At 39.9% G+C, this 143889-nt stretch overlaps 1 protein-coding gene across 16 annotated transcripts; it reads right to left on the bottom strand.

Annotated features, from left to right (window-relative positions):
- Nucleotides 1-12370: 12370 nt before the first annotated feature.
- Nucleotides 12371-121547, bottom strand: NRCAM (neuronal cell adhesion molecule). 16 transcript variants are annotated; one of them, XM_026038925.1, is made up of 34 exons: nucleotides 121526-121547; nucleotides 99622-99711; nucleotides 72211-72387; nucleotides 70151-70168; nucleotides 68257-68362; nucleotides 65604-65800; nucleotides 64699-64821; nucleotides 64148-64318; nucleotides 63665-63721; nucleotides 61376-61487; nucleotides 59192-59376; nucleotides 57616-57747; nucleotides 50565-50708; nucleotides 49391-49502; nucleotides 48908-49074; nucleotides 48678-48825; nucleotides 48038-48162; nucleotides 47155-47184; nucleotides 45888-45989; nucleotides 43761-43958; nucleotides 43578-43648; nucleotides 42626-42851; nucleotides 42194-42309; nucleotides 40207-40411; nucleotides 39914-40036; nucleotides 38623-38799; nucleotides 37486-37521; nucleotides 32171-32236; nucleotides 31549-31674; nucleotides 30315-30467; nucleotides 26010-26141; nucleotides 24535-24613; nucleotides 15886-15897; nucleotides 12371-15297 (listed from the first exon to the last, which is right to left on the bottom strand). In XM_026038925.1, the coding sequence occupies exons 3-34, from the start codon at nucleotides 72350-72352 to the stop codon at nucleotides 15060-15062; spliced, it is 4029 nt and encodes a 1342-aa protein (XP_025894710.1). In that variant the 5' UTR covers nucleotides 72353-72387; nucleotides 99622-99711; nucleotides 121526-121547; the 3' UTR covers nucleotides 12371-15059. The 16 variants fall into 16 exon arrangements, with proteins under 16 accessions (XP_025894710.1, XP_025894712.1, XP_025894713.1 ...); XM_026038927.1 differs by lacking the exon at nucleotides 70151-70168; XM_026038928.1 differs by lacking the exon at nucleotides 47155-47184.
- Between the last annotated feature and the right edge of the window lie 22342 nt (nucleotides 121548-143889).

Raw genomic sequence — 143889 nt, forward strand, 5'->3', positions numbered from 1 at the left:
CTGTCTGTTGTCTGCACCTCGTGCATTTTTGATGATATCTACAGATTCATACCTAATACCTTGGAAATTAGGTAGTAGAATATCACTATCAATATAATTCTTAAAAAATTCTATTATACCCAGGTGCTCTTGCTGCCACTTTATCTTGTTGGAGGTTCTGTCAGGCTATTTTTTCAAGTATATGACATGATTTATGCCCTTGCTGTTACAGTGAAACTTATTTCACTGGAGTAATCATGGTTTCCAGTCTATCTATCTTTTATCAATGCCATGAGCTCACTCACCAGCCTAATGTTCTTTATCCCGGGACCATCGTGTCGTTGTGGTATTACCTTTCTCTGGAGGAGGCTGAATTGCTTTTATTGCTTCCTGCTTGAACAGCTGCTAATCTCTCCTCTGGACTTTTTCCAGTAGGAGGGCTTTACTTCTGACATAACTAATTCAAATGGCCCCTGCCAGGATTTAACAGATCAAAATATCTGTCTCACTTTTTCCAAGGTCAGAGATTTGATTTCCTTTAGAATCAGTGATTTAGAAGCAAGTGTCCTTTATGTTTGAAATGTTTTGGGCAGTTGGCCTTTTATCCTCCCACGCTGATGAATTTCCCCACATCCTGATTTTTCTGATACCAGCCTGCTAATCATTGATACCTATAGCCAGACTCTATATTAGTGTTTACAGCCTGTAAATCCCACTGATTGCTGTTACTTTTCAGAATGCAAACTATCCAAAATTTGATGTTAGAGTCATGTTTCCCTGCACTTATTTTTTTAGAGCACGGCTCCTAGTTTGCCAACCTGAGCTGCTAAATCATCCTCTTTGGAATCTAGGGTTGTTTAAGCTTCCTGGAACTCCCTTTGATTTCATGCAGTTTTGTTAAACCAGTAGCTGAACCTCCTTGATGCAGACAGAAGTCAGAGCTCAAGAGCAGTCCCCAGACACACACACACTGTTCGCAGCCTTCACCAAGGTCCCACCGTGGCTGCAGGCCCTGAAGTGAGTAAGGGGAAGCTCCCTATCTAAACCAATAAATTGAATTCCCCAGAGATCAAGCAGTAAATTTGCAGCAGTGAACTACCATTCAGCCACCTTTGAAAGCAGTGCCTGCAGCACAAGATCATTTCGAGGCCATATTCTTCCCTCCTCAGCATCTCTTGGGGTTATCTTTGTGTGGCTCCCTGGTATTGCAACTTCACTCAGTCCAAGCCTGCTACCGACCTGCTCCATGATTAAAACATGGTATATTATATATATACCGTGGCAGAGATGACTGACAAAACGTGGGACCTCATTACACACTGCTGCCATTTGCGTGAGGATTCTCAGTTTCTAATCTATCGGGTGCCATTATTTTGAAGCACTTTATTCTTGCCTTGTGAGCCAGGCTTCTGTCACTGTGACCTGGTGAACTGAAGTTTCTCTGGCAGCTGGTGGCTTTTCAACAGGGCTTAGTTGGCCATGTTTGAAGAAAAGCAGTTAGTGGTAGGGAAGGATGGAGGTATAAAGAAAAAAAAAAGTAGGGAATGAAAGCAAAAATACAGAGAAACTCTCTCATAGGGAAAAATACAGGATCTTCTGGGTTGAGAAGAAGCAGGTAACTGTGTGTATGTATGTGAATGACGCATCGAACTCTGAGGCCTGATCCCTGCTGGCTGTGGCCAACGTGGGCTGCACCTAAATCCTGGTAACTCCTGGACACATCCTGAATCTTTCCACCAATAACGTGACTTAAAAGAGAACAACCAAAGAGGACACTGGTCACGCTTCATGCTTCTGACTGCACGTCATGCACATCGACTATTTATCTGCAAAGTGAGAGGCTTGGAAAGAAGAGGTGGAACCAGAAAGAGGAAGCACTCCCCAAAAAAAAGAGCAAAAAGGAGAAGATCTTGGCTGAAGGAAAGATTCTGAGAGCAGAAGAAGACCCTGGACTCACTATCATGCCACAGCCCTACAGACAAGCCCTTAAAATCTCCCCGACCTCCACAAATACAGCCCCTAACCAGAATCCCACTGTTTTTCTCCCCACTTCACCTGGACAAACCTCGGAGAGCTGCAGCTACCCCGCTGCACTGCTATGGCCAGGCTGCTCAGGCCCCTCTGTGCTGTATCCTCAAAGCAAACCACGTGCCGTGGATGCTGCTTTCGGTTGGTGTTATCTTTTATATGGCTGACCCATGATCAAAACCCTCTTAGTTCTTGTTAAAGCATCAGAAAAACTAAAGCAGCTGCCTCTTGCTGAGGAGGCTGTTTGGAATAAACCTCCCAGGTAGGTGGATGGATGCAAGCACAAGTCCCTCCACCACTCCAGTTCCTCTCCCAGGCTGCAGCCTGCCCTGTTACTCCTGCCATAGGTGTTTAATGGATGGGCCTGGGTCTCATGGTTGGCTGCCATTAACAGGAGGGGGATCTGGAGATCTCTCTCTCTCATCCTTGATTCTTGTGGGACAACAAAGCTGAACTTAAAGAAGACCCCTGTTTTTTTTACACAATTTATATGAGGTAAACCCTACCCTATGCTTATAATAACACCTTGGGACCTCATAAACCTCTTTGAACTGCTATAATACAAAGAACAACAAGAATTAGAGGAGAGAAACAATTAGATGAGAGAAAAAACACAGATGTAGAAGAAAACAATAAACAGGCAGATGCAATTACTCTGATTCTTTTTTCCAAGCTGATCTTACCAGCTCGCTCAGTGGAAGCTAATCTATAGGGACTATATGGACTAGCTGAAGTCCTTTTGCTACTAGAAGGATGGAGGCACCACTGGGTTCTTTGGCCAACCCAAAGGAGGACCTTTGAGCAGGAGGAAGAAATATATGGGAAGCAAGATGAGAATGCATGTTTCCATTAACTTCATTTCCACATAAACCTCAAAGTCTAACTGGGATCAATTTACTATTAAGATTATTAACCACAAGAAGCTTCTCATTTTGAAACTGGTAGCAGAATTGTTCACAGTCTTGGCTGATCTACAATAGCAGAATTTTCTAGGAGGGGTTTCTCTGGAGCTCAGCACTGGTTTCAGGACTGATGTGGTCTGAAGAAATGGTGCTTTGATGTGACCCAGCATTTGGCTCCAGCGACAAAAGCTGCAGCCTCAGAAATTAGGTCCATTAACAATGACGGATTTTTTTTTTTAATGGAAAGTGTGACTTATTTGATTATCCATTTAGTCAGAACATGATTGCTGAATACCCTTTAGAATAAAGTATTTAAATCAACCCAATTCTCCCCGGATGTCTTATTAACTGCTATGAAATAAAAGAGTGGCAATTACTTGGCTCTAGAATTGTTTTTTTCCTCTCTATAACAAAAACATTTTAAGGCATCACACAAGTGTGCATGAAGTAGTGGGGAAGGAAGTCTCATTTCAGGTTTGGCAATCAGCCATTCACCTGGGTTTTGTTTCCTCAAGGTTGATTATTCTTTCATTGTGCTTTAGTGGCAAGAAAGTCTTTTCAGATTGACTTATTCTTGCCTGTTCCTATAACTCTAATGTGAAGGTCTTACACAGGGCTCTGTAAGTATGACTAACTATCCATGATAGAAGAAGTCTTGTCTTGGTCACTAGAACTTCATCTCTGCCCATTTTCTCTGTTCTGTTGCTCACCTAAAGAACCATCATCCCTGTTCCTCCTGACCGTCTTTTCTTGCTCTCACCCCTGGATGCTGCTATGGTATCAGTACTTCCATGTACCAGGGAGTATAATGCCTACAACAAACATGTGTACCTCATACATCTGATATGATATTTCTGCTTCATATATACCATACACCCAGTATGCACACAATTCATTTGTGTCCCCTGACCAATGCATCTTTTCTTCCTGCTTATTGCTTCTGTCACTTCATGTCTTCTTAAATCAAAATACTTCGACTTTCTTGGGTCAGCCATTCTCACTGTAATTGCACAGATGTTCATGATCTCTTGGAGAAGTATACTTTAAACAAACATACATAATAGTGCTGATTTCTTGTGTCCCAAGCAAGTAAAGAGGATGCACAATTAAATTCCTTAAGAAACAGATTGTGCCCTATGGGAGAAAGAAAAAAAGTAATCTCCGACAATCTAATCTGTGGTAAAACTCATTGCTGACCAAAAACAGGGCAAAAGCCAAGCACAACATACTGGCCATGAGAAAACAGTTCATGGCAGCAGGACCAGGATGATCAGGGGCCTGGAACATCTGCCCTGTGAGCAAAGGCTGAGGGAGCTGGGCCTGTTCAGCCTGGAGAAGAGGAGGCTGAGGGGGGACCTGATCAGCGTGTATAAATACCTCAAGGGAGGCAGTGAGGAGGAGGGGACGGCCTCTTTTCAGTGGTGGCCAGCGAGAGGACTAGAGGGAACGGCCACAAGCTGAGGCACCAAAAGTTCCACAGGAACTTAAGGAACCATTTCTTAACAATAAGGGTGACAGAGCCCTGGCACAGGCAGCCCAGGCAGGTTGTGGAGTCTCCTTCTTCAGAGATCTTTAAAATCTCCCTGGATGCAGCCCTCTGCCACGTGCTCTAGGTGACCCTGCATGTGCAGGGGGTCGGACTGGATGATCTCTAAAATCCAACCTTAAAGATTCTATGATACTACGATTATTACCTGGATGTGTTTGGTGCCCTTCCCTCCCCATCTCCTTTTAGAAAGCAATAGGGTTTCTATACTCGTAACAGCTGATGCAGAGATTCATAAATGGAGAGAGCACCGTGTCACTGAGGGCACCATGCTCAGACTGGAGAGGTCTGGGCAGCAGGTGGTGACCTCTGGGCTGGGAGATGAGGTCTAGGGTGATTCAGAATTACATTTGAATACAGGTTTCAGAATAATAGGTTTTAAAATTACGTTAAGGCTTAGAAACTGAGGAGAGTCCTCAGTGCTTGTTCCAGCTTTCTGAGAAATTATGACCAAGTACATTTATAGGTATATTTTATCAGAAATTTAAATACTCCAGATACTGTTTGAGCACATCTGCTGGAAGGGCAGGAGTGCAATAGATAATTGCACTATCATGTTACTATCACTCTATCACATTCAGCCAGGCTATTTGACATTTACTTAAATCAATTTGTATTTCAAGGTTATCTGTGGGTTCATTCAAGAAGACAACTCCTCAAATACGTTCTGGGATATCATTTCAAGCTTTGGCATATGAGCCTCTTAGGAGGATTAGGATCTTGGAAGGGGAAAATTTAACAGTGCTGTCAGCAGGTCCTGCAAAGATGATACATAGACCCATTGCATAATTGAACTAGGATGCCTGGAGTTATTCAATTTGGCAATAATTTTTCAATGAACATATTTATCTAGCTATCCAACATAAAAACATTTGAGCTTTAGAAGAGTTGCACTAATGCACTTGCAGCTTTTTGCGTGTTGTTTGTCAGGAACACTAATGGATTTAAAGGTCACTCCATGTGATGCACAGCACGTGACCGTGGCCGGCCTGCTGTGCCCCAGCAGCGTGCTGAATGATTTAGGGCTATGATAATTTTATGTAGCCAGGGCAAAATAAATCCACATCATTTTCATTTCATATCCCACAAAGGGGTACTCCTTTCTGAAGTTCATTTTGCATTTGAAGGTATACTGCAGCATTAACTTGTTTACAAATTAAAAAATCCTTCATATTGTGTTATTTAACGGTCCTTCATAACTGGCCAAAGCATCTCTTCCAGAATTACATTAAACTATTCTCTTTGCCTTTTTTAATAAGTGTGCTATTGAACAACAATAATGAAGTAACACATAGATGAGCATCTGTTCACACAAGGTCAATATCAATCACTTATGGATGGCGGCACAAAGTACTCAAAGGATTAATTTTCAGTACTAAATTCAATTATCTGTCCTACCATTAGCTAACATAGTAAGCATTTATTATGCACAACAGTGTGAATAATCAGCCTGTCCAGTGACTTCACTTTTTAAAAAAGTCAATGCCTATTCAAGGGAGCAAAAGCAATGGACCTATGGAAAGGCACAGGAAATGCTTAGGAAGAAGCACAGCCCTTGCCACTTGCGCGTGCTCTCTCTGGACTAACGCGATGAGGCCACAGGCATCTGACACCTGCTCTTGGTCTTCAGACTGATGCAGCCTGCAATCACTTCTGGCAAAGAGTGGGGATTTAGACATATATTTCTGCTTAAGCCCTGCTCTGGCAGCCTCCTTCCTTTTGCTGCGGGGCGGAGGGCCTGGTTGCTCGCTGGGAGGAGCGGAGCGCACGGAGGCAGCGGCCGGCGGTGCCTCCTGGCTGGGAGCCGGCGGGCTGCTCCAGGCGTCGCGCCAGCCAATGCTTTGGGCTTCCCGTGCGGAGGCAGAGAGTGCTGCGTTTCGCAAAGCTGCTGTGAGCAGAGATGAAGATAGGAGAGTGAAAAGCCACAGGAAAATGTCAAGGCAATGGCAGGCAGAAGCCAGAGCAACGTGGAGCAAATCCACATCCCTCCACATGCAGGAACCTGAGCGGGGACACGAACACACAAATGCCTGAGCACTAAATACCTCACCGTGCAAGCAGTTTCCATGTCCAGCAAGGTTTTCCTGGTGCTTCCTTTCCCTGGTTAGTCACGCTGTGACTAACTGCAGCACAGAGGGGTTTAGTCGCTCTTTGCTCCCCCTTCACGCGTGTCTTCCGCTCCGGGCCTGCTGAAGCGCAGCAGGAGTCGCTGGAGCTGCCAAGGCCGGAGTCCTTCTTATTCTCTGTGAGTAGGGAAAAACGAGTGATCCCAGCTGGATTTATCAGCGCTTGTTCTCAGAGAACCTTTGCCTTGGTGTCTGACAGCACACCCATTTATTTGTATGTGTTGGCTTGAGTAGAAGGTGCAAGTAACATGCATTTATTCTTCTTTTCTTTGTCTGCTTGGAGAAATCACTCTTAGACAGATCTTTATTAAGACATCAGTTACTTAAAACATATAATTAAATAATTAAACATATAATTAAACTAGTGAAGTGGCTGCAGCAGCGCTGTTTGTGCACTCGCTTTCAGCGGCTGGCCGGGGGAGAGGCTCCCTGCAGGATGTTGAAGAGGTGGAAAAGTGTATGTGAATGTATGTAGAAATGTGCTTTAAACAATAACCTTTCTTTCAGGTGTCCTCAATGACTATTGCATTACACTTGGGAGTGTTATCCCACTCAAGAGTCGAAAATGCATGGACATGCCTAGGGGAAACCCAACTGTTCAGGGTTGATCATAGGACAGAGAAATAGAAAACTCGTGTTTCATGAGCTGTGACATAATTTATCACAAATTTTTAGTAAAGTTATCATTTCCATTCCTGTAATCTTTGCTTTACAATGTCTTTGGTGGAAATCAATCCTAAAAGATTTCCCATCTTTCCATTGGCTTTGAGTTACAGCAATCCAAACATTTCGTATGTTGGCCTTTATTTTCTCAATCAAAATGATTCAGTTTTTCAGATTCAGTATGTATATATTTTTTATTAGTTCAGGTCTCACATGGAAGGGTTACTTTAAATTAAAAAATGAATTACAAGCAAAGACTGTTGTGAAATGAGAGACCGGGCAGTACTGTTTCTCATAAAGAGATTTGGTATTTCAAAGAAGATATTAACTCATGCTATATTGCATTTTTTTCTCTGAAAATCTTACTGAAAACCTCATCTTCCTGTGATGAATGAATATAAATGGGCTCTTGAAATCTATTCTATTAAATATATTAAAAAAAAAAAAAAAAAAAAACAACCCAACCAACTAAACCGAAAGAAACAGGCAACCTGAAACAGAATTAAACCTGCAGACAAAATTTAGTCTGGTGACAAAACAAGGTAATCTTATTCCTTCTCTCACCTTTCGCAAACAGGATCAAATTCTAGTCATTAAAAATAGAGACAGAGCTTCTCCCCAAGCTTCTGTGTGTGAGATGAGTGACCAATTGGCAAGTAAAAACCTCACCAGAAATTACACACACAATTGAAATACAATTGATTTTTTTTTTTTTTTTTGGTAATGTTTGTAGTGCCACGTTATGAAGTCACAGTCTGAAATACATAATTCAGAAAAGAAAGGTTGCTGCTCGGTGATCTGGCTGTTTCTAACATGCAAAGTAGCTGTGGCAGTTATGTCCCTGTTATGTTCCTGCTGGAGGCTGCTGTCATTAGTGGAAAAACCCTGACACTTTATTAGGCAGTCATTTCGTAAAGAAATATTCATTATGCAAACCAGCATAAAAATGCCACAAGCAGAAGCCTCAGCTGGTGTCAACCGACAGCTTTGTTGGCTTTGCTGGGGCTGCGGCTGCCTCCTCCTGCTGAAAAATTTGCCCTGGATTCCAGTTTATAGCTACTCTGCTCCCATTCCCTGCAGAAGAAATAATTTAAAAGCATTCACTTGCTAAACCTTCTTAATTATTAAACATTAAACACATCTATCTATTCTTATCTCTAAGCTCAAACTTCTTACACCTACATGTTTTGTGTGATACTGATAAGAGATTACTTTTCTCTGTTGTTCAGCTGAGACTTTTGCATAATATTTTGACAGCTTTCATTTTCTCACCAGCTTAGGCTCTCATCTTTTATTCCATCCATGTAACAAGTCTTCTGCTGCAGAGCTGGGCACCACCCATGAACCTCTTCCCATCTAAATCTGCTGGCATCACATGGACAACATGATGTTGGTCCCTGATCCTTAGGGAAGGGTCCTGACAGCCTTGACCGCCCCTGCCAGCAGAGCTGCTCAGGAGGTAACGCTGACCGACAACGCAGGGGCCTCAGGCCAAATCCATGTGCTGTTTCTCCATCTCCTTTCAGACACATGGGATCCTCATCTTGTGAGAGCAAAACATGCTCTGAAAGGTGATGAGTTGGTGACAGCAGCAACTCTTGGGTGCACTTTAAAAAGAGGGATTTAAAAAAGACTTGGGCGCTCAGGATAGAGACAGTGCAGCGCTTGTCTTCACTTGTGACCCAACACATCTTATTGCACCAAGCTATTCTGATTTTTGAGACTTTGGTCCTTTCTTCTTTTCCACTGATAAAGCACAGTCCTGGCAAAGCCTTCAGACCAAGTCCTGAAGCTCAGTGATGAGCTCAAAAATGCTGCTGAGCTAAAAACGTGCTCTTCTCACCAGCTGGTGTCGCTTTCACCTTGGAGAATTCACCTGAGATCAAAATGTCACCCTTTGCTGAAGACGGCCTGAACGTTTGGGGCCTTTAAGTGACAACAAAATCTGAGCTAATCGGCTACAATCAAACCAAAACAACACTTCTTTTTTTTCCACACATCCCCAAACATGTGGAAATGGTATAGACTGTCATCCCCAAAGGGCTCAGGCTCTTGTAGTTGTTTGTGTTTTCTTTCATCTCCCCCGGTGCGCCTCACGGGTGCAGAAACGACTCGCACAGCCCCATTCTGCGGGATGTTCATCCAGGCGCAGCGCAGTCCCAAATGTGCCCTGAAGAGCTCAACCCTACACATTGTTTTGAGCCCGAGCTCCTTTCAGTGGGAGGGTGGCTTGGCTGCGATGTCTATGATGTGATCCCATGTTCGGGATCATGTGCCGTGTGTACCCCAGGGCACTCTCTTGGAGGGCTGTTACCCACTTTCTTCCTTAACCAACAACTGTGACTTCCCTCTGGTGGCCGACTGTTACTTCCAAATTCCAACGTTCGAAGATTGGGCTGCCTGTTTGCATGAAAAAATTAATTAGTTTTGGGAAAATAGCTATCAGCTTCCATTTGAAAAAAAAAGAAAAAAGTCATTGCATAATTTTAAGGGAACAGCAGAGGCTGTTCCCATATAGTATTCATTTATGATTCCTCTTTCTAGTGCTTCCTTGTGTGGTGTTTGTTTCTCGGGACTATTAGAGGGCCAAACAAAGGACACTTCTCCTCTCCTTATGGAACATCAAAATACTCTAGTCCAGGTCAGCTTTGTTCTCTATTCAAGCTGTCCTCTGACTAGGCTAGATTTTTTTTTCAATTAATTTCCCTCATTTTTCCTAATGATTCTCTGAAGAAGTTCTTCAAAAAATACTCCTACCAGTATTCCAAGGTGGAAGTCTCTATCCTGTAGGGAATCTCATTTACCAAATACTTTGCATGGTACCTTTTTATCTTCCTGCAGTTATCTAAAGAGCTTGGAAAACTCCCACTCTCTGCACTCTTACTACAGCAATACTAGTCAGATTAGCTAAGAGAAGGAGGTCTCTTTATGAGGCCTTGCTGTACACTTAAAGAAGGAAGCACTGTGCTTCCCAGCTATGATAGTGCCTTCCAACAGTCAGGAAACTAAAGCAACTGCCTTGTGTCTGTCCATCTACCTGAGTGCTTCGCTCACCCCAAACCTAACAACCTATGGCCATTTGCTAGTACATTTGATAGAAGGCTTAGAGATTAGTAAGCTTGTTAATGGCTCTGGAAACAGTAGCTGGATAGATGAAAAAATACCCTGTAGTATTACATGGCCGGAAAGACAAGGAAATATTAACTTATCACATTTTGTTTGTCAACAACCATTAGTTGGGTCTATGGGCAGGCAGGCGGTCGTGACCTCCTGCAGTCTCTCACACAGACAGGAGGGACGTTACTGCTTGGGAGGGTGAGCTCACTGATGGAAGCCAACAGAAAATAAGATTTTGACAGCTTTAATACTTTTTTTTTTTTTTTTAATGAGGAAAGTAGCCTTTGGCAAATGTCTTCCTTTTCTCCTTCCAGCCAGCTATCTAAATTGCCTCTTCTCAAATATGTAAAGGAAACATGAAATAGCCACTTGTTCTTTTCTTTTACCTGTCTCAATGGTTTCATTTCCATTTTCTCTTTGGAAAGATTGGAGAGTGGGTATTTATTCGCCTTTCTTTTATAACTAAAATGTAACAGGAGACCAGGCACAGCTGAACCTGATTTAGACTAGCAGCTTATATCCTCAGTTGATGTCATGGTTGCTTCAGCTGAGAAGGAAACAGATCTTTCAAACTTCTTTATTTTACCACAGCACCTCAGGGCACAGCAGAACAGGATGAAGAGCTGTCCAGGTCCTGCTGACAGGAACTATCTACTGCCCTCTCTCCTTCTGCAATTTGCAACATATGCAGCTCCATTATGTGCAAGCTGCCCTCAATTTTATCCTGCTGCTTTTCCCCAGAGGGCAGAGACAACACGGCCAAGTTCGCAGTTGGGCAAACTTCTCAAAACCCAAAACAAAGGCACCATTTTTTAGCTATTATGCATTTGTCCAGGTTTTGAAAACTTTACTGTCTCACCTACATTTCTGCACAGGAAACAACTCTGTGCTTTGTTGTTGTTGTTATCAAAAGCTGTGAGATTACAAGGGTCAACATTTGCTTGCTTACGATCATGGTGCATCACATCTACTGTCTGTCAAAGTCCCGTTGACCTGTATCTATCTTGACAGTTTGATCTAAAGTTTCCACCTTGTGTTTACAGAGAGCAAGGGAAAACATCACTCCCCTCGGGGATTAAAAGCCACGTCCACTTGTACTTGTGCTTCCTGGGAAGCATCATGCGGGGGTAGATTCCTACCAGTAGCACATTCAGTTATTTCTGTCTTCCTATGATGCCAGTCATCACTTCTGGAAACTCTCTGAAATGCCCTTTCCTAAGGTGGTAAATGAGAGGGAAAGATAGAGAGAGGGAGGGAGACAGAAATACACAACAAAGGACAGCTATTTTTTGAGAAATACTTGAAATTTCATGCTCTTCCTGCTTATTTCCTTCTTTAATTCTTCCTTCAGAGAAAAAAAAATGCTTTCAGGCTGTAGACTGTATTTTTTCATAGGCCTTGCCTTAAACACAGGTGAGATGATAGATTCTAAGTGAAGAGAATTTAGCTGACAAATCGCATGCCACTTTGCTGAACACAGAAACCACCTTTTCCAAGGAACAATATGAGAAGATTACAAGAAAAGAATTATGTTTAGGATATTCTCTTTAATTCCCTCAGATTTGTACAACCACTTCAGTGAGCATAAAACCAAAACCAAAAATAAATCACAAAAGGGAAAAATGCATTAATATTTAATAAATAAATGCATTAAGGAAAAATTATGCATTAATACACTTTGGGGAACAGTCACACACACAGAAGAAAAAGTAAGGTTTGTCTCAAAAATGATAACCATACAAAATCATTTATTCCAACAAAACTTTCAAACCCTCATTGCAGGAATCATCAGAACAGAAACAGTTGTATTTCATACATCCCAATCAGTGCATATTGCTGGAAAAATGATGAGAGAAGCTGGAATAGCCAGCTTCAATTACAGAGCTAGCTCGGGGAGCTGACACCAAGGCTTCGGAGAATACCCTGCATCCATGAATCATAGCCAAACACCATTTTTATTAAAATGTTATTTCCTGAAGTATTTCTATCTTGGAATCCGTACCTCTCTTTCAGTCTTCTGAGTAACTGCCCTCTTGCTCCAGCTGTTTCCTCTCAGACACAGAATGGACAACATATGAAAAGGGATTTTCTGGATTTTCTGTGCTGTGAAAGATGTTCCCCCACTTTATCCACTGATAAATGTGGATATTCTAAAACGAATGTTCTGAGTTTTGTATGTCAGGCAATTTCCTGATTCGGGATCCTACCTGAGGGATCCTGTTTTAGAAAATATACTCATACTTGCACTTACTCCCTCTTGCAGGTATGGAACATGTCCTCCCTCGTCCTCTCCTTGCTCCCTCCTTTGCTATTTTGACTATAACATTCATGGAAGAAAATGCAGACAGCACCTAATTTCAATGGGAAATGGTCAGAGACATTCACATTTCTCAAACGGCAGTAAGTGAAGATGCAACATTCTGCAAATAACTTAGTTACAATACATGAACTCCTGCAATATCATGGGAACGACTTCTGACAAGAGTTGTTTCATGTCTCTTTTCCACTTGTAATTCTTAATTATCTGGTGAATCAGATGTGATTTGTACTGTAAACAGAACAAGCAGTGAAATTTTAAAACCACATTTATTTTTAATACAAAATCTGTTGCACTATTACAGAAGTGAGCCTGTATGTTTACCCCCACATGCACAGATAATTCAGCATCTACAATTAAATAAGAGTAAAATTATACTTCTTTTACCAAAACCATTGGCAAATCTCATTAAGAAATATTTGCTTTGTGCTTTGTAATCAGTGTTTGCATTACCCTTTTCTTATTTTGGCTCCCATTAAGAAAACTCATCAATGGAAGGCTCAGAGGTGCAAAAAAAAACCCTTCTTACAGTTAACTTAGATGTGTAATAACTTCAGTTGTGCTTTACCTACAGTATATACATGAAAGCTGCAAGATGTACTACAGTCTAATGTAATGCATTGGTAAAAGCTCTGAATGATTTTATTAGGAATCCGCGGTAAGTAGGTAGAACAGTTCGACTATTTTGTTTTCACAGCAAAAAGAAAAAAATTATATATATATATTTAAGTAGATGCTTTAAAATACCATGCACACCACTGGCTATAGTACTTCTTACACAGTACAACATAAGCTTTCTTGTTTTGTTTGTAACATCTAGAAGCATAGAGCATCTACACTTTCAGTGTATTTACAAATTCAACAAAATATCTACATATAAAAAGCTTACTTAAAATTAAACTTGATGCAAGTTATGAAAAACCAATTTATTGGCAAATGAAACTGAGCATTCCTTCAACCATAGGTTGTTATAAAAAATTTATATTTGGAGGTAAACATTTGATTGATATAATAAGTGAGAAAATAAATTTCATAACTGATACCGGGAATCTCTTGCCACTAAACCATGTTAGCACTTGTCAGATTCCTTGAATTCTGAGGTTCCCAGTGGTAATGCTCACACTGCTGCTGGGGGTGGGTAATTCCAAAGCTGCCACGTTCATCTGGCCAGGATACAGAGGGAAATGCACTCTTGCTGCTATCGTCTTGCTGGTATAGGATTTTTTTAACATTTTATTTTGCAAGAGCTTATAATTTTGTTGTGTTAGTAAATAATTTAATTTTGACTTTTTTTTTTTAAACAAATCTTCTAAGGCCATGAAAACTTGTTGTGCTCTGTCTATAAAGTCAGTATTTTATTTTCAAGGCTAAAATAACATCTTTTTTGTGTAACAACACATTGAAAACATTCTTTTTTTTAGCACAACAGTTCCATAACACTTTTCTTTTACATTGTTACTGTATTTGGCAATGATCGTAGTCCACTAATCACAGTTTACTGCACCAACTGATTTAGTAGCAGAGTGCATTATGGAATGCATATTGTAAAAAGGCACTGAACGTATTTTGCCCTGTGTTTTCTGGAATATTTTCTCTCATTTTAAAGTTTTTCCTTCAGTGACTGTACAAATTCCAAACCGCATTGCAATGCGTGTCTTTCATGCCCTAAAATCAATCCAATGTATTTTGATGTAAAAATAGAACACTGTACTGCTGTCACACTTGGTAGATTAAAAAGGCTATAAAGTAATAGGAGCAAAGAGCAGATAATAGGGTCTCATTAAGCATCAGCAAATGCAAGTGTCATACTTAAATCATTTAGCAATTATATACTGTACATACTGTTCCTAACTGTCTTACAAAAAGACATATGATAGCTAGACATTAAGTCACCAATTTCACAACAATGTCCACAAAGACATTGAAGTTCTATATAATACTACTATAACACTCTGACAATGAAAACAGAATTCATATTCAGGGATTCAGCTGAGGACCGCATAACAAATTATCAGACCAGGTTTTGATAGTGTACACAAGATTATCCGTGAGCTGTGTAGCATTTTTTTCATGCATTATACTGTATTTTCAACAGGAAATAATATTATCAGTCGATTTTTTTTGTGTGTCAGTTCCTTAAAAAAAAAAAGAACACGAGAATACTCAAGTTTGGAACCAAATTGGAATTTCTTATTTTGATTTATAATAACATTCCACTTACTGTGTCATTACACGGTATAATTATATTGGCCTGCATATTCTTCTAGCACAAACCTCTTGTGGTGAGGAGCTGTTACCTGCATGTTCATATTACACGACGGGGATGTACAAGTGCTTTAAATACAACTGAAGATACTGCGACAAGGGATCAAGTTCTTTGATTACACAAACGAATTCATGGCATTTACAGGAGAAGGAGCCTCAGAACTTTCATTTCCTTCTGCAGGTTCTTTCTCTTTTTTACCGCTATATTGTCCAATAAAGGAGCCATCCTCATTGAACTGACCATTCACACCTTCGCCATAGTCAACTAAACTATCATCACTGTCTTCCTTTTTCACAGTTCTGTCTGAAGGTGTCCGGCTTCCTTTTTTTAGAGGTTTATGGTCCTCTGCATCACTGGAGACACGCACACATATGCATCCAAAAATAAAAAAGAAGAAGAAAAGGAAAGAATTAACGAATGTATTATTTATTTAGGCCAAATTAGCTATGCATGCGGTTTTAAAAAGCGTGTGCACAGCCCTGTAACCCTTTAGTAAACCCACATCACATTGTAGAGACAAATCGACAAATCAATATGATGCAGTTGACATGAACACATGGTGCAGTAATGGTTTAAACAGAGAAGATCTGCAGTGGAGGGAGGGGGTTTCGTGGTTTCTTTTATTTTATCGTGCATGATTTTTCAATGGTAACACTTGTGCTCTTGGCTCAGAAGCAATTTAGATGTAACTGCAAGCATTAAACAGTGGGTTGTAAAGTTACATAAAAAAATTACTTGTTCTTCAAAGAAATAGCTTATAATGTGCTGTGAAGTTAGTCTGTTAAACTTCTTAATTTCATTGACTCCTTGAACGTGAATGAAGAATGAATTCGGTTAAATGAAATACACTGTCTTTTTAACTAGTAAAAAGAAAATAAAAGTGCTGCATTTCAAATAATTTGTTATATAATGCAGGCCAGACTTGCAATTTTCAACCTTACCTTTCAAGAGACCTATATATTCCATTAAAAGGGTGCAGAAGAAACAAATGAAAATAGCCTAAGAAGAAAAGCAAAGTCCATATCCTGATAGTGATCAGTATTTTATGAAGTTGCTCTTCAAATGCTAAAACATTCACTGTGTCCAGGTAAAGCAACAGTTTAACTTATATTGTCTAGAAGCGAGTGGTTATGAGCATGCTTAGTCTGCAGGTAGGCACAACAAGATCCTTTACTCCATTTATCTTTCCTAGCTTCATTCTGATGGTACTTCTGCACTCATTATCACTTATCAGATCAGCCTTCCTACTCAAACCCTCCGCTGATAACATGTTCTGGCAGTGGGGAGGGTGATTTGGAAGACAACAGAAAAAGGAAAGATAGGTCAAACTATACAGCATATATACAAGATCATATAGATTAACGAATGTCCTATTGAGAATTTCCCATTTCAATAAAAATCATTACACCAGTTTCCCATTCAGCTGCTATTTTTGATTTTTTCATCATCTTTTTTTTTTGGCTTTGGAATATACTTAATTATTATATCCTGCAAAGATATATCTGTAATGTGGATATACTTAGACGCACACACAAAAATATATGGTACACTTACAAAAAAAAGTACAAAAAAATTTTATTTTTCTGTACAGATATAGGAAGAGAGAAATGCTAGAAATAAAATTGCATTTCCATCTAAGAAAATCTTCATGTCAAAATCAAAATATAAGGCAGACAAAACTCTAAACTTGACTATGAGCTTGACTTTGTTTTGGCAGCTGAGCATGTGGCACGAGGATAAATATTGTATCGTTGATCTTGTGCCTCCACTGGGGCTGTGAATGGACAGGGGATTAACTCCAACAGAAATTCCACTGCAGAGCAACAAGCCTCCAGAAGCAAAGCAAAAATGTCTGTAATGTGACAAACATAACCGTCGTACAAAATATTTTTAAAAGAGATCCTTTTGGAAGGACACTGCGTTTAATAGGCCAATGAGAAATTAGAGGATTTAAATATTCTCTAACTCTAAGTGTTCCTGTCAGACTGAAAGTATTTTGTCTGCTGTCTTCATGAGAGTGCATTACAGACATTAGAAAGAGGCTATACACATGAAATGAAGATCAGTCCCTCACTTTTTAATAGTTCTAGGTCCTACTTCCATAGGAAAATGAGCTGCAGTGTTCAATGCTTTTGGAATTATAGCACTTAGTAAAGAACATTGTACATATGATTTTTTGTTTTATTTAAAATATTTTTATAGCATAAGTAGGAAGGAAATAATTTGCATGTGCCTCACATTCTAAATTTACAGAAAAATGTGCAAATATTCTGAAGTGTGAGTCTATCCAGTGTTATTCAGTCAGCTGGAATAAGACATAAATAAAAGGTACATCATCACTGTCTTAAAAAAATTTACATTTTAGATATTAGAAAGTTGACAAAACACAAACAAATATTAAAAACAAAACAAAACTAGAGGTTAATTTCTAAGTTAGAGAAATCTGGATATAGAAACTTTTGCTTTGTTGCTCTTACAGTTTTCTTGTTTGTATTTTTTGTTTATGAGTATTTTGCATTTGTTTATAAATAAAATTTATAATCTAAACAATGAAGAAATACTTACACAGTTGGTTGCATTGCATCTGTGGGTTTTGTATATTTTGGTACGGATGCAGATTCTACTGTCTGCATAATTAAAATACAAACAAACTAAACTGCAGATTTACCCTGGAGTGCAGCTGCATGGACACAGTGACTGGTCTAAGTGACCACGTAGAGCCCTGGAAATATCGGATCTGAACCCTGGGAATCCCTCCATTTCTGAACATGAAAGTCCAGAAAAAAGTTCTGCCCGGAGTCTGGCAGTAAAAAGGGAAGTGGAACTACCCAGGGCAAGGTCGGTTCACTTGTTCGAAGAGAGGAAACGTGTGCCACAGCACCATGATTCTTCAGCTAAGGGACTAGGGCTGTGATTCTTGTATTAAATATGACTAAAGAATTTTGGATGGAAGTGAAAGAAAGCGAGGAAGGAAAAGGAAGAACAAACGGGAGAGAGATGGAAAGACAGAGGCAGAGGAAGTGAAGACAACAGTGTTTTGGACAGCAATTTTATAACTCTGGGAATACGGAGAAGGGTCCCTGGTGGTCAGGGAAAATAAATGGATTTTCTGTGTGCTGCCAAGAAGCAGTGTGAAAAAGTAGCTGTATTGTCTCATTGTGAATACTGAAGCCCAAAGAGCTATAAAATATTGGCTTTAGAGCATGCAATACACTGCAGAAACATGTTAAAGACAGAAGTTCTGATATACTGATATTCTGAAGCTTGCTAATCTTGTTTATGATCTTCTATAAAAGTGTGCCAAAATGCAGTAAGGATAGATCATAATTTCTTTTAGTTTTTCCTTGTGGTTTTGTTTGCTGTTAAACTTACCTAGTGCAGTATTTTGAAACAACAAATAAAGTACAAGTTGGATTGAATAAAATTACTGGAAAATTTAAATGTATGATATATGTCACATACACTGTGCATACAATAATAGTGAGACAATAAGTACTGGGAACAAAGCAGGGGGTGAGCATGTGTGAGCATGTGTGTGAACTCTGCACATACACGAGAGAGCCAGGAAAGCCGAGTCCAGTGCTACTTTTACTATTTGCTGTTGTACAAATACATTTCATACTCTTCAAGGGTGGCAGTTTCTTAGTGAAGACCCATACTTACAGATAACCAGGCCATGTAACTTGCCATTTTAGTAAAAACAGTGTGTTTAATTTTAAAGTATACTCTGACAGAATGATTTAATGTTGCTAGTTGCATACATATATGAATATGTATTTCTTTTTCTTCTTAGTTTCATGGAAGAAATAGCAAACTTGCAGCTAATGACTAGAAGGCATGATGAAGGTGATAATGACAAGCATAAAGTACAGACTTACTTTATAAAACAATACTTCTGTTTCACAGGCTTATGGAAAGAAATGTGTTACCTTCAAATCTCCTTTCTTCCTTCACCTTTTTAATTTTTCTTCCTTAGAAATGGGCACATGCAGCAACCAGTCAGAAAGGGGAAGACATTTTTACGGTGCCTCTGCAGTCCAGCAGGCAGCTAGTTCCCACTACACTTTGCCACATTAAGGGACATGCAAAACAACTCAATATATGGTTAGCAACACACTGCTTTTCCTTCTGACACAACTGTCGCTCAAAAGGTAACACAAAACAAAACCAGTGAAGCACCCTGAGCTCTTTCCCTAGATGTTTCACATATGTTTCTCTATGCATTACATCTCAATCCAGATTTGAGAGCTTTTTACTATTTCTTGTCTAGCCAAGATACACATGTATCTATTAGTTATTTTTCCAAGCAAATAGTCTTTAGGATCTCTGCATTAGTGATCTTCAGTCCTAGCAGAAGCTGTAAAATATGCAAAACTGAGCTCTTCCTCTAACTGGCAACAGGTTGAAAAATCTGTTAGTCCAAGAATCTGACTCTCTCCTTGTGAAAATTTTAAATTTTTATTTACTTGAGATAAAGTTAATCAAATTTTCCGCAGTTATTATGTCTTCTGGAGGGAAACCAAATAACATGAAATCAATGCAGTGACTCAAAAAAGAAGTTACACAGTCTTTGGAGAAATAAGTCGGGAACCACCACAGCAAGCTGGTGTGTGTGAACGAGAACAGAGCACGACTGCTGCTGAAGCCAGTCAGAGTACGGACGCGCAGGGATCGTGGGCAGCCTGCTGGCATCCCCTCTGGTGTTAGAAGCACTGTGCTCAGATGCAGGCTAGGGAGGGCACAAGTTACTGGCCCTCTGGAAACAACAGGCTGCAATAAAACTTGAAAAAAATACAGTAGAGAAAAAAACAGCTGCAGGCCATAAACTATCCTCATTGTTAAGCAGCCTACAGATGGGAGACTAGTTATATTCTTATCAATCAACCTCAAGGTTGTCTACTAACCACTTTCAGAAGGTGTCTTATAAAGTAACCAGACATTTCTTGGACAAAAATACTTTGTGCATCAAAACACTTGAGGCACAAGAATTCAATGACATGTGTCAATAGTCTGTGTAATAGTAGCAGTCCTGTCACTGTGGATGCCTTGTTCTGTTTGACCTTTCTGAGCACGTTTCACAGATTGGAAAAATAGGATGAAAATACATAGATATCATGAAATAAAGGATGTGAAAATTTGAACATAAATTTCCCATAAATTTGAACAAATTCATTTTTGTACTCTCTCCCAGTTTTCAAATCCAAAGGCCTGAAGATGTTGTAACTCATTAACTTCTCTTGATTCATGGCCCAGGACAGAAATTATGTAGGCTGATTTAATATAGGTGGGCCTGTGCTGACCTGAACAAGAGCTCTGTGTCTTTGTTTATTTTTTCTTTAAACAAATATTCAAATAAGGTATTTTGTGCAGTGTCTTGCTGTTCACAGTTAACTGAATCAGTCTTCTAAAATTCAAAACTATCAGGACTGCAATGCAATTCCTTTGCTATAAAATGGACTTCCAGAGGCACTGGAAGTGCCTCTTCCAGTCTTATTATGTGATGACCCAATGACATCCCCAGCCACAGGGGGACGGTGTATCCAGTTATGCTGTGGTCCTCAAAACAACTGGATTTTCTAGAGCATTACCTAGAGCATTAGGCTGATATGGCTGAAAAACCACATGGTGGTGGGTGTTGCAGGAAGGCTGCTCATAGGTAAAGAAACAGTTGAAAAGTGAAAAAATTCAAATAAGTCCAGACTGTCTCAAGAATACCAGGAAGATTAGCAACTGAGTGAGACAAAAACTCAAACTAAATCTGAGAGCTATGACTTCTCCAGAGAATATTAATTAGTGGCAAAATTATTGAAAGTTTACTTTGAAACAACTAATCTCCTAAGCATTGGGCTTACTTGTCCAGAAATACTGATGCCCATTCATCATAAATTTCTGAATCTTCCACTTTTACCAGTTCCTGAGAAAAAAAGGCACTTGCGTCTATATTGTCAGAAAGCTGCTCTTGATGGCTCTGATGTCTCTCTGTAAATGAGATGTTCTCTTGTAGCTGGTGTGAAAGGACTGTGAGACCTTATACTTTCCCTTCCCTCCTTTAAACTTAGGAGAAGAACGGGAAGAGCTCAGACAGCTGTGAGGATATGAAAACCAAGAGCTTTCAAGAGATCTTTTTTTCCTCTGCTGGGGGAAGGAATGCTTGTTTTCTGAAAAATCCTTCATGAGTTTTACCACGGATTCACCAAACAGTTTGCCACCTGTATATGGTAACGACAGCAGTCGACATTTCAGATCTAGCGACGAGGTCCAAGGCCGCAGCCATACAGCTCTCCAGGCTACTGTGAGGCAGGCTATATTTTTAAGTGTGAGTCTGAGAGAATCCTCAGCTGCATCATGGATGAAATTAGCTGTCATTTTACATAGCCTATGTGTCCTCTGCCTGGGAGTGGATTGGATATATTTCTTTTTGACTCTATCTTGTTCTTTCTTCAGCCATACTAGCAAGGCTTTTGAAGCGTAGGTACAGTAGATGGATACTCCAAGTTGGGCTGCAGCTAGCTTGAAAGATCTTCTGATGGCTTCCTCCACCTTTCTGTCAGTGGGATCTTTAGGCAGAGCATCCATTTTAGCAGGTACTGCATCCCCAGTGAGCACTGCCCTGTCTACCTCAGGCAAGGCCCCCCACAGAGCAGCTTTATCTGCTGGAAGAGGATACACCTGACCTAAGACTGCTGGGGCTTCGTGCTTTGCCTCAGGATTACTCCAAATCCTACGGACAAGATTTTCCAGTGCTGAATGGATAGGAAGGGCGTTATCTACCTTGCCTTCTTCAGAGGGGGTAGGCAGTTCTTCTGAAGAGCATTCAGATTTGGAAGATTTTAACACTAGCACTCTCTTAATGTGCTTGAACAGATAATTCTGATCCTCCATGTCAAACTTACGCACAGGGTCCGGTTCCCCTTGCTCTTCTGCAGAGGACTGAGATGACACCTCTACATCTTCAGGGGATGACTCATCCTCCAAGATCTCGTCAGCTTTATATCTCTCCTTACTAGAAGCTGTTTGCTCTTTTAAGCTGTCCACATAGTCAGATTCAAAAGCATGGAAATTGCTCCCAGTTGCTTCTAGGGGAACCACAGGAACTTCTGTAATTGGCACCCTGGGATGCTTTATTGAATGCGAGCTAGTCTGGGCCACAGCAGTTAAACTTTGTTTGGCTGCTGTCAGTGCATCCTTTAACACAGTAGCCAACTCAGGCAATATTATAGATCTCACTAATGTATTTTTTTCAGCTTCAGAGAAATGAGCAGCTGTAGGAGGTCTTACCTTCTTGTCGTACGAGTTTTGAGAGTCTTCTGAATCTGAGCTGTGGTCTAGGGTCTGGGTGAAGCACTGCTGGGGAGAATGCTGTCTTGCCAGGGAGCCACCAACTGAGCTGCTGCTGGGCCGCTGATGGAAAGGGGGAGCTTGTCCTCCCTGAGAACCTGAGCCCTCCTCCGACCCCATTAGCTGTTGCTTGCAAGCATGATGTCTAGAGCCATGCCTGCACTGCCATTCTTCTGACCTCTTTTCCTCTTGGCAGAGGGAAGCAGGGACAGAACTAACCCTGGTAAGCTCTGAGGACTGCCTAGCCCTCCTCCTGGAGAAGGAGGTCTCTGATCTGGTGCTGGAGTATTGATCCCCTGACCTTCTGAAGAAGTTGCATCTGTCAGATCTCACAGAAATTGCTTTGGCAAAGACAGAGTCTGCTTCAGGAGATTTGGCACAGCTACCTTGTCTTTTCTTTTCCTTGTCCATTTTCTTTACTGTCCAAGTAGACATGGACCTGAAGTGATGAAAAAAGTTCAAAATACTCGAATTCCTGGACCTTTCAAAAATCACTTACTTTTTTTTTTGTTTTAAGACTGTTTAAGACTAAATTGTTTTTTTTCTCAAAGAAGCACTGCACTGTGACCAATGCCAAATGAGACAGACAAACTGGGAACTGAGTGACTGCAGTGATGTTGGGCTGCAGAGGGTGCCAAGATATCTTCGTAATCTGACTGGTTGCTGCTGCTGCCCTGTCTCTAAGGAAAAAAGAGGAAAGCCCGATAGAGTCTAATTAAACAGAAAAATATGTAGAAAGGAGTTTTTGCATGGTAAATAGGATGAGCTTCTTCACATGAATAACTCTGAAAACTATGCATGCAACTGTCCATATTCACCAGACAAAAGGTTGATAAATAGACTATAAAATCATGCAATGAAGCTACAGATGGTTCTATAAATTAACTGAGGCCATTCAAAGATGGAGGCATACATCTAAATTTTGCTACACATGAAAACAGACTTAATAGTCTTAACATATGCCTGAACATCCAAGGCCCCAGATTTGTACCATTCTGTATGAGGATCTGTTTCAGCTAATCAAAGCTCCAGATTCAGAAAGGCAGAGGAGCTATAAAGCAGAATGCAAACTAGACTCTCTAGGCCAACTTATATAATACTATACTATACTATACTACATCCAAACACTGCTTCATAACTCTTTCTATCAGATAAATTTAATTAACTCATATAACTTAAAATAAATGCTGTAATTCACTATTCTGAACAACAGATTAGAGGTTTTTTTTTTTTTTTTTTTTTTGGAATTAAGTTAGAATTAAAAGAAACTGCTCTCTGGCATTCAGAATTGTGAGCCTCTTCCAGTCAGATTAAGATGCCCATTTGCCTTATATAAAAAAAATCACAACAACAGAATGAATCCACCTCAAAAAAAAATATTCTATGCATTTTTGTAAATTTTTCAGCTACAAAACAAAGAAGGCCTTTACATTTTTTTGAGAAAGGAAAATACAGTAAAATGTACTGAAATGCCTAAAGCATTGAAATATTTAGAAAATCGTAACATTGTTTCCTGACCTAATCAAACACACCAAATAATATCCTGCTTTTTTAATGAACAACCCCACCCATACTTGTGATAGGAACAGAGTTGCCAAAGCATGCCTTCTGTGCTGCAAGGAGACTCATTTTATATATATGTAGGATAAAGGAAGACAATCAAGAATAAAAGCTGTGTGGCATGCTTTGAAGCAGCTTGCTGTACTTCTTGTACAGAAATAGATGAAACAGAGATTTGTTTTTCTTTTAGGACATTCTCTCACCTCTACATTTAACATCTCTTTTATTAGTTAAGTGTTAGTATTGTCAGCCATATTAAATTAGCTTATTTTCCTGGCAGTGGAACACCATGTTGTCTTAAGTTTGTAGAAGAAATGTATTTTCAGAAAGAAGTATTTTCAAAAATAGAATGCAATTATGTGCTGTAACTGAAGGACTGCAAGCATGCAGTGCCTGAAAAGCACATGGTAGCTGATACTTTAATTATCTGAAAGATGGACTTGAAAACAAAGTCCTCACTTTCAGACACTTTGGGTTGAATTTGGACTTCAACTTGCCTCAGTGGACAATCCCTAGCTTACATTCTAAGCTCTCGTTTCACAAATCTTTAACATATATTTAGTTCTATAAAACACTGGATACAGAATATTTGTCAGAGTGAATGTTACAGTTTTGAATTAATAAGTGAGATATTATATGAAGTACATGTGTGATATGAGTAGTGATCATGATAAATCATATTAGCCACTCACCTGTATTCACCAAATGTTCCATCATCTTCCTTCATAGGTTGTATTTCTGGATCAGCATGGGCATCCTCTTTTTCCTTCACTAAAGTATTTGAAATGAGATTTTTTATCATTAAATTGGGAGACTAGAAACGGTAAGATACTCATTTCACATACTCATCCCATTTGGCACAGAAACATATCTGAATAAAAACTGTTCTCTGAATAGAGATCTTAGGCTGCTCCCTTTTTTTTTTTTTTTTAAAGAAACATTCTCTTACTTATACATAGAATTTTACCTTTACTCAAGTAGAAAATATTGTATGTCATTCAGCATTAGTAAAGCTTCATTTCTAGCATTAGTGAGTTTTCTGTCAAAAACCTATTAAAATACTTGCTCTTTTACTATTAAAAGAATTATTTTCTATTGCAATCTGAATAATTTTGTTTTACTTATCCATACTCCTTATTCACTCTCAATTTTCCTCTCATAGTGATAGATAAAACTGAATCAGTCACATATGTTCACAATCTGTAGCCACTCTCCTTTCATGTTGTGCACTGACTTTGTAGTAAAGGTTCTCTAATAAACATTTCAGAGGAATATTAAAGGATGTTTTTAAAAGTTATTAAACTTTAGAAAAAAATCTTTCAGTCTATTCATTTCTTCTTTTATGCAACATGATTAAAAGAAAAACAGAAATGCCTACATAAGACCTAAATTTAACCTAATTGCATATATGTTGCAGTATTTGCAATTAAATGCATCCTCCTTATAAGTTTAACAATCTTGTAATTACTCACTGACAAGAGTTCATGCAATTCTTCCTAAGAAAAGCTATGCAATGCTGTCTTTTGACACTGAAATCCACTGGTATTTTAGAAGGCAGTTGTTTATACAAAACAGTTGTTTAAACAAAAAAAAAATACAAATAAATAAATTTGGACTGTTGATCAGAGTATAATAATATATTGACTTCTAGAATTATTTTTAATAGTTTTCCCCTATGCCTCTTCATTTTTGTTTATCTGGTCATTGTCCAAATGCTTTCCTTGTTTAGTAGATAGCTATATCCAACATACAATCACATATTCTGACAATTTACACACTTAACTTGTACATCACTAGTTTACATGTTATTTAAGATGATATGAATAATTCCCGACAGTATTTTTTAAGTGTAAAATTATGACAATGCATAACACCTTGAAATGTATCTGGCTGCTATAATTTGATAATGAAATACCTTTTTTTTTAACCACAGGCAAGTTCAAGATGATATGCCAAAATTAAGAAAGAAAAAAAAATCCTTAATAACTATGCTTTGCATTTGTCAGTTCCTCTGTGGAACAGGACATCTGCAATAACCCCAGAAACATAATTATTGGTAGAGTCACTGGTACAAACTTCTACAGCAAATGTAACTTCTCCAATAAAACTGAGATCTGTCCTATTAGCATTACCAGCATTTTTTTACTCCTATTATTATATATCATACCTGGATATTTGCCACCTTTATTCCTCCTTATGAAGCAAACAATCAGTAAAATCAAGATAAGAAGAGCCACAGCACACATAAGACCAATGAACCATCCTTGAGTAGCGATGTCTACCTGCCGGCTTGCCATTGCTGCAGAGTAAAACAAACATATGAGGCTTTTTGCTGCATTTAAATGCTACCGGAATTCATATAAAAGCCATATTCTTTGTTGATTAGGTACATAAGATAACACTCACTCTATAAAACAGTAATAAGAAAAAATATGAGACTACATTTTGTATTTCCATTATTTAAAATGTTTGCAAGTACGAATACATAGAACTGCCTTTTGAATATGTAAGCATTCTGCAAACTTAGTTCAGCATTTAGGCTTAGTGACTCTATTATTTTGCAACATATGCACATCCTACATTGCTTTTCACAAATCTAAAAATTCTTCTGAATCATTTTACACTGATTAAGCTACCAAAATGAAATTGCAAATCATAATTAATACAAACATTCAGATTGCAGTCTCAAAATAAATAAAACGCATTAGCTAATGCACACGCATTAGCCTGAAACAGGGCAACAGATGGGTCATCCCAGACCTTAACATTCAATCTCTAACAATCAACAACAAAGCATCCTTTAAAGCCTTATTAAGCATTATGGTTTTGTCTTCTCCCCAAGCTCCTATCTCATCCTACAATTTTCATGATTGCCATGACTCAGCAGTACTGTAGGATTTAGCACAGGGTGACGGGGAAGCCCTTCAATGACATTCCTATGTCCCTGTCTTGACACTTGCTTGAAGATAGTGCAAGTGAGAAGCAAACTACAGAGGAAACACCATAGTCTTTAACAAGGGCAGGAATTGTATCTGTGTGGTTTGGGGGCCAGAACCTCCCTATTAGTCTCCAAGACAGGTAGATTTTCCTGGTGAAGCCTATTGATATTCTCCTATTTGGAAACACATTGACACTACTGACACCTGACCTCAGGATTTGCTGTTGAGATAAAATCAGAAGGGTGATAGGAGTGCAAGCGATAGAAGACATGAAACGGGAGGAAGATGGACATCCCTCCAACCTTATCTGTTTATTCTTTACTTGGGACTCCAGCCCCAAAGCTCCTATGAGGAGTTGCCCAATAGAGGTCTCTCTAGATGCAAAGTTAGAGACAAAGACTCTCTTTCAATGTAACTATGGAAAATCAATGCAAAAGGCTCTCTACGCACAGCTCATGTGGCACTCTGGTTCTGCATTTCTTTTTTTTCTGGCTTCATGTGATAAAGCAAGGCGGATCTCTGTCAGTAAATTGCCCAGAATTTTATTAAGGACTCAAAGTACTTCAGGTATCATCTTGGTGGACACCCTGCACTGCAGTGAGTTACACTTGACACCCTGAGTCAGTGTCTTTGTTGGTGTCTGTGAGTACGTCAGCTCTTACTGCAGACCGTGTTTGTAGGGAAGGTCTCTGGGCCTGTTTCCACTCAAGTGGTGGAGACAACAAATATTTACCTGCATTTGCATGAGGGTCCCAGAGCCCCATAGAGATTTTTACCTCTCCTTACTGCAGATAAATCTCTAAGTGAAGGCTCATGGGCACATGACACAGAGAAGCTATTTTCAATGGATCAGTGACTGTTTCCTAGCCCCAAGTCCTGGTGATGTGGCACGAACTCCAGTCCCCTTCCAAAACCTGGGGAATGACTATTGGGAAGAGGCCCTGTCTGGGGCTGTCCCTTGACTACCTGGGCCTTGCTTGGCAGCCAGCTGATGGGCACAGGGTTGGCAAGCACACTAACAAAAAAATACAGCAATATTCTGGGCTGAATTTAAACTCCTGCCTCAGTCTCACTTTATTTATCAGTAAACGTAGAGCCTGAGAGCGAACTAGCTTGGAAACATGGGCTCTGCATGGTCCTAAATTCCTGAGGATTTTCCATGGGATGCCTAAAAACTAAAAGTACGTATAACATTTGGAGGTAGTCTCTATTCCTATTCCTCATGGAAAAACAATGTTTATTCAATAGCAGTACTGGTCTGAAGTTAACTTTCCTGCCTATTTTTGATTTTACTGTGCAGATGCATAATTTGATTTACAGTTAAATAGCTAATAAACTAATGTGTTTGGTTATTTTAGGGTAACATTTAGGAGATTTCGCAGCCTTTCGCAAGCAGAGCATGCTTTCTGATATTTAAGAAACTGATTCTTACGTATCTGTCCATTTAAACCCTTTTTACATAGATACAAGTTTTTTAATATGTGTGTATATATAAAGGCAATCATATAAAAATCACAAAGGCAATCTTCTTCTGAACTAAACAACAAGTTAATAACTTTTAAAGTTAAAATTATTCTGATTTTGGCAAATGTGTGTTTATAATAAGGCATTAAAGGTTGTATAATAAATACCGTACTGAGACATAAAAGCACATTCAACATTCAAATGCAGTAAGAAGTAGCACTGAGCACAACAACCATGCATAAAAATAAGCAAAATAGATGGGAAGGAGTAAAGATGAAAACTTATGCAGCTTTCTGTATTCTTTAATTTATCGCATATACAGTAGCAAATGGTTTCTACAGTCTATAGAATCCCAGTGCTGCTTCACAAATAGATCTTTTTTTCTTACTCTAAACAAATTATCTGCTTCAGGCAGAAAGACATTTAGTTTTGGTGAACCCAGAAGCTGCTAATGCAGGAGTCAATGCAATAAATTATGCTGCTATGCTCAAAAATAAAACCACATACTATGAAGATGCTCTACAGGAATGCTTGCCAAAGGAAAAAGAATGCAATAAAAGCCTCATATACTAAATATTGTAGTTTTCTTCCTTATCAGAATTCCTTCCTAACTGAAATACGGATACACGTCGTATGCCAGCATTTTGCTCTTTTGTCCATTTTATTTTTTTCCCAATTCTTTTTGTGGAATTTTTGTGGAATACTCTCTCTATATATGACTAGGGTGGAAATCACAGCAGTGTGCTTTCCCCGAAGCTTTCCCTGATCAAGATCAGAAACACTATCTTTAAACTCCCTTCCTCAACCGTTCCAAGATATTAGACAAGGCAACTGGCTTATTTAGAGGAGTGCTTATCTTCAGACTTGGTATTTCTTGTTCAACCAGATGATTCTGGGAAGGTTTCCATTCTGCTTGGTCTGAACTTACACTACAGTCATCTTCGTTTACTTGCTGCTGCTTTGGCTGTATATTTGCACCAGGTTTTATGTATCTTCATTTCTACCATTAGCTGCCCTACACACAAACAACTTCTGTATTTAGCCCAGAGTTTGGCACTATTATTTGATACCAGATTTTCAACGCTTTCCTATAGCAACATGATATACTGTGAACAGAAATGGAATAAAGCAAAGCAAAAAGTATGATTTTAGAAAGCATTCAGTCTGATATATTCATTATTTTTCATCATTATTGTTGCCTGGAAATTATTTCATATTGTTCAGGCACATTTTCATAATTGAACAACTTTCTTAAATCATAACATTCTGGGTGTATTTGGTGAGGCTACTGCTAAATAACTACGCATGGGCCAAAAATGCTTGAAATGGTAAGTGGCTAGCAAGTACACAACAAATGGCAACAGCTAATCAAGAGCATGCTGTGTTGGCAACAACATATTCAGCATAACATCAAGAAACTTCCAATAAAGGCCTTTCTTCAACAAACAAACATCACGACTTTACTTAGGAAGACATGACTGCTGCAGCCTTTCTTTCAATGACTGTTGAATTACTTTTCTTCAGAAACTATACATAAGGAACTTAAATCAGTCTTTCTGATTCACAGAAGGCTGTTTATGAAACAAAAATTTACGTTAAACCCGTATATGTCAGGAAAAAATGCATTTATAACTAGCAATCCCTTTACAGTATTTTACAAAGATAACATAAAACATAAAATTGAATGCACTTCTGATGACACAAATTTTAGATTAGATTTTTCTATCATTTAAATACAGCAGTCTAATTATATTAATTAAAAATACATTAAAAGTGCAAGTAAATGAAATAATTTATCTCCAGTGCAGAGCACACAGATAGACTGTGAGCAGAGAGCATCCCACTCCTCCTATGAGTAACAGACAAGCAGAGCAAGTCTAAAGGATGAAAACATTCTTAACCTCGGTAACGAATGTGCTGGCATTTCTAGCAAACCATTGAATAGCTGAACATTGCTCTAATAAAAGAACATACACAGGCGTTAGCTACAACGTCTCTTTGCTAGCACTAGTTCAGTACGGCAGCGCTTGCTCGACCACAGCTCCGACTAGGACACAGAGTTGCCTCACCTGGACCTGTCTCAAACACATCCTCTGAACTCTTAAAACCAGACAGGCCCTCAGCACCAACCCGGACTTTATACGCTGTTCCTGGTGTTAAACCCTTTAACACAAAGAAGCTCCGAGAACCATTTACAATTTCTTTTTTCCAATCTTCTTTGCCTACAAAAATTTTAGGAAAACAACATATTGGAATTTTAATTTTCTATGTATTACTGAATGCATCTAGACAAGATACTATCAAGAGTTAGTTGACTAAACTATTAATTGTCTGAAAAAAGTAACTAATCTTTCAAAAATAAAATCTTATAAAATTACATCACTGAATAATATATTGCATGCAATATCAAAAAGACATCGTACATGAATTATAAGAACTATTTTAAACATTTGTTCCATTGTACTATGGAAATACTATTTTAATTTATTTTCATTAAAGCCTTATTTAATTTTCAATTATAGTAAACATGAAAATAGATTTTAATTGCTTAATTAGATAGTATTTATTCATTATTAGGTAGAGTCAATATTTATTTTGGTTGATAGGTTCTGCTTCAAAATCTGAACATATCCCATTTCCTCAACATTGTATTGTCTCTTTTTCTGATAAAGTCTCGGATTCTTCTTTGAACAATCAAGAAAAAAAAGTATTTATATTCCAATTCTCAGACTGATCATCTTGAATCATGATTTTAGAAGGATGGTGTATTTGAGTAGAAGCATCTTGATTTTATTAACTAACCTTTTATGTTTTAATGATTAGTAGGAAGAAAATAAAAAAAAGGTATTATCAAAAATTGAAAACTATATTTTTACTTCAATAAAAGTATGCAAGTTAGTTTATTTTTTAATTTAACTTGGTAATTGTTTCAATTTGCTTTTTTTTTACTGAATTGGACATAATTTAAGAGAATAATTATATCCTGTTTTATTAATAATTATTCATGTTTTCATAATTGTAATCAATCACTGAATAATAAACAACTTAAAACAATTTGTGTTTTTAGAAGTTCATGTTCAAAATAATTGAAACAATAATACAAAGGAACAAAGACTGACTTTCTATCTAGGCATTGGATAGCTGCTACACATTGATGTTTATTATAAAGAAAATTATTTGTATCTATCAATAAAGTTAAAAAAAAAGTCACAAATACTGGAACAATTTAGGACCACATTTACCACTAAAATATTGGAAAATATTTCTGAACACTTAGAATAATTTAATGAAATGACTTCTTACTGCCTGCTACACCATATTCAATATAAAAGTTCGCATGATCTGGTCCCTCATACTCCCAACTGATATTGGCATAGGTCTCAGCAGCAGCTGTTGTAACATTCCTGATCCTTGGATAAAGTGGTTGCACTGAATACACAATAGAGAAACAAAGCAGAATATGAAATTGTGACTCTGTGTATATATATATATGTATAAAACTACCATGCTAATAGTCAGGGAAAGTATAGTATATTCATCATTATTGTTTCTGTTTTGTTAAATTAGTGAGTAAATTAGCATATATGGTAATGGAATCATAAACAGTTACTATACTATGATATTAGAAAGTAGAATCTCTGTAGCGTACTGAGCATGCCCTAATTCACCAGAATTGCCAAATATCTAAAAAAACCTAATTGCCAAAATTCTAGAAAACATTATTTTCATACATCTCAAAGCAAAATACACACAGCTGAAAACATTCTTAGGGTAATAGCAAATGGTAGGAGACAACGGAGGTAAAAGGAGGTACAGTCCTCCCTTTATTCCAAGGGCCTGAAGGGACTGCAAAGCTCTCAACTGCAAGTCCTTTATAGGATTTTGTCCCTACTATATTGGTAATGATAAAAAAGGAAGACAATACCCTTATAGAATGTTGGACGGACAATATGCATGACTGGGGAGGTTGCAAAAAGGGTTTCTGAATATCCTTCATCATCAGAGACAGTAGGAAAGAAAAAATAAAGAATAAAAACACTTTACATTGGAAAGTAACATTTAAACAACACAGTAAAACCTTACCTGTTAAGTGGATAACACATGCACACTCTAAGTTCATGCAGGAATCAATCAGTTTTACGTGCTCAGATAGGAAATGGCTAAATGATACACGTCTACTTGCAAATGAACTGCATTTTGTGTGCAATATCACAGAACAGCCCCGAAACTTGCTTCATTAACCCCAGGGATTCACTGCACCATAAGCATTCTGCTGCCCATCTGCGGCTCCCTCAAAGCCAAGATATCAAATGCTCTCCTTTAATGTTTTACTTCTCACATGGAAATCATAAACCACTTTGAAGAGCAAGTGCTCTTTGGGTAGACACCATATTCAGAGGAGGAACGGGTCAGTTAGCCATAGAATTTTATTTCTTGGCTCCAGAAAATTAATTAAAATGGGGTAACTCTAAAACTAATTAGTAACAGGGTTACTAATGTTACGAATCTTTGTGTGGTAAGAATTTTTTCTCTTTCTTTCAAATCTCCATTTATTCCAGAGATTATTTTTAGTGCTCAGGCTTCAGTATCTGCAGCAAATATAAGAATATTAACTCAAAACCCAGTCTAGCATGGAAATTGAGAAAACGATGATAAGCCTAGAACACTTTTTATTTACTATTGATGTTTTTCCAGTAACATAAACTTTAAATATAGAATTATTGACCCAGGATTTTCAAGGGTCACTTTTACTCATACTTATTTTGTGTTTCCATACAGTTCAGATATAAAAAAAAGGCCTTGTGATTGATCGGAGTGATGCCACTGAGAAAACACTAGCATTTTAAAAGTTGTATTTTAAAGACTGGAATTCTCAGCTAAGAGTGTTTAAATCTTCTCTCAGAAAGAAAGAATATTAAGCACCTGCTAATTAAATTAGGCTACGAAAAACTGATCTGAGTGTCAGAAACCTCGGGCACATATAACTACACCGCTGATGTAACTGATGATTAAAGAAACAAAACAATTTTTTGAGTTATGACAAGGAAAAAAGCTAATAAAAATACTAAAATTAATTTTACATAGATTAAGTTTGTGATGATCCTGTTTCATCTTGCTGATGAAAGTTTATCTTAAAAAACAGTAGTGGTAAAAGATTTGGAAAGCTGGTGTTCTGACTTAGAAGATGCAAACCACATGAATGTATAAGGCTCTGTATTTTAAGGTAGTGTGCCATTAACGTTTTCTTTCAACAGCAGTATTTTACATAAAGAGGCACAATGCTCGTATCTCCCAACAGCCTAATATTGCTGAAAATAGACTTTAGTAGTCCAGTGCACATACAAAGGGGATATTCCTCAAAGAACAAGGCATGTTATTTTTAATGGAAGTGCCTCATTACTGTAACACTGCATCACAGCAGAACAGTGAGACTGATATTTGGCACCAGTGCTGAAGTGCTAAGAAGCTATTAGCCGTAATGCAACCCTTGCACAGAAAGACCCCAGACCTCCATATAACAGCTCCCTCTACAAGCCCGGGCGCTTGCAGGTGAGATAAGCCGCCTTATCTCGCAGGAAAGGCTCATCAGGACACACAGCTGCTCACACTGCCTGCTGTCATTCCAGCAAGTAACTACAAATTGTTCCAGCAAAACTACTATCCCCGTGATAAAAATTGCATCTTATCTCCATCATTTTTCTTTTAACTAAGATTTCCAGGGTCTTCTCTGATTAAACAGTTGTCTGCTAGATTAAAAACCTAGTAAACTTCTGTCTGCTCCTGTCAACTTGTATATGAGTTGGCTCTGAAATTTTTTTTAATTCTACTGCTGTCTTAGTTTCCAAATCCTCTCAAGCAAAGTTCTTTATGTTTCCCAGAAATACTTATATTTAATTCTTACCAATAGCTGTTGTACTGTTATCTTTGTTTAATGGTCAAATTTAATTTCTATTATTTTCTTATTGAAGATTGTACAACAAAGAATGTGTTCAGCATTCATCACCTATTTTTAGGAACAGGTTATGAATTTATGATCGTTTTTTTTTTTTTTCCCTACTAATTGGTCTGATTTTCCCAGCAGGCCTGGAAAGTTTGGTTTTTAAGTGTGCCTCCTGTGTCAAATTTGCAACATGAGCTGTGACACATCTAATACAAGAACACACATGATATCCCAACATGGTTGATGGCTCCTGAGGTGATGAAAGCCTGAAGTGGAAGCAGTTAATAGTTAAAGCCTGTTGCAAATCTATCTTGTCTTCTCAAACCAATTACACCCCGATTAAAGACAACCTTTACTTTCTTTGATATCTTTCCTATCATTCCTCACACATGCAACGTGCAATTGTCAGCTGGAAAACGTTCTCAGTGTGCAAGTATCAGCTTTGTATCTGGGATAAGTTCTTTTTGTTTTTAACCAGAAAAGCACTATGCTGTCTAGATTTTTAACTATACAATGGTGTTGCACAGCATTACTGACCAAAGATTGATTCTACAAAAGCTAGGACTAGATTGTTAATAAATTTTCATTTTTCTAAAAAAAAAAGAAAGTTAAAAAAAAAAAGAGCAAGCTCTTTTAACAAGCTCTTTTAACCATCTGTGATGCAAAGCAAAAATTAGTCACCATCTCTGAGTGTGGTCTCATTTTGGTGGTGAGATACGTTATACAAGCATTTGCCAATTGCTGAAAAAGAGACCTAGATCCAAACTAATGTTTTTCTTTTTCTTTTTTTTTTCTTCTTTTTATTTTTTTTTTCAATTAATTCCTAGGCTTCTCTATATTTGACTGTACATGTTTTCAGGAATACAATTCCTCCAAATAACACACTTATAATGAGGCTGCAGATTGAACAGAATTTAGCAAGACATGACATGAAATGTGACAAGATTTTAGCAGCAGCCTATACTATCTTTCAAGATCTAGCTTAAAAAAACAGCAATACTCTCTAAAGTGATTAAACTTTAGCAGGTTTCATAGGATTCACTAGATCTTCATGAAGAATGGCAGATAAGTGATAAGCACACATTGAAAGGGTAGTATCAAATGGAGAAACACTCACAAAGAAACACACCATAAAGAATCACCTGAAATACCTATGCATAGTGGAAAATAAATTCAAATGGAAAAAATACACAAGAAAAGACAAAAGGAAAATGTAATATAGTCTGCCAAATATATTTGGATTGAATTTTGGCTTTCAGAATCTGGATCCTACTGTCTTTTTACCCTCCAGAATGAAAGATCTCAAATTGTAAAAAAAAAAAGGTACAATTGCATTGTTCTGGTAAGTCCAGCCCTTCAAAAAGAAGATGATGTTTTTGATAATTACGTAATTGTTGTGAATATCTAAATTTCATATTCAGTTTGGTCTAGCTTTGGTTGTTAATAAGAACTGACTACAAACCCTCTGCTACATTTGACAGAGAAGGAAAAAGTCCCTGCTGGCTATGACTTCTTCCTATGTGGGCTGAGTATTTCTGCCTTCCAAACCCACCCACTCATGGGACCAAACAATTTGGCACTTGATCTTGGTAATATGATCCTCCTTTTCCTTCCTGGTAGTCTCCGATCAGTACTGAAATAGTTAATCTTAATGACATGAGTAACCACTGAGAACATTCCTCAGAAAAGTGAAGCAACTCAGATGTCCCAACAGATGTCATGGCTTTGCTTCTGTTCTGCCTACTGTTACAAATACTTAAAGGAATATATGAAATTTTGAAACCATAAATGGAATGGAACCAAAAGAAGGCATCTGTTTACCTAGAAGCAGAGAACCTAAACTGACAGCTCTGAAACATAAGCTGCTCCAAATGATCTTACAAATAAGATGCTTTCTTTTAACTATGGACTGTGATACAGCTATAATTAGACCTCAGTTTCACATTTCCATTTGTGAAATGGAAATTCCCTTGCATGACTTTTTATAGCTAGCTACAAATGATAAGAAATTAATTCTCGTTTCTGTTGTAATGTCCAAGGCTCCAAGCCAATTTGATTGGTCTGTGATGACCTGCCGGACACACGGGCTGATTAAAAAGCAGTAAGAAAGACTTATCATTAAAAACATCCACAACCTCATACCCTTACGAGAAATATTTTATAATATTGTGATATTAGAATGTTCTTATATTCATGTCTAAATTTGTACAAAATATATTTATATATTATATATATACATAACTATATACATATATATGCACACATGTATAGTTGCACTTTGCCTATGTGAATGAAAGCTTTAATGAAAAATATTTGAATTTATTGAAATACTATTATTCAAAATAAGTGGGAAATATATGTATAACAAAATTTATACCATTTCTTTCAAGTTTGTAGAAATGTCAGATGGGATACGTTCAGGCACAGATATGAACTGAGATTTTTAAAGACTGGGAATCTGAAACAGGGATTTTTACAGGTGGTAATGACACCTATGTGGCAAAATGCCACCTACATATCAAGACAGCTTTTTGGTGTGTAACTACTTAGAAATTCTCAGGAATAGCTTTGTTTCTAACAATAAAGTTAGCAAAATGCATAACAAGTGTGTGCAGCATATCAAGAAAACTAAATTTGACAAAAGAACTGCATCACAAAAGCCTGGATAATACTAAAGTCAAGAAGAAAGATAATAATAACTTTCAATCAATGAGAAATTCTCAAGTGCACCCTCACAAGAGTTGAGAAAGAGAGCAGGAAATCATTTGCCAGTGCGTTCAGTTTGATACTGCATCTGGGAAGTGCACAGAGGGTGTTGTCAGTCATCTGCCTCCTATGCACAGTTGGCTTATAAATGAAATAAATGTGATCAAATGGGCAGCTTTAATCAGCAGTGAGAACAAGAACGCACCTACTTCTTAAAAAAAAAAAAAGACAGAAGAATGGCACAAGCAGTCAATAAAGTGTCCTTTCTAAAAGTGCCATTTTTTTCCACCCATGTTAATGAGTGCTACTGCACCTTGACTCTGACTACTTGTGACAGTGATATATGTCTATTAAATTTTGAGAAAAAAAAATAGATTTTAGTGAAAAATGCTAATGAATTCCCTTGGAACTTTGTGGCAAAATAAACAGATGAAAGGTATTAATAAGTATTTTGGATTTTTTTTCACAATTGTTTCCTGTCAGTACTGATTAATATGCTGTAGTCTAAGATTTCCTCTCCTTACCACTGCAGCTTCCCCATTTGCAACACTGCAAAAATCCACATATTAACAAATCATGCAGTTTTATTTTACCTTTGCCTGCACCTACAGCAGGACGGAGAATACCAGCTTTAATGGAGGAAAATAAAAATAGGAACACTATATAATTAGATACAACACCAAAGGGAACATACATATTTAATTTCATTATAAACCATAAAAGCATGCAGACTAAATAAAATGTACTAATTCAAATAAATTAGAAACAATACACTTATGCTGAACACTGACAGACTATTACAAGACAAGAAGTTAATAAACATGCATTTATTAAATTTTACTGTCATGCTTGTTAAGATTTGTGGTTTAAAATAAACAAAGTTCACATACAACTTTATACCCTGCTAGAGAAATTGTGCTTCATATCAACCCCCCTATGGCAACTGTAATAAGCTGCAAACTTACTAACCATAAAAAAAAATGCAAAGATGGTAACAAAATAGACCCTTAATATTGAGAAGTGCAAACTCTGCAAATTTCTCCTGGATTTAAATTACTATTATTTAATTTTCATATTTAAATAAATAACATCTTCAAAAAGAACTACCATAATCTCAGGTGTGGCTGCAAATGTAAAAATCAACAGTGATAAAATCAAACACCAAAATTAAGATTCTTTAAACATTATACAACGTCACCAGCTCCTGGAGGCCTTAGATGATAAAATTGATACTGCAGTTTTTCAAGTCATTGACGGCTCTGTGGCAAAGTTTTAGAACTTAAAAAAGCTACTGTATACTGCAAAAGAGAAATAATTTCCTCATCTAGCCATAAAGCTGCATCATTTTGTGAGTTTTCTCTGTGACCAGAAGAGGTCATTGAAGCAGAACAGGTGAATGATGGCCAATCACTTAAAATGTACAGTTTCGTGAAACAAATTTTGAATTTTTCTGGATATATTCTAGCCCAGAAAAGGCAGAGTCTTAGATCTTATAAGTTCATATTAAATGAAGTGTCTTTACAACTCTTTTGTGCTTACACTGCAGTAGAAAACCTTTCTACAACTTTTCTTAAAATAGATTTTAAATCACTTATTAGTGCACACTAAAGCTAAGAAAGCTCTACAAAAACTTTTAATAGGAACTCAATATATCAAAAAGTAGAAATATTTTCAATAAAATTGAAATTTTTTAAAACTCACTGGGTTTTTTTTATACATACCCATCTTACCTTCATCCATAATTGTTACTGCTTCCTCAGTTATCGGACTTCCTGATCCAACTGATGTTTGTGCATTAAAGTAAAACTTGTATCGTGTGCTGTAATTTAAATTTTTTAATATCAAGCTGCTTTCGTTGGCAGGAATTCTTATCTCTACCAAGGGACCTAATTCATGTGTGTTGTTAACTGTTATTACAAGAAAAAAAAGAGTTAGTTAGATAAAAAAAAAAAACCCACTGTGTTTAATCATGCTTCAAATTTTGATTTTGTTTGCTGCATTGTTCATTTCAGATTATATAAATGATAATTTACAATTTCCAAAGAAAGTCATGTAAATGGGGTAAATAGGATCTATGCAAGGGGCAAAAAATTAACACAGAGACAAGAAACATCTACAAGTTTTAAGCTCAAAAGTTCCACTCTTGTAGGAAACATATGCAGAGAATGGCCCAGGACAGGTCAGAATTTGGACACAGATGACAGCACAAGTGTTCAACACTGGACATCTGAATCCAAGATAACCGGGTCCAGATATAATCATATGAACTAATGCACTTCTGAAACACTGATAATTAATGGCTCTGAAGTAACTGACCAAGAATAAGTTATGTTTTCTAACAAAAGTATTGACGTGATTTCTGTCTGAAGACAGAGGAAGCTGCTAAGTGGGAAAAGAACATGCTGCCATGTACAGAAGACTCATGATTTCAGCTGTCACTGCTGACGACACCCTGGGCAGGGCAATTAAATAGTAGCATGTAGATTCTACCAAAATGATTAGCTGAACAGAAATAATTTAGAATAATTTAATTTTAATTAAAAGCTAATACATTTTTGCCATCAACAAATGACCCTGTGATTGAGGATTCTTGACCTTCTTTATTATTTTTTGACTTGAAAATTAAAACATTATGAAAACTGGAGAAGCAGACAGCAATAGAATGGAATGTATTTTGTTCTAGTTATAACGGTGTTTTCTTTGCAGCCAGAAGTCAAGCTTTACTAGTGAGTGCATCTTGCTTCTTAGGTGTCAACTATATGCAGGACTTTACTTCCATTTTTAATGCGAAGTATGGTTTAAAGAAATAGAAATATTCCAAACATGTACATGAGCCTGTGAGGTTTTCTAAAAAGGATAACCTAATCCTTAATCTTTTCCTTAATCTTAACTCTATAATGTAATTTACAGAAGTACAAAACCTTTTGCACATGACAAATTTAATATGATTTCTTCTTAAATGGATTATTATGCCGTAGGCCTACAGTTCAAGGCAGATTTATAGATTTATTATTAACTTACTTGGCTGAAACTTCAGTATATATGCTGTCAAAATACCATTTGGATGAGTAGGTGAACCCCACTCCAGAGTTAGAGAGTCCAATGTTGGGTCAGTAATCTTCAAAAAGGAAGGTGAGCTGGGAACTTACAAGAAGAATATATAGTAAACACAAAACAATGCAAATACTATTAATTATTAATAAGATGACTACATTAAGACTATCATTTTATGATTTCTAAGATGCAGATCAGCAGTTACATTCTGTTTCTGAATATATCACACACGTTGACTCTCTAGCTTTCTCATTTCATACCTCCTTCAGGGGTCCTAAATTCTTTGTCTGGGCTTGCTGGTCCTTCTCCTTTACCATTAACAACTCTAACATTTAGCTTGTAAGAACTATAGGGCTCCAGTCCAGGTAACATTCCAAAAGTCTTGTTTCCCCTGAAAGTCAGGATCTTTTTTTCTACGTGTCTCCTATTCCTTCTGGATAGACTCTGCACTTTCCAGTAGTAAACCTAAGGACGAAAGAAAACTTGCATGAGAATGGAGGAGTTTCAACTGTGCATATTAAAAACACCATAAATATCCATGAATTATATCCAGGAACAATAGAAATTTTAATAAGCAGCAAAAAGCAGGTAAAAGCAGCATAGACCTTTGCAACTCCAAAAACAGACCTTGTCCAGTAACAGTTAAGTTTAAATGACTGGATGAAAATTAGCACTTGTCCGATCTGCTTATGATCAAAGTCAGTCTGATAAGATTTCTGGTTTGAAGAAATTGTACCTGACAGTTCTACTATTAAGCAAGTGCACCTGAAAGGTAGGGTTTGCTCAGGCTGTCTGTTCTTGCTCTATGGTGTCTACACAGCTATTCTAGAGCAACCTTCACTCTGCCACCTTGTTATGTAAGTAGATGGCACACACCTGGCCACGCAGATATAGTCCCTGTGATGTGGAAGCCAAGTGACATTCTTAAACGTGAAGATGATTCAGTTTCTTAGAAACTCACAGGTATCACTGCAACCTCCTTGACTACCCTCTCTTTACCAGTCAGTATTCCTACTGTAGATTTTGGAAAGATGTTAGCAGTTGTCTCTAAAAAGACTTGTGTTATACCTAGAAATGTCACTCTCAGATACATCACCATTCATTTTTCACTGGACAATTCTTTGTGTATTTATGAACATGTGGTTATACACTAAAACTGGCAAAGTAATGTAAGAGGGTAAACTCCTGGTTACATTTAGGCCTTCTGCTTGTGTGTCTCATGCTTTTTTTCTTTTTTTCTCTCCTCTGTACTATTAATTATCTTTAACAGAAACGTGGTGTTTTGGATTACGGGCATTAGCACTGCTATAAATGGATTAAAATCACCATTAATTTCACTAAACTCAAATTCTTTGATCCTTGCATAGTATATGTTCTTTTGGTTGCTGTTTGCACATGCAACACGAGGTTGACCCAATAATCTAACAGATCTAACAAGACCTTTTCCTCTGCAGGGTTTATGATCTAGGGCAGAGCACCCTGCTAACTACAAACAGCCATGTCAGCTCTCAGCACTGGTGTCAAGCATCTCTCAGGGCGATACTTGGTGCCAGATCAGTGCCGTACACACACTGGAGCTCACGCTCATTTCGTAGCCAGACATTATGTGCTCAAGTTCAGACTCAACCTAACTGCACGTTAACTTACACTAAACTGCTTTCAAATAAACATACATGCCCAAGTTTTCTGTATTTTTCCCTCTTTTAAACTGAGCTTTTTCCTGGTCTTCAAAAGACAAAACATCCAGCAGCAGCCAGCACATGGCTAGTTAGTCGCAGTTAAAGATAAGGTTAATCATAAATGGCAAAAGATGAATATTCTTAATATTCAATAGCATTAGACTCAGAATGGATTCCTCATCCTCTATATGTCTTTTGGGAAAAAGATCTAAAATACTATCATAATTTTAAATATAATATCTATATAATATACCATATATCATATACATAGCTATATCTTCTGATATTATATAGAGAGATATTGTATGTATATAATATCTTCCAGATTAACTGTAGGCACATCCTTTTTTCTTCAATAACAATATCATAGAAGACTAATACTGCAGAATATGCAGAATTTTAAATGAGTTTTAGCAATGCTGTTGCTCTTGGAGGTTAAAATCCATCACCTCATAGGAAGTCAAGTAGAATTCTCCTAGGTATCAGTTATGTCAATATGGGCACAATTTCATCTATTAGAGTGATCTATTTTGATAAATGGCAATATAAAGTTTCTGGTTATACCTACCTTGTACCCTTGAAGGTGTCCTCGGACAGTTTTTAGTGGAACTGGGTCCCAATGTACCTTTGCTAATGTGCTGTTAAGGACGTGAACCTGCACATTGCCTGGAGCAACCATTGGCACTGTGTGGAAAGGAAGCAACAAACATGGAGTTAGAATTTGACACCATATGAGTATACTTTCTCAGAAAGGCTCTTTGCATTTCATTCAAGTAGATATAAATTTTAGTCCTGTTTGTTAAACAGTTGACCTCAGGATTAATACTGCAGTGTTTCATATCTTCAAATTATTTCAATTTCATTTTAAAAGTAGGTATGATCCCTCATTTCCAATATTTCTATAATCCATTTTTAAAATACTTCAATATTTTAAAATTGCATATAGGTTCTGTATTTAGCTTTTTTGTTTAATAAAATAGATTCAAACTAGGAAACTTACAGTCTTCCCCCGAATGTCCAATCACCTCTTGAGGCTCTGGAGCATATCCCAAGTCATTTAAAGCCTGTACTTTTATCTCATAGGGAACAAAAGTTGGTGTACCAGACACAATATACTTAGATACATTTGCCACTATAACAGAAGTCCATTCATCATCAAAATCTTTCTGACGCCAGCTGACTTTGTACTGAAGCCCTGGTCCATTAGACTGAAAACCTTTTAAAGACTGAAATGAAAAGAATAAATGAAAATTGTTTTAAAGGAACGTTTAAGCATTAAAAGTCTAAGGTCACAAAAGAAACCTCTTTCACAATTTTGGTGGAAATACATCACTACATTCTGTGACCAAGAAACACTGTTGAAACCACCCAGCTATGCTATTTAATCTTGATATGAATACAATTCAGTACCATTTCATTCCCTAGGAAAAAGAACGCTGCAGAGTAGCTTTGACCAGCTAATCACCAGGCAACTATACAGTATCATTTTTGTATAAATATTTTGTTTCCAAATATCTCTCCAGAAGTTAAAGAAGGAGATACAGACCTACACCAACTTCATATAAACCATGTTCCCTAGAGATGGTTTCTTGCCTGGGATGGGAAACAGGTTTTATTTGACCCTCATGAGCTCCTGTCAGGATGGTAAGGACAAGGCCCAGACATAGGGTCTGTAGCAGAAGAATGCACAATAATTTAGTATATCACAAAAGTTGTTCATTCTAAAAATAAAATATACCTAAAATAAACCATAATTTACACATTCAAGATTTTCTACACAGGCAGCAAACAAAGGGAAATCTCCTATTTTTATTCTTTTTCAAAGATATTTCCACCAAGAAACAAATATAGCTTACCAAGGGGTATTCACAGCTACAGTATTATTTTTTTTCACTAAAAAATGCTACTCACAGACTTAAAAGCAAAGCAAAACAATCCAAACCCAAACTTACCTCCCATGTTATCACCAAATTATCAGGTTCTGAGCCTATCCCTTGTACATTAGAAGGATTTTCGTCAGGGTCTAAAAATTAAATATTTACATGTGAAAAGGATGACTTCCATGTGTGTTCCAAGCAAATTCAATTCCATTCAAAGCATAAATCAATCATTTGCAAATGGGAATACTTATTTACTTGCAGCTTTTGTCAGGTATTGCTCAGATGGTTCACTTGGCTGGCTCCTACCAATCTCATTGACAGCTATCACACGGAATGAATAGTTGACGTATGGAGACAGCTTCAACTGTACCATTGTCTGAGACCCAGGCACCTCTGTCTGGTAATGCCATACCCCTGGTTCATGCAGGCCATCTTCATACTCAATAACAAAATCTATGAACAAAAATTGGATGCTTTTTCATGTCAAATTTTCAATACATTCCGAGATACGCACGGCTAGTTTTAAATGAGTTAGTCAGCATAGAAAAACCTCATCAACTTTTTCTTAAATGTGGAAATTGAAATCCAAGAACAGAGAGCTCAAACAAAATCTACCACGTGGATCTACCACAAACAAAATCTACCACAGCAGTAGTGCCTAAAAAGAAATGTGATAGAAACACTCTTATTTTTATTATTAAGTATTCATACTAGTGTGTCTAACTGTCAGGTAACACACTATTACAAGAACTCTCTCTCAGATACTAGATTTAAATGTAATAGGAACATGTGAACTATCACAATAAGAAAAGGGGACAAGTCTGGATTTTTTTATGTAAAAGTAATTTCTAGCAGATAGGAATATTGCTCTTCATTGCATGAAGCTGACAATAAAGTTCCTATACAATATTAAAATTATCTAAATGTTCCGTTTCCCCAAGTAAAATTAGTTAAGTAAAAAAAACTATTTAAAGTCAATAACCAATACATGAGGGAAGTTTTTGAATGCAGTCTTCAGTACTTCCAAATTCAACCAAGGGGTTTAATTTGGGTAACCAAATCCCTTTACTGTGATTGCTGTTAGGGCTTTGGGCTTCACCCCTACAGTGTACCTCTCTTCAGGGATATGTAGGTTTGTAGAACCCCAAAAAGACAACCTATAACAGAGAACATTTTCTCCAGCTGTGAAAGAGCCAAAAGAGACTCCTTCTCTCAGGTATAGGTGACAAAAGTTCTGCAAGCCTTAACAAGAGTTAGTAGGATATAGGAAAGAAAAGCACGGGGTGCACACTATGAGAATCTTTCACATAACATTAAGTTTTGATTTTTGAACTTTAAACCAAGTATTGAAAATTTTGCTCCATCTTATTTATAGTAGGGACAAGAAACCAGAATATGCCTTAGAATATATTCTTGTTGCACTACTAGGGAAATCATGAAGGGTTTCTTGAAATTGCTTTTAGAAGAAAACTGACAGCATTATTTAGAAATAACACTCCTCAACTATTCGAGGATCCAAGCTGTTTAAGTAAATACAGGCTTCTGGGCTTCACCCTGGAAAATTTAATCCTGGTAAGTGGTAGGAGAGAGAGACAACCACCTCCAAATTACTGCCCAAGTTACAGTAGTTGTTCAGTGCTCACAGATGAACATTTGGGGATACAATGCTTTTTCGATGAGACTGTTCTTTGAAAGGTTATATATTCTACATGAATGGTAAAACAAGAACAAACACCACCAAAGTTATCAGTAGTGTTTTTTTGTTTCCCTTGTAACTGGCATGCTGCCTGCAACTGTGGAGAACAAGCTATATCAGATAGATAGAGAAAAAAATTGCTACCTGAGCTTTCAGAGAAATTCTAGTATGTGAACTGTGTTATCTGTGTAAAGGGATCATTTATAGTGAAGTGTTATCCTTGAGTCTGTATTTTGAAGTGATAACTGGAGCAGTTAAGAGGCTTATTTTTGAAGCAAATTTCTTTCAGGCACTCATTGAACCACAAAGCAACTGCAATTGTACTGTAACTAAAAACAACTGTGTAAGTGTAAGACAGTATCTCACTCCAGTAAACTTCTGACATGAGACAGCCTCACCTAGTATCACCTCTAACAAACAGAAGGTCTTTTTCTCCTTCGAAAGTACACAGGAATAACTTTTTATCCATTGATCTAGTTTACTCACTACGTATTCTTAAGACATGTCCTGTCAGAAGGGCCCACATGTGCGTAGACTGCTATGTTAACAGTTGGCTAGCACAGATTTTGGGGTCAAAAACACAGCTCTCTAACAAATCTTTCTGCTTGATTGCGCAGTAGACAATATTCAGTAATTTCTTATTATCTAAATAAATGGCACGTGTAGTGAAATACAGATAAACATACTTGTAATTGGACTGTTGTTTTCATCTCCTGGTATCCATGAGAGCTCTATGCTTCTTTCAAGCTGACCTGTTAATTCCAAATCAAAGGGTGGATTTGGCCGAGCTGTAAATTAAACAAACAGGGAGTTCTCAGACCAGAATATGTAGTTTCTTCTTCAAAACAATCCTTATATACAAATCAAAACACTGCAATGCAGAACTACTTTCATTATGGATATATGATTTAATGATTATTAGCATGCAGTTGTTATGAAATGGAGAAGAACTGATGTATACAGAAACTTATTAACTTATCCTAATTTTAAAAATGAGAATTCAGGTTTGATTTTACCTACATCTGATTGAATTGCAATGTAAAGCCAAGAAATATGAAATGCATGTTTAGTGAATCTACTGCTACTAAAAATAATTAATAAAATACGGAAAATACGCACTGACATTAAAAAAGCTGACTCAGAATTGCTACAGGTATTTTGCATGTGAGTTCAAAACAAATACAGTGCAAAAAACCTAATTGCTAGTCACAAAGGAAATTTTTTTGGCTGTATTTAAGAACCCTGAAATATCAAAGTTGTTGTTAATGCACATCCATATCATACATAAAGATGAAAATCTCCATTCCAAATTACTGAAAATAATTCATTATATTAATCGTTACTCAAAATCACGACTAATGAGTAGCTTCATTTAAATACACATTAGTATTTCCACTGGACATGTCAGAACTTATATACATGTGTCCATAGGCATACTGTGGTATATCTACCAATGCAAATTCAGAAAAATGCTATCAATTTAAAGACTATATGGACCAATAGATATTTTTTTCTACAGAGTAACTTTAATTTAACAATACCTGTAAAGTTCTCTATGAAGGCAGTGGAAAATATGTAATAATTTGGAGGGTGCAAGAGCTTTCAACTAAGATGTAAATTTACACTTTGGATCTATTTATTTATTTTTAATATAACCAATTGCATTACAGTGCTGAATTAAAAAAAAACACACTGCAATCAACCTTAATTCAAAATAATTGTTTTGCTAATTATTTTGCTATTATTCGCTAAAATACAAAGCTTTGATCCTATGATTCCAGAGTCTAGTACTCCAGAAACGAAGCAGTCGGTAAAGCCGAATGATACCACACATAAACACACAAGCACAGAGGGAAAAAAAGAAAGAGGGAAAAGAGATGCTGCAGTTGGCAACAGGCAAATGAGAAAAACGTCTTTCAGATCATGTAGAAAGAGAATTGTACATTAGTTTACCGTAAATGATAGCTGGAGTTGGGGGAGCAGCTGAAAAGAACATTAATATAAATGGTTTAATCAGTTAGTAGCCAAAGAAACAGAATATTGCAGGCAGTTAAAGACTACAATTAATAGAGAAAAAAAGTAATTTAAAGCATATGGTTGAATTTACTGGTGTTTTTTCACTGAAAGTGATAGAAATAATTCTTTAATATTTTATCCAATTTATTTATTAAAATATATAGTAACAGCAGCACTTTTATAAAAGTGTGTAAATAGATATCAGGTGTTTAATGTATGTCATTCCTGAATAGGTATAAGATCACAACATAATTTAAAAATTCAGATGTATTTGACTGCAAACTTTAGGTTGAGCCTTGGTTGAGCTTAATTTCATCAGGTCAGAATCACACAGATTATTTAAGACTCCTATAAATTGTGAGTAAGGGCCAAGTAACACATCTTACAGCCACTTGCAATGACAGAAACTTAACAGAGAGAACTAACTTACACAGGAAAACCTTGAAAAAGCCTACACTGAAGCACGCCCGGTCTTCGTGAAGCAGAATTTAGCAGCCAACAAGGTTCCTGTGAACCCCGCTTATGTGCAAATACTCTGCAATATTGGATCCCCTGTGTTAGGTTATTTGTGATATGAATAAAAACTGACACAGCATGAAACTGAATGTGTTATATGAACCGTTTTATAAATTGCTGATTCAGGGGTGAACTTGAGAGCAGAAAATGCTCTTGTTTTCTAATCTGATGCACATGTAAGAGGTGCAGTTCCTTTTGTCCTGACCTAGCTACCTAGTTTGTGTTTTTTTCATTTCAGATCTGTTTTCAAATTTAACAGAATTAAACACAGTTCTGCAACTATAAAGTTTTAGAGTATTCTTACCAACAACAGTTAGCACAGCACTTGCTGAAACACTGTCCAGAGTGGTATTAATTATGCAAGTATATGTTCCATCATCTTTATCAGTTACATTCATAATGGTCAAGTTGTCTTTACCAACTAGAAACCTGTAAATACAATAAATTCAGCCACTGATTTTTCAATAACTGGTATTTTTATAAGAATAAAAATATTGTCAAATCCCCTGTACCTATGTATTTCTGCAAATAACTAGAGATGAACATAAGCTATGGGACACTGTCAGCCTTTTCTGTATTGCTATTAATCATCTTTCCACAGTATTTATCTCACTTTCTCATGGGTTCTTATCTTCAATGTATTTTTAATTTCTCTGATCTACAGCAAAATATTTCTTCCATCACCTGTTTGGCCTCTTACACCACTAATTTTCTCTTTACGATTGATATATATCACCAATGCACACACTTAAAATTTTTACATCTAATTTTATTTGAATTCTGTTCTAATACTGTCTTTACAGTAAATATGGCTTTTAGTCACCAAATATGCAATAGTGATGATATTTACTAGTCTTCTTCAGTATGTGCCCTTCAGAAAAGACCCTAAAAAAGGCAACTGAAAGAAAATAGAAAAAAAATGTATATATTGTTTTTATTCGTACCTTTCATCATCTGGCAGCTCTCCATTGTCTTTCAACCATATTATTGTTGGTATTAAAGTAGGATCATGTTTTATTGTACACTCAAATGAAACTTGGCCAGCTCTTTGAATCACTTTGTATTCTGGCTGTTTAATTATTATCGTTGGATCTGAAATTTAAGATCATCATCAGATATTTTAAAAGCCTGAAATTCTGCACTAAGTTGTGATGTAAAGTGATTCGTTTCTTACCTTTCACTTGCAACTGCACCTCATTTTGTATCTTTCCTAATTCATTCCTTGCTACACACGTGTATGTACCAATGCTATCCTTCTGAGCCACGGGAATTTCCAAGGTTCCATTTTCATGGAAAACATATTCACTTCCGCGCAAGATGCTACCTTTCACTCCCTTAAACCTATACATTAAAAGCAGTATCATTATCCAGCAGCATACTTTAATTCTAGCAAACTTTATTGTCAGAAAACACAAACTTGGACTGTCATAGAATCTATATGTGCTACAGACAGAATCACTTACTGAAAAGTAAACTTGACTCTGTAGGGTAGTTAATTGTAAACAATTAATTAATTGTCGTAACATTATATGTTTAAAATAACCTTTTGAAATTTTAAATAAACAGCTCTAAGGTTTTAAATGATTGTTTTCATAGATATAATTTCTACTTTTTTTTTCTTTTTTTTGGTACATATTTTTAACACAAAATGGCTTACCATTCAATTTCAGGCTTAGGAGAACCAAAATAAGCACAGTCCAGCAACGCCGGATTATTTGCAATGACTTGGTACAGTTTATTAGCAGGAGTTAGAATTCTTGGCGGCTCGGCTGAAAAGAAAAAGACAATCTGCATATAGATAGAATGACAAAAATGCAAAATACTAAGACATCAAGAATAGCCTAAAGAACGTTACACATAAACATTTTCTCTGAAGTGATTTCTGGTTTCATTCCAGTCCAGATATGTTCTGCTGCCAGCAGCCTAATGAAATTTTAATACAGGAGAATTTTCTTGTAGAAACAAACAAACAGATAAGCAAAGTAAGATTACAATTAATTGTGATGGGCAACAAAACAAACCATTTCATTTGGAGAATTTTTATCAGAACCTATTTTCAAAGAAATTTATTGTTGGAACAGACTGATCTCAGCAGAAAGAAGTTAGCATGTTAACGTCGTGAAACACTCGCTTTTTTGAAGAGCATTTTGGATTCAGAAGGGAGTCTTTCCTTTAAAAGACAGTGACCCTCAATTAAAGGATCTGCTATTCCTTTAGAGAATCTTTAGAGGTCATTCTGCCTACAATTTTGCTAGTAATTTTTTTAATTTCAGAGAAAAAAAGAGAATTCACAATATCTCCTACCTAGGAACACATTCTTGGAGGCTTTTAAGACAAACACATAATCACACTGCCTTGCAATAGGAATATACAAAATCTTTTCTATGATGGAATTTATCTGAGTCCTTTTCAAAGCTTATCTGAGGGAGGTATCTTTGCAGAAGGAACACAGTGTGTTTTAAACTACAATTTTTAGATGGAACAGTTATATAACCGATCAAAAAACCAGCAAACAATTAAAGTAAACCAAAGCATATTTAAAGCTAAAATTGCTGCCCAACTTGTTATATATATAGATTTGCTTGATTTACATAAACAAAGAACAGGGGTAAAATTTCTTCTAAGTTTCCTCCAGGTTCCATGACTGTTTTAGAAAGAACAAGGTATTTGTTTTTTTGTGAAGAGCATGTGTTAAAAACAGCATTTTCGGTGCTCAGGAAAGATGTCCATTCCCACTTAATAAAACTCCAAGGTTGGTTTGGGCATGCAATCTCTGTATTAGCAGGAAACAACTGAATACTGTGAAGAAGACTGCAACATTTGTCTCTTACCCAAAACATTCACAAATGCATTTGCCAGAAGATACCCATACTCATTAGAAGCATTGCACTGATAGACAGCACTTGACCTTTCTTGCACGTCTGAGAAAATAATCGTGTCTCCGTCTACCTTCCTGCTAGGATCTTCTGGGGCAACTGTGGGTGTTAAAAACAAAAAAGAAAAAGAAAAAAAGAAGAATCAGGTTGTTTTGTTTAACTTGCTTTGGATTCCTTGTTTTGCACTTGTGAAAAGAAGAAACGTGAAAGAGCACGGGCAGGTTTCAGCTTTTCAAAGACGTTTTTATACACATAAGTATTTTTGCAAATATAAAAAGTCTTACTCAGTTAAGACTGGCTCAGAGTAAAATAAAAGTCATCAGCTTAATTCTTTAGCACAAAATTAAGAAACGAAGGACGTCTCTGAGAGAATTGACAGTATTTCAGTAGGTGGCACCCTTTCCTTTGAGTAGGTATTAAACAATGTCATTTCCTCAGCTGTTCTGTAACAGCCCAGCTGCATCCTGAGGGAGTTAAGGGAATAACAGAAAATAAAATTCTGAGGTAGTTCTGAAAAATATTAGCTGTCAGTTTTGATACAACAGAGGTAATAGAGAAAAAACAGTATTTATTTTTTAAGTAAATATTAAAATACTATTTCATGAATGCATTATCAATATTGAAAAATGGTAATAAAATCAGTATGCTAATATAAAATAAATGATAACTCCTTATGCTTCAGACAGTAAATCTATATTTAGAAGAACAGAGAAATTATTCCCATATTTTCTCTTTTTTTTGAGATATCTACTACTGAATCCTATAGGAGATAAGACACTGGAAGAAAGGGACTGCAGTTCTGAGATTCTTCTTAAGGATATTTCCATCTTGGTTCAAATTTATGGCTATTTTACATACAAAGAGCAACACTAATCCCTAAGGAGATGCTTCAAGAATATCGCTTTACAACTCTATTGTTTTACTCTTATCTCAAAGATGATGTTTTAAAGATACTGCTTTAATTATTGTGTTATTCTTTCCATCTTAGTTCAAATAAAACAAAACTAAAAACTTGAAAAGGGAAAAAACAGAAAAAAGAAGTAACTACTAGAAGTTTAAATGCTTAGCTTTTATTACTATTTTTTTTTCTGGACTCCTGGGTTGCTAGTGGTTTATTATTCCCTTTTGCTTTACTTCCTATTGTGCTCTGTGTTCTGTATATGCCTCTATGCCATTTACAGGCCATTTGCATTGAACGATTCATAGCCTGAAAGTAGATGGAGGACACGAGCAGCCTGGCGGGCCGGCCGCTCCTCTGCACTGTGTGCTCGGTTCCTGCCTACAAATCCTGCTACATGGAAATCCCTTTACAACCATTCCCTCCAAAAGCCACAGGTGGCTGCTTTAGCCCCTGTGCAGCTCATGCCCTCTTGTTTAGGCTTCCCTTTCTTGCCCACTGAGTCCTGAATAATTTTCTATATGCTGACATACTCTTAATGGCTGCACAGAATACAGTCCTCGCACACACTCCCATATGTAAGAACTTATACAAGGCTGCTCCTTTCAGGGAAATGGAAGCCATTAATTAGCTCAGTCTTCTCCTGCCGAAGTGAAACTGGAACTCTTAAAAAAAAAAAAAAAAAAAAAAAAAAAAAAAAAAAGCCCTAACCATTACATTACTATAGAAAAAGTAGGGGAAAATCTTCTCTCCCCACTGCTGCATTTATAGAAGAAAAATACATACTGCTCCTGAGTCCTTTGAAGGAAAAGTAGCAGATGTCTATTTTGAGGAAAGTATCTGTGGGTTCTTAAAGGGCAGAAAAATCCCTGAGAAAAGCAGGGGGTTAATCAGTGTTTGCACTAGGCCAGCGTAGCTATTCTCATCTTGAAGAGCAGTAATATTAGAAAGCTGCCTGGTGAGACTGGGGTCTATCACAGACTTTCAGACACATCTTGTTCTCCTTGTGCCTCACAAACAGCACCTACAGACACCATGTGCTACACCTCATTTTGCATGGCCCGGCCCAAAAAGTCACATTTTTTATCACCCAAGTCCTTTACTTCTCCAGCAGGGAGAAGGTGCAGCTTTTCATCAGACACTTTTGTCACCGTTAGTCATCAGCACTATGAATAGTGTCTGTTCTCCTCCAGAGTCACGTTCTTCCTCATGAACCTTGGCCCAAGCAATCACCCCTGTTAGCATGTTTAAACAGCCAATTGTGGTACCATCCCTTTCTCTGGAGAAAAATGTAGAAAAATGCTTTCTGAGCAGATATGGTTAAAATACAGCACTATACTTGAAACTGGAAGGGAAAACAACAGATTTTGTTGGATTTATTATTTTCATGTTCCGATGAATTATTTCATTTTCTTGACCAATTGTAATTGCTGTTCAATGTATATTTCTGCACATTCAGTGACACCAGAACACGTTTCACCTGATGACACAATATACAACATTTATAACTGGTCCAAAGAAATAATACAATCTTCAGCCTGATTTCTAAGAAAAATATCTTGGCTTTTTTTTTTTTTTTTTGCTAGAAAATATTTAAGATAGGAAATTAGTCATGATTTTTAGGATGTATAAGTACTAAATGCTTCTGTTCTAGAGTGAAAATGCTGATGTCATCTGCAGATGCACTAGTCTCCCACTAACTAGAAACAAGCTGCGAGAGAGAAGAACAAAATTACTTGACTACTTTTCCACATATCAGTGAGAATACATGCATAAATATCTTGACATGTCTTACCTAAATCAACAAAAAAAAAAAAGGAAAAAAAGGAAAAGAATTTCTATTTGGGGGGAAAAAAACACAGAATAACTCATTTTTGAGTATCCTTACATGCCTGCACCCCCCTCAGCAATTCTTACCTTCAAATCAGAGGTAACCTTTACCGCTATGCATTTACTAGCAAAAAATATATACATGCAGAGAAGCTGTGGAAGTTCTGAGCTGGCAGAGACAGGACAAAAACAGACAGGGAAACAGCAAGGGTGGGCAGCGGTACAGGGCAGCAGACACGCTTCAGAAACTACATGCTAAAACCAAGGTGGAAACTAAGCACTAGAAAGGAGTCTTAGCAAGACGATCCACCTTTGCCTTACTCTGCTCCTTACAGATAGCTGCCAGGCTTAATTTTGGAAGAAACGGGACATGGAAAAAGATGTCCTTTTCCTTCTTCTGCTAACCTAACTTACTCCACAGCGGAATATTTTCCTCAGACCATTCCCATCTTGCTCCCGGGCAGTTTTCTGATGTTAACACTACTATTCACTCCAAAAGGGACAGCAAAATATTACCTGCAGCCTCTCTCTCTTCTGTGCACTAGCGATCACTGGCTGGCTACCTTATGCAGAATACATAAAACCAAATTTTATCAAGTTTGATCAAGTTATCAAAGTGCATTTATCAGAAGTTTTGGTATCTGCACCAGCTCTGGACAGATGTACAGCTCCAACATAATGGCAGCAGAAGTGCTGTCTAAATGTCTGTCCTGGCAGCTCCCTCCTCCTCATCACCAAATTCCTGGGGGCATCAGAGTCCAGTAGATTTAACCCCGGCTCTTGCGGCTGTGGGGAACAGATTTCTCAGCTACAGATTATCCCTTTCATGAAAGGGATCTGACAGCTAATGCTTTTCCTTATGTTCAATGTGATCACTAATGGGCTCTAACTAAAAACTAAGTTTTGATGTGAAATGTGATATTAACAAGCAAAGGGCATGGTAAAAGGATATAAATTACGCCTTTCAGTGCACAACTCTGTCCGTGTATTTAACATTTAATAGCTCGCCGTGAAGTACAAACTACTGAACCAACAAATTCATCTTTTGTGCAGCATTTGAAATGCCCTTCCACAGCGCAATCACGACAGGGTCTCCCCTCCCCAGTTACTGGGGGTTGTTCGTTTCCCGAAAGCGAGGCGCTTTATGCCTGGCTTCCCCTCTGCAAAACCGGGCGGGACAGCTAGGCCGCAGCCCACATGGCCTCCGCGGCCGCCTAAATAACGCACCACCTCAGCGGTGCTTGGAGCACAAGGCAAAAGCAGAGGCACGGCCTGAACTTCCAGCTGCTCCTTGCAAAAGAAACTCTAATCTAACTGACCTCAGTGGGACGGTGTGTGTAAAGCTGAAGTTACTCCTGCGAGTAAACATTGTACGGTTCAGTCCTCACCGCTCTGGACTGTCTGACACAGCTTGCGGTGCATCTGAAGCCAGTTTATTAAAATTGTATTGTTGATGAAAATGAATTGGGGACCGAAAAAGAACCTAAAATCTTCCTTCAAAAATGTTTTTAAATGTTTTACATTTAAAATGTTATAATCAGGCAAAATGCACTCTTTTGCCAGCTTTTTCACATATACTCAAAATACACTGCTGCTTTTTTTCTTCTGTATTTTCATATGAAGCTGCTCTTCATCTTTCATTCCTTTTCTTTCTTTCTTTCTTTCTTTCTTTCTTTCTTTCTTTCTTTCTTTCTTTCTTTCTTTCTTTCTTTCTTTCTTTCTTTCTTTCTTTCTTTCTTTNTTTCTTTCTTTCTTTCTTTCTTTCTTTCTTTCTTTCTTTCTTTCTTTCTTTCTTTCTTTCTTTCTTTCTTTCTTTCTTTCTTTCTTTCTTTCCCCTTTTGGTATTTCAGTCTCACGCCTTGACTGAGATATGGACGAATGGCTTTTTCTTCAACACTCCCCTTTCCTTGTGTGCCTCTATTATGGAAACACAAAACCGGAAGAATTAAGCATCTCCCAGTCGTGCCTTCCAATAGAAAATTAAAGTACTGCAAACAGATTACTGGGCCACAGGAGGCATATTGTGAGATATATGATGACAGCAGGGCTTTGAAATTCAAATGTAGCTCTTTTTCTTTGAAATGCTGCCATGGGTGTAGCTCGCTCAGCACTGCCCTGAAGCTGAAACAGCTGCTTTAGTTTCCTTTTACAGTTTACTAATAATTCAGTTAGCAGAACAGGGGCTCAGTTCTGTCCCTTGGTAACAAGTGAACAAAAGGGCACACTGTAGTAAGGAGCCTCCAGACCAGCTTTTGGTAATTTCAAATATTACAAAATCAAAGTAGCAGCAGAACTGCATCTTCTGTGATCATGCAGCTTCTCTCAGATTCCCTGAGAGATTCAGTGTCCTGGAGTATCCAGTAAACTTTACTATTTAAAGTGGGTACGTTTTTTTAGGAGGGTGTGACCTATTACATAAGGCTGAATTATTCTCTGACTTCTGTCTTCTTTTCTCTTCCTCTTTTTCTCCTATTGAGGTCGAGTGGGTAATCTCATCAAAGCTTCTGAATTTTTACAGAGTTCCCTTCCACCACACTTCATACACTGATTCCTCCAGGCCAGCCAGCCAACATATGTTGCCCTAATACTTTGCAAGTTTGGTGGCATCTTACAGCTGCTGTAGAACGCGCTGTATTTCCCCGTCTTACTGCTCTCCTGGCAGGACACCAGGCACACACTGCTCCTCTGCTGTTGCATGAATGGCCTAGGGCACGGGCAAGGCAGCAGCGCAGGGCAAAGGGGAACCTCATTAGCAGCTGCAGAAGATGTTAGCAATGAAGAGGTCTGTAAATAACAGTTTAATGACCGGGATAGCAGGGTCGCTAGCAGGCTGCATCAAAGGAAAACATACGGTGATTATAAACAAGATAGATAGGGAGATGAGCCTATCCAAAATCGCAGAAAGAAAAGATCAGGACAGGAGCAAAATTCAATTATAAAACAGACATTAATATGTGCACAGGCCCAACACATAGAGTATAATCACTGACATTTTCCTGTCTTCATGGAACACTTACCCCTGCTTGCTGAGGTGAGAAATGCCTCTCTGAAGCAGTGGTGTGGGTTAACTTCAGCTTACATAACTCATTTAAACAAGGGAAACCTCTTATTCTAAATCTCAGGCTAGAGTCTCAACTTACATTTAATTAGGATTCTTGAAAGAGACTCTTTGGTAAACGTTCCTGTTTAAATGTGTGTGCGTATACACACACACACACACACACACACATACACACAAATGAGGATATATACATTATATCCTCATTATAATGATATATCCTCCTCAAATCATTTATATATATATATATAAATATATATATATATATATATATATAAAATATACTTGTTTTTCCCCACAGTTGTATATTCTTTCCCTCCAGCTCAGTTTCACTTCTCTTGACTCTCAAATACATTGAATCTGTCTTGTTGTTCATTGTTGCATTAAAGAAGGTAAAAGGGCCAAGAGTGCTTTTATGGTACTGGCTATGCTGAGTGCCAAAAGCACTGACAATATCCTGCAGCTTTCTCCAGCAAGTTCTTTTCAAGGTACATTGCACTATATATAGCAGCTATCTTGCATCCACCATGCAGTTCTGCCAGTCATGACACTTCACCAATTAAGTGACTCAATTACCAATTCAGGGTTGCTTTGCTTATCCATATACAGGGAATTAGTTGTCTCACTTCCTTGGCAGCTCCTTTTCTTCGACACCTACTTGGCACCAGTTGTTTTCCAGGCAGTTGCTGACTCATCCCATCATTTTTCCTATTGCATTTTAGGGCTGAGGCCTTAAGAGCTAAAACATATTCTAATTGTAGACCCTGCAAAAGTGCTTTGCACATTGGAGTGCCAAGGGTAGCTTTTAGGGTAGCTTTTCATTTCTTATATAAAACTAGTTTTCCATGAGGGCAGCACACAAGTTAGCAAACATGACTGACAAAGCAACCGAATGGTAGCAATTCTACCTCAGCAGCACCCCTGTCAAAGGCCCCTGTCCCAGCTGGGCTGCTCCGATGCATCCCTGCAGCCACACAATTAGCAGGAGATCAGACGGGAGAACCGGCTGCAAATTCCAGTGCTCCTAGTGCAAAGGCATCTTTTCGCTTTCCACTTTTACAAACTCCAGCGTTTTTCCCACCTCATTTATAATTAAGTAGTAACTATCAGGCTAAAGCAACTCAGATATGCAGTCTTCATTTATATTAGAAAAAAAAAATGAAGCTGACCTTCCTCATATTCCTATGTTCATTCTCCTATAAGACAACTAAAATTCTTACTTGCTATGGGAACGCCATTCGATAACCAACTTATATGAGGCTTTGGGTTGCCATTAGCTCTGCAAATCAACATCCCATCCTCTCCAGGAGACAAGACCAGGTTTCTGGGTGCTGTTATCCAGTATGGGGCAGCTGGGGTTAGGAAGAGAAACACGGCAATCATTTTCCAAAACAGTACACAGAGATATCATATGGAACAGTGTAAAAATATCATAAAACAAAAGAGCATATATAGATACACACTTGCACTTTCATATATGGGTGTATATATGTATATATATACATACATCTGTGATGATACACAAAAATTAAATTGTAAATTTCACCTTGCCTAAACAGAGCTATTGACCTACCCTTACACAGAGAAAGGGTTTACTTCACAATTCTGAGATAAGCAACAAGATTCTTTGCTTTGTTTAAGACTGTTAACCTGCTTTTAATCTGCTTTCCTAAAGAAAACCAACTAGGGCATCTACAGCAGGTAGAGTGGTGCTTTAATTAAATTCAGGTTATCTACTGTATTTAGGCTGACAGAACTGAATGAGGCTAGATTATGCAAATTGCTTTAACAGCAAGAATGAAACTTAGAAATGGCAAAAATCTTGGTCTCTCTGAATTCAATGGATAATTGAGCCAGATTTAGAGCCAGATGCTTATCTGACACAGCTGGAAAACACAGAGGTATCAAAACACGGGAAATATTTTCTTGACCAAAAGGCATTCTCCTACGTCATGACCTTTTGTACAATAAATCACCACAAATAGCCTCTGTTGTCACATGCTGCAATTAAATTTCGGATTTTACACTGATGGATAGATGCAAATAGAAAATTAATCTTCCATTCTTAAAAAGGAGATAGAATCTCCTAGGAGGTAGGACTGGACTAGAGAGAGATTACATTAATAAAAATGTATATTTAACATTCCAAATAAACACAACAGCTGATTATTTAAAAGACTAATTATCTCTCATCCTAAATATTTTCTTTCATGATGTTCAAAACACATACAGGTCACACCTATATCAACATATTGTGTTTTTGGAACTAGTACAATTTCATCGTTGGATAAAAGTGGCAAAAAATAAGAAGGAGGAGATATGACAGAAATAGAGATTAAGGGAGAAAAAGGAAAATGAATATAAGACAATTGACAAATTAGAAAAAATACAGTGGAGAAACAGTAAGTGCTATATTAATGGAGAGCAGAAAGAATGAAGAAAAGGGAGCTGAAGAAGAAAGAAAGGGAGAGATAGAAAAAGAAGGGAGAGCAGCAATCTAATGACAGGCAATCTAAGCACCTAAAGTAAATCTAGGACAGGTACAAGCTAACAAAATATTTCACAACCGTTATAGTAGAGTTTCAATTTAGCTTCTTGCCTGATAAAATGACAAACTAAAAAGACAAATGTGTTAGACACAAAGAAATCCCTCAGATAGTAGAATCAGCTGGCTTAATGATCGTTTCCTCTTTTCTACCATCATCATTCCATTTTGCAGCTACAGTTCATCCTGGAAAGCTTTTCAAATAGAATGTTAATTCTTGTATTAAATGCTATTAAATTAGGGTTTATTACCTTTCACAGTTACGGAAATGACATGATGAGTAGAACCTAGTGTATTTCTTGCGATGCATTTGTAGTTTCCAGAATCAGCCTCAGAAACATCTATGATCTTGAGAGTTTTCTTAAAGTTTTCAAAAAATGTTCTGTTGGCCGGCAGTTCCCCACCCTCTTTAATCCAGCGGATTACTGGTGTGGGTCTGGAGAAGCAAAAACTCGTCATATTTAGGGAACAGGAGAGAAAGAAGACTAAGAGTCTATTCATTATTTAATAAATATTTTAAAAATAATTATATTAGTAGCCTTTATCCAGATTTTGGAGCATGTCCAGCAAATTTGCAAAATATGCCAACATTTGTTTCTAGGAAATGACAAGTCTCACTACCACTGTCAATTGCCATCTGTTTGCAGCCTCAATAATTATGGAATACATTTGTCTGCTGACAATCTAGATCCCCTGGTGGTTTGGTTAACAGAAAACACAAATATAATTCAAACTCTACTGCACTTATACAATCTCTTGTGGTAAACTAAAATGCCCAGTGCCTTAAAAGGCTTCCAAAAAATGACAAGTTTATAATAGTGATTCACTTGAGCAACAGCCTAATTAATGCTCCATGATCATCATAATTTTTACAGCAGAGCTGTTAGCATAGAGAAAGTTTTCCTATGATAATAAAAGAAAATAATGTCAGTGCTTGCTCAGCTATAGTTGCTGTAGTGGTCATATGTACTGTACTGGCTCTAAGTCTTAGCTAACCTCCATGTCCTCCACCGAAGTTGAGAGTTATCCAAACTCATGCAGATAGACTTCTAAAATCTTAACAAAATTCATGTTGTTATTTCCTGAGCAAAATGTTTCTTCTCAAAAACCATGATTCAAGGCACATGTTCCCTCAGAAGTCTAATATTGCATATTCTATAACAGAGATGCTTAGGAAAGCTGAATTTAAACCATGATTTCTATAATTAGGAAGAGTCTCTTTAAACAAATGGAAGAGCTGAATCTGGTGCCTTGTGGGCTTCCTGCACTAAAATATCTGAAAATTACACGAAGGCTAAAGGTACAAAGCTGCTTTGTTCAATATTGCATCTTTTTCCTCCTTATTTATGCAGTCACATTACTGGAGCATGGACCGCTGCATACTTTTACTGCAGAACTATGAATAAAACCAAAACCCAAATGCAAGCTGTGGGTGAAGATTTCCAGAGCTGACTCTACTGGGAACACTGGGAAGTGTGGTGATGCAGGAGTGTGTGATGCAGGGACACCTGCCTTGGCCCCAGCTGAGGGAGGCAATGCGCTCGTGCTGCTATCACACGGGGCCAGCAAAGCCCGAGGGGGCCCCAGGAAGGTTACATGGGTTAAAACACCTGCATGCTGCTCTGCTGCAGCCTTTGCAATCGTGGGCTGGCCTTGCTGCGGCCCCGAGCTCTGCATCACGTGGTGTTATGCACTGTAAACATGTGCACAGTGCTGAAACAGGCACTGAAAGGTTTTAGAGTCCTGCATCAATGCTGTTCACTTCTCTGACTTCCTCTTGAGAACTGAACTGATGTGAGATCAAACTTGCTCATCAAGTCAAACTCATCAAGCAGCAGAGGTGAATATGGAGAGCATCATGAATCACGAACATCACGATCCTGGATGCAAGCAACTGGAGGCCTCTTCTAACAACTCCCACCTAGCTGATCTAATTAGTAATTATTAGCAGACGTGTGAGTCGCTTTTTTTAGATTAGACCAGCATATTATTATCTATTTTAATATAACATGAGGGCCTAATGATGGTTAATTTAAGAGAATTAAACCAGTTGCTTGCTTCAGGCCTTCTGTTTGAGCATGATGACAAAGTTCTCAGCCCAGTTCTGCAGATGGGTGTCCAAGTTAACCCTGTGATGTTTCTTGCTTGTGCCATGAAAAGAAACACTGGCATGGCCTGAATCTGATATACATGGGCCTGGTGAAATGAGAAAGCAGAGGCCATCATATTGACATTCTTAGCTTTAAAACCTACTGATGTCCACATAAATGGCTTTAAATCTGCTCTACTTTACACGTCTGTTGCTGAGGCTGTAATGCTGTCACACTGACACATAGGCACCAAGAATCTCTGAACTGTTTTTCTCTTTTTCTTATTCATTGTTTTTATTTTGTTTATTTGTTTATTAAAGAAACACTGTCTAAAAAGTAACTCACAGTCCTGCTGCAATGCACTCCAACGAAAGCACATTTCCTCTCAGTTCCACTTTGTTACTTGTGCTGCCTGTTGGTGTTAGAAGAATTGGCTGTCTCTCTTTAACTGGTTTGGCTGGAACAAGAGAAAAATAAAATGAGTTTCTAAACTTTAACATTGATCAAATACATACACTCATTCTCACACTTTGGACAGAATTTCACTGCACACTGCATTTAAGTAAAAAACATCAAGTTAGACAACGGCAAAGTTCAGCAAATTAGATTTCTGACAGACATAATAGAATCCCATCTGAACCTGGCATTTTCACAGTATTTTCACAGAATCACAGCGTGATTGAGGTTGGAAATGACCTCTAGAGATCATTTAGTCCAACCCCCCTCCTCAAGCACGGACACCAAAGGAGGAAACCACAGCTGCCCAGTGGGAGGGATTACGAACACATAAATGAAAAATCATATATAAAATAGAAGGAGCATCTGATATAGTTTTTACACAGGCAGCTGTGTGGTCTGATGGGTACACAGAGAGCCCGAATCCTAAGCAGCTCCTATTCACTACACCAGAACTATTCAAAGTGTGAAGGACAACCAATATGAGTCAAACTGCAATCCTGAAAGTTACCCCAAGTCATGGGGATTCCATCAGATCATCAAAAAAGCAAAGTTATTGTATGCAGAAATATAAACCAAAGTGATCAAAGGTATTCTCCACTTGGCACTATGCTTTGTTCATTATTTTCTACACTGGAGAGGATATCTTTTGTTAAGTTTAGTCGCATCTTCTCCACTTCCTATATATTTAGTTCAAATTATTCTGCAGTCCGATAATTACGAACCATTTTCTACAAGAAATAACCATAGTCAACAGACAGCCAGAAATTATTATTCTGTTGGCTGCTGAGACTTCACGTACCTTCATGAAAAACAGAGTAATAGACTGTTCTGTACATCTTCTAATGTTCAATAGCAATTTTATAACAAACAATTAACTTGCTGTACTTGTAATCTAAATCATTACAATAAATTACTTTTACCTTTTAAAAAGGTGTCCGAAACATTTTTCTCTCGTTTCTTACAATATAGTATGTATTGAGATATTAATAAAAAATACATATTTTCATACAGTATGTGCCTTGACTTCCTTAAAAACTAATCCATGAAGGATTCTCTTTGAACTGATGGATAAAAAAAGGCAGTGTAGAGTGAACAACAAGTCAATAGTCAGGGGCACTAACTTATATGTCCATTTTCTGCACTGAAAAGACCACTGACTCACATTATTGGTTTATATACATTTAAAACTCGCTTTGGTATTTCCAAACTGTGAGACAACTGAATTGTTTTCTATCCACTAATGGCAGTTTTTACATCCTACTGGGTTCATGCAAATATTTCTTGTTTGTTCTTGAAGGAAAGATATTTTTATGCTGAAAATTTAAAAGATTCAATGATGTCCCTGATATATTCCATATTTCAGTAAGTCAAGGTTTAATCTACAAAAGGTTTTATCTACAAAACCTCATTTAAGAAGAAAAAAAAAAGTCAATGTGAAACAGTAGCTCTACTCCATTATCTATGTGAAATACTATTAACTTCAACCCTCATGAAATCTGTCTTGCCCCAAAGCAGCATCAATAAACACATGCACACCTGTTGAGGAGGATTCCAGTCACAATATACACAAAAAGATGATTAAACTTAGATTAATGTGAAGATCAGCTCAAACAAACAAATACAGCTATTCTTCCCCTACAAAGTTAATTTTAGACAGTGTTAAAGCACTTAGATTTTAATTCATTCCAGTTTCACACTCATGAAACACGTTAAAAATGAATGGTACATTCAAGATATTATTCAATGTGAAATGCATCTGTTAAATACTTAACTGTTATTACTTAAGATGCAGCATGTGATATTGAATAGTCCTAGTGATAATGAATACATCCAATTACAGTTCAATTGGAGGAAAAATATAAACAAGCAACACATTATGGAAGCAATTTAATAGGCAATTTACAAAATCTGTCCCAGTGTGAAAGGATTCCTTTCTGGTAGATTTTTAAAATTTTTTTTTTTAATGAGCCATGTTACAGTAACATTAAAATATAAAATATTTTAAAGGATCACACTGTGCAGTCCCTTATTATTAGAATGATTATCACCAGCACTAATAGATACCTTCATTAGAGACTGGAAAGGGAGTAAAGGTTAAGTAGCCATGGAGGTGAAGTTAGTTAACTAAATGCTACCGTGAAACAGGGAGTATCAGTGGGGACCAGTGTAACTCACCACCATAAATATCAGTGTCACTCAAATTAGCAGCTATAGTGTCATTCAATGAATCCACTGAAATAAACAGAATATCATGAAGAATGCTTATAAGAGGGATAAATCAAAATACTGGGAATCACAGGGTGATGATAGGGCCATGGTGAGTTAATCAAATGATCAATTAAGTTGTTTCAATAGTTATAACATGAAAACCATTTCAAAACTGTTATGATACTGTAATTTTTCACTAAGTCAAATCTTAAAAACCATTTTTAAAAGAAAAAAGCCTAATAAGGGGAAAAAAATACAATAGCATTTACAATAAATTACATATCAGAAAAAACAGAGATTACATTCTATGTTTAATACAGTAACTTAATTTCTTATTCAGAATTAAAATATCAAAATTTCCTAAGGTAAAACTCTTTAACTGTTGGCAAATAACCAAGAATTCTGGGTAAATACAGTGTTTAGGATGTGATCAGGTTATGCAATACCTACTTGACAGAACCTTTACAGAAATTGGTTGCTTCTGCTGTATGGTTTGTGTATGATTAAATCTTGCATAGCAGATATAGTCCTCACGAGTGTCTTCTGGTTGTACATTAGAAAAATAGAGGTCTCCATTTAGACCTTGGGAAACTCTCTCACTTTGAGGCAACCTTTGGAAAGCTAAGCAAAAACAAGAAAACATTTATTTCAGCTATAACACCCACTCTACTGTTATGATCTGCAGAATCCACATTTGTTCCACTATGCTTTCTGTAATGCCTTATTTCTTTGCAACTTTCCTGTAGTCATTTGGACACTTCTTCTGGAGCACCCTTGTCTTCCCTTTCCTCCCCAGTGTGTAATTCAAAATTCACACTGACATCTCCAGGCAGCTTGGGCTGCAACATGATTGCTTTTTCATTTCTACGTAACAGAAAATACTTTGAATTTTAACTTAGCAGGAAACTCTGCCATCTGTGCTAAGTCTTAATAAGCTCTGAGGAACTGCTTAGAAAAAGAGAGACAAGTATAGTAAGTCTACATTAAAAAAACAAGCTTACCGTTATCCATCCAAAATATTATCGGGGGTGGTAAACCAACGGGAGGTCTGCAGTGTAGCACTAGAGAATCACCTTCTCGAACTTGATTGGGTTCTAGTCTTTCTTTAGTCCACAAAGGGGATCCTACAGAAAATAGTTGTGACAAACACACCAGTTATCGATGGATGAAAATTTCAGAGCAAGCTTTCTTTAAGATATTTTTTACAACAATGATTCACTGGAAGTAACACTTATTTACTCAAATTATTTTGGCTACGGGCTGAAAATACTGCAGCAGTATCTTGCAAAGTTCAAAGTTGGGCAGCACACACAAAAAGTGATGCAAACTAGCAAAAGGAAAGTCAGACCTTCATGAAGTATTGTGATAACTGTTTTAATGAAACATGTGAGAACAATATATTTTATGCTGAGAAACTTGAAAAAGTGATTTGAAATAAAAATGACAAAAATAGCATAGTCGACATGAAAGACTGTTTATCATTAATTAAATTAGCTTCATGTCCCTTTTGGCGCCTATCTGTTCTATATTAAAGCTATTACAAAAACTATGAACTGCGTGCATCAGAAAAAGTAAAAATTATCCTCATCAAAGGTGTGAGTTAAAGATTTAGTTTTCTTTTCCAACTGAAATGCCTTACATACTATCCAATTTTAAACACGGCAGACGTATTGAAAAATAAATCAGGAAAACATTCTGGGTTTTAATATCCAAGGAATTTTGTAGAGAGTATGCCATACTTTATAAATGTATTAAATACAATGCCTTCTAATTTGATCTCTCTGATGATTAAAAATGTGTCTTTTTTTTATGAAAGGTAAAAATAGAGTGATTAAAACAATGTATCCTTAAGAAAATAAGCAAACAGAAGTTTTTCACATGTTAAGAATATTGGAGTTTCACTTACGGGATGGCCTTATGACAATGTTGTTGGAAATGGCCGCTCCCCGTTCGTTCCTCGCTGTACATTGATACACCCCTTCATACGCTTCTGCCTTCCCACCATTCATTATGTTTACGACAAGGGTTCCTGAATTTGGCTTCATTGTTACCAGAGCGTCTTTGTCTATATCAAAATGAGTCCCATTGCGCGTCCATGAGAAGCTGTCATAACAAAGGCAAACATAAAAATTGGGTTTTTTCAGTAGCTTATTGTAGGTCATATGTAGAGAAAACAAAAATTCCTTCTTAGCAGCACACTGAATTTTTTTCTTTAAGTTTATAAATAGTATTTTTTTCTGAAGCTAAAACATCAAACAAAGTAATATAGCACTTTAATATAACAAATCTGGCAACACTTTTAAGATAAATGATTTGGGAGAACTTGGTCATTTCAAAGACAATATTTTTACCTTTAAAAGCACATAAAAAGATTCAAAACAAAATCATCTACTGAAAAGAACTCTTTCTTTTCTACTAAAAATGATACCGTAACATCTGCTATAACTGGTACTGCTCAAGTTGCATTAGCATTTCTGTTCTAAAATGTGTTGTCCAAAGGGTTTATAAGCCTGTATTTAAAAATTTGCTCTGGGCTGAAATGTGTCCCAGCAGGAGAGCACTTCTCTTAATTGGCTTGGTCATTTTTAAGTTACTGAAGTGAATTAAAGACTGGGTGGTGAGTTTGATTTCTTTTCACTACCTCAAAGAACTGTGATCTATTAAATGAAATTTTGCAATCTGATCGTCCATAGCTAAACTAGTGAATTCATGCTGGTGCTACTCAAGGCAAGAGATGTTTTGTAAGAGAGCCACTAAAAATGAAGACTATTAAAACCCATTAAAAAAAAAAGTAGAAAACAGGAATTCACAGTGTGCAACGTCTACTATTGCAAACCCTAATTCCTGCCTTTTATGCTGCTCTTTTGGCTGTTAATGAAGCAGTGCTGAGGTGGAGCAGCGTGTGGAAGTGTTGAGCACTCGGCTGCCCCTGCTCTGGATGGCAGCTTTTGTACTTGTTACGCATCAGGTTGAAGCCCTTCAACACAAACACGGCTGCTGTATGTGATGCTGGCTCCAGTGTTACCTCGAAGGTGACATTTCAGGTGACATGTTGTGCCCCAACCTTCTGCAGGAGCGTGCCGGGCTGGGCACGTCGGTAGGACAGTGGAGAAGCAGGGGGCACTCAGGAGTACCGTGACAGCAGCAGGACGTTGGGGATACAGACACTAGAGCCCTCGGAGCTAGAGGTGTGAACCTGCTTCCTAGGAACTTGCAGGCAAAGTCACAGGGGGGTTTCTGCAACGCTGCAGGAAGGGCAGTACAGCTCCAAGTGAGAGGCACCAAAGAGGGGGTGAAATTTTGAACTTAAGATATCTGGAAGTGAGAATTTTTGCTGCTCACGCTGTACATTACAGCCCATCTGTTAGCTTTTAAGCCAGCTCTCTGCAATTAGAAAGTCACCCTGCTTTGACAAACAACTCATGCTCATTCTGAGGAAAGCTGAACTGCTTTCTCAGGAAAGTTGAACTTCAGAGCTTTGGAGCTGTTCAAATCTCAATATTCATTTGCAGGAACTGATTCAAGACTAATGGACTCTGTTACTTATTGAAATAAATTAGCTGGATGTGATAACTTAAAAACCAAACCAGAGTAATTACAAGTTATTTTCCTCCTGAGAAACTTCTGCACTGAAACCTGCTTCTGTAGCAGGGCAACAGGGTGACAAAAAAGATTTGTTGAGAAGGGTGAGAATGTACAGCAGTAAACCTTGGCATGTGACTAAGTTTCATGGATAATGATTACCAATGAATAGTGATCAAGCAGGGATGTACATTTCTGTTGCAAAGCCTGTGAAACCAGCAGCAGTGGTGGCAATGACAGAATGTGTCCCTCCCACTGCTTTTTCCCAGTTCAGGTACCAAGCAAAAATATTTGGCAATTCCCTATTTCACAGTACTGGAAGTAGGGCTTTCTAATGGAAAGCAGTTGTGAACCATTTTCATGTACACACAGGGTTATCATTTTTTGCAAAACTCTTAAACTCTTCGAAAACTGTAAAAAGTACCTAGTAAATCAAGGCCTATCTATCATTTAAACTGATACATACATCTTAAATCCTTGCAGGATAGTTATATAGTTTAAGATGAACCTCCCAGAATTGACTGATTTAGAAAACATGAAATATACAACAAGAAAAATGGCTAATGACCCAAATTTTATTAGGTTTAGTCTGAATTTATCTACTGTGTGCACTTATGGACACAACACCAAAGACTGGAATGTGATCCCATTCATGGCATCTTTACTAGTGTAATAATATAGTATTTTTATGTCACTGGAGCTCTAGGGAGCAAATAAAGTCTTATCTGATTGATGATACAGAAATGAGACTACAGGCTGAGAAATATTCAAAGCTGCATCATTTTCTAGTAGCCATTTAAGAGACGATGGTGCATTCAATAGAGGATGGGTACAGCACATCTGGGTGCATGCACATCTGCGTACGTGCAAGCACATATCTGTACGTGCAAGCATAAATCTGTTTACAAAAGTTACATTATTTTCTCCTACTTTTGCTATGCTGTTAGGCCAACAAAGGCAAAAATAATGCTACTAACCTTGGCGGTGGCTTTCCTTTGGCTTCACACTGTATTACAATATTCTCTCGAGGGTCAACAATGTAATCTTTTGGAGACTGCTGAGTTATTGTTGGAGGCTGAGATACTTCATTGTGAAATGTAATTAAGAAACAGAGAGGAATTTAATATTTTCAAAGCAAGAGCAGCAGTTTTGTAAGCAGAGAAAGCAGAATTACAACTGGTAACAGAATCAGCCATGGGAGACTGGAATTAAAGTATCCTTTAAGTAGCCTGGCTAGTTCTACCATTTTCAAATAAGAGTTATGTCAATCTATAGCAGATCAAGGTCTGGATGAAAATATTTGAGGAATATCATTTGCTGTACATCAGATTTCAAATGGCTTTCATGAGTCAAAGGACACTTCAATTCTAAGCCCATTATATATTTCAGAATAGGCAGCCATGAGACCTATGTCCATACACAAAGGAGATACTTTTTAACAGGCAGAAATAGCAAAAAATACAATATATATTATTTCTAAATACTGAATGTATTTCCATATTCTCTATGCATGTAAAATTTTGAGAGAGTTATTGTGTTCAACAGAGTGAACTAAACTACAAATTATGCTTCTAGGAGCTACTTTTCAGGAGTAAAAAATTGTGTTTAAATAGTCAATAGAGAGGAAGAAGGAGGTAAGAAAAGAAACAATAATTTAAAGTTTTAAAGAGAATCAACATGTGAGAAAGGTCTAGTACTGATTCTCCTAAAACAAAACAAAAGTCAATTTTCTGCCTTGATCGAGAAGAAATACCCCATAATGAGCAGCATAAAATGAAATCTATCTTCCTGATAAAGTAGATGGTGCTTTCCTGAAGTAATTTATAATCTGCTACCACTACCCATGCACATTTTTTGTATAGAAAAAAGCATTAAGATAGTGATAAACACATCTTCCTGAACCTTGCTAATCTGTTTAAAGTTCAGTGCCAACTACAGGAACCTGCTAAGGGCATCCCCACAACCATCCCTCTGCAAACGCTGCAAACTACGTGCCCCTTTGAGCCACTTGAGTAAAACATTTCCGTCATTAGAGTGCTCTGTTCTCGTGTGGCACTCCTGTCTTGGCCAGTAAAATCTGGAAAACCAGGATTTTGATTTTGAGCATCATTAAACATTAAGCAAGGCCTCTTTGTTACACAGACAGAGGCAACAGTCTGCAAAGCACCTTCCACATGAGGCAGCCAGGAAAAGAACCACCTCACGGAGACGTCACGTTATGTAAGAGCTAAGCAGCCACGCGGATGAAGAGATTTTGCTCTTCATCCTCACTGCAGAGCCGAAAGCGAAGCGGGAGGCAACATCTTTCCAGGACGATGACTTTTTGTGCTCTTTCCGAGGCTCCCTGGCATTTCCTCCCTCCCAGAGGCGGCTCCCGGGATCAGCAGTGGCTGTCTCAGAATAGCAGCACCCTCTGGAAAGGGACCGAGCAGCCGGCCTGCCTGCAGCCCTGCCCCGGCCGCTGCACGACTGCCACGCTGGCCCAGCTCTTTTAGCAGATCCCCTAGCAGATCAGGTTGGCTTAACTAAATCCATTATATTTTTTAAAGGAAATAACAGAAATTCCAACTCAGACATGAAAAATAAGTATGTTTACTCCTGAAAGTAGTAGTAAAACACTGCTCATGCAGATATCGAATATGGATTTTAACGTTCAGACAGCATACAATTGCAAACCATACAAAATTCATTCCTTTAAATACTAGAATGATTTATGTACAGTTATATTTTCTGCATGCACAAAACATTTAGCCACAGCAAACCAAGTTACGGACAAAATATCACACATTTTGAATTGTGAATTTAATTTGTAACACAATCAGTATTACTTTTCAGCCTCACACAGTCTAATTTTGGTGGATAGGAACTTACGTTCTTCTAGAAGTTTTGCTTTTATTCCCCCATCAGAAACAGCAGGTGAATGGGCAAATGGAGATTAAAGAGAAACACTTGTTAGTAAAAAGAAAATTAGCATTTTTGAGAGGGAAGATATGTGTCCCTGGAAAGTACATTCGTCACCATTAAAAAGTGTACCATTACCACTGTGGCCCATGTAGTGATTCCTGAAATTCCAATGATTTCCATTGGGTCAGAAATATTACATTTATTGCAAATTTCAGGCTGCGAGAAACTTCTCCGAAACACTGACTTTTTAAGGGCAACCAGGGTATGTGGCTTTGGCCCCACAAGGACAAGAAGCCCTGACAAGGAGGAGACAGGGAATCAGAATGAATGGAGGGCACTGCCCTCGTGCTGCAGCCAAAATCAATCTACCCAAACGACCATATGGAAGAACAAAGGGAATGCTGCGGGCTAAAATTACTCTAACAAAGACAAACTCATCTAATTCCATTCAACAGACATCCAATTACTTTTTATTTGAAAAATAACTAAAAAGGAAAATTAATCTGTGCAGTCACATATTTAATGCTTACTTTAACCATTTTGCATAAATGGCCCCTCACCAGCGACAGTACAGAGCGGATCAAGCTGCTTTAAGTCAGCTACACTTTGGGTCACAGCTTGCATGCTCTCGGACACTGAAATGTGTAAGAGCTGCTGACCTGAAGGAAACTGAAGGCTCCAGTCATACAGGATTTTATCACTGTGCGTGTGTAGGGACAAGCTACGAGCTACTGAAATATACAGCCCTGTTGTTCCTTTGTCGTGCTTTCCCAGGAGCCATTCCAGCTATTATTTATTAAAAGAATAATATAATTACAGATATAATGTCAGTTACTATGATCTTTGGCTACATATCCATGTATCTAACCAGATCTAACACAGTTATTGGTATCATACAGCAGGTAACATTGAAAGTTAACATGACATATATAAAAGGGTTCTTCTTTTTGGTCTGTTGATGCATTGCTGATTAATCTAGCTTGAAATGCTGCTCTGTGCACAAACTACCACAATAATGAACAATTTATACACACTCCTAAACTATAAGGCTGCAAGAGTACTTAGGGAGCAAAAATAAGATGAGAAAATAAGGCTTTTGTTCATCATGCTTTTAAAGCAATCTATAAGCCACAGCTTACTATTTTAAAGGCATTCACAGTACTACAAGTCCAATGTCATTTAGATATATTGATCTTCCTACAGAAAAAGAGGTCAATGGTTTGAAAGGCTTAGAAAAACATGCAGGAAAAAAAATCCAAAGTGGCTGAAAGCTATGTTATTAAAGAGAAACATGCATTTATGATAGAACGGACCAAATATATGGGGGTAAAGAAAGCCATGCAGATTAGAATCACAGGTGAATTTACTGATGCATTAATCCATCAATTTAACAGCAGACCTGATATTCTCTTCTCTTGCAATTAGTTTTACAAATGAATAGTCAATGTGAGGTGGAACATGGCTCACTGAATTCTAAAATTGCGATCATGCTTATTTGAAAATGAAAAGAAAATCTGAAGCATGAATAAATTCATAAAAACAGCTATCACAGGCATATACAATGACAAATTACAGTATCTGAAATGGTATTTCTGTAGATTTTAAGTCTATCTATCCCATGAGCTATCTAACTCTACCTGCCTATAAGTGCAACTAATGTTGCCTGATTGGCTATGACTAGGGACAGTCTTGTGGTGTCAAAAAAACAAAAGCCCAAACCTTCTCTATCCTTCATTTTGATCAACTAAAGTGTTCAAGAGAGGCATACAAAAGTGTGATGTATTTCTCAGAATCCCTCGTTAACCTTTTTCAAGTGAATATTGATATGTGAGATATAGAGCTTTTGAAAATCTTCAATTTAAATATTCATGATCATATTCATAATCACACTGTCTTGATCAAAGTGGGCCAAGATGTTAAAGATGTTCCATGTGTAGTTCCGTGTTGGAGTTATCTTCATCTTCCTATTTATAAACTATACAACTCATCTTCCATTACTATGCCCTTATTCAGCAGCTAATACTTACAGTCTAGAGGTACATCCAGTGCAGAAATCATTTGGCACAGAAAGAGAACCAAGGAAGCTTTGCTTGCAGATGTGCTCTTCTTTCTCATCATGATTTTAGGCTGTATCAAGTAACTCACTGGAAGAAGGAGGTCCAACTTCATCAGACTAGTGGCTTGAAATAGTTGTGTAAAGAAACCTGGCAAATAAAAATACGAGAACATCAACACAGAAACAATAGGAGACTCAAATGACGACGTCTTTTGTCACATCTAGCCCTGCAAATTGAAATCTCATTAGCTAGCACCATACAACCAAATCTCATTAGCTAGCACCATACAACCAAACAAGAGGTTGTAGAAATCAAGTTCAAGGGAGATCTCTTCTTTGAGATGCTCTATATTTTCCTACTCAAGCAAGTATGAGGGAGCGTATCAAACCAAGGTAGAAGAATGATTCTGACACTGTCTTTATTTTTGCCGCATTTAGGACCAAAAAGAATGTTGAAGGAATAAAAACCAGCTGCCTATGACTGCCATCATCACTGCTGGTGACCTACAGGGAGCTGTATGAATGTAGCTTTAGAAATCCGAGGTACAAATCTCCTATTCTTATAGAGCACATCCTTAGTAATTGGGCAACAGCTGAGGAACCTCTTTCCAGCTGCCAAGATGACCGGAAAGTTCACAGTGATCATCAGCATTTCCTAAGCCATACATACAAACACAGAACCCAATGCTATAGAAGTTCACAAGGAATGAAAGTTGCCAAGAAGCAACTGACTTAGGTTAACTGAAGACTACTTGTATTTCCTATGGCAACTTAAGCTAATCTGTGCCAAGAATTTGCCTTAATATTGAGGTTTAAGGTTAACCTGCTTCTCTAAATAGGCTACCACACACCACAAAGAAACAACCAAGTATCCCACAGGGCAGATAAGAGAGATGACAAAATCCATCAGAAGAGACAGTGCACGAGTTTGAGCTTTCATATAGTTATCTGATAGTTATTTGCACAACATGCACCTGTATGAAGGGATGAGCTGCTGAGCCTAACTCAAAAATCCCCAGCAGGCGGTTAAGGCACAGAGCAGGAAAGCACAGTAAGGGGATTTGGGTTCTCTTAGTCAGGAAAAGAAAGTGAACTTGCCTTTTCTATGTTTTAATGGTGCACCTTAAATCACATCAGTGAACTCCAGCCCGCTCCTCCACTTCCCCTCAGTTTGGCAGTGAAACCAAACTAAGGAAGCCAGAAAGCCCACTCAGGCAGCGTGCTGGGAGGGATCTAGGCAGGCAGGAGAAATGCTGCTCCCACCCCCTTTTAGGCACATGAACCAGCAGGTTAGTTCCCAGCAATTCCTCTGTTGTTAGCAAAGATGCCCAGAAAGGCTTCTCTGGAGCACGGTTTAAAGAACTCGCATTGTTTCCGGCATTGAGGAGCTCTTCTTGGAGCTGGTTTCACTCCTCTCCCTGTAACTGCCTGCTCTCCTTTTGTTAGGCCAGGTTGGCACAAACCACTCTCTTGATGTCCACACAGGCTTCTCTTTTACGACCCCACTGCCGTGACCTGCGTATGCGAATGCCGAGGAGCTGCTCCTCTGAACAACAGGCCTAACTCAGAATTTGCAGGACGGGCTCTGAAGGAGTCTACAAGTGAACCTTGACTTTTATTGCTTCTTCTCCAAGGAAAACCTTGGTTCTATTTAAGAAAATGCTGAGAACCTTAGTCACTTTATTGGCTTGTTCTTTCATCATGTAAAATGAGTATTATATCCTAGTGCAGTGATTTGAGAGTATTTTAAAACTAAATTGTATTGCCTTTGAACAAGTACAAATGGATACCCACAAGAAGTGGTCAATCAGGCTCACACATGTGCAATTAAAATGATTGGTAAAATAATACCCTTGAGAAAACACTTCCCATTGTATTGCTCTCCTATTTCAGGTACTTACTTAGTCTGATGCTCTGATGTCTGGATATAATATGGGAATGTAGGAGGCAATGGGAATTTTAAAGCTGAGCTGGCACATTGACTTTGTCATTCTTCATAGAGACAAAGTGCCCAAATGTTTTGTGATGGAACATATTTAACTGAAAATGATTATAAGTTTGTCAGCACAATTGGATGCTCTTTCTGAACATACTCGAGATTAAATCTGACATAATTTAGCATGAATACAAAAGCTGCTGACTAGAACGAAACGCTGCTGTGACACAGTATCATCCAAAGGCAGATCAATGCATCAGCCTCAATTGCAGCACTCACAATACCTGTACAACAGACTGCCTTTTCTTACAGATCATTTGTCTACCCTCTCATAACACGGCCACTTTGTCCTACTTTTTTCCATAGAAAAACAAAGAGATTTTGACAGTTCATTCTGGGGACTATTCACTGATTTATACAAAATTCTACATACCTACGTGCCTCTTACTTAAGTAATAAAATATCACTTAACTATGTGTCTCCTATGCTTCCTGCTGAAATGTTAATTAGTGAGTAAAAACACAGAGGTCAAAGGACAAAGTGATGATTTAATAAATAAAAGCCAAGGTAAATATGAATGCATGAGTGAAGTATAATAATATACTATCAGAAAATATAACATCTAATCTCAGACGATGGGCATTCTATATACTAGTTATGGATCAAGTGAGGGACATCTGCTTTATTTTCCTCTCTTTTGCCTAAGGATATATTTATGTGTCACAGACGAGCTAAAGAAAGACATAACTATAGGAGTGAAACGTCCAGTGAGCCCGAGGTAGAACATTTGGCAGAGTCACAGCACCTGGTTCGATGCCAGTGATGCCTTTCACAGGCATCCATTCACGGTGACTCAGAGATGTCTGGACACTTTGAGTCAGAAGAAAAGAAGAGAATGACGAAAACAGATACTCTGAAGGCAGAGAAGGAGCCAAAAAAACAGCCCGCATGCAGGAGGGTGGCAGAATGAGAGGGCTTTCTGTGCCAGACATCGCATGGGCCGGGTGGCCTCTCCTGAGGGAGGGATGAAGGAATTCTCGTCCACCCTCCTGACACAGGGCGTCCGCCACCCCGCGCACTGTGTCCCAAGTCCCCCTCTGGGCACCGTCTGCAAGGACTGCAATTTGCCCAGGCCAAGACCTGCCAGGGAGAGGGTAATATATGGTGTATATGTTTACATACACACGTTTCACTGACCTTGCCATGCTTACTGACTTGCCGTACACGCAGCATTACTGCTTCGGCTCCAACACTGCGCTCCAGCCTTATGGGTCACTTCTTTCTATGAAACTGAGCGAATTTCCTGCCTCTCTTCTCTCCTTCCCAGTTTCCAAGCATAGCCTGTTAGCTTCCTTCTTCCCAGCCACGAGTCATATTTTTCAATATTTAAAAATAAAAATGAGTCTCACTTATTCAGCTTGATTTCTCTTTACGTCTGTCCTGTCTTCAGTTATTGCTGTTCTGCCAATCTTCAGATTTTCAGCTAGTTTCAAAGTGTAAAATTACAGCTGATAGATTCAGCAGTGAAAATGCTAAATCACATTGGGTTTTACATCATTCCTCGTGAGAGCATCACTGGAAAACCACCTAGTGACTGATATTTCTCTATTGACAATCATATATTGATACCTGCTAGCTAGCTTGTTATTCCTTCAAGCCTGCTCTGTTACATTATAGAGTTGGATTTATGTATTTGTTAATCAGTGCCGTGTGGTACTAAGTCAAATGCTTCCCAAATGTCTATTGCATCAACAGTGTCATCAAACATGTAATTTTAGCAAATACTAAAAGATTAAAATCAAGTTTGTTTTACAAGCCCTACTCTCCATAAAACTATGTTGACTGGAATTAATTTCATTCACGGCCTTTAATTCTCCACCAACTGTGTCCTCAATCAGCTTTTTCCATATGTTCACTGTGATTTATATCAGCCTATATTTAACCTGCTCAATCTGCTCGTCTGCTCGGATTCTGGGCAGATCATCAGCTCTCTTTCGGTCTCAGGGAATGGACTAAAAATGAAAACCAGAGAACTAGAAATTTCCCCCACCAGCTCTTTTGGAACTCATAGGTAGACTTATCTTCTCTAGACGTGCTAATTTAAAAATACGCATTTCCAACACAATTTTTTAAGTATTCCTAAATGGTTACTGAGAAAGCTCTTCAATCTAACCTAATATATCATGCTTTTTTTTCTTTCTAAATGTATCATCTTACTTGTAATAATTAAAACCAAGAGTAAATGAAGAAAAGGTTAATGACGTAGCACACGGCAGTGCTATTCCCCTTGGTGTTCTTAAGACTCATCCCTGTAAAATAAAGCAAACACTTGTCTACTCATGTCCTTGGTGGCCATGGCTGACACATCTGCCATTAGTACAGGAGCCTCTTCACGCACGGAGCAGGACTTACCACGTACTGATGGTGCTGAGCACCACGGCCTCTAATGCCAAATCACTGAACTGCTATTAGACTGGCTTCAGTAAAAGCCCGTTGTGCTGAAGTGCCCTTGTTCGTGGCCGCCTGATGCCTCCCAGCTGATACCACCTCGCTCGAGGTGGAGCCGCCCAGCCCAGCGCGGCCTCACCGGCTCCGAGGAGCGTGGAGGTTCCTACCAAAGCAGAGTCCGCAAAGGATCCAAAGTCCCGGAACAGCCTTTTGTTAGGGCTTTCTTATGAAGGGTTTATTACTTGTTTCTTTCCACAGGCTTTTCCACACTTACCAAAAAAGCAACCAGGTCTCATCTTGTTCTCTGTATTTTTGTGTGTGTTTTAAATATTTTCTTCTCTTCAACTACATCTGCTGTTTTTCTTTTGAGAGTCTTAAGTGTTGTTCCTCCTTGAATGCAGTAAAATTTGATAGCTGCTGCCTGCAGCTTATTGGTAAATTATTATGAGCACTGGACAGAGACCCCTGCTTCATATGCTGCTTCCTCCCCGCCCCCCCCCAAAAAAAAAAAAAGGATATTAGTCCTTAAAATGTCTACACGACAAATTTTTCTTTCAAGTGACTCCTCTACAAGTCCCAGTGTCCTTGCCTAGAAATGCTCAGAAGTGCAAAATAAGAAACACGAAGTGCAGTCTCATTAAGGATTACTGCAAGCAGGTAAGATGGGTCATGACAGATTCAAATCCTCTCTTGAGAGCAGCCGCTTACAGATGATTTTTAGAAGACTGGGGCAGGGTTTATCTTTCCTCTTCCAGTTGGCTCACACATTCCCTGAGGTCCTCCATATTCCCAGTTTGGCCCTTCAGAGGACTTAAGAAGAGTACCATTTATTTTCCAGCTCTGATTAAATTATAACATACTTTGACTGGGGCAGCTCCATACACGGCAGAGAAAACCCGTAGATATCTCTCAAATTAGTCTTTATAACTTTTTTTTTTTTAACCTCCTCTCTTATAAAAGAAGATGGAGCATAAAAACAGTGTTTTAATACCATTTTTTTAATACCATTTTCATCTTATGGAGTAATTACAGCCTGAGCAAATATGCTTCAACTCTTATGCACGTATACGTGTGTTTTGCTTTCTTTCAAAGAGATGGTGAAAGTGTTTGAATTGAGCACTACTTTGCAAATCCACTCAAGACCACGGAAATACTCAGGAAGGAGTGAAAACACTCCTTGCATATGTTGAAAGAGACATAATTTGATTTGAGGCACATCACTATTAGAGATGGTAATGAAGAAGTAGTAAAGAATTCAGCCTGAATATTAAATTTCTCAGTGAATTAGAAATTTGGTACAAAACTAGCAACGGGTGCATACTGACAGCCACTCACATGCTAGAAACAGGTACCCACCCACATGGCTGTACTACGGAGGTAGTTTTTCAGGCAATGCTTCAACATCTGTACAAGGATGCAAATGCTGCAGCAGCTGCTAAGTACCCTTTCACAAGGCCTAATTCAGTCTGGGCTTCAAGAAGACACAGGATTTTGAGTAGCCCACCTCTTTTCCACTGAAAGGCTTTGCAGTTGAGCAAAAAAAATGCTTATTTAAATAAAATCTATGAATCATTAGACCCTGCTATCACAGCAAAACCATTTAGTGCAAAGAACGCACAGGAAAACTGCAGAGCAGGCAGAAGGAGAAAGTGCCATTGACTTGAAGGAGAGCTCTGAGCTCAGTGTCTGCAGTGCCTTGTAAATAAATATGCAGACGGGACGCTCAGCTGAAGTACGCCCTGAAATCTTGATTTCTTTGCCTAGGAAATATGATGAATATGATGAAGGGTTTTTCTTTCTATTTCTTTTTTTTTTCTTTCTTTCTTTTTAAACCATCCTGGATCCAGAGCAGGGGCTTCCAAGGGCTTATGAGAAGGTAAGTCATTTTTCATTACTCTGGTTAATCCCTTTCTTTACATCCCTGCTGCTCACTCCCCAAAGCACCGCCTGTCTGGAGGGTGCCTGCAACGCTGAAGATACTCTTGTGAAAAGCTTACTGTGCAAAAGAACAGAACCTGATTCAGAGAGCGAGAAACTCCTCCCTTTGGGAAGTAGAGCAGAAACCACTAATATTAGCATGAAATGTCAGAATAGTTATGCTAGGGAGGAGGTCGCTCAGAGGAGGGACAGTGCCAGGAACAGAGGACTAAAGCATTCTGTCACATCGAGGGCCCTAACAAGGACACTAACAAAGGAGGGTAAACAGCGCTGAGGGAACGGGCTGTACGAATTCCACCAGTTGCCGTGGGGAGGTTTTCGGGAGATGGGGCATTGGCCGCCTGTATGTCCTATCTATTTAAACAGATACGGGTGAGGCCCAGGCAAAAGTTAGCATGCTTGCTAATTTTTTAAATTTTAAATCAGTCTCTTAAAGGAGTTACAGTTATATCCATTAGCTTGGAAACTGCTGGCATGCCGATAGAATTGAAAGGGGTATGAAGCAGGAGCTCAGAGCTTTAGGGAGAGGCCTCCCTTCCTCTTGGGAAGGGCTGCTAACACTCAAGATGACTGCAGCTGTGCACATCACGCCCGTCCCCACTTTGAGGGGCAACACTAACTAATTGAAGCTTCTCCCAGCAGGTCAGTGTGACCCTCAAACAAGCAGACCAAGCCCTTCACATTTGCAGAGATCCTCAGAGTTTGCAGCATTTCAATTTCCTAACGGGCCGTTTTCTAATTTAGGCCTGGGTCTGCTGTTGCACAGCCTATATGCAGGGATGACTAGGGCCCTAACAACGGCCAAAACCAACTAACCAAGTTTTAGATTTTCCGATATTATCGCTCTTCTAATCTTCTAGTTCTCGCAAATACTTCCTACCTCTCACTCTGAAATACTTCATAGCGAAATGCGAAGCGCTGAACAGTTTAACACCTCCCTAAAAACAGCCTGCTGCAGCTGGCAACCTGAATGGCACAGCGAGCTAAGGAAAGCAGGGAAGGCTGGTGTTCAATCTCCCTTTTATTTTTTGTTGCCTTTCCTTTAACACTAACTGGTGGAGTAAATAAACACCCCTAGCTTGCTGGAAAATCCCAGCAGTAGAAAGCGGCAGTTTTAACAGGCAGGCAGTTGTGGTCGTACACCACCACCATGGCCGAGGACATGCACGCATTGCCTGTCGGTGCCACTAGGTTAGGAGGTTGTTGGCACCGAGGAGCCGCGGGAGAGCTGGTGTTTGCCCTCAGGGGCTGGCCCGGGCACAGACACAACCAACTGCAGCGCGGACAAAACCCTCGCGGCCCCGCGGCCCGTGCCCATGCCTGCGAACACCGCAGCTGCGGCGCCGTCCAACGGCACCAACGGCAATGCCGCGCGGCCGCCATGAGGTGGCAGAAGGCGGCGGCGGCGGCTCCTCGGTCCCCACACAAACGTGCAGGCCCGGGCCTGTGGCGCGTCTTTAGTGGCACCCACGGATGCTCTACATTTAAATTCATATTTGCAGGATTCATAGCCCATGTGGCTGGTGTCATCGCACCAGACTTGCCACTAGCTTCATCTGAATTTTGCTTTGATTAAAACTCTTTAAGATTTGTTCTACAGTTTTTATTGCTGCTGATTCTTTTAATTCTCTCCTTCCTATTCACTTTCATGTATCTGCATTATCAAAGACATAAAAATACAGCAATCCCACGAGGGGCTTATTTTTATGTGCTTCACATTTATAGAAATGTGGGAAGTTTTCCTGCTACTAAAATGTTAAAGGATTAACATGACTATATATCTTAATGTATCAAAAATAAAGCTCTGAGACTTAATTCTCACAATAAACCTCATGCTTCTAGTAAGACTTTGTAAAATACCATTAGCAAACTGAAAGCATCTAAATGAGAAATGCCAGCCTACATTCCCATGGTGCTGCCCTTTCATTTAAATTGTATTTTATACATTAAGAATATTTTATATTTGATGGTTAGGAATCAGAGAAGGCACTTGATACCACTAAAATAACGTGATTTTAGGTTCAGTTTTAAAAGCAGCAATAGGACAATGCCAATAACTTTCTAGGCCTGAGTAAGCTTTTTTATAAAATCATTAATTCAAACCTCCATGGTAAAAAGAAAAAAGAAAAAAATAAATCTCATTCATTCATCAAGAAGTAAATCCAGTTTGTTCCCTAGCTCACCTATAGCCTTCCCTGTGATTTTTTGATATTTATGCTATTAATGAAACACAGAAACTTAGCCAGAGTTTCAAGCCTATTACATAAGTAAACATTACACTTTGATGTAAAAACTTACAAGGTTCACAGATTCATTTGAATTTCACATTCATGTTACCACCAAGGAGATAAAAGACATTTATTTCCTATTGCTATGCGTACTGCTGTTTTCCTGGCTTGTTACAACTCATTTATCTTTGAAATCAAGATCTCTAATTAAAACAGTGTACTTTGCAAAAATAATAATTCAATTTTATCTTTTAAATTAAGCTCAAGGCAGTTCTACACTGTCCCACCAACGGGTGAGAGAAAAACATCCTTCCATTCAAAGAACTCTGCCAAATACTTTTGTTTTCAGTTATGTAAGTATTATGCAAAGAACAAATAATATCATCCCACAAAATTAGTAATAAATGATGAATTAAAGGAAGAAAGACTTGTTAAGGGAAAATAACACTGCAAGAGAAAAGGATATAACAAAATCCCAAAGGAAAAATCTTTCTGAAATCCTACTGATAACTACTGCAAAAATACTTTACTACAAAACTCATCATCTAGGTTCGTAATAGCAGATCATTAATAAGCATTTTTTTTCCACAATTGAGAATGGATACATTTAAATATACAAAAACAAAAAAGTATCTTACCAGCTATTCGTTTATCTATATATATAGTTATATAGATATGCATACACAGAGTATTTTAATCATGCATTAAGCCATTCAAAGAAACATCTATTTTTTTATACCAAGACAGCTATACCAATACAGAAAGGGGCTGCATAATTTCACCCCACAATAGCACTCTTATTCTCAGGAAAGTACTTGGTTTTATAATTATGCATCCATGTTAACTCTACCAGCAGCCAAGTTATTTGCTAAATTTCTGAATACGCACAAGGAAATAAAAACTTTTTTTTTTTAATATGGGTACATGCAATTGCAATTTCTCAGTTATTAGAAATTATTAGTATATTATTAGCATATTGTACCAATTTTCATTTTTGGATAATTGCAACTGCATATTTTTCATGCAAATGCAGTATGAAATATGAACATTTCTGAACTTTGACAAACTATAAACAGGAAAGCAAGAAAAGGTGAAAATATATCACATTCTTACTTAGTTGATTACTTCAAATACTTTATATTTTTTATTAATTATCTCACTCTTTGAGGAAATCATCAGTTATTCTAGTCATAGAAAAACAGTGTATTAAGGCAGCTTGTCAGTCAGACCCCTCTCCTTTGCACATCTTGACATTCGGGTCCTCCACAGCAAATACAAGCAACTGCTCACTTGAGGCTCAAGTAGCACCTGCAGGTGCTTCAGCTGCATTAGCATAATACTGCTCTGGCTTGCAGCATGTAACGAATGCAAAATTGCTGCAAAGCGACATTAAAGGCTAAACTGATTTTCTCAGCCATGCTAATTTAAATTGAGAGAGATGCCACCGTTCACAGATTTTTAATTTTACATTAAATTGCCTTACTGCTTATACACCAGAGAAACCATAATAAAACCAAGATCAGAAAGTACTCTTTAATCTTTAATATAAAATTACATTTTGCCAGTTTTTCAATTTATTCAGAGATGTAGCACCATTTAAAGCTGTGCTTTGTTGTATTAATTTTAATCAAATGTTATTATAATTGGGTCTGTAAGGACATGCAGAAACTATTGCACCACTAGGATGAATCTAGTTTTTGATCTGCTTCTTAAATCTTTCCAAATCAACCTGATTTTTTTATTCTCACCTTTAACATCCCTTCCGGCATCCCTCCCTATGGTTCCACACCTTCAATTCCCAATTCATTTTTTTTTTTCTTAGAAGAATAATTTATCTCAAAGCAGTAATTCTGGAAACCCAGAATGACTGCTGGAAACGCTGCCAAACCTTCCTTAGGCCTATGGGAAAATGCTGGCGCCTTAAGTAGGGCTCCTGGGAAAAGCTGCACTGGGATGGAGGGAGAGGATGGCAGACCTACAGGGTGCCTCTGAGGGCAGCCCCTGGGCACGTACCCTGTGGGGCTGGAGCACCTCCTTCCAGCAAGGAGCTTTTGGGAAAGCAAAGCAGGACCTTGGACACCTGCGTGATCAATACTCCTTAGCCAGGGTAGTTTCAACAGCTGAAAATGGCTGATGACACAAGGCAGTAATGCTCCTCTCCCAGATCTTCCTTCGTGAGCAGCCAATTAGCTCAGCTTTTTCATTGCAAACATTTGGAACTTCACCATTTTTCTAGACTAAACTACAAGATGTTGAATTAGTTCATAATTGTATTTCCTAAATTAAGTTGGAGTCAATTTGCCTGGGCAGCACTTAGACTACGTCTAAGTTTCATTTGTCATCAGAGTAAAATTTAATGTAGAAAATCAACTTATATCTCTATTGCATGAAAGTACTTTTTTAATATCAAGTAGATATTAGATCACTCAGATATTAGTTAACACTGAATATCACTCAGATATTAACACTGAAAGGTAAAGTTTGGGGTTTGTTTACTCTTTGTAGACTTATACTGGGATTTTTTTTTTTTTTTTTTTGGGTCACTTGAGATCCTGGAAGAAACTTCTTAAATTACGTGTTAATTTTAAGTTCACAAAAGGGACTATGTTGTGTGGGTTGCCTGCGGACACGCTGGCACAGTGACCAAGGAACCCTTGCCAGCTTTCTATCCCACCAGGAAAAAAGCTCATGCAGGCAACAAGACATTTAGGAAAAGGTAGGGCACAGGAGCACTCTTCCCATAACCCTGAAAGGAGGAGACTTTGCAGCCTCTTTAATGTTCACATCTTTAGATTTTTTCATTTCAACTACGAGCGAAAGATAAAGACAACTGACCTGTTACCACCTCTTAATATTTACTCAGAAGCGTTACAGGTTTTGTCCTGCATTAGTAGGAGACCTCACAATTCACACACATATTTCAAACTTTGTAATGGGTTCCGTAACTGGAGATAGTTGCTGTAAAAAAAGGCACTACATGAAAGTTGTGGGCATGGCAGGGATGCGGGAAGCCCTTTTCCCGCTCTCCTTCCATCCTGACAGTGGGTTCCCAGCATTAGGCTGGAGCCAGCCTGGCCACAGCGAGTGATTAAGCAACTTCTGACACCATAATGCTGCTGCTGGGGAATTTGCCAGGTAAGATAAGAAGATCTCTGCTTAAACCACATTCCTTCCCTAACGGCTGACAATCTTGGCTATTTTTAACACTGCAAAATGTACTCCCATCAGTATATGCTGGGAAAAGTAGTATACACTTCATGTTTAATATCATAAACCTGAATTTCCAGACAGAAAGCCAACAGGTGGCATGACTGAGGCACTCTGAACTTCAAACATATGTGCTCTCGAATATTTATTCAGAGTTTACCTGAGTCACTGCACTAATTTAGTAGAGAGATTGGATGTTGTTGTATACAGGAGGGAAAGACTCAAAAGACTTAAAATAGATAATAAAAATACTGTTTATAAATGAAACCCTTCTAATGCATTTGGGTCAAGGTACTTGTGTCAGAAAAAAAAATCCAAGTGGAATCTGAATTAAGAAAGGAAATACAGTTAAACCTTAGTTAACTTTACTCACTGCTGAGTAAAATATGAGGCTAGCCATGAAATTCCCTTTGCTATTGTAACAGCATTAAGAGCCAGAATTGCTCTTTTCTGCTGGCAGTTACTACAGTCTCTTGATCATATTGCTTTATTTGAAGGTCCACTTAGGTACTTTATCTTCAGCATTACAACCTAAAAAACTGCAAGTATGAAAGTTCACAGACATTAGCACATCTCAAAGTCATCCTCTCTTTGCTCCTGAGCAGAGTCACAGCATTATGGAACTAACCTCCCAAAACTAAAAGAGGAAACTGCAAAAATATTAAAGCTATCTATTCAATGTCCATACTCCTTATTTTCCTGTTCTTTTAATCTTATTTATTCATTTATTGCAAAGAGTGCTCTAAACAGTCCAATATGCAGTGAAAGGGTTAGTACTTAAATCAAGTGTGGGTGCATTTGGGCATTAGGCTAGACGTGACTTAATGCTGCCAAAAAGACAGGGTAAAATGGAGAAGTCCTGGTCTGCACTCCTGTGCCTGGCTGCACGTCCCTGCACCCTTGCCTTCCATTTGGATTAAGAGCTGCAGTATCCTCAGTTACATCAGTTCGTTGACCAACAGGAAACAAATCTGTGGAAGAAAACTCCAGCTTCTGACATGACACAGACCACCCAAAAGGGGCTACCTCTTTTTGGGGAGCAGTTTGAAATTAAATAAGGTGACATGATTGAAACTACACCCTGAGTCTAAGTCTCCATGGAACGGAGCTGGAACCAAACATAATAACCTATTCCTATCAGGCCAGGTTTGCTCTGTTCTCCCTGCCGAGGCAGTGGTGCGGGATACACTGCAGAAAGAAGGAAAATGAGCAGAAAAGTAAAACAGCTCCAAATATACTCATGGGCAAAAGCTTTTTTTAAAAAAAAATCAGCTTTTCTCTTTGAGTTCCTCCGTTTTATGTGGGAGAAAGATTACCAACATCCACCACAGTTTCTTAAATCACTACAATATTCAAAAAGGTAAAAATAGATGTTACTCAAAGCAACCTCCCAAATAGTTTTCACCACCTGCTCACCCTACAGCAAGAAGTTTGCTACGGCAAACTATTAGCTTCTCAAAATCATCTTACTGTATTTCACAAGCAATTCTGCCATGCTGCTATTAAAAGTTTTCAAATTTCATTTACACAGAGCAATTTTATTCAATTTAATCAGTTGCTCAGTATGACCATTCCTGTGCATGGTTTTCAGCTAGGACCTAGTTTCTTCACCCCGTCCCTGTGATTTATGCTCCTACCTTCTAGTATTCACTCCTTTCAAGAACATTTTTCACTTCAACAATGCATTTGCTGGCTTGAGCAGAGTCTCATAAACAGCCATTCAGAATGGATCCACTTCACCTTAAGCCCTTCACGTCCTCTTTCCACGTCTAGTTGAAAGAGGTTCATGTCCTCTTTCCTTCACCCAAACCCTCCTTCACCCAAACACTGGTACTGCTCCATATTTTCCTTCACAAAAAGCAGCTCTTTGGGCATACCCCATTTACTCCTAGATGGTAACACTAGCTTTTAAAAGCCTCTAGCTTTTAAAAACATTCTGCAGGATGCAATAAGCAAATATTCCTTTAGTCCTTTTACCATCAAAATCTTGCATTAAAACTTTTACTTCTTTGATCTCATAAAAAGGAAAAATCCTTCCAGACATAGTAATAACGAGAAAAGAAAACAAACAAAAATCATCCAATCCAAGGAAGAGATGATTGGACAGATCCATGGAAGAAAACGACAACAGTATTTCAGCCATGTTGAAGAAGCAGAAATTTCAGGGCACCCAGGAGTGCTTTATAATGAAAAGCAGAATCTCATGAAGATTATGGGTTCCCACAGACAGCTCAAGCTCAAGAGGAGACAGAAGAGGCCCTTGCATGTTCGTTCTCATATGCACATGAGAGAAAGGAGGCAGCTAGACAGACTCCAGCACGCCCGAGAAGGAGCATTTCCTTTTCCAGGTCTCAGCCCTCCTGCTCCTGTTCTGACTAAATCTTCATCAGACAGGCAGAAACTGAAAACTTTACAGGAGAATTGCCAGCATCACTGGCAGTGCTTTCTCAGAGCTGAGAAACAGGACTTTTACCCACAGAGAACAGAATATGGCAAGAATAAAGTTAATCAATAGATATAGTAAGGGAAGCAGTATTGTGAAATAAGACCTGCTTATATCACATAGCAGAACATCTGAGGGAGGCCTAAGTGAAGCCCGTCAAGGGTGCAGAACATGCCTGGCCAGCTTGGGTCCTAAAGGAAGGGTCACCAGGCTGGATTTTATGAGCAAGTGGGTTCAGTGTTCACAGGTTTAGCACAGGCTTGGCCTCAGCCAACTCCGGTAACTCTGCACCAGAGCACAGAAATGCCCATGGCCTTACCTTGAAGTTACTAGAGGAGACACCATGTTTTAATGTAAGCATATTAGCAGTCCAGGTGGCTTCACCAGGAGTCCTTGAATTCTGAAACTTATATATGTGTTGACAGGATCAAGTTCTCAGTTGCGTAAATAATGATGACAGTTGTGATGTTTAACCACACTGGTGTTAAACCCTTCATTTCTACTTCCCAAATAAAACTGCAGCTTCCAGGAATGCCCTCTCTCAAACACAATTTAACCAAATAAAACGTTTAAACATACTGATTTACACTGATTTACTTCCATTTTACTCGTATCACTTTGCATGTGTAGAACTCATTAATCTGAGTGAAATTACGCCTCGTATTGAGTGGAGAGAAGAGCTGATTCAGCCCCGCTGTGCTCACACGCTGCCCTGAGACACCCCTTGGTGAGAGTGAACCCAGCAAAGCCCAGGCCTTTGCACCAGGGCACTCAGGGCCCAGGGCACGCACCCTTCTCCCAGTGTCTCAGCCACTTCCAGAGGAATTTCACTGTGTACTTCTGTTAGGAATTCTAGTCTAGGCAACTATTTTTTGCTATCTTTAGGATTCAAAATACAGCCTTGTATTTCTTTGTGAAGAGTTGCAGCCTTCTTCCTGGTGCACTCCAGCAGATATGTGAACTTCCATTTTAAAAAGCACCCCCTGAAGAAGTGCAAACACAGTAAGTACGCAATAAGTCAAACCATTACTGCATTTCCCTTGCTGAGTTGTATATCCATCAACCCTTTACATTTATTTTATTCAAATAACCTTTTTTTAAATTCTGGATAAAATAGTTACAATAAGTGTAGGCAACTCCTACAGACCAGCATATGCAGTGTCCTGCGGAATAATTTTATTACAGTACTGTATGTCACATACATTTACCAGGATGCTTTTTACATACACTGCAAATTCTGTATTTGAAGTTTTTTTTTCTCTACAGGTATTCCAGGGAGAGAGAAAGATATGAAGAAGGCCCTTGACAGAACATTGGATAGCTCCTCTGTTTGGAGTAGGATGTAGCAGCAAAATTAATCAATCTCTCCATCAAAATTCACTTTGCTATAGCAGAAATGTAAGCCTACTTTTGCTGAATAATCAATTAAACTACATGTCATGTTAAATGAAAACTTGTAAGAGGAATAAATATTTTAAAGAGGTTTTGAGTGCTACTCCCATTTCACCTACTGGTACAATTTTAAAAGAAAAAGAATTTTTCGAAGCACTGTCTTAGCACAGTCCAGTAAGATCAGTGCTGATTTTTTCACATGTACGATAAGAAATATTTGGGAGTGCAGATTTTTCCAAAGTGGAGTTTTTTAAAATGCCCTGCACATACCTAGCAGAGCCCAACGCGACAGCCCGTGCAAGGCGCAGAGGCAGTTCCTGCGCTCCCTGGCTCAGCCGCTCGCTTCCAGGCCCCTTCCCATCACGGGCTCTTGTCCTTCCCTGGCCACGTCCTCGCCTGTGTGAGGGGAGACACACGTGCACACCATCCCCTCCTCCAAATCTGCAGGAAGCCTTTAGTTTTCACTGGAAATTTTTTTTTTCCCTGAGAACATGCTTAGCTCTCTTGTGTAACTCCCAGACTAGCAGCAAAGGCTCTCGGTATCAACCTTTACCAGTAAGGTAACTATTATTAAATGACTATTCAGTAAATAACTATTCTGAACTCTGAAGTTGGGCGATTACTTTAAAAGCTGTGGGTTAACGATTACAGAAGGATGCCCAAGGATGCTCATTATAGAGGGAGGCACAAGAACTTTTGAAGGAAACGTTCTATTAAACTTGCAATTCTAAAGTTACGCTAGTCACAAATTTATTACTGAATTCTTTATAAATGGTGTTATTGCATGCAGAATTCAATGGAAAACACATCAACTTTTTTTTTTTTAATGGAAGTAAGTTTATTTTTCAAACAGGTGAAGCCGCCCCTCTGATGGTCACAGCAGGTAGCCCTCCTTTTGCTGCTTGACTGAGATTAAAGGCTGCAGAAAGACGGGCTTTCCACAATGCCCAGAGAACTCTTCCATCTTTTTTATCCAGTTGGAATCACAACCTGCTTTGAGGAAGTACAAAACAAGGGGGGAGCATTTTTGATTAATCCACTGATACCGATCTGGGGATTTTTGTCTAGCAGAGTGTGTATTTAGTGTATATTTTTTTCACTCATTTTGCCACTAGATTAGGCCAATCATCTCCTTACAAACCTAGTTTAAGTTTTAACATGTGAAGGCTCTATCTTCCTTTAAAAAATCTTTACTGGCAATTCATGGCTCTTTTGTGTCATTCCAAAAAGCAGCGAGTGTGCTGAGAGATGCCTGGATGAGAGCTTTCCAAGAAATGGCCTTGCTTCTGTGGCTGAACATCTGATAGTTTCCTTGCATAAGTTTGTTTTCTGAATAACACTTCTTGACACTGAAGAATAAAATTACACATGTGAAAACCATTCATTCAAACCCATATGAACTGTAAATATTTTAGAAACTAAGTGGGCATCAACATTCTTTTATGTCTAGTCTTTGTTGCGCTGTTCTAGCACTGTACACTCTCATTCTCTGTTCTTTCTGCAGTATTAAAAGGCTTTAGAAACTGCTGATACTCAGTCACTTACCCTTTAGTGAAGTCAGAAAGCTTTGCAACATTAACAGACCATGTCACATATCAAAAGACACTTAGCTACTGCAAAAGAGGGCTCCTGATGCCAGACAGATGACATTACTGAGTCATTAAAGTACTCTCATCTGCTAATTTTTAAAAGATACAGAAGAGAATCCCAAAACAAAAGCCTCTGTGGGGTAAATATGAGATTACATATTCTTTATGCATGCATTATTTAACAGAGTTTCTGCTTTGGATTCTTGCATAGATTAATCATTTATTTCAAGCCAAAAAATGGTGATGCTCCTTAGATGCTTTCCTGAATATAATATTTTCCTATTTTACAAAAGCCTTATACAGGTTGCAAAAAAAGGGCAAAACTACAGAATTTCAGTATTACAAAATTTAGAGTTGATCTTTTTGGCACAGAGAGCAGAAGCAATCCCTGGTGTTTAATTAGAAGTCTGAACTCACCTGCTACATTTTACTAATGAAAACTGGTCGGAGCTAAGTGCAACTTGGGGACCCTATGCATTTATGCAATTTTCTCTCCACCCGTACAGCACAATTTCCTACTGATTTACTGTCAAGCATAGAGTTTATGAGTCTTCAGACTATCATCCAGTCTAAACTGAGGTTTATCTTCCTTGCCTCTGCCTAATTAATTTAGGGACTTTTAGTTTTCCATCTTTAGACTCATGCAAATGCACATGAGAAAAAAACGGGATCCTTAATTCTTTTTCAGCTTATAAGGGCTTTGGGTCCCCTACTGTAGGCTTGTGCCCAAGTTAATCTCATCAGTGGAATACTAGGGGTCCTGAAAGGTTCTGGACAATCACCCTCCTCCAGGCAGCTCAATTAAAAGACAAAATTAGCAAGGTTTAAGCAGGGGAAAGATCAAATGATGAGTTCAGCTGGCTGCCACAGAGGGAGAGCAATACCCATGAGCAAGGAGAAATGAGGCAGGCTGAGATGCAACAACATTTTCTGCTGACTTGGCTGTTTAAAGAACATGCTGAAGTCTACAGGCCACGTTGAGGTGCGTTGAAAGCCACAGAGAGGTCCACACAGTGAGTTGCCCCAGTCATTCCCCACTGTGAATGAGCAGTTATGGTATCTTAAAAAGCAAAGGGTTTATAATTGTTGCTTAGTGAAAATGTTCAAGTAAGTGCAAGGTGCATATGTACAAATATAGTGTGTGTATATAAATATATAGCACATATATGTATAAAGTATTTGATGTCCTTTCATGACCACTTTCCTTTCAAATGAATTAAGTTGAAAAGTACCTGTACATCTTTGTGTAGGTCTTCTTACATACGTAGGTTGTTACAGATAACAATCAACTGGGAAAAGCAATTGAATCACGTGCAGCTTATTCCTGCAGTTTTCCTACACCATCTACCAAAATGACCTCACTGCAGGCCGACAGTGCTAACGATTAAATACGGGAACTCTCTGGTTGAATACCGAAGGAGCCCCATACCCTATTACAAAGTGGGTGCCTCTTGGACGCAGAATTGAACTTCTGCTGGGATACTGTGTTTTAAAATGTGGACAAGATTACATGCCAGGTAATTTGTTATCCTGACAGGTGTGGCAGGGAGCAGGGAGCATGGAATTCCGGACAGCGCTGGCGCCGCACAAACCGCATCTCCAGGCTCCGCATCTCCAGCCCTGTCGCACGCACACGACGCCAGAGGCAGCTGCTGTTCCCAAACGACAGCTGAGGTGACCGCGTGGGTAACAGAGACAAGTGCTGACATCTGCCGAGGTCCAAACGCACGTACCGTATACTGCCCTTGCAGTATGGCTGTGTCTGAGCTCTGCGGCCCTGGGAACTTTTCTCCTCGGATGCTCCCTCCTCCTGGCAGTATCGCTTCCTCTTGAAGACGGCTTGAAGCCCTCAGCACAAAATTCACAGCCAACAGCAGTGACTGTCACCACACAACAGGCGCAGGGAAAGAGCTGACACTCTGAAAGCGAAATCCCAGCGACAGGAACATTTTAAGAGCTGTTACAGGCTGCGACTTAGTGTTTGTAGCATTTGATCACTTAAGGATTCCTCTGGAGAAGAGTATCTTGATTTGGACTGGCTAGGCCATGCAGCCCTGGAAGCCTCCCCTTGCTGGAACCTCAGCAGCTCTCTGGGGATCTTGGACAGCCAGAGGAGCCACAGCCTGCAAATTCCAAACACCACAGCACAAGCCACGAGATCTGCCCAAAAACCTAGAAGCAAAACCAGCAAAAAACAGACACAGGCTTTCCAGCACTGAATGCCATAGGGACAAAAAAGTTCCAGGGCAGAATATACATCATTAATTTGGATCCATATTCTCTATCATATCAAACATACAAGAAGTGCTTGTGCATACCTACCTCAAATACTGAAAATGTTTGCATTTTATTCCTCCTGAGAGTCCTAAATACTATTACACCAGCATGAAACCAGGAATCAGAGCCTAAACGCCTGGCCTGAGGCCATGCCATGACTTGGAGTACAGCAGGAGGCAGCAGCATCGCTATGCGCAGCAGCCTGGTAGCCCCTGGGGAGCAGGAGGAAACCTGGATCCCAGCTCTGAGCTAATGCAGGGTCATGATCACAAGACTCCAAGTCTCTACGAGGAGTCTGTGCCACCACGCTGGGAAGAAAAGGCAGTAACCACAAGAAGCAATGACACTGTGTCACTGTCCAAAGTCCAGGTGACTTCTGCATGTGTAGGGCTCCCCTCTTCAAGGAATCAATGCTCTGGTATCTTAGCTGCTCTTCCATGGAAGCCATTTCTGATGCTTAGAGTGCTCAGTCCTACCGTGTAAATACGAGAACCTGCTGCAGTTGGTTTTTGAAAAGGATAAAATGAATCATTCTTTGTGGAATTTTCAAGTAAAATAAACATCTACAGTGACAAAAAGCACCCTTTATTCAGTTTGATATGATACGGTGAATCCAGAGGTTGAAGGCAGCTCATTGTGGTTCTTTCCCTTCAAGTACCACAAGCATCAAAATGCGATTATGTAATTTTCCTTCTCACTTCACCACCTCTTCCAGCTTCCCTAAAGGTAAGGTTTAAAATTAATAAATGGATCCCTATTTTAGTTTTAAAGTGCATTATCTAAATGTCACAATAATGCTGGGATAACTGAAGGACAGTGATGCCAGTTCCATTCAGTGTTTGTGGAAAGCCTTTGAAATGATTGTTTCTGTGGAATACATGGGTCCTTTCCAGTGGCTCTTCCTACTTAGCTGTACTCCAGCACCTCCATGCAGGCTACCTGCAGGACACTCATCAGAGCAGCTTGAAGAATCAAACGTTTAAAATCTTTTTCATATCTTACTTTGGGGAGATCAGAAGGAAGCACCAAAGCACCCCGAAAGGATCACTTTGGTTTGAGAAAGAGCAGGTGATGATCTCGTATCCTTACAATTTAAGAGTGAGCTCTTCTACATCAGTGCCCAAAAATGAGTCAAGCAAAACACCCCATCAGCCTTTCTACACTTGTGCTAATTTTCAACTGACTAAACAAAGCATGCCTGTGTGGTGAGCAAACTGCTTTCACAGAGGCTTAACTTACAAAGCTGATGTACAGAGTACGTTAGAATTCGGCAGCCTCATACTTAATGACAATTTTGAGAAAAGCAACTGTATTTCACACTAGGTATTGTTTTAGGGGAGCTGTGTAAAGAAAAGAAACAAGTTTCAATTCTCTAGTTGGAAAAAGAACTCTTGAATGGTTCCCTTTAAATCCCACCTCCACTTTTAACATCTGCGAGCTGAAGAAATATTTTGTTTCTTACCAGCACTTTTAATGAATGAACTGGATTCACAAGCATTTCACTAATCAGTCTCATGTGTTGCATCTCAATTGCTTTTGCTTTTGCAGGTTCCTCAACCATCTCATTGTTTTCGTAAATATTTTCCTCCCATCCCAAAGACAAAATGTCACAGTAAGTCCCAGAGAGCACACAACACTATCTTTACTCTTAATAGCAAGAATTGTCTCAGCTGAATCTGTGAAACATGCAGAAGCACAGCAGCACGTTTGGGGGAAAATGTTACAATATATTGCAAGGGACATTGTCTGTGAGTTGAAATGATCTGTCTCTTAAGCGCTGTGTAAACAGTCCAAGAAAACTAATGCTGTCTTTCAAGCATGCAAACAAATTCAAAGGATGGTTGTGGTGTGTTTTTCCATGCAAACAAATTCAAAGGATGGTTTTTGTGTGTTATTCCGGATCATCATCTGCAATGCAGCTCTATCTCAAAACTGTACAACGGCTCGAAAGGCACTAGCTATTCCTTTGCACACTGTTCTTTTGCCTTCCCATTCCTTCGCACACCGCTCTTCTGCCTTCTGCTGTTTCGGGTGGGAAGCTTCAGTTCCTTCAGAGGCTACGTGGCCTGAGAGCTACCACTTCAGGGAGGAGACGATCAGAGGAACTTGTCTGAGCAACCACAGGCAAATGGGAAGGTGTGACAGTTGGTGAAAAAGTCCCTACAGGGTTTGGTTCTTCCTTGTACCATTTTCCTTTCCCTCGCCTGGCTGCCCAGCATCCGCTCTGCCAGCCAAGCGCCCGCTTTGAAGTCCTTCCTGGGAATGTAACTGCGGAGCAAATTGCCAGCAAAGCTTCGGGGCAGCCGCGCAGCCCTGCGGGACCGGTGCCTGCGGCGGCAGCGCGGGGCCGGGGCGCTGCTCCCGCCGCCAGGGACCAGGATCCGGACGGGACGGAGCCACGTGGAGGCTCCCAGCCCAGCGCAGGGAAGCGCCGGGGGCGACAGTCCCCCCAAACCCACTCAGGTTGAACCTGGGCAGTGCTTTGGAGACCGGGGATGCTCATGCAGGTCATTGTGGTTGCAACTCCTATTTGAAAATCACTGTTTCCACTTTATTTTGTTTTTTGACAGTTTAGACTTCTACAGTTATTTAGCCTCTGGGACCTGGTTTTATCATTCTTAGCAGCTCCTTTAAGTTGTCTGCTTCTCACCACGCAGTTCAAGTTGACAAGGTTCGAGCAGCAACACAGGGAAGACAGAGGGAGAGGAGCATAAAATGGCTAATTTTTATTTACAGAAACATTTTTAGATTGTCAGATTTAGTAGCTTTCTGAGATAAATAATCCTGTATAACAATGCAAATGGACTCAAAATTCCTGTGGCACAAGAAATGTGAAGGCTAAGAGCAAGCAAAGTTTTTTCAAAGACAGAGCCAGATTAACTGCAGTAAAGATCCTCAGACCACTCACATAACTGCACATTATTATAAATTATGCAGCTTACCCAATTCAAGAAAATGTATCATCTGGCAGGGCAATGTAAATTGAAATAATACTGAGCTGCCATAAAGCCTAGCATGATATGACTAATCTAGTTAGTTTTTATCATTTGGAAACAACTGCTTTACAAAGCCAAAAATATTTTTATACTAGAATAAAGAATGCTAATCACTCATGACATTTTATTACGAATATTTTAGTGAATTCTTTTTAAATTGTCAATTCAAAAAATTCAGATTTGTAAACATCAGATACTCAGGCCTGTCTACTGGGCTGAAATGCATTCCTATGAGGAACTGACCTTAACCGCATTATTTAGCTTTTAAATCAAGGATAAACATTTTGCAAAAAATTCATACTTTAATACAAAACAAGGTATCTTCCCAGCTTAACTCAAATATTACTCCTGATATTTTATGCTCAGATCTTCATACAACATAATTTCCCTGCTTTTCCAACTTCACTGGGACCTTCTCCCACTCAGTACTTTGTAATACCTGAGGGTGCCCTAGCAACACAGTAGCTAAAAAAGAACAGAAAAAAGAGAGCACCAGGTGTTTTACTAAGAATAAAAGATACATGTTTTAAATTAAAAGACAATTATCATATTTTATCTAAAAATATGGTTAAAAATTGGAAAACAGTAAAAATGAAATATAGTTTGGAAGCTTTAATCTCTGTTCCTCGTATCTTTGCCTCTGAATTCTCCATCATTTTATAAAATACTGGAATACATGTACACATGTAGGAAGAAGAAGAGGAACAGGGATCCAGGAGTCATTTAAACTGTAGTTGGAATAAAAGTATCATATATGTTAAATTATATGAAACTAATGAAAGCCACATTTAAAAAATAAAACAAAAAAAGAAACTGGATTTAATCATAGTTAAACAGTTTTCATATTATAACTTTGTTTATTTGTTCTGAATAAAGAAAATCATTCTTTGTGCAGAAAACTATAGCCCTTTCTGCAATCTGCACTTTTCTATCTTCAAATTATTTCAGCACCTCTTTCACTGTGATTTGCTACAACAGCACACAAGTTTTAAGCTCTAATTTCTGATAACTGCGAATGCCCCAGTGCCATAGTCACAGTGTTGGCTACGAAGCTGCAGAGCTTCTTCTGTTTCACTGAACAGAGGTATTCTTAGATAAAATGGATATATAACATAGGGGAGGAAAAAAAAAAGCCATTGGTAAGTTTTTGATAACTTCCCATAACGTGAAGTGAGTGGGATTTATAAGTACCTACCTTAGGCCAAATACAATTTAAAAAAAGACACTTCAAGAACAGGATTGGCTGATATCCACCAATCTATTTGATAAGGGCTGATATCCATATCAAACATACATATAGCCCCAAAGGGCACTTCATAGGCCTGCAGCTGTGAGAAGCACCTGTTTGGTGAAGCCAATCAGGAAGACAAAGAAGCAGGGAAAGAGGAAAGGGCAGAAAAAGAACACGGAGACAGGGAAGTGTTGGGATCTCTTACTGATTGCTTCTCCAGCCCTTGAGCGATACCCTTGAGCAGAAGGGAAAGACTGTTTTATATCCACAGAAAGCTTTGGGTTTCAAGTTTACCTCTTCTTCCTCTCCTCTCTCTCACATGCACACAGAGGAAAATATGTGTTATTAATAGCTCAGAAATTCAGTAATTTTTTCTTGCAGGAAAAGCTTTTTGCATTTATCCCTCCCTTGGAGACATGAAGTTCATAAAGAAGAATCTCCCTCATAGACTTGTGCCAAATGGAGAGCAAAACCATATGCAGTGAACACATTAGTGCTTCTCGTTTATATGGACCCTACAGATCTACATACCATATCAGAACACACCTGTAGCACAGCATGGATTGCAAATGGAAAACACTCCATTTTGTAAGTGATATAAAGTGAGACTCCTAAAATACAACTTTTAAAACATTCAGAAAGCTGGGAAAGAATATATCCTCAAAAATAAAATAAAAGCTGGTGCTTGGTGCGCACCTACTTGAAAAATGATGGACATGGTCTTTTCTGGACTAGCTTTTTATTTTTAAACTTCATCTTCTGTTGACAAACACCTCCCACTAAGTTCCCTCCTCACCTGTCCTCAGGCACTTTCCTCCACCATCACATGGGGCAGCCAAAGATAAAGAGCCCCAAGAGTCTTTGATCAGGCTTGAAAAGGGAGGCAGAAAGCTGTCTATTAAGGCAGTCATTTGGCAGGTTGTACATGGAAAGAGAAAAAGGAACATTTGCCAGTGAAAAATGAAATGAAAATACAGACGCTGAAAATTCAGCTTTTATACCAAAAAGAGAGGCTGAGGAAAGGTTCAGGACCAGTGGTCACAGGACAAGCAAATGGGTGGCACTGCCTGCCTAAGTGGCTCATACACTTCCTGTACCACAAAGCTGAACAGGAGTCAGTCCCACCCAGCAGCCACAGAGAGTGATAAATTGGTGGGACTAAACTTCTCATCCCGCTTTGCAAATTACATCGCAGAAAGGGGAAAGCTAAATTAGGTTTTACAGTTGTGCCTCTGCAAGCAGGCCAGACCAACGTGACCTGTCATTTGAAGGGAAACCTCAGTGGGGAAGGAGTTGGGCCACATCAGCAGAGCTCCTTCAGCACCACAAGGAGCAAGGAGGAAATACAGGAAATACAGTTCCATCTCCACATGAGGAAGAACTTCTTTACTGTGAGGGTGACACAGCCCTGGAACAGGCTGCCCAGGGAGGCTGTGGAGTCTCCTTCCCTGCAGGTCTTCAAAACCCACCTGGAGTTTGGCCCTTTGCCACGTGCTCCAGGCGCCCCTGCTGGAGTAGAGGTTGGACTAAATGACCTCTAGAGGTGCCTGCCAACCTCAACCACTCTGTGATTCTATGATTCTGTGAAGGAGCGATCCAGCCTCCTCCTTGGCACTGCTGAGGTGGCAGCTGGAGCGCTGGGTCCAGTCCTGGCTCCCCAGCACAAGAAAGACACAGATACAGGAGTAAGTCCAAGCAAAGAGACACTTAACTAGAGCATCTCTCATACAAGGAGAGGCTGAGAAAGCTTGGACTGTTCAACCTGAAGAAGAGAAGGATCAGGGGGATTTTATCAATGTGAATAAATATCTGAATGCAGATTGTAGAGAGTATGAAGGCAGACTTTTCTCAGTGCTGCCTTGTGAAACAGCAAGAGGCAATGGTGACTACTTGAATTACAGCAAATTCCGCTTAGACATAAGGAAAAACCTGTGTACTGTGAGGGTGGCCCCTTCCATTCCAAAGATTCTACAGTTCCCTTAGGAAGAGACCAAAGGCAGCAGCCTGTATCTAAATACAAGATACTCTGTATCTAAATACAAGAGTATTTCCTGATGCCCATCACTCAAGGTCTAGCCAGTATGGGGAATACACAACATACAGATTAAGAACATATATTTGTTCTCACCAATCAAATCACTACATTGCCTGTGACACTGTCAACATCCATCCATCATTTGAGAACATCTTTTCTTCATGCCTCCCATGAAGTCAACACTAGAGTGGTAAGCAGAGCTTAACCAGAGCAGTCTAATGTAAGACAAGAAGCCCTTCTTCCACTTTTGTAGTGCCTATTCTCTTGCACCAGAGCATCGACAATTAGGCTTTACAACTACAGGAGAAATGAGAGGAAACAATAAAATGTCACAGAGAAAAGCTAGAACATCTCACTCATGAGGAGCAGGCACCTGTGCACTGACCCAATTAGACATTCAAACCCTTGTCACTTTGGAGCTGGCTGCTTGTCACTCATCCAAGCAGCCTCAGGGGACGTATTGTATGGTAGCATTGCCTGACAGGAGAACTGGAGCTATGCAGGCAACGAGCGCTCAGCAATAGGGTGCCAGGATCCTGGTGAGCAAGAGCAGCTGCCAGCAAAGCCAAGAACCTCAGAGCTTCCTTAACTTAGTTGCCAACCAAAAAGCTTTTCAAAATCTTCAATGGTTATTCTTTTTTTTTAGAGCACTTCAGTTACAAAACCTTACAGTAAGAGTCCTCTTCAGGAAAGCTACATTTAACTCTTGAGTGACTAGCGCAAGAATCATGTGATGAGAGATCCCTGAAAACTTTTTTTTAAAAAAGCATGTCTTAAGTCGTACTTTTAGCACCACCACTTGCATACAGTTCAGAAGGCAATACACTTCATTGCTTATTTCTTCCTTTCTGTGTTTTAAACCTATTATTGATGCTTTCAGACGCTCTGTCTGCTTGAGCACATAAAGGAGGGAGAAAGCACTGGCAGCTACCCACGCCTACGCACACTACAAAAAAAAGGTCTGTTCCAGAAGACTGTACACAATACCGCATTCAAGACCCCAAAATAATTTTTTTTTTTTTTTTTAGGAAAGTCATATACTAAAAAACAGATGACTATTCAGCAGCTATCAGTCACTTCAAGTAAGGCTATCTCTGTTCTTATGTTGAGAGATTTATGCTGCTCAAATATAAGAGCGAAGTGGGGGAGGGAGAGGATAACAAGAAAAGCTTACTTCAAAACTTCCAAAACAGGCATGATAACCTTAGGGTCTGAACCATGGGACTGAAGAATTCGTAACACAGCCATCATCAAAACTGCAACCTATGCTAGAGGAAAACTCTTTCCAGTATAAAACATCTCCAGACCCTTCTAGCTTCTATTTTGCAGCGACTCTCTTCTTTCCTATTTACTTGTCCTGACATCTGTTCTCTGCAGCTATGAACATCAGAGATGATTAAGCTTACCTTCAAATATGTGAGGCTATGAAATACTTCTAGCTGCTTTTCTAGTTAATATATTTGAGTCCTTCACTTAGAAGCTGAGCTGACATGTTAAAATTTATACTGATCACAAACTGTTTACCCAGATAAACACGGAAACGCAGCTAAATGCAGAACACATTATATGACTTTCCTGATAGCATGTAAATGTCATGCCAGTAGCTTTTGTTCTCAGGGAAAACAGGCCACATTCAAATTTAGCAGGAAAAAACGAACTTACTTTTGTACAAATAACTTCAGAGTGAGATGGTCTATGCCTTTGCTTTCCTTCTCATTCCCTGGATCTCAGGTCTTTATGTTATTGCCTGACCTGAAAAAAAAGAAAAATATATATATATATATATTACCCAAAATAATATGTAAGTCTTCCTATTAAATAACAACATATACATCATATATGTTGTGATATAGCTGCAATACTAAATTCAATGTAGCTTAAGTCAAGTTAAGCAGAATGGTATTTTTCCAGGAACACGGAGCTTAAGAAAAATATGAAACATTAGGAACCAAGCTAAGACTCCTAAGTTTCAGAATTAACTACATTTAGCATCACAATCATAGCCACTCCCAGCAGGTTGACCAGCCCAGCCCATGCATATTTCCATATATTACTGAATGAAAAACAGAGAAACACGTCAACCGAACCATTAGGAAATCCAGCCACATCCTTCTAAGGGTCAGTAACCCAGCTTAAGGCCACTGGCTATCTCTGTCTCCTCATGACCTAAGGTACCTTTGGTGGCAGCTCTACCACATGACAAGTTGTGTTCACAGCACTTCACGTGGAAGTGAGAGACCTGGGCTTATGGCTGATTGGAAGCAGCCTGGTCTCCAACCTTCTTGGTGGTTATCCCAAGTCCTAGTTGAGGAGAGGAAGGGAACAGCCTCCACAGACACCCAAGCCCTCCAAATCAATCCCTCAAGCCACGAGGAAACAGCAGGAGAGAGAAACTGCCTGGAAATCAACTGCTGCTTCATTCCACTGCTCACAGGAATTCTTCATTCAGTTCCTCTCTCTCCTCCTACCCTTTGTTAGCTTAGACCACTATTTCAAATAGATTGAGGTTTTCTTGAGAAAAAGCAAATTTTGTTGCTTATTTTTCCATGCTTAAGTTTGTGTAGAGTTGAACTTTCAAGTGAGAAAGGCTCAAGTAGAATTAGAAATTTTGAAAGTAAGTCTCCAAAAATTTCTTAATGAGAACTCCCCGGAGAGTCACTTACTTTACACATGCCCATGAGCAAACTCAGCTATGCTGACACTAGAAGCAGCCCTTATTCACTGAGCTGAAAGCCATAGACTAGCACCAGTCCAGCCACCTGTTATCAGATACGCTGCACATTAAAATATCAAACTTATCTGTAGAAAAGTAACAGTAGTTTATTATTCACTTTGATGGCGGCTTAGCACAATATGCAAAACCTTACACTGGTGACTCGGGAAGATCAGTTTAGTTTCCTGCCAATTTGATCAGTGCTCATCGCATAATTTCTTTCAGAAAATTGTAATAAAAGCTTTTTCTTTTTAACTGTGAAATTGCGGTCACCTGGCAAAACGTTAACTGTGACCAGACGTCTCTTGTACCTGTTTCTTCCAGTGGCAAAAGGCATTTTCTCACAAGGGACTCTCTAAACCGCCCTTTCAGAGCAGCCTGTTGCTCCCACATAACAAAGCCCTGGGCCCAACACGTTGTTGTCCTGGTAACTGCGCAAGTTCCCTGCACGCCGCTCGCCTCTCTGGCCTGGCCAGCCCACAGCGACGCCTTCGTCTTTACCTGGGCACTCAAATCCCACCCCAGTGATATTCCCACCAGGAAACGCCTCTTGTAAACAGGAACCATCCCCACGAGGCGAGGCCAGAGGTGCTGCCTGCGTGGAGCTCCGGGATGAGGCCTGGCGCCCTTGGGCAGCCCCCGGAGCGGCCCGCGCCACAGCAGCACCCGCGCAGGCCCCGGCGCTGCCTTGGCTGGCTCAGCCTGGACTAAAAGCACTAAGTAGCTCTGTGTTAGGGCTGCTGGGACTTCGCAGTGCCCAGAGGAAATGCAGGTTATGCAGGGTGCATTCGGGCAGCCTATTTTGTAAGGGACTCGTTTTCTCAAACAGACTGCAATGTGGAGGCAGAGCAGTTCTTGTCAATTAGTCGTCCTTGATGGGCAGAATTGTCCCTGTCCACCTTTTAGTAGTGGTAAGGAACAGCTGTAACTTCAGGGGCTATTTCTAATTGTTAGGCATGTTAGGTAGGGTCTTAAACCCACAGGCAGTTTGTGCAGAAGACTCCATAGCAAACCCAGAGCTTTGCAGGTTCTCAGACCACAGACCCTCTTTTCCCAGAGAGCTCAAAGACTCATTTTAATGAAATATGGAGAGGAAGGAGAGGAGATGGTTTCACTTACACCTCTGAACTAAATATATACAACCTGGGATGTACATCAATGAATTACCATTTTTTCATATTTTCTTGAGAGAAAAGAAACTGCCCCAGAACAACTGCTGAACTGTTTTGAACTGCTGCGTGTGAAATGGTCAGGATATCAGTCTCTTTGGATGTCTGGACTACATTCATGCTGCTCCAAAAATAAATATTTGCTATAGTTCTTCTTGACATCTGCTGCTTTAACCTATTTAGAGTCCCCGACCAGATTCCTTCTCTGTGAGGTTATTTTCTCTGATAGTCTCTTAGGAGGGAGCTTAACAAAAGCTTGAAACTCCAATGAAATTGTGCCCATGAGTTGTGTAAAACACATACAGAAGAGCACCCGAACATCCAAAAATCAGCTCAGGTATACATGAAACAGCAAAGAAGCAATCTTGGTTTACTAATATACTGTATGGCACCTTTTTCCCCTTTGAAAGTCAACTTAAAACTTGGAATTATTATTCACAGAGCGAGCCACATGGAGACTATACTTTGAATGTCTTGGAAGTCAACAAGAAAAGTTGCATTGATTTTACCAGGGCGAGGGATACTTCCACATCCAAACTTATTAATTAATGGAGGAGTATTCGTAACCTTAGAGAACACCACGAATATATGAATCAAAACACAACACAACAAAACAAAACAAAAAGAAAGAGGAGGAGCAAAGAAAAAGGTTTAAAAATGTACTCAAACCCAATTTGTTTAATAAAAAGCCTAAAGATTAAATATGACACGTTTGCTAATATATTAGACATATTTGTGCTTAAGTAATTTTTCATTTTCTTTCTTCTATTAGCATGTTGTGGATGGGTAATATAAACCTGTTACTCTTCAGCACCTGAGCATTAATAACTGTATAATGCTTTGTTTAAAAATGTGTGAGAAAGATAAAATTCAAATAGTATAGTTGCTTTAGAAACATTTATGCTAATATAGATTAAGTGTGGATAGACTTCAGGCAAGGACAATGAAGAATGAAAAGAGCAAAGATGATGATACAAAATCATGCAAAAAGTTCAAATATAAAAAAATCAAAAAACAAAAATTCCATTTTCATTTTACAGACTGACCACATGATTTTAGATAAAATATATTCAGAACAGTAATTAAAAACATTCTAATGTTCTTAATGGAAAACTTGAATGTAGTAGAAAAGGCAATACCTAGGTTTCTCTTTAAATTAATTACATAGATAAATTTAGCATTTCCTTTTAGTTTACAATGACTCACAAAGTTATTTAATACAAAAAAAAAGTCATAGGGAACTGAAAAAAGGTTTGTTTTGTGATATATAGAATGTACGTAAGTATATTCCCTCCCAACCTCAACCATTCTGTGTTTCTGTGATGTTTAAGCACAGTTTTATGGTATTCAGTATTACAGAGCTCAACTATTCAATCTCATGTCATTCTTTCTTTCAGAATTAAGGACTGATGAGTAGTCCTCTGAAAAGTACCCTGTTGGTTGAGCCAGTAATCCATCTTTCTGTCCTATCTATCTTATTTCTGGCGGTTGCCAACCCCAGATGATTCTGACAAGCTAGTAATAGAAAACAATATCCTGAAAGTATACCAGAAATAATCGCTCAGTTTTCCATTTCTCATACACACATCCTCACAAATACATTTACTAAGACACAAAGTCTAACACAGATTGTATTTATAGCCTCTAAAACAATGTGCTATTTTTTCTTGTTATTTTATAATAATCAAAATTATCCAATATTATAATAATCAAAATCAAATCCGAATTTCATTTATCTTTAATACATTGCAAAGTAATGTCTTTCCTCCCCAGACATCAAATAAATTATAGTTGTATTGACTGTAATACCTAGATAATTAAGCAAAGTCAAATGCTTCAGTGAGACACACAGCAGAGGTTTATTCCCCCTTCCAGACATAAATTCCATTTCCAGAGGAGTAAACTCCATATCCTTACAATTCCCCTATTCAGATAAACCAAACTTATTGATACTAAGTCACAAACTGTAACTATTTAAACGACCATCCAAAAGAAAGAGAAAAAGGAAAACTGGCTACTACCTTGAGCATGCAGCGATACAGTTCTCTTCCCATTTTCTTATTAGTGAGAGCTAAGAACTGGTAACACTCCCTCCTTCCCGTTGTAATCCTGACAAAACTGTGCTGTTGCTGGACTGGGTGCAGAAGCATGTGCAGAAAAGGGCTGTTTCCAGCAGCCAATCCCTTTGTCCTTGGACCTCCCAAGCTTCTGTGTGATCAGCACGGGCTTTGTGGCAACACAATACGGGTTAAACATTTCCCTGTATTTATTTAAAAGCAGAGCTAAATCTGCTTAGCTGCGTGAATCTTTTAGTGAAATGATGCTCAGTGTATTAGTATTTCTTTTTCCTGTTTAAGAGTGACTTCCATCTAAGAAAAAAACAACCCTATAGTCCTTCATTATACACAGCACTTAAAGAGTGCAGCCAGTCTAACGATTTTTCTCCCCATCTTTCCTTATCCATAAGGAAGTATCTTGCCTCTTCTAACTGAGTGGCCTCGTTTCTACGTTTCCTTTGGGTGCTCCTCGATGAGCTGCCAGCAGCGAAGCACAGGCCTCCAGCGGCAGGGCCTGAGAGGCAGATTGCTGCAAAAGCGGCTGTTTACGCTGACAGGTGAAATTCCAGTGCAGGCAAGCAAATTTATCCATGCCCGGAAATAAATGAAAACATTTCAGGAGAGCTGAATGTGCCTGGCCTGGGGAAAACTGGGCCACCAATTTCTCGCTTCACATGAATCTCTCTGGACCCCCTTTGCTTTCCAAACAACTACCTTGAAGCAATAGGGATTCAAAATAGTGGTGCTTTCAATTTTTTAAGAAAGAAACACTATTGAAAACCTGTAATTTCTGTTCTGCCACAAAATAAGACTTTTTAAATTCAATAAAAGAATGTTTCTAGCGTTAAAGGGTTTGCTGCTCTTTATAGGTAACAGTCTAGGTATTGTGGCAGCATGGACTAGCAACAGCGTTAGTTCAGAACAGTAGCTTCATCTGCACCTTTGCAAACGATGCTGTTTCCACGCCTTGTTTAAAACAATGCTTTCCTTCCCCAAAGCACAATCTATATGTAAAAAATCTCCTTCCCAGCAGAGTGCTAGGGAGGGCCAGCCCTGCCTGCAGCCCCCGACCTCTTCAAGGGGATGAAACAGAACCGGAGGCTCCCAACGGAGCTGCCGCTTTACAAACGCAGCCTGCTGCGAAAGCTGCCACCAACTTAGCGGAGGATCCTTGAGCCTCCAAAACCCAGAAATTACCATTATGGGTGACTTGTTTTTCATCTGAAGGCTTATCGTCAAATAATGTGATCTTGATTAGGCAAAACCTCTGCCATTCAAAGTTGCTCCTTTCTAATTGCACATTTACAGCTGTGTACTTTAATGACACCAGCTGACACGAAATGTAAACGATTAGCTGCTTAGCAAACCACAAATGCGGTACAATATTAATCTATTATTCATACTTAGCACCATTTAACTCGTGCAAAAGCTCAATTTTCCAAATTGGTATTTTCTTAGCTTCAATCATTCCTTCTGAAATCAGGAACAAGACAATCTTCCTTGCTAATGTCATATCCTAACTATTTGTTCCCCTCTGTTTCTGATAGCACACAAAAGAAGAAAATAGTTGAAATATAACGGATTGAACAGCTTGTTGTTGGGGTTTTTTTTTGTCTGTTTGTTTAACTAGGTTTAAGAGGTGACTATTACTCTGAATTTTAGAGCTGCCTGCGGAAGGGATGGGTCTGGTTCTGCAGCCTGACTGACCAAGCCTAATGGGAATGATTTCTGCACGCTGCTTCCCCACGGCCGGGCACCCATTACACCGGCAGCACCTCTGGGGCCCCAGGCTCTTGCAGCGCCCCGCTGTGACTCCCACTTCTCAAACAGCAGCTATGCAGTGGGCTGCTCCAAACATGCAAAAAATGGAGGTGCTGTATTTAATGGACTGCTCAAAAGGCCTAACAAAACCTGTCACTTGACTGTCAGGACGGCGGCTATGAGAGTAAAACAGATTCTTTGTGACGGGTTGTTACAAAAGAGCCCTCTGATCGGATTCTCTTACCTTGCAATACATTTCTCGTCTGAGAAGGGCTTCAGTGATAGCAGCTATCCTTTTCCTCCTCAAAAAAAACCATGTCCACCTCTGAATGTGCTCACAGGGATGCAAGTATTTTATAGTATTATATTATATTATATTATATTATATTATATTATATTATATTATATTATATTATATTATATTATATTATATTATAATATTATCTGTGCTATCTGGTTTTACTTCTTATTACCATCTTAGTCTCAGGAAGCTTTAAACAAATACAACCATTAGAAAAGCCCTATTGCACAATTTATATATTAACAGAATTACTTTTTTAATCTATTAAATTATTTAAACTAGTTCTAAACTAAAGCTCATTGACTGGATTTACATATACTGACCTAATTTCTCTTTGTGATTAAAAAAAAAATGTTCACACAGCTCCTATACTATATTGACAACATAGCAAACAAGCAAAACAACATGCAAAAAAACATGGTTTGCCATGACTTAGTCTAAAAGCAAATTTTAACAGTATAAAAACATTCCATCAAACTTCAGTGCCTGACTCCAAAGTTTTTACATTTTCAAAGACAGTTACAGGGAAAAACCAGAAGCAAAATGCTTTGCTAATGTATAGCTTCCTTACAATGCTTTTAATGTGTAGCTAATGTAATTATATTAGCTTAGGTAAAGTAGGAATGACTGCAGATATGTAAAACACATAATACAACCATTTCATACAGATCATAGGACTGTTTGATATCTAAACATAATTCAAACAGTTAACTTATAAATTATACCCAGACTGTGAATGAAGACAGAAGCTGTTTTCTGTGAGCAAGTGCTACTGAGAACACCCGTGATGTGTGATGTGCACATTCACCACCCAGGCAAGTCATTCCTTGAGACCTGCCCACTAGATGATAATCATATTCTAAAAAAAAATTGCCCAGTGATACTCATTTCTCACCCATCTCTCTTTCTTGCCTGATTTTTTCATTTTTCTTCATAAATGCCCTCCACATTTTTTTTCTAGGTTGGTGGTCAAGTCAAAAAAAAAAATAAAAACCTCAAATCATTTATGTTTTCTAAGAGCAAAGTCATAATCCATCAAAATTTAGTATAATGTAATACTCAGTTGAGATCTCAAGCAGTTCAATAGTTAACCAGAATTTAATGGCAGATTCTTACTTCTGAGAACATGGCAGGAGAGACTGGCCAAACTGTGAGGGATCTGTCAGTCAGCAAGGACAGGGTCCTTCCAAAGAATCCAGGGACGGGGTATGAACATAGGAAACATACAGGAAAGACAAAGCTAAAAGCTAACATAAAATATTTGTGCACGACAGGACAATCATGGCACTGTAATGAAACTTCACTTGTTATTTTGGACGTTGAATGTTTTAAAAGATTCTGCATACCCCATGATTACAACTGAGGTTATGTAGATACAGCAGAGACTGATGCATTAAAAGCCCTGTTTGGGTGTATCATCACCCACAAAGTCTGCTTGCACGTGCACCTGGAGGACAAGAGGATAATATTTAATTTTAATGACCGCAGAAGGTTCAAGAGTAGGGGGCTAAATAGGTGGCTAGAAGGTTTTGTTTGTTTTTTTGTTTTTTCATCTTCATTCCTTGAAGTGAAAATACCTCAATTTCCTAGGGAATTTTAAAAATGCAGTCTTGACTCCGCCTTATTCACTGCACGTGCTTTGATAGAATCCTAAATTTCTTTAGCATCTATTAATATGTTTCACATTTTTTTATAAGCAAACAGAACTCTAGATTTTTTTTTATTTTTTTTCAGCATTTAATTTATTTTAGATTCCTAGTAAAGTTCTGGGATTGTAATTCTGTGCATAAAACTATAACACACATCTTATTTTCAGTTTCTTTGTGAAAAATGCCCTTAGGATTAAGAGTTTGAAAAGACATTAAAGTATAGAGGACATGCATAAAACCCTGCTACCTTCCTGGCTGTAGCAATCTGTGAAAGCAATATTAAGTAATATGGCATACATAAGCACTGCCTACTGCACATAAAAGTGACACTGTGCTAATACAATATGTAATTGGGGAAAGAAAGGGCATAAAAAGCTTGTACAAGACTGACTGGGACAGCATATACATGGTAGATGCTGTGTTTTGAATAGTCTAATTTTTCAGTATGAAAATAAAAGCCAGGAGCCCGAAGTTGGCAACTGAAATACATGGCAATTGTTAACCAGCAAGGGTCATCAAACAGTAGTGCGGAATAAAGACTGAAGAAATAATCTTGGCAAGACAACAGAGCCCCTCAGGCATGTGAAGACACATAAGAGGAGAATTCAGCCCTCTGTATATTCTCCAGTCCGAATATCTGGGTCAGGAGGTGAATTTTAAAGAGTGAGTATTAAGTCATTATTAATTATAAGTCATTATTTTTAAGTGCTATTCTGATCAATGTGGTAAAGTATGGGTTTTTTTCATAAATTTCTACCTGGATTAACAACAAAACACAAGACTGACTTTTAATATGAAAATTTAAAAAAAAAAAATGCAAGAAAAAAAATCAGTTGGAAGTGTACAGGAGATATGGTATTAGATATATCAACACATTTCATAAGAGAATGTTGTTTTCCTCTCATGTAAATAAGCTAGTTGTATGTATATGGAAAGACAAGTTTGTAGAGGGAGCTTGACAGACTAGAAAGAAATGTGAAAAAGAAGATGCCACCATCACTAACAGAACTACTTAGAACTTGAATTGCAAGCACTTTTACTGGTTTTAGCAGCTGCTACAGAAACTTCATGGACCTGTCTGAATTAAACCCTTGCCATCACCTCCTAAGCAAAAATTTTCTCTTTTTTTTCTCCTGTAAATATAAAAGTAGTGCTATTAGGCCAGGCTTAGCCAATTATTCCTTACTATAAAATACTATAATAAACAAAACAGGCTAAGTGCTTATAAGTGAAAAAAAGAGGAACGGTATTTTTATTGCACATCCCAACCATTTCTAATGGGATACAAATCAATCTGCATAACTTACAGGGATTGCTTCAAACAAACAAAAGCAAAACCCCAAAAGAGGCATTTCCTGGAGCTGGGGGCTACTTCATTCACAGTTTCCTTTACAGCCGCCCTTGAACTACGGGCGGGAGGAATGTGCCTCTTCCAAGCATCCTGACACTACAAAAGATCCAAATAACCTACTTTTTCATTTCAAAAATAAGTTTTGTTTCAAATTTATTTCAAAACCATAGCAGTGTCTATGTCCCGATTCTCCTTCCTCGCCTCCCTTCTCTCCTTGCTGTGTTCTCTTCATCTTTCCTGCGAGCGCCCGAGCTGGCTCTTTGCCGGCTGCAGAAAACCGCTCCGGGCGCCTTTGGGAAGCCAGCCTCGCACTGTGCCGATTCCCCGAATCCTCTACAGGCAGAGACTTTGTTCCCACCCAGGAGGTGCTCATGCTGTTTACCGCACTCAGAAGCCATCGAGGAGAGTGAGATTTCCCAGAAGTGACTCCAGCGTCACACGCTGACAAAAGCCCTTGTCAAACAACTCAGGGTTGATTAATCTCCTTATTTCACCACCTATAGCCAAAAAGTTTAGCGCTGCCGTGGATACAAGTAAGCAGGTTTTCTCCGTTTTGACGTTACATTTTGATGAGGATGTTACATAATCAGATTCAAAGCATTAAGTCCAATTACACTACGATTTTCCCTAGCACTGGCCTACCCTGAGGGCGCAACACTTTGCCCTTTCTCCTCGGGCACAGCGATAGCCTTGAGACTGTGCGAGGCAGCCTCGGGGCACGGGGCACAGAGCATCGCGCTCCTCCTGCGCCCAGGTGAGGAGACGTGTGGGCAGCTGCGCCAGTAACCGCAGCCTCGGCTCCAAAGCAGCTCCCTGCCGCTGAGCTGCCCTGGCTAACGTGGGGAAACGGAGCCCAGCCTAAAGCCCCTGCTGCTCCCCTGTCCCAGCTCGCAGCCAGCTGAGCTCACGGGTGTCTGGCAATGGACTGGAAGGCTCTCTAGCTGTCTGCTGCTCTTCGTCTCACAGCCTGAACGAATTTAGCAGCTCTCCGCTTCAGTCGGGCCTGCGCGCTCGCCTGACAACTCGAGACTGATCCGCCTGCCGCTCCTGAAGGGCCCTTTCCTGGAGGGACACAGAGAACAGGCCGTGGTGCAGCAGGCCTGGGCCCGCTATGCGGCGGTCCCGCAGAAGCGCCCGCTCCCTCACGCGCAGTGGGGCAGTCCCTGCTCGCTCAGTCTTCACCTTCCCCCAAGCGGTACCGACTGCAGAGAGGAACAGCGAAGATGCTAAGAAACTCCCTCACCGCCTAAAGAGCCTGTCTGTGTTGTACTTGATATATATGCATTTTCTGTAGTGATAACAGATCCCATAAGAGTTGGGCTGGAAGGGCATGTGAAGGAGAACGTGAGCCAAGCCTCCCGCTCAGCAGGATCAGCTACAGCAGTTGCATGGGACCTGACCAGGCAGGTTTTGGCCATGGCAAAGCAGACCCAGAGCCCGCAATGTCTCTGGCACTCTACTTGAACCACCCTCACATTAAAGAAGGGCTTTTTTGTGTTCAGGAGGAATTCCCCATGTTTCAATCCTCATGTGTCGCCTCTTGCCCTGTCACCAGGCACCGCAGCCCCCTGAGAAGGGTCTCCAAGTTCAGAGCCATAACACTTTCCCAGCAGAAACTTACACACATTAATGGGATCATCCTTCTCTTCTCCAGGCTAAACAGTCTCAGCCCTCACAGCCTCTCCTGGCATGACAGATGTTCAGTTTCCCCATGGTTTCTGTAGCTCTTTAGCAGATGCACTCCAGCAGATCTGTGTCTTTCTTGTTACTAAGAAGCCCAGGACTGGACCCAGATCTGTAGCTGTGGCCTCAGTGCTGCCGAATTGAGGGGAGGGATCCCTGCCTTTGACCTGCTGGCAGCGCTCTTAACTTTTGTAAATACGTTGCAGTGACGACTGATCTCAAAGAAATCGCCGTGAAATGTTTACTTAGAGCAGAAAATAAAAATCAGGGCCTTCAAATCATTCATTCCTGCAGCCTTGTCAGGACCACATTTGAGTTTAATTACATTTGAATAATTCCATATTATTTTTGGAAATAAGACATTTGATATTTTCTTCATAATTATACCTTGCTTTCACAGTGCAGTCCCTCAAGGCGGCAGAGTGCACCATGCTCCTGTTTTTACGCTGTCAAATGACTCGGAGTTAGCAACTAACTCTTCTAAACCTGCATTAATACAGACATTTCATTTTTATGATATCTATTAAAAGAGAAATAAGCAGCAACCATTTCTTGTTCACTTCTGCAGCAACAGAGAATAGAGCTACCAATATTTTCTTGGAAGACAATAAAGCCATATAGCAACATCTATATGAATTCCATAATTAAATCACTCCTTGCCCTCCACACACAAAAGTTTCAGCAAGTTTGCAAACACTAGAAGCAAAGGGAAAGTAGGGAAAGTAGGGAAAGGATGGGAAAGTAGGGAAAGTAGGGAAAGGATGTGCACAATATGCAAAAGGACAGGGAAAACAGGTGTTAGTTTGGTTAATTTAATAATTTAATTTAATAATTTAATAATTTAATAATTTAATAATTTAATATAGAACTTTTAATAAAGCAATTAACAGCAGATTCATCATAGCCAAATTCTCACACACCCAAACTCCCAGCAGGCTCAATCTTCAGTTTGTACAAACTGTAGGACTTCTGCATTCTCTAAAGCACAAAATACTCACAATATTAACACAGCCAAAAAAAAAAAAAAAATCTCCATTGTTGTTTAGAATTATTTTAGTTTCTCCTTATTTGTGCCCTTTGTCAAATGACTTTTCCTCTCAGTTTAAAAGCCAGACAGCCGAGAAATCTCCATACGTCTGACCTTTGCAGAAATCTCACACAGCTATGCAACCACTTGACTGATCAGACATGAGTTTGAAGACTGGTAAGGAAACACTGTGAATAAAATGAACACAGATGAAAATTTACAATCAAATCTACTGCAAGTGGTGTGATAGTTTCACTATTTAATAGATGTTCTATTATCATGTAGCAAATGTGGTACTTAAAAGAGTTTTAACCTGAAATTTATGCATCATTAAGATGATACTTCTTGTGGAACAGCAGGGCAAAGAGCAAGGCACTTTCCTTTCACCATGGACTGCAGAATATGCTACAGATTTTATTTTTTTTAAGTCACCCCCAACTTGACTAGCAGCAGATGCCTCGCTTTTTCATAGCAGCTCCAGGACGAATGTGCACGGAGCAACTCCTTGGTTTAGGAGCCCAGGGCTGCCAGGAATCCAGCTTGGTTATGTGCAGTTTGCTCTCTGTTGAGCAGATCTGCTTTGCAGCGGCCTCCGCTTCGACTGCACAGAGGGGACAGCGGGAAGAAGGGCCAGAGGCAGACAGGACATCTTGGAGCCGACAGACCCGGCGCACTGGGCTACCTCCTACCTCCTGGGCTAGCTCCTTAGCACCAGGGTTGCCTCCTACCTCCTGGGCTACCTCCTACCCCCAGGGCTACCTCCTGATCTCCAGGGGTAGCCTCTGCCTTACACCACAAGGGTGTTAATCGAGCCCAAAGCTGTAACACATTATCTCCTACTTGGAGCAGGAGGAATATCACATTTGCATTTCGTATTTCCCTAATTAAATACAATCTGTTTTAAATGCACCCTCGACTACCAAATTACACAGTGCACGTAGAACTGCAAAGCCTTCCGAGGCTGCTGGAAATACCTGCACGCAGAGGATGGGATTCTGCCAGCACCATGGGATCCGGTTCCACGTGGCCGCGGCCTGGAGCAGAGCGCGGCGCCCGTGGCTCGCTGAGGTACCTGGAGCCCAGGGCCCTTCCGCGGGCAGCGCTCCCGGCCCAAACCAAGGGCAGGTTACAAAATACATCGGATTGAATGTGAGCTCAGGATGGCGGTGGGGTTTTGTTTGGTTGTTTGGTTTTTTACCTCAGACACTTCTAAGGGCACGACTACTCTTGCTTCTAGTTTTTTTTTCTGGTATATCAGTATCATCCATTTTGTTAAAGAGAAAAACCTGGAACAGAAGTGGTCTGTGAAAACTAATGCTTTAACACCCACCAATAACGTCACCGACAAGTTTACTTTTCTTCTTAGCTCTTTTTGCACGCTTTGCTTAAGAGATCAAGATCCAGCAATTAGAAGAGGATGTACACTTATGTGGGACAAAAGCTGCACTGATAAAAGCGGATTAAGATTTAATGAAAACGGAGGTTATAAACTACAAGTCAACACATTTCCCTCATTTAGTCCACCTTTTGCATTGATCACCTCTTCCAATTAAAAAAGTCTCTAGTGCCAATGAATTAGATTGTCCCCTCTTTCCAAACTCTAAGTGTTTTTCTAACTTTATTAGTATTTACAGGAAAAATAAGACCTGGAAATTTAATCAAAGTAAATCATCTTAGTTAAATGAGTTTCCACATGTGGTCCATGAATGCAAATAAGTTTAATTTGCCTTTCCCGAGATCATGCTCTGATAAGATGGGATGTTCCTGCATCGTCCGAGCTGGTGGCGTGTTGCTTGTCAGGCCCCTCGGAGGCCGTGGGTTTGGGGTCAGAAGCTGCAAGGGACCAAATACCACGTTACAGAGAGCACAAAACCTACGGGAGTCCTGCAAGATGTACCTGGAGGAAGCATAGGGATTTCTGCAAGAAATACAAAATAGCTGCAGAAATAAAACTTATCAGTTCAAATATCAGTTAGGATATTAAACTGTTAAAGTGAGTATGGGGGACTAGGCTTTATTTTTTGGTATTATTCACTGTATTGTTATATTTCATTCCACTGTTGCTATGGAACTGTTCTCCAAGAGGAAAATGGATGTTTCCTCCCTGTAGCAGCACAGTTTCCTCCCTGTGCAGCAGCACACCTGCAAGTTCCTTAAAAGAAAAGATTTTATGGGCATATATTAATTGAGGGTAACACACAGACACTCATCCTTTGAAGTACTCTGGTAACCTTTAAAGCATGAAGTAAACTGGAACTGTGCCGCTATTAAATACTGAAGGACATTTTGACAAACAAGCAAGATGGCAAGATGTCTATTTTATCTAAATAAAAAAAAAAAGAGCATTTGAACTTTTTTAAAAAAAGATTTAAGTTTAATAATTTCACTGTAGAACTTCCAGCTTCCTGACAATGTAAGAATTTTGCCTTCATGGCAGTTAAAATACTTGAAAGTTTCTTTATTAAAAGAATGAATAATTCAAACTATGTTTTGTAAAATCAACCCCAAGGAAATGAGAGTGAGATGAGATTTTTTTTAATGTTTTGACTGATGTAGAACTAGTGCAATGAAACCTAAGGCTGAGGGCAGCTCTGTTGTTAAAATATCTCACGTTGCTCTGCTCTGTCCTTGCAAAGGCCCTGACCTTCTCCGTGTCATCAGATAAATGATGTTGAACTTGCATTGATTTCAGTGACACCAGAGAGCCGAGGGACAGCACTTGTCAGATGGCGGAGCAATCATGTACGTTCCCTCACCCTCCTGTGCTAACATGCAAGATAAAGTCAGATGATATAAAAGAAAGAAGATATAAAAGAAAATATCTTAATTACTTGCTAAATGAAAAGTTGCAAAATCTTTAATATAAATTTAAATGCAATACTGTTTTACAAGGCATTTTACAGGCAGTTTCACAACGCCATTTAAATTACCACAGTCAAACAGCAGCTCTTAATTTACACATCAAGTTGGAGTCCCAGTGATTGAGGGCTCAGGAAGAGCAGCAGACAATGTCCTGCAACACGACACACACAAACACAGGTAGTCACAGCACCACGGTCACACTGCCCTGTTCTGCAGGGCCCTGCACAGGCTCATTTCAGTCTGCCTCAGGTTTCCTTTTATTCCCTTGTATTTACCCACAAGCAGCACCCTTTCCCCGGCCCTAGGCACACAACTGTGAGTTCCCAACCTACTCTTTAAATGGGTGATTTATTTAACTACCTGCATCACCACAACTGCCAGAGCCTCCATCCAGATCAGGGTCCTGCCCATTATGGCAGACCCTGCATTAAATCCATACCAAGAAGCGGTCCCTGCTCAGCAGACTTCACAGTGCAAATGATTCTCCCATGCAAAGCAGACTTCGTTGCACCTACCAAGACTGCTGCCAAACAGAGCCTTCCTTTTCCCCTGCTGCTCATCAGAGGCAGGTGACTACTGCAGCTGGACACCAACAACAGGCAACAGCACAGGAAAACAGCTAGGTCCTTTCTCCCCACCTTTTAGAAATCATCAACAGTCTACAGTGCTGGGCAAATAAACCATGAAGTGTCTTCATTTGCCTGTCTGTATTTTTGCACCAAGTATATATTGTTTCTTAGCAGTAGCCAGTGATAGGACAAGGGGCAATGGGTGTAAGTTGCAACACAGGCATCTGTATGTGAGGAAGAGCTTCTTTCCTGTGAGGGTGACAGAGCCCTGGCACGGGCTGCCCAGGGAGGCTGTGGAGTCTCCTTCTCTGGAGATCTTCCCAACCCACCTGGATGCCACCCTGTGCCCCATGCTCTGGGTGTCCCTGCTGGAGCAGGGGGTTGGACTGGATGATCTCTAGAGGTCCCTTCCAACCTCAACGACTCTGTGATTCTGTGATAAATATATTTATACAGGTGATAACACCTGTCAGAGCTACAGGGTATGTAATTAATTTTCACCACCTGCTGAGAAGGTGACTAATCCAGAGAAGCCACCTGGCTTCTCATATAAGAAACGACACAAGATAAAGCAGGAAAATAAAAATAAAGAATGCCCCCAACATCTCTTTTCCTCACAATTTCTAGGGTTGTTTTTGGCACAACAAGAGGGAAGAGGAATACTAAACCTGAAACTTTCTTCAGAACTGATTTCTCTCTTGGCTACAAGCTTGGAAAAGCCACCAGTGTGTGTGCAAATTAAGAGCACACACATTAAGAGTCTGAAAACTTTACTGAAAAGAACGTTAGAAATCTGACAAGATCCATATGGGAGCCGACTGCCCAGCCCTGGCTGTGCAGAGGGCCCGAGGGAGCGGGGGACTCGCCTGGGCGCCCAGGATCCTGCGGCCACCCGGCCTGGGCACCCACTCGGGGCAGCAGGAGGGACCCCCGGAACCACCCGGCAGCGGCCGCAAACAGGGAGGTAAAAATACCCCACTGGTGCTGGGAGGGGTGGTTCACGCTACAAAAGGGGAGTTTCTGCAAAAACAGCTCTGCAGAAGACTCTGGTATTGAACAATCCATGTGTAAATCAGTTCCTTGAACGTATGCGTCGCCAAGCCTCCAATTTCATCTATATTGCATAAACAGCATATGGCGCAAGAGTTACTATTAAGATGAGTCCTGTTTCTGTATCAATAATTAAATCAAAATTTCCAGCAGCAATTTTATCCTTTTCCCTTAAGTAAGCAGATCGTTTATTACACCAACTCCAGCCCGCTTCGCCACACAACGATCCTACTCAGGACACGGGGCTGCATTGCACGAGCAGCTTCTCCAGCCTTTCTCTCAAATGCCTGATTTTGCAAGTTTTCTAATGCTCTTTTCAATGAAGTCTCCATGCCAGATGTTCAGAGGCATTTTCAGAGAGAGAAATCCCACCAAACAGCACTATTATAAATAATGTCGGTTACTGCAAACCTCTCTAGTGATGTAAAGAGGAGGAACTGCAAGAAGGGAATTTCTTTCTGTGCAGGAACACCAGGAGAGAAAACATGTGCTTTGCAGGGGATTACACAGCAGCAAAACGGCAGCTCCGAAGCTTTGGCATCAGCCTTGACACAGTAGATGCCTTTCTGCACAGTTCAGGAACCCTTCTTGTACCTCTCTATTTCTCCTTTTCTTACAGCACAGGATCCTTAACCTGCTCTCATGCTTGCCCCTACTCAGGCCTCAGCTTTCTAGTTCTTTCATTTTGAAGGAAGGACATTCCCGCAGAAGAGGCCAGAGCAGGAGCGCAAGCTCCAAACTGCCCCATCACCCATACTGGTTGGCAGCCTCCGCCTTGGCTCTCGCAGGTCACTCCAACTCGGCTTCCAAAAATAATAGTACTTTATTCTTGGCCCATTCGCAATAGCATTAGGTTTAGCCTAAGGCTGCAGTGGTTTGGGTTCATTAGGCAGCCTCCCAACACCATCCAAAGGCAGCTCTTGAACTCTCAGAAATGTCCTCAAGCTTCCCAGGACACACAATATGCACAACCCAATACACACGACGAGTAGAGAACATCCTACAAGGCTTAATCTTGGTGTTATATGAGACACTTTGAACTCGTTTCCTCACAAAAATCCTTACCAAGTGGCCACCATGTGGGACATGGAGGTGTCCCGCAGTGTTACACAGAGGCGCCAGCCTGCCCTGGAGGATGCAGTCCCAGGCAGTGCCAGGACAGCCCCGTTGCACCGCTGGATGAGGAAGGGACCATCCCCTTCTCCACCTGCAATTCCCACTCCTAGCTGCCTCAGCTCCACAGTTCCTCTCAGCTGCAAATCCCCCTCTCCACTGTTCTTGTTCCCCCGCATCATTAGCTTTTCACCCCTGTCCAACAGGCAGCGCGCGCGGCGCAAGGGGAAACATCCTTCCTTCCAGCCCTTTCACCCACTCCTTTGCCAAGTCCCAGATTTGCACGGCCCCAGGAACTTGCTACTACAGAAGTGGCCTCCTCAGACACCTGCGAGGGTCTGCTCTGCACTCAGGGCAGATACAGTATGTCTTCTTTTCTTAATACAGCTAATGAGTTACTGCTGACAGTGGGCAAGCTGAAAGGTATGGAAAGGTCTTCAACCTAGCCAATAACAGACATATTTTTATGAAGTTGGCAAAGGCTGCCTTAGCCAAAAAGCAGAAGTTGTTAAATAAGACAAGCTGTTTGGTTTGTAACATCTTGTCCTCTGTCCTCATAGGTGCCTGAAAGACTTTGCCTGAAGTTTTTCGAAGCATTTGGAGCAAACAGTAAAGTCAAACAGCTTTAACAACAGACAGCACTAACTCCCTCCTTTAATAATAAAGCATAAGGCAAGACAAACTGCTACAATACATTTATTTCATGCAGTGTATCTTATTATTGTGCCTATATGAATTAAAATAACTCTAAATAGGAATCATATCAAAAATTAATCTCCAGTTTGGAACAGTGATCTAATTTTAGTTCACCACTGCCAAAAAAAAAAAAAAATCCCAATGTAGAATTTTGTTCAAAGTATTAAACTGTGAAAATTGTTTTCCAATACTTTGAAAACCCTGCAGGATAAGACTGCATGCAGCATCGACGCAGCGGTTAAGGCAGCAGCATCTGTTCTGCTCACAGCAGGTAATGCTTAATGACTTTCATGCAAGTGGCCCACTTTCTAAGCAGCCCTTGAACGACAGGAATGCAACAAATGAGCATCAAACAATATGTCTTATTTTATGATATGTATTTATGGTAAGTATTTTTGTGATATGATTTATGAGAAGTCCTTGGGGCCAAGGACCCCCTCTAGATAAAGGGGCACCTGAACCTAATGAGCAGCTATCCTTTCCATTTGAAATCACCCAGAGGAGGCAGCTTTAAATGCCCACACGCTTTAAAAACTGATGTCTCAGCTTCCCCCACACGGCATCCAGAAGGTTTTCATTTGAAGCAGCAGAAATCTAAAATTAGGAAGCCTGAATGCCAGGATGAGACACACTGAGCACTGATTCAGATTCTCTCATTTAGATGCCGGAGTTAAAAATGGCAGAGCCAGTGCTGTGCAGACTCTCCTGTTTTAGCCCATTTTGTGTTTTAATTTCTCCCTCGGGTTCCCTTCTCCTCAGAGACACCCTCCTGCACCCGCACGGGCCAGCTGTGCCCTTGCCCCAACCCTTTACCTGCATGGACTGACTAGAACCCGTCACTGGCAGCAGGTGGTTGTCTGGCGCAGGTACCTCCTATACAGGTTCCTATAAATGTCCTGTAGTTTGTACATCTGGACAGAGATTCCGGGGTGGAAGAGCTTGGACTTTTCATTCTTTCATTTTAGTGAATTATATCTAAGTTGTTTTATGTGCAAATATACTGCATATAATGCATCTTCATAACAGAGTTGTTTCAATAATGTCATAGCAAACAAGAATTAAAGTGTTCCTAATGTTAACTATTTTAAAAGCCATGCATACCATTTTAGACAAGGAGGCTAAGAGCTTTTAAGAAAATAATTTATTGGATCTCAAATGTTATGACTCTAATCTTGTACATATATAAACAAAACTGTATGTGCTAAATTATATTAAGAGTTAGCATTTTGTTGTATTTATTTCCAAATTGTTGGCCATAGTTGCCTTGTTTCTACCTTAAGAACAGGCAATATCAAAGGCTTCCAGAGGATTGAAAAATTAATGAACTCTGGCTAGTTTGTGGACATAAATTCATACCTCTAGCAGCAGAAAAATAGAGAATTTAAAAGATGTCACATCTTTCAAAAAGAGTGTAATTAATAAGATGAACTTAAATAGCTCTCAAATCCAATCATGAGATATACATTGAAAAAAAATCTCTTAAAACGTCTTTAAATACTGAGACCACTGAAGCTTTTCAAGGTTATTATGGTGGGGGCGGTTTTACTTTGACGCTACCGTGAAGAGAAGACCTGCCATATGTTCCCAATTACCCTGTACAGTTTAACAAATTATCTGCAGATGTAAATAAGAAAATTTAAGAAAATTTAATAATTAGAAAATGAGAGACTGCAGTTTTTTTGGAAACCTTTAAACAAGCAGTTAGAAAAGTAATCATGTCAATAATGCTGAAAGTGGTATTCTGTTTTCAAATTAAACAGAAAAGCAACTGTGCTTGTAGAAAAGTAGCTAAAAAAAAATTATATTACTTTGTTCACTTGAAAAAATATTGTTTAGCCAAATGTTAATGTTTTGAATAGGGAAATGGTGTTTGGGAAGAAATAAATACATTTTCTGGCATATGAATTGTGTTCAATTTCTGTATTATCCTGCTCTAGTCACTTTTTAGTAACAACACTGGATCCATCCAGAGCAAATGGATGAGCAAATGGATAAGCAAATGGAAAGATTTATCCAGAGCCTAAGAAATATGTGAAAAATGGATCTGAAAGTACTCAGCATGAAGCAACTCAGACTGTGCTCCCTCCCCTACCTTGCCTGAACACCATTTTTTCACTCTACTCAGATGGCTCAAGGTGGTGTTAGAAAGCAGCACAGGTTTAAAGCTCCTTGAAATGGAAGAGGAAACGTTAAGTCATTAAAAAAAACCCCAAAAACCTTGCCCTCCAAATATCGATTGCTAGAAAGTCTAATAACCTAAACTGCAATCTTGTATGTGGAAAGACCATGGTTGAAGCTACAGAGAGTTAATGAGGAAAAGTAATGAGGCCTTCCGAAGGAAGACATGCTAGCAAAGCCTAGTGATCAAGTCCCGTTAACAGCTATTAGAGCAGTGCAAGAGGTATCAGGAAAACACACAATTATAAAACAGGATGTTCTCACAAGAAATGATTAAAACTGGAGATCGTCATCTGAACAGAAGGCTGCTGTCAGCATTCCCCTTCACACTATAAAATGCTGATGCCAATACTCGAGCTCCATGGGTGCTTCTCCTCCCTGCATCAAAAAAATCACGGCATTTCTCACTACATCAGTTTTCCAAAGCATACACAGTGGACAGCAAGAAGAAAAACTGCACAACAACCCTATACTTAGGCTTAAACTGTGATGTGAGTCTTCTAAAATCCTGCCAGGTGAAGATGCTAACCTTTATGTTCAAATTTCCCTAAGGAAGACATGGAAGGTGTCACTATGTTCCCAAGGCGGCATCATCTGCCTGGAGATGCACAAAAGTCATTACAAGGTCCTTATGACTGAGCTGCAAAGTTAAACGAGGCCCCGTCTCACTTGTCATGAGAACCACTGCAAGCTGGTTTAACACTTTTAGGAAAAAACGTCTAATGACAGGGAATTAACATGTTCTCAAAACAGCGTTTGTAACTGCAGAAAAAGTTTCTCTGGGTTCTGGATTTAAGCTTAGGAGAACCTCTCTTGATCTCATGGAATTTTAGTGCTATTAATAAAGAAAGAAATAAAATGGCACTCTGTGTATCCTTGTTCTTACGATGCGTTGCTGTGCCCCACTCAGGTGCCATCCTGAGGATCACAACAAATGCAGCATCCAATAGGGATCACCAGCTCTTTTCTGTACATCAGCCTGAGCTCCACTGAGCATCTGAAGGCAGGTAAGTTCAGCTAAACATACATATTTGCCTTCCCTAGACAAAGATGGGAGTTTTCACAAAGCAGCTGACAGTGGTATATCCCAGAATTCAAAATAGCCCAATAATGATAACTTAATGGTCTAGAATTAAAACGACAAAAAAATAGGAACCTGGTAGGGAGCAGTGTCAGGAAAAAATGTTAGGGAATGTTAGGGGATGTTAGGGAAGATGTTAGGGAAACCCAGATAAAGAATTATCTAGGTGTCCCTGACAGATGACATACAAGATACAGTGGAAAGAGAGGATTTGTGTTTAGTTGCTCATGGTTATTTAGAGGATTAAATTAGGTTGCCTATCCAGTCCCCTATTAGGGAAGGATACATGAAAGGATAGCACGATACCTCTCTGACTTCGAGGAGATGAAGCAAGTAGAAATCTCGCTTGGAAGGAAGTCTAAGAGGCAGTGCAGAGCAGACCATGCAAGTTCAGCTTTCCAGTCATTCCCGTGCTTCAATAAATGGGAAATGTTAAATTCTAACCTGCTACGGGAAGGAAAAACACACACACACATGCGCATAACCCGCCCCTCCCCAAACATCACATCGCTTCTCTTTTCAAATGTTTAAGCCTTCAGCTACAAGTGCCTATTTTGACCTTTTCTATCATATAGCAACAGGTATTATAGAAACAGGTATTATAACAAAAAGCGGCCCTGCAGAGGGAAGGCTAGAGGAGCAGCCTAGCACGAGGGCCAGTCATCTCCAGCAGAACAGTCAGTGAAAGGATTCTGCTGCTTCCACCAACAGCAGAAGGCTGCGCCTCGCCGAAGACCCGTGACCTGGCAGCAATTTCGCCAGTTCTGAAAACAAGGATGGGAACCAGCCAGGAGCGGCCCCCAAACCATTCCTGCAAATCAAGGCAAACCCACTGGGCACAGAGGAGACCCAGCAAGGCCTCCTTGTCCCTTGGGGTGCAGGCCAGGGCCCGGCCCAGCTGGACGCACGTCCTGGTGCTTGGGAGCCTGGGGAGAGACCGGACGAGACTGAAAGCCCAGTGAACCCGTGACAAACAGAATTTTAGTCTCAGCCTAACCAGAATTAGACTGAAATCACATTTGTTTAAAATAAACAGCACCTTCTGCTTCATAAACTACAACCGACTTTGTTAAGTAACTCTTACATAAATATTCCTGTGCAGCCAGGCCTCTATTTTCAGGACTGGGTGTAAAGCATTACGCCTCTGCCTTCAGAGACACGAATTTAGATCTCAGTGGAGTCACCAGAACAAAAAAGCATCTTTAAAAAAAAAAAAAAAAAAAAAAAAAAAAAACACAAGTGGAACTAGAAGGAACTGGCAAGTGAGCAAAGAACAAGGATGTGGCCTACAAAACCACCACTCAAGCTTCAAAAGCTTTCAGTGGGAGTCCCAGCCTTTCAGAGAAACTAAGCAGTCAAGAGATAAAAGGGAATGTCCCACCACACACAAAGAGCTGGATAAGAGATTAGGGGGGAGACCACAAAAAAATGAAGATTAAAACCAAGCAATTAACTCTCACACTGGAAGAGGTTACAGAGGCTGTGACAGAAGTGCTAGGGCTCAGTGTATCCAGATGCCACCTGGGACAAGGAGGAGGAAGCACCAGAGGGAGATCTGGCAAAGTGTGGAGGGTAGCAGAGACAAAAGCGAATGACAGAGACCTGTAGGACAGTCACAGCAGTGACCACAGGGTGATGTGAAAGGCGACATTCAAAGCAGCACACACTGGAACCCCCCAACAAACTGAAATCCAGACTCAGCAGCAAGTGTCAAGGTTTCGCGGAGAGTAGGAGGGGGGCACTGTAGCAGCTCTCCAACAGGGGCAGCTCAACCCACACACAACCCAAAAAGCAAAGGGAGTTTGGAACTCAGAGGAAGAAGAGGAAAAGTGCATTACTACCCTGCAGGAGTTTCCATGGTGTACCTGTATTTTGCATTCCACATACAATTCTGACCTCCTCAGCTCAAAAGTTAACTGTGATCCAATTTAGAACTGACCAGCAGGGACGATCATAATCCCAAAATCATGTCTGAAGAGAGAACAACTTCTTAAACGTGAGAAACTTAGGATGAAAAAGAACAGAAGAAAAAAAGAAAAGAGACTACGGTGGTTTGGACTAGAGGTTACAGAAGAGGCCTTCAGGAGCAATCCCGTCTGCCCACACTGAGCGTGGAAGCAGGCGCATTTGGGATGTAGACGTCTGTGTTAGGGCAGAAAACCTTTGGCAGAGAGGCTGATCACCTTGTTCTTCAGGTGTACATTAAAGCTAATTAGCACTAATTAGGCACTACCGCATCTACGTATAGTTCCTGGTCTAAAAAGCTTATTCTGACAAAAGGAAAATTATTGTCTAATGGGGCAGGTGGGCATTGCACCAGGAAAGGAATGGACATGGTTTATTTGCCTGATGGCCCAGTAGGCAGGACAATAAGCAGTAGATGGAGGAAGACTTCGGTTCAGCTGAATTCCGGCCTAAGGGCTGGGCCTGCTCCAGGCAGGAGCCGGGAATCGCGCGCTGGCTGCTGGTGGAGCAGGGCCTTCCAGGGGGTTTATTCCCCTTCCTTCTGTCACGGGACCCCTAACAACCACCTGCTGCTGGTAAATTAGGGCTCTGACTTGAGCTAAAACACCCCCTGTCTGGCTGGAGCCTTCCTGCTGTCTGATACAGAAAAGAAAAAAAAAATAAAGCTTCCAAAACTTCAATGATTTTTTTCCCATAGTTCACCAGAGCATATAATTGCCTTCAAATACCAATAAAAAGAAAACATAATTATCAAGCAATGCCTAGGGGTATAACATGAATCCAACAGTTCATCTACCAACAAATCTGTCTTAAATGTTCTGTTTCATTTTAATCATATTTGTGTGAGATTCTCCATGCAGCCCAGTAAGGCTGAAGTAGGTTACTGTGCCGGGCAGAACTGCCCCAGGGAAAGGGGGGGAAACAAGGCCGGGGCCAGACTTGGCCTCAGCCGCCCACCCCACTGAGCTGCTGATCTGTCAGGTCTGTTCTTCATCATCATCATCATCATCATCATCATCATCTCTGTGATCACGGAGACTGTGCTGCAAAACAGCCTGTTACAACTTTGATAGTCCCGCTCTGGAGAGGGATACACAGGATTTTTTTTCTGGTTTTAATTGCTGTTCTTCTTTGATAAGAAAAAGAGGGAGGTGGGAAAAAAAAAAAAGACTCCCACATTAGAGACAATGCAAAGCCTCTGGACTCCTTTTCAGAGCGCACAAATTCAGCTTAAACTCAGGCATTTGTTTATCAGAGGATAACAGTGCCAAACAGAACGGACCAAACCGCAGGAGCTTGGCAAAGCCAGGCTCTATCTCAAACCATGTTTTTATATTAAACTGTTCTTTCTTCATTCACAGTAAATCTTATTTCCCTCATCTTTTAGTTGTAGTCAGCTTTGTGCAAACCTTCTGCTGAGATGAAACAGAATAAGAATCAAAAAGCACAGAAATAAGAACCATGCTTTCTATACACTCATTTATAATGGAATGATTTTCCAATTCTGAAAGCTTTCATTAGATTATTTAGTGGTAGGGAAAACATATTACTAGAACCAGCTTCCTAACAAAAAAAGAAAAAAAAAACAAGGCTGAATAAATGGGTCCGATGCAAACAGAATGGATGAGATAGGAGGCAACAGATATTCAGGTAGTCCTGGGAATTTGTAGGAAAAAATACAGATAGTTTCCTCTTCTTTCTTCATCCACAATTTTTATCTCCATCAGATTTATTAAGTAAGGACCAACACTTTGAGACAAGCTGTGCATGGATAAAGAGAGCTCAAATTCTGTCAGGCAACAGATATTCATGGGATTTTAAGCACAAATCTTAAATTCTTGCCAGTACCAGTCGTGGTAAGAAAAGAAAGCTGTGAGCTTTCTTTTTCTGATTGCTTCTGTTTGTTGCTTCTTCCTGTCCTGCACACTGAAACTCCTGTGCTTACTCTGACTAAAGAAAGGAGAAGGGAAATAAAGGACAAGGAAAACGCCCAAGAAGCTACATTATAGCAAGAACTGCTGCCAAGGACGTAAGAAGCAAGACTCTGCAAAAGCGAAGACTGGAACAGGCGCCTTTCCCAACACCCAACACGACTGTGTAAAGGAAGAAAAGATACAGTCCTGCAATGCTGGCAGCCTGCCCTGCAGTTACAAATACTTCAGTACAAAAAAAAAAACCTTAGTAATAAATTTAAGAGTCAAGGAACACTTATTGAGAGCATGAAGTCTCATGCATGTCATTCCTTATACGTTCTTCTCTCTTTTCCACGGTTCCACGTGTCAGTACCTTATCATTGGACTTTGGTCTGTATTTTGTATATGCCGTGACAAGTCAGAACTGCAGCACCGCAGAGAAAGAGCAAATTAGTATTCCAAAACCAGTGGGCACTAGTTGCTAAATGCAGAGCAGGAATTAAATAACAGGGGGGAAAAAGCTCAAGACTGGAGCATCCGTTACCGGTTTTGCCTGTTATGAGAGCTACAATTTCAAAATCCTAATTTCCTTTCTACTCAGATTTTACCTATTCTTATGGCTATTATAATCAATTCATATAACAGGATGACCTAGTAATGGACTAGTAAACTTGGATTCTTTAAGCCTTGAAAAGAGGAAAGGGGAAGACAAAAAAAAATCTTTAGCATCTTGAATGGCACAGAGAGAACCACAGTTAGCTGTGTGCTCCAGTGCAAGCCTGGTAGCACCATGAGGACCAGCAGAAAACAAATATAAATATACTTATATAATATCAGAAAGAGGCTTTTCCCCAACTATCACGTAGTAGGGCTCCTTGTCACAGGGTATTATGGATGCTATGAGTTTACTTGGGTTGTAAGAGCAGACTACTAGACAGGCCATTGAGTTTGAAGCCCTCTCTAAAGCTTGTGGCTATGTTTCCAACAGCACATTTCTCCCAGCACTATGAACTGAGTTTCCCAAAGCTGGAATCCTATGAAATGATGTATTTAACATGAGTTTAAGAAGTCAGCATCAGTCATAAGACTCTGGTTTCACAGATCCAGTGAGTCATCTTCTGCAGCGAGCTTCTCATTCTTATGCTCAGTGAGCTTTCCTTCTGCAGGCCTGGCTCCTCGCACAAACCTCGCAGCACTCAAGAAACAGAGGCATGAGATGGGGGTGAACAGCCAGAAGAGAAGCACAGGACCCACTTCTTTTACAGCACTGCTGACCAGACATATTTGTGTGATGGTGACTGCAAACAGCTAAGGAGAGGAACGACCTGCCTCTACGGCCAGCGCCTGCAACGGCAGCCTCAAAGGCCTGGCACAAACAGGGCCGGAACGCGCGGCTGGGGGCGGGCAGGCTGTGCTACCAGCCGGGCACTCAGCTGGGGACTCTGCTGCCTCATTTTAAGGGTCTAACACTAAATAGCCCCGGGTGACGTAGCCAAGGAAAGCACAGGGCAAGCTGAGCTGCTCTCTGCCATGGGCCGGATGCGACTCCTACCCGCACTGCGAGTGCCCGGAGCAGGGGCAGTGCCCGCACACAGGGCGCCCGACGAGCGAGTTCTGCCACCGTTTGATGCTCCTGCCTGATACAGGAGATTTCAGCACTCCAAAGAGCAGTTAAAGGACTACCTGGGAATACCTAAATATAAAATACATGGAGTAATCAAGCATACTGATAGGGGCGCTCATAGACAGCAAGAAGACCTCATGAAAGAGTGCCAGGGGGGTTATTGCTTAAGATTGTCTCCATAAAGCAAAGCAAGGAAGACTTTCAAATATTTAAACTAATTCCTTCTGACATAAATCAGTAAAATTCAGAAACAACAGAATTCTCCTGCTAAATATGTAAACCCTGATCTCTTGACCAAGGCAATACTCATCTAGCAGAATAATTGCAGATAAATTGCCTATTTTTTAACTTAAAATTGAAAGCTAAAAATGAAACGACAGCAATCTAGGGAGCATTTCTGTCAGGCTTGAAGGGCTTTGACTTATTGATACCATTTTTGGCTTGCAGTACAATTAAAGCATATGCTTATCGTGATCAGACAGTAATGAACCCAAGAGCCTCAGAGATTACCAGTAAGAAAGACCTCAGGGAGCGGCAAGCCAAATCAGATGGGAGCCTCTAAATAACCTCCTCTTTCTTCTGGCCCTCCTGGCCACAGCTGTATCCCACGCTAGGAGCTCCAAGCAGAACTGCTGAAGACAGAGGCTCGGCAGAAATGGGGCTAAAATATCAGAATTTGGGCATTTCCTCAGTCTATTTGTACTCCTCTGCACATATTCATGTTCGCAGCTTCCCTCAGCCAGCAGCTTCTGGATAGTTATTCAAATCACATGAAATAATAGTGCACGCTCAAGTTAAAGGACCATCTTGAATCTCGCTTTAAAATATTTTTATGGTGTAATATAGAGATAATTCAGGAAGCAACACCAATATTCAAGAGAAACACTTTAATCCCAGCATGTTATGAAGGAATTTTATTTTTGGAAACCACTTTTTTCCAATGTTGTATTTCATACAGCAATTGTGCAAAGATGTTGCATAGAAGTTATTTCTTTCGTAAGCCAGTATGAGCTTTGTAAAACTGTTTAAGATGCAGTTACCTTCTCATTAAGGGTCAGAAAAAGAAAAAAAAGAATTAGTAAAAACTGACTTCTGGTTTATCAAAATTCCTATACAAGAGATTATATGAAGTTTAATACTGGTCTCCAAAAAGCAGGTTTTCCATTAAATACTCCCTCTTTTGCAATACGTGGAGCAGCTCCATTACACTGGGCTACCGGCTTTTCTGCACATCTATGACAGCATAAGTACCGATCCCCAGACCTATTTATTGTAGCTTTTTCTGACCATTCAAAGTGGGGGCCGTAAAGGCACATGAACAAGCGGGTTGCCCATCTCCCCCTCCATGCAGGAGGGCAGCAGCAGGAGCTCTCCTAATCACTGTGATGATGAAAGGATGTGCAGCTCATCAGGAAAAACCAGCGCCCTGGGGCAAGCGGGCGAAGCTCCCTGCTCGCGCGCTGGGATGCATTAGTTGCATTATTCGAGGCACAACAGCTCTTGTCAGAGGGCTTATGCCCATTCTCTTTCATTTCAGAGTGGAATTAGGCGATCCCATCTATAGCTGGGTCAGTTGTTGGAAGAGCTGAGTGAGCAGTAACGCAGACTGGGCTGCGCTGGTTCAATGCCGCTGAGGAAAACAGAGGTTCAGGGGGCCACGTCAGCACCGTTCCCCCATCCACCAAGCAGAATGAACCCACGAGCTTCTGATCGGACTCCTCGAGGAACAGCAGCAACTACAGGGATGAAACTCAACTCCGGGAGCCGAGGTTTTCAGGCTGCCACACCACTAGCTCCGCCTCCCCAGGACTGATGGAGGCTTCCCTGTTCTCGGAGGCAAACATCAGCTTCAGTTCTGAGAGGCACTGAGGCGAGCTGGAGGCCGCCGGGAACTGACCTCACATGCTGTGCTCAACTCGGCCCTGCTCTTCCCGCTTCCAGTTTCTGGTTTGGACACCTGAGAAGAGCTGTCCCGAGCCTCAGCACTCAAATCATGGAAACAACCTGATGACCTTGGAGCTAGGTGCCTTGGAGAAGCTAACGGGAGTCGCTCCATAGGTGCATCCACTCCCACCCTCTCCCTACATGAGGCAGAAGGAAGGGAAGTCACATGCACAGACATAGGGCATAGATTTAAATGCCAACTTACATCATCCTCACTATATGAGCTAGGAAAACCTCATAATCCAAAGCCTCCTATTTTGTACCCCCTGTCACAGGACATTATGCCGACAGTCCTGAGCCACACAAATGAAGAAAAACTAATAGTTCAATCTTATCAGAAGTTCATAATGGGCAGCTCTAGCAGCAAACAACCACTGAGCTGGCCTATACTGCATGCACATTTGCAACACCTAAACTGTCACTTTGAAATACAATATTAAGTGCTTATTTCAATAGTATCTCTCACACCAACCAAGAGAATTGTAATTCTTTAAATATCTTTAATATACTGCACTGAGCAGGTCTGTGGCAAGTGTGGGATCAGACAGGATACAAAAGGAGAGAAAAAAAAAAAGAACCAAATAAACACTTTTCCCTTATTTCAGATGAGGAAGGAGTATACTCTTCCCCTGGGAATAAGCTTATGTCATTGATAACACCTGCATTTGTTTTTTTAACCTAAATCACTGCGTCACTGTCGCCTGCAGTGAGCTGACAGATGTTCTGTAGGTTCCATTCTGCCCTTCCAAACACTGTCCCTCTTCTCCGGTTCTAGACGGGTCACTTCTAGACACAGCACATGCTAGAGGTGCCCAGAGCAGCAAGGACCATAAAGAAGAACATGAGCAAAACTAGAAAACGTCGTCACCGCTAGTGCCATATATTCAAGATATTCAAGACATGAGACGCATGTAGATCACAGCTATGCCCTTAATCAGATTATCATTTAAGCTGAGTGCACCATCCCTGTCTATTTGCAACCGAAGGGAACCAGGAGAGCTGAGCCCAGGAGGAAGCCACAGGCCTCCTCAGCTGGCTCCTTGAACCTCCTACTTCCCGAGGTTTTCACCTCTTTGAAGTATAAATCACATGCAATCATTTAAAAGGAGCTTTTCTCAGGACAGCCTCCAGCCAGTCTTTACCAGGAATTTTCTTCAAAAATTCCTGATCATCAGCATCCCTGTTCTCAGGCCTCTCAAAAGGGAGCATTCCCCACCCTGAAGCACGTGGGGATCCACCTGAATGCTGCCTTCTCCTTGCTTATGTGCACTATTAATGAATTACTTATTTCAAGTCCATTCCTTCCACTGAAGTTCCTACTTTTCCTTTCCTAGCTTGTACATACTACTCTGCCTTCACCTTGTGATGAAGGGAGTGCTGCCAAGTGAGCATGAGAAGACATTGCGTGGTAAGAATTTGGTAGAAGCCTTGGTGCCTAAGCAAGAGGATGTCAGCACACTTGGCTGCAAGTGAACATTAGTTGCACTAAAATATAAAAACTCAGTGATGTTGCAGGAAACTGGCGTGACTCCCACTCAACCCGTTAGAGACCAGAGCTGCTGGGCACTCCACGGATCTTAGCCCGCTGCGAGGAAACGTTACCTGCTCCAGAGCTTCCTTCCTCCCGGCCCTTGTCCGGTGGGGAGCGACACCCTTGGGCACACGCAGAGCCCAAGCAGCGACGCGGAGCCTCCCGAAACTTCACCGACCGGTGGGCCGGGAACTTGCAGCACTGCCTGTATGCCGCCTTTTATAAATTATTTGGAGCTTAACTGCTCACAAGGCTTTCCCTGTGTTTCAACACAAGACTAACGTTTCGCCAGCCTGCTCTGCAATTGGGCATGTCACCCGCATGCTCTGTGCTGTACAGGAGGCGCATTCGGTCTGTTGTGCTGCTTTGGGAACCCAGCAGTCCTCTGCCTTAGGAAAGAAAATAATTATAGGGGGTATGCTGAACAAAAGCAGTTTCTGATCTTACCTACACAAAACAGGTTGTTTGTCATCATTCCAGACAAAGAAGCTATCCATTCTCAAAGCTATTGGGGAAGAAGAATAAAAAAAAAAATGTAATTTGTAACTCTAAACTCAAAAATGAAATGAACAATTTAACCTCAAAATATCGAGGATTTGGAAAACAGTATTCTACAGAGCCTAATCCTGGTGTGCTGGGTTATAAACAAACATACATAACCCAGCAAAATGTAGTCTCTGGCTTAAAACAATCCTGTATTAAAGCCATAGGTAATCTGTCTTATATAAAGCCATTGTGTAATCCTGTTAAAAATATTTGTGACATCAAATCAATGTTTACTATTCAAAACGCAGTGTCCAAGCCAGGAGTTGTACTCGGTCAATGAAATTTTTTTCTATGTTTTATGAGTAGCTCTTTTTTTTTTTTTTTTTAACCGTACTTATGATATACGTAAAAAACCACAGTGGTTCTAGCTGATTTATACTCGGTGCTTCCATAAGGTCTGTACTCAGAAGCCCATGTTCTGGCTTGGACAAACACTTCTGCCTACAGCTCCACCCAGTGAAAGCCACCCAGGCTGCCCAAAGGCCTGGACATGTCAGTTGTGCTGTGGGTGGCAGCCGGTCGCAGGGGAGGAAGCAGCAGTCCTGCTTCCTCCTCCTCAACAGCCTGGCACTGGGAGCGCTCACTCACTCATTCGGGGGACGGTGCCGGACCCCCAGGGTGCCCAGGAGCCTGAGCAGGGCTCGTGAGGGCCCCTGCAGCCTGGAGCTCGCGGGAGCGCCCGGTGCTCCCAGCCGGCCCTTCCCTGCTGCTCCTGCTGCTCAGCGCTCCAGCAGCTGCCCTGGGCATCGCGCTCAGGCAGCGCCACGCGCACAGCAGAACCAAGAGACAGTGCTAATGCCAACTAGAAACCACCCTGGAGACCTCCTGCTTCTCAAACACACTCACTGGGCTGGTTTTTCACACAGTTCTCACTTCGCATCATCAAGCTAAATGGGAAAAGCAAACAGTTGTAGTAGGGAGGCTGGCTTACTCTGTTCAAATAGCCCTGATGCTGGCACAGATTAAGTTTGGAGGACAGAATTTAACGCTTAGATCATGTAACAGGGCTACAAGTTCATTCATTCTTTCTCTCTCCCTCTCTTTGTATATATTTATACATACACACGCACACATCCCCCCCAAACATTTTTCAAAAAGTACCAAAGCCACCAGCACATTTCCAGGCCGTTAGCTGCTTTAATTCAGGTCTGATTTTCTCTTTAATAAAATTCAGAATGCAACTCCTGCAAGTCCTACCAATTTTGGCATTCGTTCAGTGTGACAACCAAGATCCATAGAGATCCAAGATTCCAATGCCTCATATCTCTTAGATCAGCTAAAAGCAAACGGCCATAGGAGATGAGTAGATCTATGCCAATATTCTCCCAGTCTTCACCCAGTTCAGAGGTTTTCTGTGTTTTTCTGTCTTGAAGCACTGACCTTTTTCACACCACCTTTACCACCACTGTAATTGCTTCTTAATTCACAAGCTATATTAGTGAGCTACATGAAACAGCACAGCCATTGCCACTAACAGCATATTAAGTTAGCTATAGCCGCTACTACAGAAACTACTGCCAGGACATGCTGTGCTTTCATATAAAACCCAACACACTGCAGAATTTTCCCACAAATAACTATGAATGAGCTCCTTTATCCTGCTTTTCCTGCCAGATGTCAAAAACAAGATAGGAGCACTGCAGCAAGACCCATGGAACTTGGGTTATAACTGTGATAAAACAGCTGAGCTTTGCGTTTGTGCACTGGCTTTGATTCCGACGTGGCCAGGCAAGGCGGATTGGCCTGCGTGCCCTCAGCCATGGATTTCTTGGTGCTCCAGGAGCTCGCGGGCTGCCCTCGGCGTGGACGAGGCAATGGGCTGCCCTCGGACCACGCACGGCTTGAGCCCCTCGGGGCCAACCGAGCTTCCCTGTGGCCCCTCCGATGAGGCAACTGACTCCCTCTGACAGGGCTTCTCCAGGCTGGGAATTCTGGGCAGTCCCAGAGATCTCCTCAGGCAGCTCTTGCTATGCAGAGTCCCACTGACAGGCACTCAGTATAGGTTTAAATGTATGATCAGCACCGTGAGTGGAGAACCTGCCATTCCCACAGACTCCCGCAGGCAGCGGATGCAGATGGGTCCCATAAGCAGCACACTTATCTTTTGTACATATGTAATAAAGTCAGGAGATGTTTTGTACGGGGTTTAAGGTAACCAGTGGAAACAGATTGTGCATAAATAGCAGGAAAAAAAAAAAAAAAAAAAAGTGGAGTCTCTCTAATCTGGCAGAAGATATTTCCATCACTGGCTGGTCTCCCCAGACAGTCTGGGAGTTTCAAATCCCCAGGTGAGCACTATCCTAAAGAGATTCCAGTAAAACATTTGTTAAAAAACAAGCAAAAACCCCGCACCACACACCCCACATAGCCTATGACTGTGCAACAATGTCTCAGAAGTCATCTGAAGACAAAGGATTACACTGTCTTTTTTCAGGGAAAGCATTAGAGTGATTTCCCAGCCTTTGCAGTCATATTAAGCCTAGTTCCTCTGCATCTGCGCTGCTTTCCCTAATGGCTTCCAGATTAAACATTCAGGCATAATACCTAATTAGCCTGGAAACATTTGCTTTATCAAATAGTATCAAACTAATGAATGACAGAATGAAAGTACTCACGAGCCCAATTCAAGCTCCAGTTGTAAAAGCACTGCTCCCAATTCACATAGATGGCAGACCAGAAAAAGCCCAAGGGACTAGAATATTTTCAAGTACTTCTGAAGTAATGACAGCAGACTGACCCCTCATACACACATTTTTCTCAAATACTTCAAATATTTTTGGTGCATCATCAGTGTTCCTGTAAGTACATTAAAAACATTACACAGACATGATTAGAAGCATTTCCTGGCATTTACATTACCAGTTCTCAGGTAAGTCCTAGTCTAGCTGGCTTCACAACTCTGCCTTCTCAAAATAAATAAATAAATGAATCAGGTGATGACAAAAGCCAAATTTGCCTTTTATCTTATTATATTAGGGGCTGTGTGATTCTAAAAGCTTTCTTTAGATATACTTCTTTATACTGTGACTGTCTGGAACTGCTAGTGGTGGGTGACAGGTTATCCTCCACTGAAACTGGACCTCAAGACCTCAGGGGACCTGAAGCTGAGTATAAGGCAGTTGTCACTTGATGGGGCGTCATTCCCCACTTCCCCCGCACCCCCACAATTTTAACAGAACAGTCAACTACACAAGGTGTGAAAGGGGTCAGGAAAATACATGGATAATACATGCAGACACGTGTTAAGGTGCAGAGGAGCAGCCTAACTAACGGAGCACTGTCCCAGGCCTCCCCACCTCCCCTGGGCAGCCTGGCACTGGGTGCTGCTCCTGGCCTCGCAGAGGCCAAGCGGGGGCTCCGCTTCTGGAGCGCCGCAGATGCCAAGCACGGAGGATCCACTACCAGATGCCTGGGAACGTGGCATGTTCCGCTTTTACCTGGGAACGCGGCACGCTCCACTTCAAGGCTGCTGGTTGAAATCAGGTTTCTGGGAGCCTTTGTGCAACACCCCCTGGGCATAGCCCTAAGCCTAGAGAAACCCACCCTGCCCGTGCGCGGAGGCGCTGCTGCCATTAGGGACACGGATCTTAACTGATTAACAGCCCCTGGCTGGGAACTCGCTTTGCAGTTAATCCTTAGCTCAAACGCTGCAGCCGTTTATTGGAAGCTGTAAAGCTGTCTTCTGCTTCCAGCAAAATAAAAATAAAATTAAAAAATGAACAACCCACACATGCACAAAGGATAAGGAAAGTGTTCCGTACAGGAAAGTGTGTTTAGAGTTGCCTCGATTGCTTGTTGTTACAGTGAATTGTGCTTCTACATTTGGATACTGGTGTGCCTTTTAAGAATGACACTGAAAAACAGTTGTGTACCCAAACCCAAACAATTTAGCTTAACAAAAAACACAGGTTTGAAAGTAAGTAAAAAATGGTACAGTGGCAAGCTTTTTATTTAAAGCTGCAATGTGACTCTACTCCTAAAACTGCCAGTGCAATATCAGAATGATTTGGAATTCTTCAGGCAGTTGCTGAACGCGTAGAGGAAGCTTTTCTCCCTTCAAAATGCTATGAAATTAAGTCTCAAAATTCACTATCTTTGTATCAGCAAATTCTGTATTTGTTAGTCTAATCAATAATCCAATTATTGAAACAGAATCTCAGCTGTTCATGCTGACGAAGCCAGGGATGCTAAGCTGGCCATTCTGGTTCCCCGTGCTGCATCGCGGCGCTCTCCCCCTGAGCCTTCTGCAGGAGATTGGGTTTTTTAACAATACAGATGTTAAGTTTTTAGAGCTGCAATACTATTCAGAACTGAACTAGCTGCATATAAATCCATTTTATCCTTTCTCCACACTCTGTAACATTAAGAATCTCAAACCCACCTTGTTTAATAGCAAACAAAACTTGCAAATGAGGAAGGTGCACCACATGAAATACCCCTCAAAGCTGCAGTACTTCCAGCAAGCATGTTCCCTCATAGAGTATTTTAAACTTCAGTTCTGGTACAGAACAGTTGAACAACAAAAACGTGTTCATGCTTGTCATAAAAAATTAGCTAGACCAGCTTTAAAGCTCTAATAATCTTTAAAGATTTAAAAAAACAAACACCTATACACACAGCATTACGAAGTACTTCATAATAATTATGTCTAGAAGGCCTAACCATAAATTACAATCTCATAATGAGTGGTAGGATACAGGGTAGAGACAGATTGTCTCAGCCTCAAAGAACTTTCAGAAATTTGCAAAATCATTTTATATGAAAACACACAAATTCTTATACAACAAAGGTTTTAAAATACGCCTGTCAAAGCTCGGTGGCCTAATTATATTTGGGTAAGAACGGTTTCCTGGAAGAGATCTTTACATTTCTGCAGTTCTGTGCCTACTACTACATGACTACGCTCATCAAAGATGTACACACTAATTACTTGCCTCTGCCTGAACAGCAGGTATTTACAAATCTACCCTAGCATGAGAGAAACACCAGTGAAGGGATAAAGGAGACAAGGGAACTCAAAAATGTTGCTCTTCTGGCTGTTACTTGGAGAACTGGAAGTGTTTTATTTTGGGCAACGCACAAGTTTTTCTCTGAGGATTACTGTTCAGAAACTAGGTTGCATTACACAGGTTTAGAGGTCCATTTTGAGTTCTCTCAGAAAGGTGCAGGGTTATTTTTCCCAAAAAATATTTAGTGTTGAAGAGTTATCAGTAGCTGTATTTTGGCAATATTTCAATATTTTGTGATGAAAAGAAATAGATTTTAAAATATAAAACATTTTAAATTCTAAATCATATTTGATCACAGGGCCAACCACAATAGCAAATTAGTTCCTGTTTTTGTTAATTAGCAAACTAAATATTGAAGCTGGGAAAAAATATCAAAGAATTCATTATGAAATATATGATCGTAAGTCAACTAATCTGGACTCTATCCTTGAGAGACATAAATTACTAGTTTTAAATTACCTCAACACAGTAAATTATGACCCATTTCTCATAATCACAGATTTAACGTGGCACTGATGAAAGTTCCTGCCCAGTTATTTCTATGGACATGGTTTCGGACACAGACGCCTCGCTCCGTCCGTTCTCACGGAGCGCCAGTCAGACACCCTCGCACGCGCTTCTCCTGAACTGCCACTTCATTTCACCATACTGTCACAATTAGCATCTTAAATGATAGCTAAGATCATCAAGATCTTTGCTCAATGATCACGAGGAAGGCTCCTTTAGGAGGTTTTAAGTTTTCTAGCAAAAGTGATTTTTCTCTCATTCATTAATACTGCTTTTACAGCCTCTCTATTTCCACACATAATGAGACAAGAGGGTACAAGCTCTAGCTGTGCCTGTGCATTTTGAGGCCACCCCAGCGCCTCTGCTTGTCGCCTTGTGCACGCCAGGGGCTTCATCTCCAGCTGAAAGACGGTGCTTGCGATTTCTCCTCTGGAAGCAATCCATGCTCCTAGTGCAATATTTATCCTAATGCCTTTTCATCACTGCAGTAGCATTACTTCCTTCCATTTCAGGTTACTGTCAATGATGCACGGTATTCTTCAGGTTTTGAGTTGCATTCATCATGCAGAGCCTTTTCCCAGCTGAGCAGCAGAACAGATCACAACAGTTGAATTCATGGATAAATTAGTTTCTCCCCTTACACTATAACTTCTCTAAGCTTCTTTCATCCTTTTCTCGGGCACAAACGTCTGCGAGCCACACACCACCTATGGCAAAATCCTGTGCAAGGTCTGCCCAGTCCCAGCACGGCCGCATCGGAATCAGACTGTGCGAGTCACCTGGAGGGGGCAAAAGGGGCTGAAAGATTAGGGAGGAAGTTTCCGGGTTAAGCAGGAGGCTGAGGCTAATACTTGAAAACCAAAAAATGGGGTTTTCACATATTAAATGGGTGTAACGACCAGAATCCTGTTTCTGTGCTCCCAGTCTTTTGGAAGCACAGAAACAGTCTTTGGGCTAATTGTTTTTGGCTTCAGAAATCATTCGCCATATCACAAAAGGCAGTTGAGTCTGTGAGAGAAAAAAAAAAAAAAAAGCACCCACACTAGAATCCAGATCCAGATACCACCGTTTTGTATTAGTGACCAACAAGACAAGGAGCTAATGAACAGTGGCTTGAAAATAACCCTGAGAATTATTACTTCTTGTATCAATCACTCTTTGTTACCCAGTTGTTTTCTTTGCCAGTCCAGACCATACTTAGTAGTTCAGAACATCATTAATTAAAATGGCAGCTTGAGGTTTTGTCTTAGAAAAAATGCTTTGTCCTATTAATAGCGGTTTGCATGTAATTAAATGGATCAAGCCTCCTTGCCTTGTCTCTCCTATTTCGCCCTTTTCCACACCTTCTTCAGATTTCAGCATTTTCTTAATTTTTCCTCTTCTATGTTCCTATGCCTTTTTATCATCACAACAGGAAGCTGCATATTGACTTTTAACATGAAATTTTCCTCTGTCAAATAACAACAAGACTGATTTTGACTTTGTTGTGAGAAGTGTTTGTCAGTGTTAAAAATAGCAATGAATAAATATCTAAGAGTGTACACGTACCTCAATATAACCTCAGTTATACTGAGAAGGGAAAAGCCTAATTACTCCTAGTAGATTAAAACTACAGCGTGGGTTCTCAGCAATAGTGCTTCTTCAAGAGGCAGAATTTAGTCCCTTTATAGAGTTTTCAAGTCTCGTAACTTCAACAATCTACTGAAAACCTAAGTCTAAAAAAGAAATAATAACAACATTAAGTCTTTTACTTCAGTGATATTCCTGAATATTTGATACTGTCAATTCTACTAATGCATTTGCCATGAGAAACCTGCTCCCATATTTCAGAGCCAAAGGGACAGGGGGGTTGTGAAGAAGGTTCTCAAACTAACAGTGGGAAATGCTCCAGCTAAAGACTTGCAGAAGGTTTCAAAAGCCCCTGGAAGCTCTGCCACTGGTAAGAGAAGGGTTTCAAGGGCATTATTTTTATTAGTAATAAAAAGGAGAGGAAGAAGAGGCAGATCGTGGGGGATCTTTAAAGTAATGCGAACATTCTCCATGGCTTCACATTCTTAATAGTTTATTTCTTTTGTAAAAGAAATTAATCTGTCTGAAAGTATTTTATTTTTCATTTTCAAACAAGCACCTTCCTAGAATATGCACTTGAATTAAAACCTTCGGGTTTTAAATGGGCAAATGGCTTAAGTTTACCAACTTCTTTATTAAGAGATCAAACGGCATGATCTTATGGGGTGTACTGAATATCACTGTATGAATACAAAAACAAAATCAAGTTATAAGCAGATGTATTTACTTGCATATGCTACTGACAAAATGTAACACTATTTTAAATGAAATTCTATAGATATAGAATGTTTGTTCAATCATCATTTCCCTATATTTTCATATGCACAGACTTTTTATTTTCCACCATTGACTAAACAGTAGATCTGCCCTCTGGTGGTCAAATTCACCTTTAGCTATTCCCACTTCACAAACATACAGATAAATAAGGTGCTTCTCAGGGCAAAGATGGATATTTAAGAGAGGATTTGGAGTTCAAGTCACAAGGATCACTTCACAAGCAAAGCTCTGCAACGTTAAAACAACCCGATCACACTGGAACCACCAAAGTGCCAAGAGCTGAAGGCAGCTCCCGGCTCCTCCTCGTAGGAGCTAGGCCTGGAACATGGAACTTACTGTGGGAAACTTAAGAACGCCCAGAGGCCTCAGCTCATGCAAAAGCTCCATTTCTATAATTCCCTCTCAATATAAAGCTCCTCCGTTGTGCACCCACTCAAATTACAAATGAATCTGACAGCATGGGAGAGAAAAGGAATGGGTGTCCCATTTCTAAGCTTAAACAACATAATATACCTTGTTAGAATGGATTAAAAACACAGTACAAGGGCTAGTACAACCTGTCACCAGCTCATCTCAGTCACAAAGGAAAAAAATATAAAAAAGAAAGAAAACTCAACAGATTACAGTAGTATGTGGCCACGTAACAACTGTGGCAAAATTATGAAATTCAGCAAGTTGAAGAAGTCACTGAGCCCCCTCATCCCACACAAGTGCAAGTTATGGCCCACATTAAGCTACCTCTTCACCACCCAAAACCAGCAAGGAGGAAGGTGCCTAAGGTGCCTGCTGCACTCTGAGTCACCAGGCGATGTGGGCAGCAGCAGGAAAGGAAACCCCGCTCTCCGTCTGGGGGACTGTCCATCCAGCTATGCATGTACAAGCTTGTGATGACATGGGTTTAATAACAATATCATATTCTCCAAGGCCTTTGAAAAGCACTTGGACTGACAGGGAACCTGCCACAAAGATATCTGGGGCACTTAATGTTTTCCCTCAAATTGCTTGATTTGAAGATTCTTAAGAAAACCAAAAAGCCACTTGACCAATACTATGGCAAATTCTCCATTTCTCCCCTTTTCTCCTCCCCTTCATCTAATTATTCCCTCAGTTTTGCCACGCCTTTCAGGATTCCTCCCTCCTTCCAGACTGTTTGCCCTTCCCACCTCATGCCAAGAAGTCATCTCCTACTTCATCCCACAAACTTTTATCCTTAAATTGTTCATTCCCTCCCAATCTGTTCTACCTGGAGTTCCGCAAGCTCATTCCCTTTCCTATTTCAGGTTTCCCATGAATTTTATTCCCAGCCAGCCCCCAGGGCCGCACAGCAGCTGACTTTTGCTCTAACTGGTGGCACGTTTGGTTCACTCACACGTGTGCACCCTCACACCACAGCCTGACAGTCACTGATGAGGGAATTTACCTGAACTCTCAGAATCAAGTTGGACAAATGCAGGAAATATTGAGGGGGAAAAAAAATTAACATATACACACACACACAGTTACAGTTCAGAAAGAGATATTTGTTCCAGTGTAGAGAAACAGTCAGCCCCTCAGTTCAATAATGACCTGTAAAGTAACATGGTATGTTAATATTTTGGGAGACTGGCCAGAAAAGCCTGAATGGTCGCCAGAGATTGTAATTCATCCAACCAGGGCCTTACGGGCCAGCTTTTGTTCTCCTGAAGCAAGTTGTTAAACAGAAACAATTACATACTTGAACCCGGAAAAACTGAAAGGTCAAATAAACTTAATGGTGCAGACCAAGTAGTGACAACTGTAACCTCGGACAGACCTCGTTCAAATTCAGCAATTTTACATGAGGATTTGCAGAATTGAGAGAGGTGAAACTTGTTCTAATTCTGCCTTATTTAAGTGACCATTTAGACAACTAATTTGGACAGCTTTGCTAATGTGACTGTTTTTTAAAGTTATCACGTCCTCATAAGCTGAACTGGTCTTTTTTCCTTCCTTGACTATTTTTGTGCCAGGGATGCCAGGGATCAAATGCTGCTTTTTATATAAAAGTTTGGTTGCTTAAAGTAGAATGGGAGTACTGTGAGCTCTTACAGAAACATTTTATAATTCAAGCTGTTATGCTTCCATACTAAAAAGTTAACAAGGGGAAAGCTGTAATCACATTATGAATTGAGCCATTTCAGCAGCGAAACAGTGTAGGAAAACAGTGTATTCACAGGGTGAATACCAAGATACATTTATCCCAATTCATGCAGTAAAACAAAAAAAAAACTGAAAGCTTTTTACGCCAGTTAACAGAGGACCCAGATAGACACTTCTGTACTTATTCAACATTTACTAGAAGGGAGAAGCTGAGGAGCAACCCAGAGAAGTATTTGCAATGCAATTAGGCTGGACAAGTAAGCCTGACTGTGTGCCAGCTGCAGGGACCTGCCCTTAATTCACACAATCCACTGTCTAGCGCGCTGCACAGTGTCTAGCAACACTATCTCCAGTATTAAAAGTCTCATCAGATATGTACTTGTTTACTGAGCATCTTAATCTGGGGCTGAACACACTTGCAGCTCTGCCTTCCCGTTCTCCGCGCGCTGGCCCGGCACCATCTGTCAGCTAAAGCTTCCGCAGATATAAAAATTCCGATTCCAACAAATCCGTTCTCCAACTAAGCTATCGTCCACATTTCAGTAGGAGCCTTGAATTCCTCTCCAGTGTTCCTCAACTCTGACCCAGCTCTACCCCCTCCTTCGCTGAAAAGGGCAAAGACAACAGCCCAGCAAGTGGGACAGGCAAAACAGACCTCCTTTGTTCACTTCTCCCTTGCAGTTTGCTATTGAGGTAAAGAGCAGAGCCCGGGGAAACAGCGGCAGGGCCAGCCTGCAACCAGGCTCTCCTGCTTCAACACCGTGACAAGACCCAGGGCACATCGTGTTCACCTTATTATTGAAGGTCATCTATAAATTCTCCTAAAATGCATGGGGGACAATATGCATATCTGCATAAAGTTACAGTAGCTTTTATACTATACTGAATAGGCAGTAAATACATTTACCAGCTTGAAATGCAAAAAATAAATAAATTATGACTGCAGAGAACGTATAACTGAATTTTTTGAATACTATCAACCCACTCCAGAAGGCAAAATTAAATGCACTGCACATTGCCCAGCAGATGACCTCCTACATCATTCCCTCAGCTTATATAACCGAGAGACACTTTTTCCTCTGTAACTCCCCATTTTACCAACTTCGCTCAAAAAACATAACAAAATTAACTTATCCAATATACACTGAATAGCACAATTCTTACTGTGCTCTTCAACATAATGCAAGGTAAATAATTGTCAGTCCAAGGTGATCTGGAACAACTGCATGAAACTACAGAGCAACAACCCCTCCACAGCTCCAAGCAGGACAGATTCTACTTTTTAGGCTGATGGAGCCTTTTGAGTAGTGTGATCATCTATTCAAGAACCCAAATCCTTAACATATTCAGTATGTTTTATATCCAGATAGTATGGAAATTCATTTCACTTGTTATAATAAAGAAAATGAGAAGATTATTGTCACCTTCTCCTGGTTTGAAATTGGAATCCTCAAAGCAATGAAATATGTCAGTTAGGGAGACATCTCATTAACTCCAAGAGACTGCAATTTAGTTACTAGACCTTCTGCTATCATCATTTTTAAGCAGCAGAAAGAAATGTCAAAGCACAAGAAGCCTAGAGCAGGAATCAGTAAATATCCACTAGATTCATTATTTCTTTCCCATATTACAAACCATTCCCCTCCCCCCCCCCCCCCCCCCCGAAAAAAAAGTATTCACATGGTAATAATACCATATTTTCTGTGACAAGCTAAGGCATCTTAAGAATCAGATGCTGGTGATCTCACTCACCTTGAGCAATATCTACTTTTGATTGGTTTTGCTGAGGCCAACAAAACTAATTACAGAAGATACCATCCAGACTAAGAGTATGATTAATTGTGGATTTATTCTGCCAGTGATGAAGAAGGTTTTACTCTATCCTTAACACCAGCCCCTCACCTGACATGGCCACACAGCTGCACTCTTCTCCTTTAGCTACATCTGCTTTGCACGATCCAGAGTTCAGACTCATTCAATAGCTCCTGCAGATTCTGACAGTACCAAGCAAGAGGGTTTTGCTTTTATATGTATATAGATATATCTTCAATATTCTTAGAATCCAACACCTTGCCAATTCTAGGCTAGAGTTAGCTGTCAAAATGCATCAAACAGCTGGGCGAATTTCAAAGTACTTCTAAATTCAAATAAGTTGTTTTCACAGACTTTGATATTAAATTCTGGAGCAACTCTGTTCACTTGATTTGCAATTTACATTCAAAAATAAGGCCATCAACTAAGCAAGTGCCTGAGGTGCATTCATATGAACAGTAATACTGAACAGATGAGAACAATAACAAAAATAGGAGTGTTGCAAGCCAGTTTTCCCCATATATTCTTGTGGGTTGTGACATCTTTTGAGCTGATTATTTTATGCAGAAAAAATAGCTGCAAGATGTCCCTTCACACACAGGCTGCTCTCAATCTCCGAATGAAATTTAGATGCCTTCCAGCACCGTGTGGTGACCTGCCCTGTGCCCAGTCCTAGCTGGTCTCAAGCCAGAATCGCCAGCCTCATTTACCGTTTCATCCCACTTCCCATTTCAGCGCCTTCCACCTCCCAGCACAACCCTGTGCCTCCAGGATTCAATGCAGTCCTGTCGTCCTACTGGCTTCCCCACAAAATCTCCAATTCAGACCTGAAGCGCTCTTTAATCCCCCGAAAGGGAAACCCCGGAGGAGATGGGTGTGCTAAAAGCCAGGAGGTTAACGCTGGTTTCTCGGCTCAGCCTGTGGGAGCAGCCGGAGATGCGGGACCCTTACGGGTGAGGGAGCCGCTCGCGGTGCCCGCGCTCCGCGGGGCTGCACGGGGCATTCCCGCTGCCTTCCCGCTGGTTCCCGCTGCCTTCCCGGCCCACGCGGCCGTCTGCCGCACACACAGCCCGGCACAGCCTCGCACGGCGCTCCCGCCTCGGCAGCCTCCGCCTCGGCCCCTTCCCGGCCCCGAACCCGCGCACCCGTTAACCGTTACTCTCCCGCCGCCGCCTCGGCTTCCACGCCGAGCAGCTCGCGGGCAGCGGGGCCGCCTCCGCCCGGGGGCGGCACCAACGGCCGCGCGGCCAGGAGCTCCAGATGGAGCGGCGCTCAGCGCTAATCCCGCCGCGCGCGGCCCTTCAGCACAGACAGCTCCCCGGGCGCGCGGCCGCGCCGCTCCGCTCCGCACGGGG

Source organism: Nothoprocta perdicaria, unplaced genomic scaffold (assembly GCF_003342845.1).
Source record: "Nothoprocta perdicaria isolate Ctin4 unplaced genomic scaffold, notPer1 scaffold_22, whole genome shotgun sequence".
NCBI classification, from domain to species: Eukaryota; Metazoa; Chordata; class Aves; order Tinamiformes; family Tinamidae; genus Nothoprocta; species Nothoprocta perdicaria.

Excerpts from the sequence above, each read along its gene's own strand:
- NRCAM (XM_026038925.1), bottom strand. The coding sequence starts at position 72,352 with ATGAAGTTGGACCTCCTTCTTCCAGTGAGTTACTTGATACAGCCTAAA. Across the intron at positions 63,722-64,147 it reads TTCTGTAAAGGTTCTGTCAA|TGGATTCATTGAATGACACT; the intron begins GTAGGTATTGCA and ends TGTTTATTTCAG. Across the intron at positions 57,748-59,191 it reads CATTTCCGTAACTGTGAAAG|CTGCCCCATACTGGATAACA; the intron begins GTAATAAACCCT and ends TCCTAACCCCAG.